At 32.5% G+C, this 144,179-nt stretch overlaps 4 protein-coding genes and 3 long non-coding RNA genes across 13 annotated transcripts; 3 read left to right on the plus strand and 4 right to left on the minus strand.

Annotated features, from left to right (window-relative positions):
* Positions 1-32,515: 32,515 nt before the first annotated feature.
* Positions 32,516-37,007, minus strand: LOC121216390 (uncharacterized). Of its 4 annotated transcripts, XR_005912578.1 has the most exons (5): positions 35,228-37,007; positions 35,083-35,105; positions 33,211-34,984; positions 32,935-33,136; positions 32,516-32,818 (listed from the first exon to the last, which is right to left on the minus strand). It is a non-coding gene; the product is annotated as an uncharacterized lncRNA (long non-coding RNA). The 4 variants fall into 4 exon arrangements; XR_005912576.1 differs by having other exon boundaries at positions 32,935-34,984; XR_005912577.1 differs by lacking the exon at positions 33,211-34,984 and having other exon boundaries at positions 35,025-35,105; positions 35,228-36,200.
* An 11,309-nt stretch (positions 37,008-48,316) lies between these two features.
* Positions 48,317-50,014, minus strand: LOC121216089 (uncharacterized). The gene is made up of 4 exons (XM_041091387.1): positions 49,912-50,014; positions 49,307-49,704; positions 49,099-49,207; positions 48,317-48,711 (listed from the first exon to the last, which is right to left on the minus strand). The coding sequence occupies exons 1-4, from the start codon at positions 50,012-50,014 to the stop codon at positions 48,317-48,319; spliced, it is 1,005 nt and encodes a 334-aa protein (XP_040947321.1).
* An 896-nt stretch (positions 50,015-50,910) lies between these two features.
* Positions 50,911-52,053, minus strand: LOC121216392 (uncharacterized). Its single transcript, XR_005912581.1, has 2 exons — positions 52,012-52,053; positions 50,911-51,046 (listed from the first exon to the last, which is right to left on the minus strand). It is a non-coding gene; the product is annotated as an uncharacterized lncRNA (long non-coding RNA).
* Positions 52,054-53,744: 1,691 nt separating this feature from the next.
* Positions 53,745-61,890, plus strand: LOC121202939 (2-dehydro-3-deoxy-D-gluconate 5-dehydrogenase). 4 transcript variants are annotated; one of them, XM_041092058.1, is made up of 5 exons: positions 53,745-54,003; positions 54,099-54,203; positions 54,395-54,603; positions 58,375-58,604; positions 61,371-61,890. In XM_041092058.1, the coding sequence occupies exons 2-5, from the start codon at positions 54,112-54,114 to the stop codon at positions 61,647-61,649; spliced, it is 810 nt and encodes a 269-aa protein (XP_040947992.1). In that variant the 5' UTR covers positions 53,745-54,003; positions 54,099-54,111; the 3' UTR covers positions 61,650-61,890. The 4 variants fall into 4 exon arrangements, with proteins under 4 accessions (XP_040947992.1, XP_040947993.1, XP_040947994.1 ...); XM_041092059.1 differs by having other exon boundaries at positions 53,757-54,003; positions 54,096-54,203; XM_041092060.1 differs by having other exon boundaries at positions 53,757-53,999; positions 54,097-54,203.
* A 33,307-nt stretch (positions 61,891-95,197) lies between these two features.
* Positions 95,198-97,726, plus strand: LOC107898476 (probable WRKY transcription factor 75). Its single transcript, XM_016823937.2, has 2 exons — positions 95,198-95,718; positions 97,272-97,726. Exons 1-2 carry the CDS (start codon positions 95,321-95,323, stop codon positions 97,465-97,467), a joined length of 594 nt encoding a protein of 197 aa, XP_016679426.1. The 5' UTR covers positions 95,198-95,320; the 3' UTR covers positions 97,468-97,726.
* Positions 97,727-103,437: 5,711 nt separating this feature from the next.
* Positions 103,438-107,935, plus strand: LOC107899734 (uncharacterized). Its single transcript, XR_001684804.2, has 3 exons — positions 103,438-104,264; positions 106,382-106,444; positions 107,235-107,935. It is a non-coding gene; the product is annotated as an uncharacterized lncRNA (long non-coding RNA).
* Positions 107,936-111,120: 3,185 nt separating this feature from the next.
* LOC107957030 (pentatricopeptide repeat-containing protein At1g71210, mitochondrial) lies at positions 111,121-113,733 on the minus strand. Its single transcript, XM_016892460.2, has one exon. It carries the CDS (start codon positions 113,731-113,733, stop codon positions 111,121-111,123), a length of 2,613 nt encoding a protein of 870 aa, XP_016747949.2.
* Positions 113,734-144,179: the final 30,446 nt, after the last annotated feature.

The raw sequence follows: 144,179 nt of genomic DNA on the forward strand, positions 1-144,179 counted from the left end.
ATATGAGTTTTCTTAATTTGATACTTGATTTTTTTTTGTTTCAATTAAGTATCTATGTTCTTTTTACTGGAGCACATGTGCTAAACATTTATTTTGCCACCATGATGTCATTAGGTTTGGGTTACAAATTGAACGTTGAAGCCAAACTTAGGTACCAAATTGAATATTGAAACTAAATTCAGGTACCAAGTAGTATATTAACCCTAATAATAATAGGGAAGAAAATATGAAAGAGAAATAAGAACATTTATATAATTATTAAGTTTTCAACCGAGTTGGTGTCACGATTTAATTGGCACAAGCTCAATTAGGAAGACTTTAAAATTTAAAATCATTCTTTTCAAAAAGTAACATATATAGAGTGTTTTTCTTTACATATAACTAGCTTCTAATATCACATGTGTTGCATATGATTTTACGGGCGTAATATTTAATTAATTTTAAAAATATTGTATTATTAATTGTATTATTAGCGTAAAATAGTATTTCTTATTTAAATTATTAAATATAATTAAAATTTATTAGCTTATCAATTCAAATATTATAATAAAAAATTTTCAAATCATAATTAAATCATTTTAACATTTTCAACATACATTATAGTTTTACTTTATGTAATTAATGAAAAGTAACATTATTCAAAATAATAACTAATTAATCTAATTAACTCTAATACATTAATAAAATGATAATTAAGATGTTTAGAATTATATTCATGTAATAACTCTATTTTACATCAATTAAATTAGAACAATTTTTTTACATAAAAATTTTTTAACTAATAATTTTAATTTAAAATTTAATTATCACAACTTCGATTAAATGTGTAATAATTATTGCAACTTTGATTAAATTATAATTTTTTTATATTCTTAATGTTCATTTTACGGTCCATGTTCGGGATTCGTGACTATCCCTTCCAACAATGTCGTCTCCAAGGTTTGAACCTCGGTTCTCCCATTAGGCACATCGTTGCACCCAATCACTTGTTGGTTAAATTATAATTTTTTTGAAATTTATAAATATAACAACTTCTATTTTAATTCAACTTTTTTTTATTTTAGAATGTGAATTTAGTAATATGATATAAAGTAAAGGATATTCTCGTCTATTCAAACTTGTGCTTTTAAATATATTATAGATATATACTATAGATTATAGATTATAGATGTAAACTCTCCAACCCAGCCTAGACGTTAGGCCCAAATTTGGGAGACTACATCAGCCACAGAGATGGCCTTGCAGGATTATCGAAGTTATTTTTAAAACAATTATTTTTAAACATTTGTTTAATTCAGTAGAAAATTTAGTTGTAAATCGTTTTATTATCCTGAAAATCTTAATTTTTAATTTGACAATGGAAAAACGATATCTATTGGTTTTAAGGAAAACCGGGGGTTCATGCATACTAATTAATAATCATATCATAATATCTTAAAAATTCAAATAAAATGTCATGCAAAATAAAACAAACCTAGATCCTAAGTCCTATGATACGGTTCAAAAATAAAACGTTACAGTCCTCGAATAATAAAATAAATCAAAAGATTAACCCTTAATAAATTGAAAAAAAAATAGATTGTGCCAAGGGCCTCAGGAAGTCGTGCTCCCGTCTTAACCTCGTGGGTTATCTGTAAGGATAAAAATTTAAGGGGGTGAGTTTTGACGCTCAGTGTGAGTCCATTTACAATAAAATCAATGTAATAGTTATTAAGACACATTAATTAATGTTTCATAAAATAATCATAGATAGTAGTTCAGTTTAGAGTATCAGATTTTCAAGTGCAACCATCATTAAATTGTCAGAACTCAAAATAACAGTTTTCTGGATTAACCAAAATTCCCAGATTTGCTCACAATAATCATATTCATGCACATATACACATATATTCACACATATGAATCATAACATAATTTTTAAATTTGTATACACATGATTTGAATGATGTCATAAGGTTTCGGGTTTAAAAAGATTAAATATTACCCCACCGCTGCACACCATAATGGAAGTTCCCCAAAACTCCCTTCTCTAACACACCGGGATGTGGATAAACCACAACTGGTTCGCAAATAATAATTTCCATTTTGGCTGTGGATAGATAGCAAGTCCCCACGGTTGGAATCTACGTTACCAGTAAAATTCTTGCAGATGAAACCTACTTTTTGGCTGTGGACAGATAGCAAGTCCCCACGGTTGGAATCTACGTTACCAGTAAAATTCTTGCAGATGAAACCTACTTTTTGGCTGTAGAATTTTATAGCATAAACCCATCGTTTGAATCAGCCTTTGGCTATGGATACGTAGCAGTACCCTCAGATGGAAATTTCCTTTCGTTGTGGGTACACAACGATTTGCACGTAAGAACTATTGCATGGTTGTGGCTTGCACCGCCATTTTTCTTGCAGATAGACTGCTTGATCTTCTTCTGTACATATTGTCTCAACCCATGTAATGCATTATGACATATTGAATACAGATAAAATATGATAGTATCTAATGTACTAACACATGGCAAATCAATATCGAAGTCATGCTTTTTTCAGATATTCGGGTTAACAGTATCATAGTGCATGCTGTACATACATTCACAAGTATAGATTCAATAGCAACATAACCTATTCATGTCTCATGCAAATATTAATAAGTATAAATAAATACTACAATAAATGGATCAATCTTGAATCCTGGCATGTTTCTTATCATTAAGGACCTAATTGCATAATTTAATTCACTAAAAATAGTTTGGAACCTATTTAGGGACTAACCTAATCAAAACATAAAATTCTAAGTCAAAACTGTAAATTCTGAGTTACAAGGGACACACGACTGTGTGAGAAGCCCTGTATCATGTGGAGGGGTTACACGGCCGTGTAAGAGACTGTGAGAGACTGTGATCGTGTGTCATTAGAAAATTCAACCTATAGGGGAGACATGATTATGTATAGTGGTCATGTGGTCTACATGGGTGGCTCATACGCCCGTGTGGTTGGTCGTGTAGTTTAACCTAGGTTCGATTTTCTTGTAAAAGAGCACACACCTGACTTTCGGGGTTTCGAATGACGATCTTCACTTCCAAGCCTGATTTGGGACACCTACAATGAGTCTTTCAACCGAAAAATACGCAAGGATTAATAATGATCTTCAAGGAAAAATCAAGACTTCGAGAAGAAATCGGCAAGATTTGTAAAAAAACCATTTAATCGATCTTGAGATTGATGAGAATAGAAACCTACGGGTGTTTTGAGATCTAAACGTCTGAATTGAGATATTCTCACCAATTCTTCGCAATGTTTAAGACGGGATTCGACAACGTTATGCTAAATCGATTAGAAGATTGGTTGAATGGAGCTCGATTTCAAACTCAGTTCAAAATAAAATTTCTAACAATGTAAAAAAAATAATTGAAAAGGGAAGATGAAAAAGAATAGGGAAGGAAATAGGGAAAAATAAAGTGAAATCCTTGTTCAATTAGAAAAGGGAAGCTAGAGTTCTATTTTGATTTGGAAAAAGGATTAAATAGTTAGAGTTTTTAAATTTTAAAGGGCTGATTAGGCAAATTGCCCTTCTTGCCATCCAAAAACAAGATGGGAAGGGACAGTGGCATGGCTTGAATGCAAAAGATAAGAAGAATGTTTAACCATTAGGCTACTACCCATACTTAACATATTTTTATCACATTTAATAGCTATACTAGATTGATTTTGTTCATTAGTTGCATTTAATACATTATTTTTGTTTGGTTTAAAAAATTGTCAATAAATTATTTAAATTAACAAAAAAATGTGTTGCATGTAAATTTATGCGTTTAATTTTAGATAACATTTTTTTAATTATTGTTATCTATCATTGATAATGATAATTTCTCTTAGTTTTTAAACAATATACAAATTTAAAACTATATAAGAAAGTAAACTATAAAGTTAATTTGAAAAATAATAAAATAAAAAATAGGTAAAACAACATGTAGCAATTATAATAATAGTTCATGTTAAATAGGAAATTTATTTAAACTAAATTAAAAACATATTTAATAATAGTGATTAAAAAACAAAGGTTGAAATTTCACTTTCTTTTCAAAATAAACCCCAAAACAGTTTTAGCTACACCAAACAAATAACAAATAAAAAAAAACAATTTTAAGAGCACATGCTTCACATGATATAAACTTATAGGAAAAAAATTATAGTATCATATTACCCTATCATCAATCTTCAATCATTCTCTGATGGCATTGTTATTCAATTTTGATTCGATATTGCCTTTTCAAAGAACCATGACTTTAATTCTTCATTCTTTTTTTATAATTCTAGCTTAATAATACTAAAAATCTTCACTTTTTTGCATGTAATTTTTCTTAGATGCTACTTGATAAAATATGCCTAATTACCGAATGTTATTTATAAAGCTAAATTTAAAATTTAATTGGTATATAACTCTAAATTCAAGTAATTTCTATTTTACATCAATAAATAGAATTAAAAAAAATAAAATTAACACAACCTTTTTACATCAGTTTTTTAACTAATAATTATATACTGAATTATGATTATAATTTTTTATGAATATTTTATTATTAAATGGGTGTCCATCAAGATTAAAACAAGTTTGATGCAATTTAGGACTATAATAGTCATTGGAAGAGTTTTATATCATTTATACTCCTTATGTCTATTAATTAAATGATAATTAATATGTTTAGAATACTATTCAAGTAATTTCTATTTATATCAATAAATTCAATTTAAAATGACAAGGGTCTTTCCTACCTTAACCTCGACGGTTTGATCCTCAACTTGAGTATAGAGTAGCTTTAAAACTCGTGGCCAACATTTACCACTTTAATAGGCTTATGGAATGCGGAGGATTAGTTAATGGGTTCGCTCTGGTAGATATCTTGAGAAATAAAAAAAAACACAATTTAAAATAGAATAAAATAAACACAACTTTTTTATGTCAAAATTTTAAATTATAATTATAATTTGTTACAAATATTTTATTGTTAAGTGAATGTCCATCAAGATCAAGATAAGTTTGATGTACTTCAGGATTGTTATAGTCATTAGAACTAGAGTTTTATTTTATTTATACTTCTTATGTCTATAAATATAGATTTTGGGAATTGATGAATAAAATACATTCTCTTTTTGCTTTTCAATCTCTATTGATGAATAAAATACGTCCTCTTTCAACTTCTTTCACCGTAAGCATTTGAGATTTTTTCATCTTGCAAGGAATAAAATAAAATCTATTATTCCTAGAAGGAATTAAACTTGGGTCTTCCAAATCTACAACTCATCTACCCACAAACCATTGTTAGTTTTTGTTAAAAAATTTATATAAATTCTATAGTCTCCAAATATGAAAAGAAAGCAGAACCACCACCAAACAGTTTGAACCTACAACCCTAAACAACTCTTTTTCACTTTTAACCACCGAGGTCTTAATCAACAAGATGAAAAATACACAGGAATTGTTTATTTATTTAGATTAATGTTTATGATTTCATAATTAATTATGATTGTTTTGATTAATTTTATTTCTATCTACCAATGATAAAATTAGGCGGTATTTCATGAGATTTGTAATAACAACGGCAACGGTGACGAATTTTGAAGCAGTTCTCTAGGAGACTCGTATGCTATAGTCAATTTTTTCCTAGTTAGTATTCTTTTGACTTTTACGTAGAAATTATTTTAAAGTTTGAGCTTTGAGCAGTACTAAATTATGCTTAAGGTTTCTAGTTTTGTTAATAATGTTGACTATGGTAAAAATAATCTTTTATTTTATTTTTGAATTTCTTATTTTATGAAAACTTGTTGGAAATTTATCTTTTGATATCATTTGGTTTTCTTTACGATGATCGAAATTAAGGAAATATTATATATGTATTCGTCCAAAACTTGGCTTTTGTTGTTCATTTTTATAGCAGACAACTACTCATAGAAAAGTGAAGGAAACTTGAGAGTCTTCATAAATATAGTTATATTTTCATATAATTGCTTATATATATATATATATATATATATTCCCCTCCATTTGGTCATTTATTTATCTGATTAGTTATGAATGGTCCTTAAAGTTTTTAATTATTCTATATTATTCTAATGTTATTTTTTATATAATTCAAATTTAAGGTTCAACTTTGATATTATGTTAGTTTTTATTATTTTTAATTCAAACACAAGTATTTGTGGTATAGAGTTTCTTTAAAAGAAATTATTTAAATGTATAGATGTCCATCATATTGAATCCCATCCCATTCCATGAAGTGAATCCAAGCATAATAAATTTCAAGGGCATAACTGTGAATATGATAAGTGATTCACAACTAGAAATAGAGGAGAAATAACTTATGTTCTCAATATATGAAATGTACTTCTGAATATTTTATTACCCTATTAACCTCCCTTAAAAGAAAGAAATCATGTCTCACAGGCAAAACGATCTTTAGGATAAAAAGCATTTTATCGTTTGGTAATGAAACAAATTAAGCTTTCGTAGTACAAAATTAATTTAAGACTTCAGAAGAGCTAATATATCATTACCCTATGTTCAATGTGTTAATGAAACACATTAATCTTTTGTATTAAAAAATTAATTCAAGGCTCTAAAAGAGCTACTGCATTGTTATCCAATGAAACAAAGTGATAATTAATGTATTATGTTCTAGTCCGTGCCAAAGAAATTGTTTTTTTAAAATATATTCTTCGTAATGGATATCATATTGAGATTGTGAATGGGGAAAATTATATTTAGTATGAATCACTCTTGCTATAAATATCTACATCTTTTGATAGAGAAAGATTCAGTTATTGAATTATATCATGCATGATACTTGGATACCTATCTTTATTTTGAAAAGGATAAAGAAAGATTGTGTTTTGATTGTGGAAGATCCACTTGAATTGTGGATTAATTTAAGAGAAAAATATGACCATTGTAATATGATAAATTTATCTAAAGCTCGTTATGATTGGATGCACCTGAAGTTGCAATATTTTAAATCTATAAGTGAATATAATTGCGGTACTTAAGATGAGTTCTCAATTATGTGAGAATAATATTATCAATAGAATTTGTTAGAGAACTTTTTCAACTTTTCATGCTTCAAATGTGCTCCCGCAATAATAATTCCGTGAAAAAAAAAGGTTTTAAGAAACATTCTAAGTTAATATCAGGTTTACTTAAAGTTGCATAAAATAACAAGCTATTAAATGAAAAACCATAAAACCCGTCGTATTATATTTGCTTCATTCCACGAAATGAATGTAGCAATATATAAAGACGTAATCTTTAACGTGGAGGTAGTAAGTGACTTTCTAATAATCGTAAAAGGGATGATCAAAATAATTCTTCTCACCACTAGAAGTGGAAAAATAAAAATAATGTTGGGATTGATAATAAGACTGATGTTAAAATTCATATTAGTAGTTTCATCCTATTTTTCAACTTTTGATTGTTGTGCATTTATGGTATGCTTATGTGCTTTGCTTAATTTTGCACATATGTCTATACGAATGAAATATTTGTTTGTGCAAAATTTGAAAATTAATAGATTTTATTTGCAACAAATGCATGTGGTTTAGGCTATGGTTTTATTGTATTGAGTTTAATGTTTTATTTTTGGATGCTTTAAAGATGAAATCTATAACTACCTCTGGACTTATTAATTTGGTGTTTTCTTTGATACAATGCTAATATATATTTCTATGGTTAAATCACATGTGATTATAAACTAGAAGTTTACATTAGTATTGTTGAATCACATGCACAGTAAACTTGAAGTTTAGTAGTCCAAATATATTAATTAGTTGGCATGATCTATTAGACCAACCCAATCAATAATGATGTGGCAAAAAGAGATTTTACATGGAAATTTATTAAAGAACCTAAAGATTCTTCGTGTTTTAACTGTTGCTTATTCTTAGAGAAAATTAATTATTATTACCTCACTAAGAAAAGTTGAGATCTAAATCTCTTGAATTTCTAAAAGAAATATGGGCCCATTTATCCAACAAGTGAGTATTTTGATATAATTTTGGTGAATGCATGTACAAGTTAATCACATGTGAGTTATCAACTTGTAAGCTATAGTTTGCAACATTACTTATTTAATTATTTGTTTAAAAACAAAATTTTCAGATTATGCAATTGAGGCAATTCTTGCTAATGTTTGTGACTTTATTTATTAGGCTTTAAATGATAATTGTATGTTAAATTGTTAGCGTGGTCGCAAAGCTCGTTGCTTATACATATAAAATGACTTAACAAAATTAATAACTAAATGCCTCAAATTAGTACCTAAATCATTACTTTTGAGAACATAAACTTTTTGTATATGTACAAGGATATTACATTTTATATGAATTGACACTTGTACTTAATATGCCAATAAGTTTTAATAAATACTTCCTATTACAATTGACTTTTGGTTAGGAGTCAAATATAACCCATTTTAAAACTTTTTAAAATGTGATATATGTTTAAGTTGCTCCACCACAATGCACAAAATGAGTATTTTAAGAAAGTTGGGAATATAAATTAGTTACCTTGTATTATTAAATGTCTTGAATCGAATTGGAGATTCAATTATGATAGGATTTGGTGATTACAAGTTTGCTTTGATAGTTTTCCCAACATCAGGGGGAGGGAAATAACAGTTGGATGAAATTATTACTTGGATTGAATTATCATTATATAGATCCTCGTGGAAAGTAATTTGAACTAGAAGTTCAAAAGGATAATTAAATTTATTGTAAATTAACTGGTAGATGTATCTATTGAGCTAATGAGAATAATAAACTATAATATATCAATTGATATTTTAAAGTACCATTAGGAAAACCTAATAGAATAAATGAAAGTAATGCATGTCTGAAGCATGGTAGATCGATTGTTTCTAAAGATAAAAATTATCGTAAAAGAAAATACTGAATCAAGATGGACATGTAATGGAGGTGGGTGCTTCGGAAGAGACCCAAGACATAACTAATTATCAAAACTCCAGAAGAGATTCAGGTACCTGAAGATGGAAATAATGAAAATTAAGAGATCTTGATAAGTTATGTCAATATGAGAAAATATGGAATCATGAAAATAGAAAGTTGTCGACAACGATTTTAAATGTAATAGTATTATTGAGATAATGAAATAAAATGAGGATCTTGAATAAATTTGTTGAGAAATATAGTGTAATTCCCAAAGTAATAAATTTTTGTTTTGATGAATTTTGTCATTAGTTGGCATTTGCTTCAGTGGTTAAGTGGTGTCAGTGTGGGGGGAGGTCCTTGGTTTGAGTTGTTGCAGGGGAGTGGGGTGATTTTATTTTGTTTGTTTTAGCGCAGCTGTCAAATGGTGGTGTTGGTATGGGTTTTAAACTCTTAGGAGATTGGTTATCAGGTGGTTAGGTGGGATTTAGAAAGGGGGATCTCACTTTTATCCTATTATTTTTTTATTTTAAAAATAGATAAATATATAGTAAATAAAACCCCCCACGTTTGTTTTGGCTCCCTCAAATCCCCTTTTGATGCCACTTCGTGCTTCTTGTTGTGGCAACCTGATTCATTTTATTTGTTTTTTCTTTTTCTATTCTTTTTCTTTCCTTGTTCTTGGTTTTGTTACCTTGTGTTGGGCTGCCATTTCGTCTTTTTCTATTTTCTTTTGGTTTGGTTGCCATTTTATTGGTTTCCTATCAATGTTGTTGTTAGCATTGTTCGATCTTGTGGCTGCTATCTTTGTGTAGTATTCAAGGGAGCAATTTTGTAAGTATTTTGAGTTGTATTATAATTATTTTCAGTTATTAAGGATTAGTAGTATTTAAGTGTAGTACATGTTTTCAGGTTGTTTTGGGATGATGTTGGTTTTTCTTAGGTGGAGTCTCGGATGCAAGTGCACTTTCATCGAGATAAATTATCGTTGGTTATTGATTTATGGAAGGCAAGTCATTGGTTGGAGGCTTTGAGGTATTATGCTTTGTTAATTAGGATATGGATTATGTTTGTTTTCTGAACCGGGTTTAATAAATCATCTTATCTGATGGTTATTTGATGTGTTTAGGTTCTAGAGTTCTTGCGAGTGATTTTGCATCGAAGTCAGTCAAGGTGTGTAACGAAAAACCTAAAATGCAGCGAACAGCGAAAGCCAAAATTGGGGTCTGTTAACGCTACACAGTCGTGTGCTAGGCCGTGTGGTGGGCCGTGTGCAAGGCTATGTATGACATAGGACCAAGACTATTTTGGCCGTGTGGGTCACACGGGCGTGTGTGGGCGGTGTGGACTACACAGGAAAGGCCAATTTGGGTAATGTGGACCACAGGGGCGTGTGGGCCCAAATTTTAAATTTTTCTCTAAGGTCATACATGCCGTCCCGAATGACTGTGGGCCTTCTGTGGGATCGATATGTGTTCAGATAAGCCTTAAAACATGAAATCCGGTAATCGGTTTGTATGGAGTTTGACGTAAGTAACACCAAAATGTGTGTAATGTAATGTGAAATGTATAATCTGCTCTATATATGCATGTTTAATATTTATTATATAAGCATGTTGATATATATTATATCCGGCATCTATAAATTCTGTTATAGTTGGTATTCTATTTATATCTGACTATGGAGCTAGATATGTATTATGTGGAGGAAGTACTCTGTGTAAGGCAATATCTCGTCGATATACTGGCAGCACAGTTTTGATTATTCTAAAAAGTGTCATAAGGACACTAAGAGGTGTGTAAGGTTGGGTGGGTGTTTTATACCCCACGTGGTGTGTTGGGATGACCTGAGCTGGTGTGTAGAGGATGAGGGTAGGATAAATATCTGTATCTGTAATACTCTGTTATGATTCTGATTCTGCTTATGAAATAAGTTTGTATCTGTTATGCCAAGTAATTGAATCTGAGATTCTATTTCTGCTGAGTTACACACTGAGTTTTAAAAACTCACTTTTCTATTTGTTTGTACTTTCAGGTAACCCTTACACTTAGGCAGGTCGATGTGGCAGGAGCTCGGATTTGCCACAATTCCGTAACGATAATTGCATAAATTTGCTTATTAAGAATTATGTTTTGAAAGTTTTGTAATTTTGGGACTCTCTGGACTTTTGGGGTTTTATTTTGGTTTGGGATTTTAATTTTGGATTTCTACGTATGATGTTTGATAAAACGAATTACGAAAACATTTGTTTTTCTGTAATCAACCGATTTCGAGAAAACAAACCCAGTTTTTCAAAAGTATAACGATTATAGAACTTCCGCTGCAAATTATTTGGTTTATTTTAAAATGAAAACAATTGACGGTTTTTAACTATTAAGTATAGCAACACGTTTTTAAATAAAGCGAACGCTTTAGTAACAAAGATATACGATGCTTTCAAAAAGAAAAAGAAGTCAGATTTATAACTTTTCTTTGTAACATTTCTAGATTCGGTCATAACGTCTAGACTGATTTTGGGGTGTTACATATAGACATGAAGTAGATTGACCAAAAACAGAAAGACTCAATTCAAGTAGAATTAAATTATGAAGTTTGTGAAGTTTCTAGACCAGCAATCCAAATGTTTAAAGGTATAAAGCCAACGAGGTACAAATAAGTAGTGTTTTTTTCGAAAATGAAGTTTTTGGATAAGCCTTGACATTAATTATGAAAAGATATAATTTTTTTTTGTGGTGGATGCAATAACCTTTAGATATTATATTTTTTTGACTGTTCATAGAAGATCTGACATGCATTTCATGATTGTTGTTGCAACCTTCTATATGAATCACTATATAGTGAAGTTTATATTAAAGTCCTTGAATTATTTAGAATGCTAGAAGCATATAGAAATTCCCGAAAACTTGTTCAATATGGTTTCATAAATATTTGTATGAATTAAATTGATTTGAACATATATGGTGAATTTCAACTCACCGGATACTAGTCGAAAAAAGACTATAAAATTATCTAACATGTGTATGTATAGAAAGATCATGATCAAAGTTTGTTATGATTATTATTGGAACTTCTGAAGAGATGGAAATATATTTCCTCAAATGTCTTCCTCACTCATGACTTTCAAAAGAATGAAGATATAAATGTTTAGCAAATACGTTCAATTGATTTTGGAAAACTGGCATTTAAGATTGAATACGTAGAATTTGAGATATCATATGATGTCATCATGAAGGGGAGTAAATACATGTACTCTTTTTCCCTTAACCATGATTTTGTCCCATTAGGTTTTTTTGGTAACAGTTTTAGTGAGGCAGCATGTTAAGTATATTATAGATATTTATACTCTTTTTCTTTCACTAAGATATTTTCCCACAGGGTTTTTATTTTAGTAAAGTTTTAATGAGTCACATTATCTACCAATGGACATCTAAGGGGGAGTGTTATGAATATGTTATTATTAAGTGGATGCTCGTTAAGACAAAGATAAGTTTTATGTAGTTTAGGATAATAATAGTCATTAGAAGAATTTTATTCTATTTATATTTTTTATGTCTACAAATATAGACTATAAATATAGACTTTGGAGAAGCATTGTAAATATTCCCTATTGATGAATAAAATATGTTCTCTTTTGCTTTTCTATTTTTTGACATTTACTCTTTATTATTTATTTCATAACATAATTATAATTATCACAATTTTTTTCTATATTTTATGCTTAGAGTTTTATCCAAGTAATAATTCTATCTTAAATTTAGCACAACTTTTTTAACTAATAATTATAAATTATAATTATAATTATTTTTAAAATTAATTTAGTAATATGATGAAAGATAAAAGGTATTCTCTTCTATCCAAAAATTTTTCCAAACTCATGCTTTTGTATTTTACTTGTTTAATATTTAATTAGTTTTTTAAAAATATTTTACTTTTAATTGCAACAATTAGAATAAAATAATATTTCTTATTTGAATTATTTAATATAATTAATATATATTAAATTATCAATTCAAATATTATAATAAAAAATTTTCAAATAAAATTTAAATCATTTTAAAGTGATAAATAACATAATTAACTCTATTATTAATTAAACGATAATTAATATGCTTTAAATTATATTCAAATGATAACTCTATTTTAAATCAATAAACTTAGAACAACTTTTATTTACATCAAAAAAATTTTAATTAATAATGATAAATTATAATTGTCACAACTTTAAAATTTTATAAATATATTTTTTAAGGGAATAAATTATATTAGAATCATCCTAAAAAGTATAGTTTTTAGGCACCAATAAAACAATGTCACGTTATTAAAATTTAAAAACAACAAAATATTATTATATACTCATCTATATCTAATATCTTCTCCAACTTAATTTAACTAAATTACTTAAAATAATTAATTTTTTAAATTATAAACAAACATCTTTTTTCTTTTACAAATTTTAATCATTTTGATTTTTTTCCCATAAGTTAATTTTTTTTATTTTTGTGCAACCAATTTAAAAAATATATTAATTTTTTTGTAATTTTTTCTATATTATTGACACATAATTTTGTTAATTATTTTACCTAGAACCCTAAACCTTGAACTCAAACTTTGAACCCCGAACCTCGAGATTCAAGGTTTAGGTTTAAGGTTCAAGGGTTCAAGATTACAGGTTACAAGATTGGGGTTCGAGTTTAGGGTTTGTGATTCTATGTTTGGGGTTTTAGGTTTGAGATTCTAGATTTAGGGTTCAAGGTTTAGGGGTTGGGGTTCAAGGTAAAAAAAATTGTTAAAATTATGTGTCAATGACATGGATTTTTTTTTTGAGATGTTAGTAAGTAATTGGGAAAGGACCATGAACCATAAAATAATTTCTCTATGAAAGAGTGTATAATATTAATTTTTATGCATTTTAAATATCATAATATAAAAAATTTTATTGATATCTAAAAACCTTAATTTTTAGAATATCCTAATATAAATTATTCTATTTTTTAATTGATGAATGTACCATAATCTACTAACTAATAAGATATTCGATCCCATCATTTGCGTCTTTGTCCATCAAACAGCAAAGACTTAATCATGCTTTTGTGATAATTGCTCCGGAACTACTAAACCTTTAAAAATCTCGAAGATTAGGCAAAATTATTATAAATAGTAGTGATATAAATATAAATAAATGTAAATCGATCCACCGACTTGATTTAGTGTTGTTTATAAACAAGAAACCAAAAAAAGATTTTGGTGGGTGATGTTTGGATACTCTTTTAAGACATTGATTGCAAATTAAATCTCAATTCCAATTAAAATATATACCCTTATGATTTGAGCAAGTTATGAAACCGTACTCACATTATGTTAAGCTTAGTCATCGTCCTGTTTTCAAGTAAAGCCACAAAAATTAATTAACATAAATTTTCACAGGTCAAAAGCTCTCCTATAATTTATGTGGGGCCAAAATAAATTAAGAGTTGCTAGTGACATTTGGTAATATCAATAGTAGATTGCTATCAAGGTGATTAAAAATTTATCTTATTTGAATTGATAATTTAATAAAAAATCTTTGAACCTAGTTAGTTTTTTATTGAAAATATTTTTGGTCCATTTATGGAAACCAATCATTGACATTTGAAGAGTGGATTAGATTCGTATGAATTAATTAAACAATTGGAATGTGGAGATTTGATCGAGATGGTGTTGCTGATTTTAGAGAGCATATCTTTAATTGATTGCGCTTTGATTGTTATTGATGTAATAACTATTTTCAAGGAGTTACTTTGTATTCACGTAAATTCTTTGTTAGCAAGCCGAAAATTGATATATGCTTTAAGGCTTGTATAGGTTTTGTATAAGAGCTTATTGAGTGATTCTAATTTGTGCAAACTACATTGTAAACAATGTTGAGTGATTATTGCCCAAGTTCTCAGGGAGAGAATTTAAGGTAGGTGTTTTATTCTCTAAATACAAAGGTGAGATCTCTATACTTGAGGAGTGTGATAGAGTGTGAATCACTTGTTATATCCGTGATTAAAAATAGTGGAATTACTCACTGAATTAGACTCCGTAGACATAGGGGAAACGAATTGTGTAAACAAATCTTTGTGTTATTTTTGTTTTGTTTGCACAAATTTCCGCAATGCTAAGCCGTAGTGGCCATTGCAATCTTGTAATTTCATTGAAATTTTTATTTTTTTTAAAAAATAAACAACTTAAGGTAGCAACAATTTATATCTCCAACTTTGTTTTCTTAATCAAATACAATATTAGGGTGAAAGAATAAAAAAATAACAGAATTTGAATTCATATCATTTAAATGCTTGATGGGTATCCATCTGTTAGTTAACTATCTTTATAAAACCCTCCAAAAATGAAGCCCCATGTTACGTTACTTGTGTATAATATTCAGGTGACCATGCATTGGAAAGGCCTATAGACATTGTTTCAGTATCATGGAGATGTTATTGATGCATTCATTCCAGCAAAGAAGAGTAAGAGTGGAAGAAAGCTTGGATTCGTAAGGTTCGACAAAATAATGGATGCATAAAAGGTTATCAACAGGTTAAACGGTTTTGTCATTTTAGGGAATAGGATATCGATATATTTATCAAGATTCAAAGGAAGGAGACAAGTATGGAGAAAAGTACCAGTTAATGGGGATTCAAAACAGAATATGGAAAATCATAAAGAAGGGATAGTAAGTGGGAAGAAGGAGATGGATATAAAATTGATTATAGGAGAAACATATAATAGAAGTAGGGACAATCTGAGTTTAAAAGAAGTTATGGATGGTAAGGGAAAAAATCAAATTAAATTAATCAAGGGACATGTAGACGATGAACAACTATGGAAACTTCAGAAATGTCTGGTGGGAGAAACTGCTACGTTTTGTGAAACAAAGAGTCTTACTGAAAAATTGTTCAAACTGGATTGAGTAAGATCATAATCAAAAGGATTCATGGAAGACATTTCTTGATCGAAATACCAGATGATCAATTACTCGATATTTTAAAACAGAACGATTGGACATATCTGAAAGAATTTTTTATCAAAAAAGAACCATGGTTAGAGAAAACTGTATCGATAGAAAGAGTGACATGGATTAAAGTATCAGGCTTGCCTTTGCATTGCTAGAACTAAACATCTTTCAAAAGAATAGCAGGATTGTCGGGAGAGTTAGTGCATCTTGGCGAGAATATGACGAAGGCGAATAGGTTTGACAAAATGGAAATGCTGGTATCAATCAAACAACCAGAACGGATCGATGAACTAATCTATCTAGAGGTTGCGGAGGTGAGATTTTCGGTTAGAGTTACGAAAGTAGGATTGTCAGAATCATTCGACAATATTAGTGGGAAAAATAAAGTGAAGGAAAGTAAAAGATTGGAATCAATATAGGAGAATGATGATGAGATTGTGTCTGAGTCGGGATTGGCAACAAGAACGGGGCTACAAAAAACATCAGAGGAGAGACAAATAGGGGATGATGAAGCAATTAATGTCATCTTCCTTGAAAAAGAAAATGATAATGATGGTTGTTAGAGAACTTGGGAAAATGAACCAAATTGGGGAGTAGAATAGTTGTGTGGGTTTAGTGTTGGTACCAATTTTGAGGAGGAGAATTATGATACGAGCCAAGGAGGTGACACTCAAGGGGTTGTTTTTCCTAGTGGTCCAATCACTCGAAGCAAGGCACGACAATTAAAATCAAAGATGAATGCTTTTGTCCAAGACTTTGTTGCTACAAATTTAATTCATCATGTTCGTGACGTTGACAAATACGGGAATACAATTCACTAGACCAATCTTGGAATAGTGAAAGCCCATAAATTGGTGGATTAATCTTTTATGTATCTTATTATTATTATTTACTTAATTCTCATTGGTTGGGACACATCACTTATGAGTTTTAAGTAATTAATAATAATAATAATAATATACATAAAAGATTAATCCACCAATTTTTGGGCTTTCACTATTCCAAGATTGGTCTAGTGAATTGCATTCCCGTATTTGTCAACGTCACGAACATGATGAATTAAATTTGTAGCAACAAAGTCTTGGACAAAAGCATTCATCTTTGATTTTAATTGTCGTGCCTTGCTTCGAGTGATTGGACCACTAGGAAAAACAACCCCTTGAGTGTCACCTCCTTGGCTCGTATCAAATTATACTTGTTGTAGTGCACTAGCCAGAGAAGATGTTAACAATATGGGCCTGGTTGCTATTAAATTAAACATGTAGGATAAGGTTGAGGGCTAGGAAAAACAAAAAGGAGATGAGGTGTTTACTGGTCTGAACATACAAAGAGTCAAAACATTGAAACCATAAGGGAGTCTAGAATCAAATATTTTAGATGATCAATTAGAGAGAACAGAGTTGGGAGGAGAGGATAGGGAAGATAGGGAAATAATATATGTAGATTCGATAAATCAAAAAAGGAAGAAGAAAAAAAAGTAGGGTAGAAAAATACGTTCCATGCTTGAAATTCATGATCGTTTCCTTTCGGTAATAGAGAAAAAAAAGAGAGATCTGGCGTTGAGGAGAGAAAAAGGGCAAGGAATATTGGCTAGAGAGGAGACTGTTGTAAATGCTTCTCTTTTTTATTATGATATAAGCAATAGAAGGAAGTTGATCCTCAGGGAAGCAAAGAAAGCTTAAGATGTTGGAAATAGGTTGGGATTTAGCATAAGAGGGGACGAACATGAAGTAATAAATGAAATAATGAGGTTTGAGAGGGACTATAGAATTGTAGAGCAGAAGGAATTCGGGGGTTGGCCAGAACTAAAATAGGTGTGGTTTTTTATTGGTTGGGTTTTCTTTGTCATTTTTCAACTGCATTTTTGTTGTGTGAGTTGGTATGAGGATTGTATAGTGGAATATTAAAGGTACAGGCTCGGAAGCTAAGATATTATCTGTTAAAAGAGTTAGATCAAGGCAAGGGTGATTAGCTATTGTATTCAAAAAACTAAGTTAGAAACAGTCACTATTGACATAACAAGGAAAATATGGTGTGACAATATTTTGGATTATAGATTTTTGGCAATTATTGGGAGTTTCGGAGGTGCGGTTAAGATTTGGGATAGAGGTAGTGTTCAAGTGGATAAAGATCTTTGTGATGAAAGGTTTGTATTAGGAAAAAGGAAATGGTCGGCTAAAGGCATGGAAGCAACCCTAAGTAATGTTTATGTCCATAATGCGAATTTTGTTCAAAACATATTATGGATGAATCTTTTAGCCTTAAAGAACTCATTTTCTTGCCTTCGAAGTATTGGTGGTGATTACAATACAGTGAGATATAGAAGTGAAAGAAGCAATTGTGTGAGTTTAAAGAAAGGTAAAAGGAATTCAATAGCTCCATCGACAGTCGCAAACTGGTAGATTTAACTTTGACGAGGAAAAAGTTTTCTTGGTACGAACCTAATAATAAGAGGAGCAGATTGGATCAATTTTTTATTGGAAGAGCATTGGCTTTTACGTTTCAATGACTTCTGGCAGCAAGGATTAAATATATATATTTCTAACCATATCCTAGTCTTGTTATTGAATAAATTAGTAGATTGGTGACAACGTCTGTTATTAATGTGTGGCTCACAAAAAGGATTGTTCAAGCCTTATCAACAAAGTATGGGGAGAGATGGTAAGATCAGATATGTGGATGTTTGGAAAGTTAAGGAAATTGAGAGTTCCTCTCCAGAAGTGGAATGAAAATTTCAGAAGTAAAGTGGTTTACAGGATCGAAGTAATTGGAAAAGAAGATAATGGAATTGGATGAAATCAATGATTGAGGAGATTTAAATGAATCAGAAACGGATGAGCTTAGACGATTGAATATTGAGCTGTGGGTAGCAGTTAAATGTCGTGAATCGATTTGGTGTAAAAAATAAGAATTATTTGGTTAGGTGAAGGTGATTCCAATTTTGTTTCTTTCATAAAGTAGTAAAGATTAGATCGAATGAGAAGATGGTGCCTGGTTTAAAATTCGAGGATTCATGGTGCAATGACATGAAGTTGTTGAAGGAAAAAATGTTCAATTCATTCAGTAATTAATTTAGCAGCTTATTGAGAAAATGGATAGTGGATATGGGTGAAACTAAAGTTATCTTTCACGTTGAAGGAGATTAAGGAAGCAGTATGGAGTTGTGACACCAATAGGTTAGTGTTAATTTCACATTAGTTTATACGAATGGTCATGGTATGGCTATAGCCTTGGCTATTGCTGAGGTGAGAAGATCAGTGTTAGTTAAAGCTTGGTGGTGATCTATTCTTGATTATTTATTAGTAGTTTAGTCAGATGTTGGATGTTTTGTTTCCTTGTTTAATTGAGTGTTTTGTATTTTTGACAAGGAATGAGGTTGGTGTTTCCCAACGTTTTTCTATTATTAATATATGCATACCGACTGAGCAAAAAAATTTATCTACTACTTTATTACGGTGTCAACTTATATGATCATTCCAAAACTAATAAATAATATTCCAAAATTTTTTACGCACACATTTTAACTTAAATATTAGGGTTAATTGCACTAAACATGAGCAAACTATGATCTTGATTTCAAAACAATCCTTAAACTTTAAAACATTCTAATTGCATTCTCAAACTCTTAGTGTTATATTTATTAGTTCCTTACATCAACGAAACTTTTCACTTAACTGTTAAACACCATGTCATAACTGATGTGGATAAAATTAGAATAAGATGTGAATAAGTTTTTAGGCATATATGCTAATGTGGAAAATTAACAGTTAAAATAAAGTTAAAAGGGGTTCGTATTTACCTAAATTAAACAATAATAAAATTAAAAAAATTATATTAAAACAAAAAATTAGAGAACCCTCAATTAAAAAAAATCTTTATTTATTATTTTAAAAAAATTACTATATAAATCTTTATTTATTATTTCGGTTTTATTTATTATTTTTTCAATTGTTCTTTTTTAGTTGTTTTAGGATGGCTTGCTCGGCTTCTTGAACGAGAAGGCACTTGTAGTGTTATGATAACTCAGGACACGATCAAGTCCTTAGGTAAGCCATGCAGCTTTTGTTGAATTCACAAAATCTTGAGAAAGAAAGTAGAATAGAAGAAGAAGATGATGATGAAAAAGAAGAATATGGAGAGAGGGAGGGAGAAAAGAGAATCTATAATAACTGTCAATTGGAAAAACCAATAATTTTCCCCTCTATTTATAACAAAATTCTAGTAGTTCGGTTGGTACAAAAGACTAACACAAAACAAATCAATTCATTAAAGTCCCATTATTTTTCCCTATATGACATTGTTTTATTTTAATACACAACAATTTCTCCTCTACTAATGAAATCCTAGTCCTCAAGGATCAAAATAAGGGAATTGTTGCTTGAAGTCATCAAGACCTCCCATGTATGCATATTTAAGGAATGAGTTAGTCCATTGCATCAAAATCTCTTTCACAACTCGATTTCCATGATTGGCCGTCCTTTTTTCTCTCATATGGTAGGTAGCTCTTTTACAATTTCTCCATAAGATCCGATGATTAGCAACTCAGCATGACATGCTTCCTTTACCACATGTTTCTTTAACTTTTAAACATAAAAAGTGGAGTGCACCTTACACCCAGGTGGCAGTTGCAACTAATAAGTAACCTTCCCCACTCTAGCCAACATAAGAAATGGACCAAAGAACTTGAGAAAAATTTTTTGGCTACCCCTTCTCTTGATTGAATGTTGTTTATATGGTTGTAAATTTAATTACACCATATCCTCAACTAAAAACTCCCTTTCACTCATTTCTTATCAGCCATATGCTTCATTCTGTCCCTAGACCTGTGCAAGTAGAATTTCAATATTTTTAAGGTCGCATCACAATGTTGCAAACTTATATCCACTGTTGCCACCAAAGAAGAACCTACCAAATAAGGAACATGCAAAACTTCAAATGGAGAGGTGTGAATTGCAATATGATAACATGTATTATACTACCATTTAGCAAGAAGGAGCCAACTGTACTAATCACCTGGCCTCTTTCCCAATCATACACCTAAGTTATCCTTCTAAACATCTATTGAGCACCTTAAGTAGCCCATTTGTTTGAGGATGATTGGTTGTAGGCGACTTCAGCTTAGTTCCTAATCTCTTAAACAACTCTTGTCTAAAAGTAATGATGAAAATCTTGTCCCTATAAAAACAATTGAATCAAGTACCTCATGTAATTGATACACCTGATTCAAATACTCTTGTGCCATAGTCAAGGTGGTGTAGGGATAGACCAACCCCAAAAAATGGTTTTATTTTGTTAATCTGTCTACCACAAGTATGGAACTCTTACCCATTTAAATAAGAAGACCATCAATTAAATCTAAGCTTGCTTCTGCCCATGCTCTATCTAGCACAAGCAAAGGCTGTAGCAAGCCAGGAAAGGCTGCATTATTAGCTTTGCCTATCTGACAGACCACACATTCAACCACCCATCTCTTAATGTGTCCACTAATTCCTTTCCAATATAAAATACTAGACATCCTACTCCTAGTAGCATCCTGAAGCATTCTTGTGGAAGTAGTCAAATAGGTCTTTCTTTAAATCCCCATATTTTCCAACTACCAACTTCCCTTTTTTCTCTTTAAGCATTGCCATCCCATGAATACTTAGGATGAGAAGTATCATTGAATCCTAAATCAACAATTATCTTCTGCAACTTGCTATATTTTTTCCAATACCCTTGAATCCTTGGAACTAAAATAGAAATAATTGAAATTCCAATTAGTTGAGAAAATTAAGCCCTAGCCATAGTTTTCCCATCCACCAGATATGATTCCTAGACAATAAATCAGTAACTATATTAGTGGCACCCTTCCTACAACATATCTCATAGTCATACCTTAACATCTTGGCTACCTTTTTATGTTGAAATGGCATGATAGCCTAATTGTCTAAAAGTAATCTTAAACTCTGATGATTCGTACAAATTGTAAAATGTATGCCAATAAAGTAAAAACTCTGATGATTTGTACAACTACCATCTTCTTGTCATAAATGGATAAAGCTTGGTGCCTTGGCCCCAAAGCTTTACTAAAATAGGCTAAGGGTCGCCCCTTCTATTGTAACACTACTCCTACCTACAAGCTAGAAGCACCAATCTCAATTATGAACTCACAACTGAAGTCTAGAAAGGCTAGTATATGTGTTGAACGCAAAGCCATTTTAAGCTATTGAAAGGTCCCCTCAGCTATCTCACCCTACTACCATTGGTTTTTTTTTCAAAATAAATAAATTAAAGGTTTTGCCAAACTTCTATAGTCCTTCACAAAACTTTTATAATAGCTAGACAACCCCCAAAAATCCTTTCAGATCCTTAATAGATTGAAGAGCTGGCCAATCTAGCACACATTACATCTTGGACCTGTCCATAGCCACTCTTGCTTTAGAAAATAATGTAGCTCAAGTACTTAACTTCCCTAGCTCCAAAGCTATATTTATTCTTCTTAGCATAAAACTTATGCTTCCTCAATAGCTATAAGACTGTCATCAAATGCTCCAAATGACTAAGCCCATCCTTTGAATAGATTAATATATCATCAAAAAAGACACTAGCACAAATTTCTACAATAAAGGCCTAAAAATTGGATTTATCAAGGCTTGAAAATTGGAAGGGGCACTAGTGAGCCCAAAGGGCATCACCAATAACTCATAGTGGCCCTCATGATTTTTCAAAGGAGTCTTGTGGATGCATTCTTCCTTTATTCTGATATGATGACAGCCATATCTCAGGTCCAATTTAGAAAGATAGGCAACCTGTCCAAGCTCATCTAATAGCTCATCTATCATTGAAATGGGAAACTTGACCTTCGCAATGAGTTGATTCAACTATCTTTTTTAACCATCATAGTTAGATATGCAAATGAATTATTATTGGCTCTAATTATGCTCATAGATGATATCTCATTTATCAGTTTTTCAATCTCATCCTTTTGAATTATGGGGTGCCTATATGGTCTCACCTTAACCACTTTTTTCTCATCTTTAAGGGGTATCTTGTGATCTTGTAACCTTAATAGGGGTAACTTAGAAGCCTCTTAAAATGCATAGCTGAATTCCTACAACAACTTTTGTAATTCCTAATCAACTTCATATGTCTTCACCACTAATTTTTCTTGTGCTTGAGCAGCCATAAGATAAGCCCTAAACTTAATTGTCCTTTAACTCCCACCATAGATAAGGATTTAAAACTCAATTTGGCATTCATCAAGTGAACTGCACTTGGCACAATGCCCCTTAGCACACGAGGCTGATGCTCATACATAAATTGCATGGACAAGTCAGGAAAATTCCAAATAATAATGCCAAGTTCCACCAACCATTGTATAACCAATAGTACATCACATCCTTTGAAAGGTAGGATCATGAAATCAGTTGTAAATTTTAGACATTGAGTTTCCCATTATACATTCTTACATTTTCCCTAGGTAAACTCAAAACCTTCATCGACCACTACCACCCTTAAATTGTACTATCTTCACATAGGCACACCTAACATCTTAACAACCTCCACAATCAATAAAATTACGAGTACTACTAAAATAACCAATACTACCACCTTTTGACTTCCAAACTTAGATCTTATCCGTATAGTCACTTCCTCATTAGACCCTTACATTACATGAAGAGATAAAGTGAGAATATTTTGGTCACTATCTTGTGTTCGAACTAGATTCTCACAATCCAAAAATTTATCCTCCCCCTAACCTTCAACCTCATCTAACAAGATTTGGTATAACTGAGATATAGTACATCTATGCCCTAGAAAAGACTTAGCTCCTCACCAATAATAAAGCTTTTTTTTCTTCCTACCTTCTATTTCGATAGGAGAAAGGTGATGGAAAAATCTAGTTTAGAAAAAAGTTTTATATCATAGTGGAAAATTAAAATTTGAAAATTGAGACCTTTTTTATATTTATAGTAATAACCTATTTCTCAAAAAATACATGTGCTTTGTACGAGACAGATTCTCGACCTTCTTAAATTTTAACTAAACGGTCTTCTCCATCATTCTCGCATGATAAATTACTTTGAGTTTGGGCTTGGACAATCACAAACCAAACACATAACCTGAAATGATTTATTACTTTCAATAGAAAAGTAATTTCCTTTCAATAGAAACCAATAGAATTGTAGTTCCTAGAAAATATAACTTATTCTTAAAAAATAAATTCTCACTACTTTCTGGCAGAATAATAATATTTGAAACTTCCTCTTCTATTAATAGCACTACTAGTGTTATCTATTTATAGGGAGAGATGGGAGAATCCTGGTTGGATTAGTAAAACACAAATAATATTTATTTAATAGAAAACAATTTTATACTCTAAGTAAATAGGGTGGGTGACATACCTTGTAAAACTACGAGTTTTTCTGCCCCTCTCATGTATGAGAGGATTGGGACCTCTCCTGTATTGGGTCCAATTATAAGTGATTCCTGGACTTTTAATCCAGCACTTTCTACTTTAACACAACCACAATACATGTTTTCTATTTCCCAAAATAAATATTATTTATTCATTTAATTAGATACATTACTTTTCTGATTAAATAATTTTCTCAATTCGATTCTAATTCTATAAAAGTCATGATAGCTTTAACGTAAAAGAATCTATGAAGAAATATATTAAATTTTCATATTCAACGGAGTCACAATTACTAATTAATTTAATTCCATTTTTGAACTTCAATTAATTAATTAATTAATAATTCTAAAACTTTAACTTAATTCTCATTTCATTTCTATACTCAGTGAGAAAACACAATCACTTGTGAACATGACCCTTTCTCTAACTTCATCATTTCCATCCATTTATGTTCATTTGGTTCTACACGCAATTCATTTCTGGTGTCAACGAGGTAGCAGAGGGACTAGTTGGAAATATGTAATTATGACTAATAATTTATAATTAAGTTTGAGCTTTTCACCTCCTAATTATAAAATTATTTATTAATGAATTCATTCCACTATAGTATCGTGACTGAGCTCTCCCTAGTGTCATGGGTTGCACAAGAGAGTCTGCAACAATGGCACAATTGAATGGTCCATCTTGTTTACGAGGGGTCACATGGCCTAACAAGACTGACCCGTTGCTTGGAGAGATTGAAGACCCATATACATAACATGGAAAATATGGGAAGTAGTCTTAGAAGATTTTCAATCTTAGAAGATTTGATTCCGTAAATCTTAGGAGATTTGATTTGTAGATTGCTTTTAATCTTGGCCATTGATGTACTTTATTTTATACTGTTGGATCTAGGAGAGCTCAACTATAAATAGAGGCCTCTCCCCCTCATTTGTAATCACTTCATTCTTGAGTAATAGATATCTTCGAGAGTATTCACTCAAACTCTTTGTGATTTTACTTATTGTGGCTTTTCTGTTCTTTCGAGCTTTTCTCTCTTTTGAGTTGCTTCCGCTTATTTTAGGTGTCTTAAAAAAGAATTTCTATCAAGAATTTTTATGTTACGAGAGTTAGGCTGACTTAGGCGTATTTGAATCAAAGGAATCACGTAGGACTGCACAGATTGCAAGACTAAAATTCTAGCCTCGTGATAGTTGGTATCCGAGCTATCAAAGGAATCAGTTGAGATTTTGTTAAAGGTAGTTGATCAAGTTAAGCAAATGGAAACCGGTGGGAGAGCTAGGAAAGCAAGCTAATCAAGGGACATGGTGTCGACTTTGGAAGGATGAGTAGTCACTCTTGAGGAGTTCATCTGGGATGTGAGGGAAACATTCAAGCAAATTGAGAGAGAACTCACCGATGGGTTGTTATCAATATAGGAGCAGCTTATGGACTATGTGTTAAAATCTCTTAGTTCCACTAAGAACAAGCTAATGGGAAGGGATGATGCTCTCAAGGCTATAGTGATAGCTTGTAATAGCCTAACTTGTAACCCTTTAAAACTACAGGAGACACACGGCCGTGTCACCTGGCCGTGTGTCACACATAGCTAAGACACACGCTCGTGTGGACGAAAATAGGTCATTTTACAACCCACATTTCTCACCCAATTTGGTAAAAACCTACACCAAAAATGCACACATACACTAGCTTTTCTGTGATATATTCACATACAACCAATATGCCCTTCGGCACCTCAAATGACAAGTATAATTATGTTCAACCATTTTATCCATGTAACCAAGTAATCAACCAACTTTTATACATAATTGCATCAATACACAACATGTAAATTATATACCAAAACTTACCATTTGGTATCAATTGTACCACTTATTCAATAGCAGCAAACACACATATATGCTTACCATAGCATAGCACCAAATCACACCAAGTATTAAAACATACCTTATATACATATTCAACTACTATTTTACCTTTCATCATTCTACCACAAATCAATCCGCACATCAACCTTATGGGCAAATTATGCACATACCAAAATACCAAAACACAAGCCAAATAAGTGGCTCATGTCAACAAAACACATATAGGCCAACATTTAGCCAAAATAACCTATACATGTCATTATAACCAAAATGTAACCAACTAAAAATACCAAAAAAGCTTATGGATAGTGTGGTATAGCTCCGGCAAGCTTCTAACCCGAACAAGCTTCTGAATCACTATAAAACACTGAAAATAACACAGAGTAAGCATTTAAGCTTAGTAAGTTCGTATAACATAGATTTTAACTTTCCATCTAATCACAATTTATGTATGTAACATAGCATATCCCAACTCAATTTGGCGTAATGCCTAAGCACATATTCACCAACATGTTAGTCATGTGAAACACATATAATAGCCAATACACATGGATGAACTCAACAATTATTCAAGTTGCCTAAACATGTATCATCTATTTCATATATCAATGTATCATGTAACATCATTGCCATGTATTTCATGTAAATACTTGTAGTAGTTCGTATTGAACTCATAATCTCGTAATAGAACTATGCCCGTTGTACCTTTTAGAATATCATTGGATACTCGGGTAACACACATAAGGTGTACTGAACTGTAATCCATCAATTCTTGTACATGTATGCTCATACGAGCTCTGAATTGGTATACTCTTTACGAGCTGTAAACAGTAAGCTCATACGAGTTGAATATCGAAAAGATCATGTAAGCCCTCTCGAGCTGAGAATCAGTAACCCTAATGACATGTCATTTGTATCCTGCGAATTTCTAAGGTTCAAATGGGACTCGATAATCATCATACGTCGTCAGATATGCGATCGATATTCATATATGACAATAATGCAAATCACATACGTATAATTAAATTGAAGCCTATAATTACACAATTTAATTACACGAACTTACCTCGACTAGTATACGTAGATATGGAGGTAAGTAATACGAGATTTTTCCTTTACCCCGATCTAACTCTGCATGAGGTCTATCTTGATCTATACAGATAAATTTAACTCAATTTAATATTTTTCACATTCAATTAGTCCAACATGTAATTTTGGCAAAATTACCATTTTTCCCTTATACTCTTAATTTTTTACAATTTAGTCCCTAGGCTCAAAAAATGAAATTAAGCAAATTTTCCCTTACCCAAGCCTAGCCGATTTCTATACATACTAATAACAACCCATATTTTTCACAAATTCACAAATTTACCACATAATATTTTTTATTTTTCAACTTAGTCCCTATTTGATAATTTTACTAAAAATTCCTTTACAAAAGTTGTTTATCTAATAACAACCAATCATTTTATATCATCAAACTTTAAAAATCAAGCATGTACATCAACGATAAAACCCTAAAAATTTATCAATTTTGCAAATTAGCCCCCAGGCTAGCTAGATTAACCTACAACGATCCCGGAAACATAGAAATCATTAAAAATTGGACAAAAATACCTCACCAATTGAGCTTCAAAGTATCCAAACCCTAGATGAGCAAAAATGGCTACTTTCTCTTCAATATTCGATTAAACATTGATGACGAAAGATGATAGCAAATTTGATTTGATTTTAACTTATCATTTATTATTTAATTACTTAATCAACCTTTAAAGTTAACCCAAATTACAAAATTGCCAAGCCATTATCATCCACTAACATACTAATGGTATAATTACCATATAAGGATCTCCACTTTAAAGTTCCATATCTATTTAATACCTTTAGTTCTTAGAACTCAACTTTTACACTTTATGCGATTTAGTCCTTTTTATCAAATTGAGCAAGCAAACGATAAAATTTCTTAACGAAATTTTTATACGGTAACAATATCATGTTGTAGGCCATAAAATAATAATAAAATAAAAGTTTCAACCTTAGATTTGTGTTCCGAAACCACTATTTCGATTTCACAAGAAAGAGGCTATTACAACTCTCTCCCCTAAAGGGATTTTTGTCCCTGAAAACCTTACCAGAAAAGAGGTTCGGATATTGCTTTTTCATTGCTTCCTCGGGTTCCCAGGTGGCTTCTTCTATTCCATGTCATTGCCAGAGAACTTTTAGTAAAGCTGTGTTTTTATTTCTCAATTCTTTCACCTCTCTCGCTAGAATTTTGATAGGTTATTCATTGTATGTTATATCAGGCTGAATCTCGACATCCGTCAGGGAGATATCATGTGAAGGGTCAGATCGATATCGTCGCAACATAGGCACATTAAAAGACATTATGAATTCTTTCAATTTCTAATGGTAAAGTTAATCGGCATGCAACAGGTTCGATTCTTTCAGTAATCTCGTACGGCCCGATAAATCACGGACTCAGCTTCCCTTTCTGACCAAATCGAAGAACTTTCTTCGAAGGCGATACTTTCAAAAATACTCTGTCGCCAACTTGGAACTCTATGTCTTTACATTTAAGATCCGCATATGATTTTTGACGATCTAAAGTTGCTTTCAAACTATCTCAGATTAGTTCCACTTTTTCTTTAGTCTCGGGAATCAAATCAACCCCATGTATCTTTTTCTCACTAAGTTCGGTCTAGTATAACGAATTTCAGCATTTACGACCATACAGAGCCTCACACGATGTCATTTTTATGCTCAACTGAAAATTGTTACTATACGCAAATTCAACTAACGGTAAATATTTCTCCTAATTGCCTTCGAACTCTAGTACACAACATTGAAGCATATCTTCGAGAATTTGAATTACGCGCTCAGACTGACCATTGGTCTGAGGGTGAAATGTAGTGCTAAAATGCAACCACGTACCAAGAGATTCATGTAACTTTCTCCAAAATCACGATATCAACCGCGGATCTCTATCCGAAATAATGGAGACTGGCACTCCGTGTAACCTAATAATCTCAGAAACATATAATTCAGCTAATCTGTCAAGTGAGAAATCTGTACGTACCGGAATAAAATGTGCGGACTTCGTCAAACAATCTACAATAACCCTGATGACATCTTTATTTCTCGATGTCAAGGGTAAACTCGATACAAAATCCATAGTAACTGTATCCCATTTCAACTCCAGTATAATCACTGGCTGTAACAGTCCTGAAGGTACCTGATCTTCAGCTTTAACTTGCTAACATACCAAACATCTCGATACAAAATCAGATATCTCGCGTTTCATTCTTGGCCACCAGTACATATGTCTCAAATCACTGTACATTTTATTGCTTCCTGGATGAATAGAAAAGCTACCACTATGAGCTTCATGTAAGATTCTCTGAATGAGCTCTGGATTCTTCGGTACATAAACTCTACCTCTGAACAATAAAAAATCATCGGGTCCTATCTGAAATTTTGAATTAGTAGTCGACTCACACTATACTCGTTTACCTAACAATTTACTATCACATTTCTGAGCTTCGCAAATCTAGTGTAAAAATTTCGGTTTAGCTTTTAACTTGGCTAAGATTTAGCCACCATCAGATAACGCCAGTCGTGTATTCATCGCTTGCAGAGCAAATAAGGAATTTCTACTTAAAGTGTCAGCAACTACGTTTGCTTTTCCCGGATGATAATCAATGATCAACTCATAATATTTTAACAACTCAAGCCATCTGTGCTATCTCAAATTTAGATTTTTCTGCGACATTAAATACTTTAAACTCTTGTGATCGGTAAATATGTGACATTTTTTGCTGAACAAATGGTGTAGCCAACTTTTCAATGCAAATACAATAGCTGCTAACTTTAAGTCATGTTTCGGATAGTTCTTCTCATTCGGCTTTAACTATCTGGAAGCATAAGCTATCACTTTGCCTTCTTGCATTAAAACATAGCCTAAACCATTCAATGATGCATCGCTGAAAATCACAAATTTTTACCTGATTCAGGCTAAACCAGAACTGGTGCTTCGGTTAACAATGCTCTCAACTGATTGAAACTTTGTTGACATTCATCAGACCATTCAAACTTCACATCTTTCTGTAACAACCATGTCATCGGTGTAGCTATCATAGAGAACCCTTTGACGAATCTTCGGTAATAACCAGCTAATCCCAGAAAACTTCTAACTTTAGGTACATTGATATAATATCTTTTTTACTTAGGTCTTGTTCGATATTGTCAATCTAGTCACTCAAATCTATATTTTTATCTTTTGAGAGTCATTTACTCTGATGCTCAAGACAAAACATTTCCCCAATTGGACTTGAGAAATGACGTATTAGCTTTTCAATCGACTGGCTCATTTTTTATTAAACTAAGGACATGTTTAGGTTCATCTACTAATATAAGTTGTCATTCTGTATTACGATCTAACCACATAATACCGCTTAGTATTGGTTAAACATTAGATAACCAGTAAGTCAATATTTTCTTCCATTTTGCTTTGTGTGCAAAAACATTGAGGACAATATACAAAGTGTATTAATTTAATTAATGAATATTATTAAACCATTTTGTTTAAAAAAAATTCAAGTATATAAAATGAATAAACTAAAATTAGGGCACCAAATCTAAAAAAAAACTTAGATTTTTGGCTTTCTGTCATAACTCTGTAAAGCTAGTGAAACATTGATTTGATGTACCCTGGCTAAGACCTTTTCCCCAAATACATTAAGGAACAAATAATTACCTGTAGAAGGTACACCTAATGTATATTGAAAATGACCCTTCCTCTTTTCTATGCTCTTGGATTGGATTCCAATCTAAAGCAAGCAGTTGTTGCATCTATTCCAGATCCATTACAAGTAGCCATCAACCAGAATCTCTACAGGCAAAACAGAAACATTCTCAGTCTAACCATGGGAGAAATCCAGTAAGAAATGTATATTGCTCTGGAAGACTTATGCAACAGAAGGAAAGTCTTCAAAGACTATCTCCATGGAGATAAAAGATTGGACAAAACCTGTGATGATTCACATCTCGAGATCAAATGAAGAAAGGACAAGTCATGCTATTATCCTACTAAAAAGAAAAACATTTCAAAAAGATGAAGAAATTCTCTCCAAGATCCTTCAAAAAAAGATATAAATGGAAATATCTCAAAAGAAAAAGGTCCTCCAAAGGAGTCAAATCCACCCGATGCTATATTTGTAATCAGAAAGAACATTTTGCAAAATCATGTCCAAATAATAAGAAGGGTGAAAAAATGATCCAACAGAAGCTACAAAAATCAAGAATCCAGATTGGTGAAGAGGATGATATTGAATCAATATTCTCCATTGATGATGAACCCAATGAACAGTCGCTATGTGCAATTCAGAGCATTGAGCTCAGTGACTCTGAGTCATCATCATCAGAAATATTTATGGTTCAACCAAAGTTAATCCATTCTCTGCTATTAAACTCTCAAAGTCTTTCCCAGATTCCTATACCACATGTTCCAGTCTCAATCTACTTAGGGCCAGTTCTTCATTGCTTTTGAGAAGTGCTTTTCAGAAGTGTTTTTCAGAAGTGCTTTTGAGAAGTGCTTTTCAGAAGTGCTTTTGAGAAATTTGAATGTTTGGCATTACTGTCAAAAAGTGCTTTTGAAGAATAAAATGTCCATTTTAGACATGAGATTATAAAGTAACAAATATGTATTTAAATAATGTCCAAATTAGTTAATATTATGATATTTTAGCAAAAATATAAAAAAAATTTATTATAACTTATTGTTAATATTTTAATATATAATATTAATTTTAAATATTTCTAAGTAATTAATATTAATTATTTATAAAATTTAATTAGAATATATAAACTATATTTAAATATTTAAATATAAAATTAAATATTTGTAATTAGATATTGACACGATTGTATTATTATAAAAATTATTTTTTATTTTTAATTAATTAAACACCTATCAATTTCATTCTAACTGTCATTGTATTGTAATGTTATAATGTTTTTGTTCTAATATATGACAATGCACATTGTTTGTCATATTTTTGTTTCGATTTAATGCACACTGCTATTTTAGTGTAATGTTTGCCAATAATTGTTTCAAAATGGTATGAACTTTGGACCAAAAGAAAAAAAGAAGTTATATAAACAACAATTCAATAGAAAGCCGACAAAATTAATTGAAGTTGGTTCGATTCGGTTAATTATTTTAACAGAAAGAAGCTCAATTCAACTAACGGTTTAGTTAATTATAGTTCAATTAACAATGGATCGAACTAACTATTTCATCACCCCTTTGATTAAATGTTTGAGAATATAAAACAAAATATTTAGAATTATAAAAGCAAACATAGTTTCAATTGAACAGTTTAGCGTGTATTGCATTTCATTTAAAGGTTCAGCTAAAATCTTTAAACAAAATCACACCTATAGTAATAAAACTACTACATACCATGATGTAAAAAAGTACAAGAGAAACAAAAGAGCAAATTTCAGTCCACTCAGATGTTGAACATATTTTGAATAGACCAACAAAATCAGCTATCCACTGTAACATACTTGAGAACTCTATAGGGAGTTGATACACATAAAGCATGAAAATGCTGAAGCCTGCATAAAACTGGAGAGCCTTCCACAACCTTAACAAAAAAGAAACAGAACATAAGCTACTAAAAACATTAACCAATGATAAACTCAAATTCATTGACAAAGAAAATGAAATAGAACAATGTACAAAGAGTCAAGAAGCAATCACCTGAATAGTCCTAGAAAATTGCTAGTCAAAGACCAATCCACTAGCATTAATACTAGAAGAGAGATCCTTACAAGAGGATTGCAATCTAGGAGAAATTGAAACCATTAAAGATTTAATCTAATCTTTAGAGTCGAGCAGGAAGCTATCCTGCAGTTATAGCATCAAGTTTTGTTTTCTATTCATTGTTGTCTTGTTTGCAACCCTACACAAATGTTACTCATCATTCTAGCAAATCAATTAAACATAAGCAGGTTATCGGTCTCAACGACAACATACCACAAACATGAGCAATCATGCATGTCAGGAGAGCATAAGATGCAATGTTAAATGGCACACCCAAGCCCATATCGGCAGAACGCTGATACATTTAGTAAGATAACTCCTCATTGGCAACATAGAATTGCAACATTCATATTGAAAAGTATTAATTTTTTTAAGTACAAAAGAAAGAGAGACATAAGTTCACTATTTAATAAATTAAATTCAGTTATCAATAAATTAAACCAAATCAATCATTTATCAATAAATTAAACCAAATCAATCATTTATCAATAAATTCGCAATCTAAAGTTGGGTAATTCAGTTACATCTCTAAGGCCAAAGCTATCATATTGTTAGGTATAATTAGATTTAAACATTAGTTTAACTACTTATTAAAGTTCAAATTTTAAATTTAAAAAATAAACTTAAACAAGAAATAAAATATATTTTGCTAAACAGATCAAACATAAGATTTTTATATTCGAATCCAACCTTTGTTTTATACTATCTAACACTTTTTCAAAAACATCACAACACAGTCCACAAGCAAATAAATCCAAGAAAACATTTCTGCTAAATTAAAAAAACCCAATAAGAATGTAAGATTTTTTTTTTCATTTTTTAAAACATCAAATTGAACTATTATTTAGAATACATACGACAAACAAACAAAAACAAAACAAAACAAAACCATAGCCCAAACATAAGTCTCTGCCCCATTCCACCAACAAACACAAGTAAAATCAGGTTAGACTTTTGAAAACATTAGAGAAAATAGTACAAAAAGCTTAAAAAATTGTTTTGGTTATGCCTTAGCTAGTTAACACATATATGAAAACGTCAGGCAACCTTTTGTTTCTCTTCTCTTTAGCATGAATGAATATTCTTTGATAGAACAATGAATTAATAATAAATATATCAATACAAAGCAGAGTTTTCTGATTATGAATCAACAATGCAGATATGCTCTCTCTGCTTTGTGGACTACTCTCAGTCATTCTGTAACTTTATGAACTTTGAACAATGGATTAGGACCAGCATTTGCAACTCCATGACACCATGATATTTTACCATTAAAATGAGGTTTAAAAATTTTAATCAATATCTTGTGAAGTTTTATTGAGAGAGAAACAACATGAGGCAAGAAAATCTATCACGTTTAGATTAAGGATTTGTTTTACATCAATATGACATTGATCAAGAAAGAGAAAATAAAACAACTAGCAATGGAGAGACGGTGTAAGCAACAATCTCCTTTTAACGCGACATTCATATTAGACATTCATACGAAATGAATTACAACTCTTTTAACTTCTGTTTCCAACAGGAAACAAAACCAGATTCACTCCCACAGTGTACTCCCCTCTTTGTTAAAATTTTTCTAAAAAAATAAAACACCTTTCTAGGCCTTGTATGTAAGTTATAACAGTGACATTCCAAAGGGTGCAGAAGGAATTAAAATAGGCAAGAAAAAGCTGTGAACTTTTAAATATCCTCTCTGTTATATTGTTCCAAGCATCACTAGTAGCATTCAGATAATGACATCCACCTTCACATCAAATCCACCACAAATTTTTATTAAAATATTCAAATTCCAATATTATCTTATTCATAAATATCCCAATCCGTATGGTGACCCATGCCTTTCAACTTTCTTCTTTTGATTTGCCTTTTCTATTTTTGTGTGGACTCAACCATTGGGTAGTGAAATCAGAATCTACATAGAACTTCTTCTTTATGTGAAAAAGGTGAGAAGCACAAGTTGAACCAACAATATTCAGACGGATCTCTACAGTGATGAAAATAAAATGAGAAATAGGAATTCTTACTTAAAAGAGAGTGACTGCTTTGTTTTAAACAAGAGAAAAAGAGATGATCAACTTATACTTTTGCTAGTTGAGGAATATCGGCTGAATGAGGCGACGGTGGGAAGATGAAACAGAAAATATGGAAAGGGGTTAAAAAGAAGAATCAATATAATCAGTTTTTGGGCATCAAAAACAGCTATATGTATTTAAACAAACGAACGTACCTTCTCTTGGGTGCCTTTTAAGCTTTTAAGCACTGGAGTGTTGCCTCAAAGCAGTAGCAGCTATCCTGAATGAGAAATCAAATTTTTGTTCTTTTCAGCCAAAAGCAAGTTTGTGGGAGAAGACAGTTCCAAAGAACCAGCAGAAGAGGGGAAAGAGCGTTTGTGGGAGAAGAGACAGGTTAATTTGGTCAATTTCTAGCCAAAAGCACTTCAAGCTGAAGAAAAGGAGAAATTTTTAGCTTCTCATATGGAGAGAATTGATTTTCTAATGGTGAAATTTTTTGAAGAAAAGGAGTTTGCTCTTTCTTCCTTTTCAGGAAAAAGGACTTTTTCCCTAAAAGTTCTTCTAAAACGAGCAGAAGAACGGGCCCTTAGAAAAATATGGCAAGCCGATCACTGTTATTGCCTTCATTAACACTGGAGCAGTAGAAACAATCATGAATCCTGAAGCTTTACCAGCAGAATGGTAGGAACCTTATACCAGATACTTTCACTCAGCAGCAAACAAAGTTTTATGACACACTTGAGGAGAAAACCTATCAGAATCTAGTTTTTCCCTAGATGTTCAGTCACTACTACAGTCCTTGGATCAAACCTTTCAGGAAAAGATCTCATTGTTGGTTTTGATCTTTACAACAAAGCTAGACAATTGAGGATTCTACCGGAAGGGATAAAGTTTAAACAAATTTTTAAACCTTTTGTCCAAACCCCCAAGCTGTTCTCAATTGATGCAGTGAATCTGAGGCCTCTATCAACCCTTGATCCAGTAACTGTTGACATTCTTCTTCTGCTAGTTTGAGATGTTCTGGATTCATGCCCATATGACTGGCTTTTGTGTGGTTGATATCTTCATTCTTCTTGAATGGCAGTTTAATGAAAAATTCAGATTTTTTCCATAAAGGATTTTTGCATTTTTTCAAAAACTCAGAATGAGATTCAGCACAAGATATTTCTTTTAATTCTTCTACTATCTGTTGGATTTTTACTGCATCAATTGAGAATAGCTTGGGGGTTTGGACAAACGGTTTAAGCATTTGTTTAAACTTTATCCCTTCTGGTAGAATCCTCAATTGTCTAGCTTTGGTGTAAAGATCAAAACCAACAATGAGATCTTTTCCTGAAAGGTTTGATCCAAGGACTGTAGTAGTGACTGACCATCTAGGGAAAAACTAGATTCTGATAGGTTTGCTCCTCAAGTGTGTCACAAAAACTTTGTTTGCTGCTGAGTGAAAGTATCTGGTATAAGGTTCCCACCATTCTGCTCGTAAAGCTTCAGGATTCATGATTGTTTCTACTGCTCCAGTGTTAATGAAGGCAATAACAGTGATCGGCTTGCCATATTTTTCTAAGTAGATTGAGACTGCATGTGGTATGGGAATCTGGGAAAGACTTTGAGAGTTTAATAGCAGAGAATGGATTGACTTAGGTTGAACCACAAAAATTTCTGATGATGATGACTCAGAGTTACTGAGCTCAATGCTCTGAATTGCACATAGCGACTGTTCATTGGGTTCATCATCAATGGAGAATATTGATCAATATCATCCTCTTCACCAATCTGGATTCCCAATTTTTACAGCTTCTGTTGGATCATCTTTGCACCCTTCTTATTATTTGGACATGATTTTGCAAAATGTCCTTTTTGATTACAAATATAGCATCGGATGGATTTGACTCCTTTGGAGGACTTTTTTCTTTTGAGATATTTTCCTTTATATCTTTTTTTTTGAAGGGTCTTGGAGAGAATTTCTTCATCTTTTTGAAATGGTTTTTCTTTTTAGTAGGACAATAGCATGACTTGTCTTTTCCGCATTTGATCTTGAGTTGTGAATCATCACAGGCTTTGTCTAATCTTTTGTCTCCATGGAGATAGTCTTTAATGACTATTGCATAAGTCTTCCATAGCAATATACTGTTCTGGGAGAAGAAGAAGAAAGTCCCCCCTCATCTCTGCCCAAACAAGTGTCAAAATCGTTGATGATCCAGAAAGAAAATCATTATTATAAAAATCCTTTAACAAAATTTTTAAGGGATTATAACCAGAGGTCACTCCCGAAGATAGTTGTTTTAGAAAAAACAAAAGAATCCCCTTTAGAACAGTCAGCCTCCCCAAAATCAACCTCAATCTCAGAAGATCAGAGATATCAACAACATGTTCTGAGAAAGAACCAGAAATAATGGCTACTGTCAAACCAGAGGTCAAGATCGATGAAATGTCAGAAGATGAAGCCACTGAAATAGGAGAACCCTCAATTGCATGGTCCACACCCCATGTCTCAGCAACCAAGATAGTGTACACTTTAGATGATATTCCAACCAACAAATGGCCAGAAAGACTACAGAAATTTCATACCTGGCTTGAAACCAGAAGGTTAATAGAAGAGGGCCATTATAACATCCTACTGGAATTTGTGTCACGATTCACAGGGATGTTAAAAGATTGGTGGAATTCCATCAGTCAAGCTGACCAGATGCAGTTCTTGGTGTTGACAGATTTATCCCAAGCAATTAGGATTATTTATACCCATTTTATTGGAAATCCTGATGATCTGTTAACCCTCAAGAGGAGAGAATTTTTCAAAAGAAGATGTTGTTCCTATAGGAAAAAAGATTTGTCTAAACATTTTCATGCTATGACAAAAATTTTCTGTGCTCTTGGATTGGATTCCAGTCTAAAGCAAGCAGTTGTTGCATCTATTCCAGATCCATTACAAGTAGCCATCAACCAGAATCTCTACAGGTAAAATAGAAACATTCTCAGTCTAACCATGGGAGAAATCCAGCAAGAAACGTATATTGCTCTGGAAGACTTATGCAACAGAAGGAAAGTATAAAGTCCCTTATTTCTACTAGTAGGAAAAATGTTCGTGAGTATGTACAGTCGTCAAAATTTGATAAACATCTCATCTATGGAGGCTAAGAGGAACAGTTTGTTACTCTTGAAATTCCTTCAAATTTCTCACAAGAATGGAGTCGGCATGGATATTCTCATATCCATTTTTGGTGCGGTTAGATTAGCCCTCAACTATCATGGAACTGCTGGGAAACCAGTTGTTTCCAAAATTGCTCTCCTTGATTCTCGATACAAAAAAAAACCAGGATGCTTGCATTGGTACAGTGGAAGCAACACTAAGCTCAGGAATGGCCATGGTGACGTTATTCCTAAATTTCACCATGTCTTTACAAGATCCCAATCTTCTTGATGCTCTAAAAATCCAGATCCAAATCATTGGAGCAGAGATGGTAGAATCAGTAATAATGGCGACCTTGCATTACCAGATTGCATACAGAGTTCAAGATCATGCTTTTAAGTTATCAAATCAAGGATCTGAGGATTCTCTTCTCATTTCAGTCAATACTAGAGAAGAACCTCATTGCGTACATGTGCCAAAACAAATCCCAAAATAGGTGTTGCTCAAGCTCTTGCCAAAAAAATTGGTTACTAATTATGAACAGATCCACCAGCATGACCAACCAATCCACTCCACAAAAAGTCAGATCATCACCAGATCTGATGGGATGAGTGAGATAAAATTTGATCACAGCCATCTGAAGCAGCTTCTTACTCCGCCAGTATTTTCCACACAGATGATGTTACAACCCCTAGAGCCTGACAACATGGTTCCAGGGCCAGAAGCACCTCTTATACAGAGCTTTAAGTCTGATGGAAAGCCTGTATATTTTTTCAAAGATCCCAATACAGGACATTGTCCTTGGGACATTAATTGTTCTTGTGAAGGATGTCAAGATTCTGTTTTTGAAGATCTTGATGAAGAGATCAGACGATCCCGTAGGAACAAAAGCCGCAAGAAATCAAGCTAGTCAGAATTTTACAAAAGATGGATGGATGGATATCCAAATATTGGTCCGTTAGGAGAAGATAATGGCAATTTTGTCTACCTTGTAGACTATTCTTGTAACAGCCCAATTCTGGGTCTAGTCGGAACAGTGGTTTCGGGACCACAAATCCGACAAGGAAAAATAGATTATTATTATATTTTTATGGTCTACAATTTTACGGAAAATTTTCAAAAAAATTTCGTTCAAAAATTTCGACGTTTGGGCACTCAATTTAGTCAAAAGGACTAAATTGTAAAAAGTGCAAAAATTGAGTTCTATATGTTAGAAGTGTCAATTTGTTATGAAATTCTAAATTGGAGGTTCTTATTTTGTAATTAGACCATTAGTTAATTGATGGACAAAAAAGAATGGGCATAGAATTAGTGAAATAGATTTTTTTAAGTAAGGGCATTTTAGTCATTTGTAATAAAAAGAAATAAAATGGGAAAAAGATGGAGAAATGGTGTCATCTTCTCCATAGTTGCTGCCAAATTTTGGAAGACACCATAGCTAGGGTTTCTTTGCTTTCTCAAGCTCATAGTAAGTGCATCCTAGCCCCGTTTTTAATGTTCTTTGCATTTTTGAAATCTTCATAGCTCGGTTCAGCTTATTTTACTGTTAATTCATGTTAGGGTTTATATTTGGAAAAATACCCATAGGTGAAAAGTGTTTATTTTGCTGTTTATGGTGGAATATGAAGCTAGAAATTATGTTAAACCACTTTTGCTAAGCGATTTTAAACGAAAACGAGTAAATTGACATAATCGGTAAAAATAGTTAATGTTCAAAAGTATGTGTTAGAGTGAGAATTTGATGTTGCCATAGAAGGGAAAAATGTTCAGCATGTCATAAAACATAAGAATAAGTGATGAAGTTTAATTTTCGAGCTTGGGGACAAAAGTGTAATTATGCAAAAGTTTGGGGCAATATTGTAATTTTTCAAAAAGTTGGGTGGTGGATTATTTTAATAAATGTGAGCATTAAATGAGTTAAATTTGTTATTATAGATCAAGAAAGACGAGAAGAATACCTCAAACGGGAAAAAGAGAAAGTAGTGGAGTAAATTACAAAATTACGATATTTTGCACCGAGGTAAGTAAACATGTGAAATAGTGTATTATTTTGATATTATTTGATATGTGTTGAGATTTATTTGAACATAGAATAAATATTTGGTAAAGATCCTAAAAATGTGATTAAATTGGGAAAAGTGGTAAAGTGTTGAAAAACACGGTTTCTGGTTGAACACTCGGAATAAGCCAGATTATATTGAATAACAAGGGGGTTGCTAAGTGCTGATTCCCCCAAGGGGTTGGTAAGTGCTGATTCCCCGACTCATTGGTGGTTGCTAAGTGCTGATTCCACCATATCCTTGAATGTGAAAGGGGTTGTTAAGTGTTGATTCCCTGACTCTTTGGTGGTTGCTAAGTGCTGATTCCACCATATCCTTGAATGTGAAAGGGGTTGCTAAGTGTTAATTCCTCGAATCACTGGTGGTTGCTAAGTGCTGATTCCACCATATCCTTGAATGTAAAAAAAGGGGGTTGCTAAGTGCTGATTCCCCGAATCACTAGTGGTTGCTAAGTGCTGAATCCACCGATAACGGTTATCATTCCGAGTGTTAAATGAGTAAATTGAGAAGGTGACTATTTATACATATGGTGGACAAGGTTATGGGAGGAATATTGGGTTTGATACTTAATCAACCCATGTATAATATGGGAGGAAATATCAAAAGTACAAAAGAAACAATTTAAATACAAACCTGTTTCGAACAACAGCAGTTGGGCAACTTTGAAAAATCACCATAAATGGTAGAAAATGAATTGGAGGTTGAATAATATATGAAATTAAAGCTGAGTGAGTATATTTTCATATGAAAGAAACAGAGGAAGCAAAAGAGTTGTATATTTGGGGATATTTGGATTTATTTGAGACAGGGCTGGATTGATTTCGGAATCTCCTGTTCCAACTTTGGAAAATAACCAAAAATTGTATAAAAATAATTATGGCTTGAAATTTATAGTCCTGGATTCCTTAATGAGTCTATTTTTAATATAAATAAACGAGAACATTTTTTGAATTTTTAGTAAAGGGAGGTCAGAGCTGTCAGGCAGTGAAACAGGAGAAAATTTAAAGAATAAAATGTACTAATTGGCTAAACCAAAAATTCTGAAAATTTTATGGTGGAAAGGTATATGAGTCTAGTTTCGGGGAAAATTTACAGAATTCAATTTGGAGTCCTATAGCTCCAGATAAAAATAAATTAGTGACTATGACACAGAAAAACAACTTGCTGGAAATTGAACAAACAATAAAAATTTATTTGTGATTAAAATTATACTATGGTGTAACCTTGTGAGAAATTTATTTATCTGTCATATGTTTACTTACTAAGTTGTATGCTTACTCGTTTTTATTTTCCCCTTGATTATAGTGACATCAATCAACTCGGAACTTGGGCGGAGTCAGATAATCATCTACACTATCATCAACGCTTGGGTATTTTGCAACTCATATTTTGGAAACATGGCATGTATAGACGACTTTATGTATTATGGAGTAAACAAATATATAGTATGTTTGGGTTTAAAATGTTGGTGTTTATTATTAGACAAATTGAGTATGATCATACAACTGTTTTTGGTTGGATTATTGGATTTGTTTGAAAGTGTGATTGAAAACTTGTAGGGGGTTGTATGTAAAAATAAGCAGAAATACTGTCGAAATTTTTAAAAAAAAATTAGTAATACCTCATACTCTATTCCATTAAGGAATACGGGTAAGGGGTGTTACAATTCTACCCAAAGACCAAAGCCACAATCTTCAAAAATCTAGGATCAATCTCCTCCAGACCTACCTCAGCCACCCAAGGAAGATCTAGAAAACCAGCAATGGTTGCTAAAGCGTTTAAAGCAGCCATGTTACAAGAGGATTAACAAATGGGTCAAAAAGCACAATCAACTCAAAAAGTGTGCCCAATAAAAGAAGATTGTTATCCCTCCAGAACTAAAGATTCCAGAGGTACAGATGTATGAAAGAACCTCTTCCTATGAATAGGATTTTCCCCCATTAGAAGAATTCTCAAAAAGGGAGTATCTTCATGCTCCGAAAATTCCTTCTAGGCTACAAGCAGATGCAGAAGGCCGGCAAGTAAAAATAGCAGCAACAAAAACTACACTAAGCTGGCAAACAGAAAATGTCCTGGCCCAAAATACTACATTAAAGAAGATAGACCAGAAGGTAAATAAAATTGACTTAGAAGTCTCAAAAATTGGGGAAAAACTGACAAAAATATAGAGATGATCAAAGACTTAATTAGTCTTTTCAAAAAGAGACTAAAAGAAGTTGTCATTGAAAGAGTAGCACCAGGACAAGACTTTTTCTCTCACATGGCTCAGAGAGAAAAAGATATTTAAAACTTCAAGAATCACATCAAGACTTTAGAAGAGACGGGGAAATTACCAGTACCACAGCCTGCAAAAAATATTGAATTCTTTCCCTCTATTAGACAACTTGATAAACCAAGATCATCCGAAAATGTAAAGATAGAGTTTCCTCTGCCAGAAGAAAACAAAAAGCCAAGTGCTTATGATCTGTTCTTACAAATAAAAAGAGAAAAAGAAGCGGGAAAGAAAAGGGCAGCAAAAGAAACAAGTTCAACAGTTTTTAGGAATTGTTAATTATCTCAGAGCTTTTGTTCCAAAAATCTCAAAATTAAAAAATCCTTTAAAGAAAATGCTGAAAAAGAACCCTCCTCCATGGAAGAAAAAACAGACCCAAGTAGTCAAAGAACTCAAAGAGAAACTTACTCATTTACTACCATTGCAGATCCCTTCAGAAGGAAAAAGGATTTTGCAGACTGATGCTAGTGACAAATATTGAGGTGCAATTCTATTTGAAAAAAATGAAGGAAAAAGACGCCTTTGTGGATACAAGAGTGAAAGATTCACAGATGTCGAAATCCACTATCATTCCACTTTCAAAGAAATCCTTGCTGTCAAAAGAGGCATTGAAAGTTTTCAATTTCACTTGGTGGGATACCATTTCCTTGTTGAAATGAACATGTCTTCTTTTCCAAAATGGTAAAATTCAAACAGAAGCAAGTACCTCATCCCCAACTTCTCCGGTGGGCAAAATGGTTCTTCAGGTATCGTTTTGATGTTAAACACATTCAAGGAAAAACCAATGTCTTAGCTGATATCCTCTCAAGACCAACCATTAAACCAGCTGAAAGTTTCATGTTCCAACCTTCATCCTCATCCAAAACCAAAGGAAAAAAGAAGACCTCTCAAAATCCGCCATCACCCATTTCTATACCCTGTCAACCAAATTCTTATCCTGACCATCCCCCAGAAATGCTAAGTTTGATACTAGAAAAAAGGTTTCATAAGGAAGCCATGAACATGATGCTCTCCTATCAATTAAGTGTTTTCCGTGAATTTGGAGGTCTATTCTTGAAACCTTTAGGACTTTATCCTAAATATCCCTTCATAAATCCAATAAACCTTCAATTTACTAAATTCCCAGAAGAATTAAAATGGATGTTCTGGTACTTAACACATTTGTTCCATATAGGGATAATATTTCCTATCCAAGACCTTCAACATTTCTTGACAGAGGCCATCCATGATGAAATCAGTCCAAAATTAAAAAACCTTGTTACCTTTTTCAAGTGGTTCTATCCTTTAGAACAATGGGCTGACATGATAATGTTTGAATTTCTCAAGAACACCAGAGCCCAATGGATCATGATCATTTTTTACAAGCCATAATACTTCATGCAAAATGTCCCGGCAACCCAACTAGGAGTTTTTCCTAGTGCATGGATCCATAAGGTCTTTTATGAAGAGTTAAATCAATATGATCTTAAGACTTTACAAAAGTATTTGTGTCAGGTTAATAGAACCATCCCTTCTGAAATTTGGCCTTTACAAGACACATCTGCACCATGGGACATTCACAATAATCCACCGACACCTTACCAAGAATAATTGATGAAAGTTTTGGTGGAATACCAGACAAACATCCTAGATCCTAAAGAATGGTCTCAAGAGTATCCAATGTATTATAGCCAAGCGATTTGAGACATGCCAGCATGGATGAATAAGCATGAAGACACGTCTCTTTGGAAAGACATTCATGAAGTGACACCACCAGATGATTTGGAAGAGAGAATTGAACAGCTGGAACTGAAATGCTACAGAGCAAAAGAGGAAAAGAAACAAAGAATTGAAGAGTTAAATCTGACCTCTGATGCCAGTACAGATTATGACACTGATTAAAGAAGCATAAAGTAGTCTGTTTTATATGAATAATTGTCTTTCACTTTGCAAAAGCAGATTCCCTCTTATCTGCTCGTTTAGCTTTTATCCCCTATAATAAGGGACTTAAGTTCTCAGTTGTAAAAACAATTTTGGCAAAAAAAAAATATTAGTGTGTTTTGAAAATCATGTCTTTCTAAACCTCTCTATTCCTCTTCCTCTCTGATAAGGGAATATCAATGAAAGAAAATCTCCTGTGAGTTTAGAAGTATACTCTGTGCTTGCCATTTAATGGATCCTGCACATCAGAAACTAAGCTTAGACAGGGATGCTAAATCCAGGTGAGTTTGGAGAAGTATTCTGGGTTAATAGTATTAACAGCTAAAAGGCAGTGCCTGTTGAACGGCCAAAAGAGGAAAATGGCCTAAGTTTTGGCATAGCATACCTGCTGTTAAGATCCATTAATTTTGGATATTCTGTCCTCAAGCTCCCCTGCATATTTGGTATCAGAGCCATTAACTCATAGATTTTCTTTCATTTGAAAAGCTCAAACTCAGAAGGAAGGGAAATGTGATAAAAAAAATTGTTTCCTAGTAGCGTAGCTTAGCAAAATTTTCTCCAAGATTTGGGCGATTATGCTTCTTGTTTTTGATAGTGTCAGTTTGCCTTTACTCTTTTGGATAATTGGGCAGTAGTGTGTGTTTAGTGTGTCCCTGTTGGTGTGGTTGTTCCTATCGGATAAGGGATGGTCTTTTTGTTGATGTACGGTGCCTGCAGCTTGATGTGAGGGAGGCTTCGTCATAGTCAAGTTATGGGGATTCGGGTTTCAAGAAAGCTGTGACTATTGTGTATTCGGTGATTTCTATATCTACTTAAGTTCTTTTTACATTTTTTATTATTACTTTTGAAGGCTAGTACCTTTTTTTTGTTTCTTTTTCGAACTGTTTGTTTTCTAGTAGCATGCATGGGGTTTCTAATGTGGGCTCTTTGGCGTTACTGGCCAAAAAACTGGATGACTTTTTCATGATCTTCGTTGCATGAAAATAGGTTTTCTTGAGTCTTCTTTACTATTTTCTGCATTTATTACATATTCTATGCATGCATGGTTATTTCTTGGGTCAAAGTACGTTAATCATGTTATTCTGGGTTCTTTATCTTATGCTCATTAGGATCGTTTCTACTCGTTGAGGAAGATTAGTAACCCTATTAGACTGTTTAGGCTGGTTTGTTTTTAATGATTTTACGTGATTTAATATTCTTTTGAGCTATATCCACCTATTTCTGTTAGGTTGGTTTTTCTTTGTTCTTGAACCAGTTTACTGGTTGTATTAGTGCATAGTTTTGCCAGAGCACTTTAACCAGTGGAATCGACTTATTTTTTAGTACCTTAACCTCACGGTCCAAAATCTGTACTGGTTCTTCCTCGAAAGTCAGATCTGGCCTAACTTTGATTTCCTCAACTAGTACTATATATATTGGATCAGAGCGGTAACGCCTCAGCATAGAGACATTGAACACCTCGCGAATCCGATTTAATTCTGAAGGCAACTCAAGTTGATATACGACTGGTCCCATACGCTTCAGTACACGATAAAGCCCAATGAACCTAGGGCTAAGCTTACCCTTTAGTCCAAACCTCAGTATCTTTTTCCATGGTGAAACCTTGAGAAATACATAATCCCCCACATAAAACTCAATCTCTTAGCACTTAAGATCCGCATATGACTTTTGCCTATCAGATGTTCCTTCAACCGGTCTCTAATCAGTTTTACATTCTCTTCGGTATCAAAAACCAACTCTGGCCCCAAAACTCGCCGCTCACCCAACTCAGTCCAACAGGTAGGAGTACGACACCTACGACCATATAATGCTTCGTACGGTGCCATTTGAATACTTGACTGATAGCTATTATTATACGCAAACTCTGCTAGCGGCAAATAATCTTCCTAGTTGCCTCGAAAATCCACTACACAACACCTTAAAATATCCTCCAGTATTTGAATCACCCTTTCAGATTGACCATCTGTTTGGGGATGAAACGCAGTACTAAAGTCCAGTCTCGTGTAACTTCTTCCAAAATCGAAACGTAAATCGAGGATCTCTATCTGATATAATAGAAAATGGTACCCCATGCAGTCTTACAATCTCAGCCACATACAGTTTAGCTAACTTCCGTAAGGAGTAATCAGTACGGACAGGTATAAAATGGGCAGATTTAATAAATCGATACATAATAACCCATACCGAATCCTTCTTAGTAGACGTCAAGGGTAGCCCACCCACAAAATCCATGGTTACTCTCTCTCACTTCCAAAGTGGAATTTTAACTGGCTGGAGTAACCCTGAAGGTAATTAATGTTCAGCCTTCACTTGCTGACAAGTTAAACACTTACCCACAAAATTAGTTACTTCACGTTTCAGTCTAGACCATCAATAAAACTCACGAATATCTCGATACATTTTATTTTCGCCTGGATGCATAGCATACAAACTAATATGTGCCTCTCACAGAATAGACTACCTCAAATCATTATCCCTCGGTATACAGACTCTTCCACAGAAACACAGTACTCCTTCATTATTTAACCCAAAATCTAAAGTTTCCCCATTCTCAACCTGACGGAAACAAGGAACCAATGACTCATCCAACAATTGTTGACCTTTAATTTGTTTAGTCCACATTGGTCTAACTTGTAGCTCAGCTAACAAACTACCATCATCAAGCAAGCTGAGACGAGCAAACATCGCTCTCAATTCAAACACAACCCTACGGCTCAATGCATCAGCTACCACATTAGCTTTACCAGGATGGTATTCAATCGAGCAATCATAGTCTTTAATCAACTCTATCTATCTTCGCTGCCTAAGATTCAACTCCTTCTGAATGAAGAGGTACTTAAGACTCTTGTGACCTGTGTAGATAGTACATTTCTCACCGTAGAGATAGTGCCTCTAAATTTTTAATGTCAATACCACCGCAGCTAACTCCAAGTCATGAGTAAGGTAATTCGCCTCGTGAGGCTTCAGCTGTCGAGATGCATAAGCAACCACCTTACCCTCCTACATCAGCATACAACCCAAACCAACATGTGATGTATCACTGTAAAAAGTGAATTCCTTCCCAGAATCTAGCTGTATTAAGATAGGGGCCTCAGTCAGAACTTTTTTCAATTTCTCAAAACTTTCTTGCTGCTTCTCAGTCCAGTTAAACAGTACCCCTTTACGTAACAACTTAGTCAGAGGTGTAGCAATTAAGGAAAACCCCTCCATAAAATGTTTGTAATAACCTGCCAGACCCAGAAAGTTTCGAATTTCAGATACGATCTTAGGTGGTTTCCAATCCAGTGCAGTTTCAATTTTCGAAGATTAACCCTAATCTCCTTGGTAGACACCATCGTGACGGGAACAGAACAACAGGAAAAACCCGACCGATCTGCCCAAGGCTTTCGGGCTCCTCTCGATCTTATTCGTAGTTGGGAACTCACATTTGCTGAACTTAGCATACAGTTGTTTCTCTCTTAGAATTTGTAGGACAATTCGGAGATATGCATCATGTTCCTCCTCAGTTCTTGAATACACCAAAATATCATCTATGAAGACTACCACGAACCGATTTAAGTAAGGTTGGAATACTCAGTTCATTAGGTCCATGAAGGCAGCTGGTGCATTCGTCAACCCAAACAGCATCACTAGGAACTTGTAATAACCATAACGAGTCCTAAATGCAGTCTTATAAATATTAGCCTCCTTAACTCTTAACAGATGATGACAAAATAAAGATCTATCTTGGAGAAAACCAAAGCTCCTTGTAACTGATCAAATAAATCGTCTATTCTTGGCAAAGGATACTTATTCTTAACAGTCAGTTTATTCAATTACCGATAGCCGATATACATGCGCATGGTCTTATCCTTTTTCTTTACGAACAACACTGGTGCTCCCACAGAGACACACTAGGTCGAATAAATCCTCGATCTAACAGTTCTTATATTTGAGCTTTTAATTCCACCAACTCCTTCAGTGTCATCCTATAAGGGGCAATAGACATTAGAGCTATTCTTGACAAAAGCTCAATTCTAAATTCAACTTCGTGATTCGAAGGCAACACAGGGAGCTCATCAGGAAAAACATCGAAAAACTCCTTAACAGTTCTAACATCTCCAACAGAAGGACCTTCAGCTTCAGATATATTAATATAAGCTAGAAACGCCTCACAACCCTTACGAACCAGTTTTTCGGCCCTTAAAACAGAGATCACATTAGACAGAAAGTCATTTCGCTCCCCAATTACAACCACCTCATCATCCTCAATGGTCTTCAATACCATGCGCTTAGCAACACAGTCCAACCTAGCTTGGTGTTTCACTAGCCAATCCATGCCTAAAATAAGGTAAAATTCACCAAACGGCAGTTCCATCAATTCCGCTAGAAAAATTACTCCTTAAACCTCAAGGGGCACATCTCTGAATAACTTATTTATCCTTATTGACTATCCTAGTGGACTTATCACAATTATCCCACTAACAATATTTTCAAACTGAATACCCAAAGTTCCCGACACAGTGCATGCAACGTACGAATGTGTAGACCTAATATCAATTAACGCAGTGTAGGGTACATTACGAATTAAAAATGTACCGGTTATGACGTCAGGAGCGTCACCATCCTCTCGGCGATGGATAGCATATACCAAAGCTGGTTGTCTCGTTACAGCGTTACCAGTACCTCTGCCTAGGGCTCCACGACCTCGTCCTATACCGTTTCAACCTCTAACCTGCCCACAACCTCTCGGTGGCTGTTGACCACCTCTCACTGGTTGAACAAGATTCGGTCCTGCAGCTTGTATATGAACTTGCCTCTGAGGACAATCTTTAACCTGATGATCCATGGACCCACATCTAAAGCATGCTCTAGTCCTCTTCCAGCACTCACCCTGGTGAGATCTCTCACAATCAGCACAAGGCTAGGGCCTAACAATAGCAACAAGAACTTTAGTCCGAAACGGCCCATCAAACTTGGCCTTCTTAACAGACCTCCCAGAAGAACTTGAGGGCCCAAAATCCCTCTTATTTTTGCCCTTATCTTTCTTACGATTCTGGCGCTCCGAGCACTTCACTTCCTCAACAATCTTTGCCTTTTCTATAAGAGCAGCAAAATATCGCTCCTTCTGCAGAGCTATCAATACCCTTAATTCGTCTCGAAGATCATCCTCAAAATGAACACAACGTTCATACTCAGTTGCTACTATCCCTCGGGCATACCGACTCAATCGCAAGAATTCTACCTTATATTCTGTCACTGTCTTACTTCCTTGGGTCAGGTTCAAAAATTCCTTTTGGCGGGTGTCCACATAACTTACTCCCACGTACTTTCCTTGAAATGCCACATTAAAGAAATCCCATATCACACGATCGGTCTTCCACGTACTTTCCTTGAAATGTCGTTATTGGTAGGCCTCATCTCGCAGTAAGGACACTGCCCCCTTTAATTTTTGCTCCACGGTACAATCAATGTCGTCCATTATTCATTCGGTTGCCTCTAACCAGTAGTCCACCACATTTAGGGCTACTCCAGCAATACCTTTAAAGAGTTCCGTTCCATTAGACTGGAGTCGTTCTAAAATTGACCCTCGGCCCACTATTCCAGTACTAGCTCCAACAACCCTTTCTAGAATGCGGAGCATCACTTAGGATAGAGCATCATCCCCAGCTGCTCGATCAAAAGACCCCATCCCAATTACTGGTGAGGCTGGTGTTTCCTCAGCAACCATATGGCCCGATGCCCATGATCTGGCCTGAGCACTTTCTCGGCCTTTACCACGGCCACGTGTACCCCTTTCGCGAGTACCTATTGTGCTCATTTCGATATGCGCTCTATTTGATTAAAAAGTCTTATGTATCAGCTTATAATTTCAATAATTATTAGCAAATGTATTATGAAAAATAGTTATTAGGGGTTTGTTTCTGCGGATTGAGGTTTCACTACAGTTTACAGTCTCCTATAGTTTCAGTTTCACTCTAACTTAAGAGTTTCAGTACGGTCCTACTATTTATAGTAAACCCTCAATATTTTTCAGTTTAAGCAGTTTACAATACATAGAAACTTACAAATTCGGTGCTGGAGACTCGGTGTGCCATACTTGCAACCTTCATAAATAATTCAAAACTATTTTTCAAAAATTCCACATATTTTCAAACTCATTCCACAGTCGAGTTTTGTAACCTGGTTCTGATACCACTAAATGTAATACCTCAAACCTGGTCAAGACGTTACGATCGAATCTGACATGTCACATAGAAGTGTTTTACGAAACCAAAGTTTGATGGGGAAATTCGTTCAATAAAAATCCATTTATTTCTTACTTCTTAGCACCATTTGGTAAGTTTAAAAAAAACATCACACGGTAAAACAGTTTGTTATTGCAGGTTTAAAATTCGTGGAAGCTATTCCATATACAGATATCTTGTGGTTGAAAAAAAATACGTGTTTGCCTTGAAAAACTATTTTTTGTTGTGAAATCTTATTTGTATCAATTAAACAGTTCAAAATAAGCAATTATAACCCAATTAACCGAAAATTAAAATGCCAAAAGCCTTATTACATAAAAATCACCCAAAGTAAAAATTTAAATAACTGGTCTAGAATAAAATATTAGCGAATGTGTGGCCACCTGCGAGTCCCACGTGTCTCCAAATCATCTAAGGTTGGGGATTACCTGCATGGTCAAAAGAAAAGGATGAGTTACAAGAACTTAGTGTGTAATCCCTTAACACGCAGTAACAGTCTAGGCCTGAGCCCTATTCAGTATTAGTACAGTGTGGGACTTAGCCCAATATAGAAACAGTGTGGGTCTAAGCTTGATACAGTATCAGTATGATGCAAGTATGTGAACCCACCCCAATCCAGCCAGCACACTACCCATACCAACCCAACACACCATGTGGGGACTAAGTCGACCCACCCAGGCCACACACCAATATTGCAGCATAGCTTCCAGTAATAATAATACAGCAGAGCTGCTAGTACAGTATCTGTGGCAAAGCCACCAGTAACAATAATTGTGGCAGAGCCACCAGAAACAGTACTTCCTCCACAATAAAATCCCAACACCATGCAGTATGTCATGTCATAAATTATTCGTGTATGCAGAATTTCTTACTCAGTAACCATCATATCTATATATCATAGAACCCTAGCAGTCATTTTACCCTAACGGAAGTATTATGGTAATTTTACCCATCGAGGGTATTTTGGTAATTTTACCTATTAAGGGTATTTCAGTAATTTTAACGACCTTTTTGAAGGTCTACAGTTGCCTAGAGTAACATAGATGATTCATTTGGTCGAAGCCACGTAATTGGGTTCAAAGCCCACTATTCGATCCAATTGGGCCACACGCTCGTGTGGCCCGTTTGGCCCAAATTCAATCTCGATTATGTGACCTACGTAGCCCAATACATTTTTTGCTACTTTTCATAACTTTTATCTGTGTGGGGCCCACGAGCCCATTAGGCCCACACGGCCTATTTTGGCCCAACAAGGCTCATAACGGCCCAAGTGTACGAGAACACTCGCAGTGGTTTCTCCATACAAGCGATCGCACGCTCGTAAGTCCTCAGATGCCGAAGTTTCGACTTTCAGCTTTTGCCGATTCTTAGCGGAGATAATGTGGTTACGCACCTATTGCGAAAATATGCTAAGATCCACGAGAACTCCAAACCTAAACAACCAAGATACACCATCAGTCATTTAATCAATAGGATTTAGATAACTCCTTTCAATACTACTATCCAAAATGATTTAATACTTGCCTTGATCGACAAATGTGGCTTAGCCCACTTAGATCGCTGGTTAGGATTGATTACCCGTTGCTTGCCGACTATCTGCGTTACAAGTGCAATCTTATTAGACACGATTGTCTAAACCCAAAGGTTGATCATACACACAAAACTCCTAGGTAAAAAAAAGTAGCATTCGGCCACAAAGTATACAACGAACACACTCTAGATTGAGCACAATAATAGCAACAGGGTTACCTTCAGATGAAAAACAATAGAAACGTTTAGAAATGCTTCAGTATTTATTGAGTACTCCTTCACTCCTTACGGAATTCTAGAACCCGAAGAATACAATCGGTAACAAGAGAGTCAAGAGGAGAAATAAGTATTTGGCTTTTAGAAAGGTCTAAAGGAACCAAGTTTGAGTGAAAAGAGTGAACACAACCACTTACCGACTTATTAGAATCTTTGCAAAAGATCGACGCAAAGATGGCTTAACAGTAGTGATATTCGACTAGCCTAGAATAGGAGATGAACAGAAGACAAAAGAGAGAGAAAGGAAAGGTTCAACCTTTAGAGAAAAAGAAAGAAGGGTGGAGGCTTCGGCAGATGTTGGTACAAAAGTGAAATAAGGAAATGGTCAATTGCAAGCAATGAGAAAGAAAATAAAAAATGCACAAGTGGTCAGTTAATATTTCGACACTTAAGAGAAAAGAAGATAGAACACACCACTACTACAGGGCCACAAGCTTTCTTATGTCTTTTTTCCTCTACAATTATTCTTAAGGCCTTCAGGTCAAAATCAAGGTTCACTTAAGAGAAAAACCAAAATTTTGCTAGAGCCTAAATTTAATCCCAAGACTTTTCACACATTCCCAAACACACCCAAATCACTCAACCACAGAAGCAAACACATAATTGTGTCAAACATCAAAAATTTAAAGACCCTATATTTTTAGGGCGTTACAGTGCCCCATTTTAGCCGTTCATCATAAGGTTTTGTCTTTTGTTTTCAAAACAAAATCATTTGAGAAATTAGTTTAAATATTATTATATAATTTATAAAATTATTATTTACTCTCTTTTTTTTTTGCTTTTTATATTTTTATGAACTTTCTAATTTTTTTTTGTTGTAGTGTGAATTGAGAATCAATATCAATAGTCTAATCAGGTGTTCTATTATTTTTATGCTACTATATGCATTGATTTTGTATGAATAATTTTATTTTTCTAGAAAATAGGCTATTGGGAATTTCATGAAATAAAAATAATTATAAAGAAAATTAATGGGATCTAAAATAGCCTAAATTTATTCGTAATAATTGTTAGAGTTTTTACCGAAACTTAAATTATACATATTCAAATTTTGTTATCTCTATTCTCCTTCACATGATTATATTATATTTATAAAATAAATTAATATTTATTAATAATATAAAATATAACAATATAAATTAAAATAAAAATTTATCTTTTGTATTTTATAGTGAGAGAAGGTAAATTAAAAATGTAAAATTTTAAGAAAATTTAAAAATAAGCTGAATTTGGAATAGCTTTAAATTTTAAAATTCTTCATTATTTACTAAAACAAATAAATTTATTTTAAAATGTATAATATATTGACAAAAATAAAAACTCTTTTATCTTTTTCAAAACAAAAGAAAAAAACACTTTTCAGGAAAGTTATCTAAAGCAGATGAAGGCATTCACGGAAGCGCAAAGGAATAGACCTTTTGTTTGTGCCTCGCAGATTTTTGTTTCCATTTTTGCTACCAGTTACCAATAAACACCAATTAAAAACCATAAAAGCACAATCATCTAGGCTACCTTCAAAAATCTCTCCAACCCACTACCTTGATTCATTTCATCAGCAGCGTTATATATATATATATAGGTAACGAACCTTTTTTGTTGTTTTGTAGCTTTGGATTTACTTTCTGGGTTCTGTTTGATTTTGTTGTTTCTTGATGTTTTCTGGGTGATCAGCAGTTGTGTATTGAGAATGGAGAATCTAGCAAAGAACGTGTTGATCACTTCAGATGGAGATGAAATTTCAGTGAACATTGCTTTGCATTTAGCCAAACGTGGTTGCAGGTTATAAGTTTCCTAGTTTAGATGAGTTGATGTTTTGCATATACTTGGGGTTCTTTCATTTATGATCAAAATAGAACATTTTCCAATTCTTGATTTACTGTTGTTTCTTGATTCAATCCAATATCCATGTGATTAGGTATACAGTTGGTTTTGATTGTTCATGAAATGAAGCAAAAGTTGGTTTTGATTAGGTTGGTATTAATGGGGAATGAGTGCTCCTTGAGGAGTGCCAAACAGAAAATAATGGATTCAATTATGAATGTGGTGGTCCCAGAGCCAGTAGCGGTGGTTGGCTTGGACATGGATGATGAAAGAGAAGGAGCTTTTAATGATGCAGTGGATAAAGCATGGAGAGCTTTTGGACACTTGGATGCTCTTGTCAATTGTCATGCTTACGAAGGTGGGTATCTATTTCTATTTGGATTTGCTATCAATATCATCTCTGCTGATATTTTTTGCAATTCATAGTTGACGTGGCATATAAAATGTTCATATTTATATTATCCTGACGCTTTGAGTTTTCAACAGTGAACCACCACGCTAAAATTACTATACCGGTCCCTATATTTTTCTTTAAATTTCATTTTAGCCTCTTTACCAAAAATTATGCAAAATGATCATTATACCTTAAATGAAGCAGCGAAATAGTTCATCTGTTAAACTGTCTACTAATTTTTATTTATGTTTAACTTTTTAAATGTGTTTGATTTTTTTAAAAGAATTTTTTTTTTGCATTTCTAATTTTTCTAAAAGTAGAATATTTTATAAAAATTGAAAATAAAAACATGTACTCTTTTAAAATTTTAGAATTTTTTATTTTTTATTTTTTAAAATTTTAAAATTTAGAATTTTTTTTATAATTTTGGAATTATGCTTTTTATTTGTGGTTTTTAAATTTTTTTTTATGATTTTTTAGAATTTTTGGTCGTGTAAGTAAAAAATAAAAGGTAGATGGTTAAAATAGAAGAGTAGTGCTAAAATGAATAAATGTGTAAAGCTGACAATTAAATTTGTTATTATGTCTTATATATAAAGTGCCAACATAAGTATTTAACAACGCAATTTTAATGGAGAGGCTATTTTGTTCATTTATGATCAATTTGTTCTTTTTTAGTAGAGGGGTCAAAATGCAAACCAAAGTATAGTATAGGATTCGCTATGATACTTTTACAAAAAAAAAATGGTATAAAAATTGGGTAAATGACACTAGTAGTCACCCAATTATTAATAAATTTCTTTTTTGGTCACCCAACTATGAAACATTTAGTAAATTTCTTTTTTAGTCACCAACTATGAAAAGTTACAAAATGGTCACCCAACTATTCAATTTTATCTTTTTTGGTCACTAGCTGGCTAACAATGACAGCTTTTAAAATTGACATGTAGAAGATTTAACCCTCGACATTTATACATTATGTCAATTTAGTCTTGATTCTAAAAAATCTAACCCTCAACATTAACACATTGTCTAATTTGGTCCCTTTTTTTTATAGTTTGGCTTTTCTTTGTGATCCTTCACCTAAAAAGTTAAAAAAATTATCAACTAAATTTGATTGAAAATATACAATAAAATAAAAACACTAAAAAATCCGAGATAATAATTTTCATCTTTTCTTATTCTTTTAAAATTGACCCTTAATGTTCTAAAGAAAAACAAAATTGGAAAAAAAAAGGCTAAATTACACAATGTATAAATATTGAGGGTTAAATTTTTTTAGAATCAAGACTATATTGACATAATTTATAAATGTTGAGGGTTAAAGTTGTTATTATGCCACTTCTAAAAGTTGTTATAGTTAGCCAGCTGGTGACTAAAAAAATAAAATCGAAGAGCTGAGTGATTATTTTGTAAATTTTCATAATTGAATTACAAAAAAAAAATACTAATAGTTTGGTGGCTACTAGTGTAGTAGTCTACCCTTAAAATTTTTGGGTAATATGAGATTCTTGGGATATAAGGATTTTGTACATAAATGGGTTAGAACTTCAAGGGTCATCGGTAATATTATTTAGGTAAACTATGTAAATAGTCATTCAAGTATTAGTATATTTTTGTTTTGGTCATCCAAGTTTAAAAATTTGTATTTTACTCAATAATGTTATCGAAATTTAATATTTTTGCAACTTCTCTATTAAATCACTAATGAAATGTTGGTGCAACCTTTTTTATTGACACAATAACAAATTTAGACCTCCAATGTTTGTAGATTTTATCAATTTTTTACTAATTCTAAAAAAAATTCAACAAATTTAATCTTCAACTTTTTACATTATGTCAATTTAGTCTTGATTCTTAAAATTCAAAAGAAATTTTAAATAACTTTAAAAATAAAAAAAATCATTTAAAATTTCATTTTTCCGATAAAAATACATAAGATTTTATAAAAATAATAAAAAATATTTATAGATAAATAAATATCTATTTTTCTCATTTTCTAACATGAATTTATTTATTAAAATGATAATTTTATATATAAAACAATTTAAGAGAAAAAAACTCATGAAGAAGAATTAAGCAGATTCAACTTTTCCCTTCTTTCAATATTAATGACCACTATGTTCATGTTGGGTTAAAACTTACTACCTAAGGTCGAAAAGGATAAGAATTAGTGTTTTTAGGTTGTTACCTAGAATGAGTTTATTGCGTTTGAGGTTGTACTGAAGGGCATGCATGATTGGATATATAGGTGAGAATGAGGTCCTAGAGACCTAGTAGGTGGGAAGGCTATGCTGGTAGCTCCACAATTGGTTCCTAGTTCAATGGCATGACGATAGAGGATGTGGAAATTGAGGAGTTTGGAGTAATGATTATTGGTGTAGATGGTTGTGGTTGTGGATGAAGGCGATACCCAATGCTCGACAAATTTGGCAAAATCTAAGGAACAAGGCTAGATGTATAATAAATAGATTATTACTTTTAAAATAAAACTAAGAAAGGGGAAAGTTTGAATCTAATTTAAGTCTTGTTTATGGGTTTTTTAAGAAAATAATTTATTTATAAAACTAGTATTTTAATGTATTAATTTATTTATAATTTGTATGTAATTTTATAGAAAATAAAATTTTAATATATATTTTTTTACTTTTAAAGTTTTTTTAATTTTGATTTTTAATAATCAAGGCTAAATTGATAGAATGTATAAAGCCGGGGTTGATTTTATTAAATTTTTTAGAATTATGATCAAATTGATAAAAAAAATATAAACATTGTAGAATTAAATTTATTATTATGCTAATAAAACGTCACGGCAATATTCTGTTAGTAATTTAACGGATAAATAAATAAAATATTTAATTTTAATAACATTAATAATTAAAATAGATTTTTTTAAAAATTTAGGTGAGTACGACAATAACTGAATTACTATTTATAGTTTACATTCTATTCAGCTATTGACTGAAGTCCAAAGATTATTTAGACGATAAGTTTATAAATAGCATAGGTCAATTTTGGGGGAAGAAATATAAAAACAACCTTCACCAAAACATGGGTGTTTTTCTTTCTTGTTTCTCTTTTTAAATTATCAGTAAAAAAACTAGGTTTGTTATTTGAAAATTTTGGTTGATTTGGATGGAAATATTGATCCTTATATGATTAAAAATAGCGATAATAGTGAAATTAATTATTATAGTAGTTGTATCGATGAAATTAAAAACTGTGGATAAGACACGTTTTTGAATTCAATCGCAATGATGGAGAATTATATTAAACTAAAATTTATATTTATTATATAGTTGTTTACGTATTGAATATCATTTGAAATAAATGAGTTAATAATAAATATTATAAGTAAAAAAATATTTTGTATCATGGATAAGTAGCTGAAATAGAAGGCTGAACTGCTAAATAAAACAAAATAAAGGATAGACGCGAGGTTAGGAATAGAAGGAAAATGTGCACTTATGTTGGGGAGCAAAATCACGTTGAACTCAGGCCTCACTAGAAGTAAAAGGGATCCAAATTGTTGCCTTAATTTACTCAAGTTTTCTGTTCAAGTGGTTACACTATCAGCTCCATAACGTGAAGAACAAGTAGAAACATGTAAAGATTGAGAAATTTTGATGGTGATTCACAAGGAAAGTAAAGCAATTAATCCTTGATGTTTTGCATCAAATAGCTAATTATATCTTTCACTGCCACTCCTTCCATTGCTGTGTTCATATATTCCAGGGAAGATGCAAGACCATCTGCAATTAGCTGAAGGAGAGTTCAGAAAAATCGTAAAAGTAAATTTTATGGCTCCATGGTATCTGTTAAAAGCTGTTGGGAGGCGAATGCGGGATCGTAAATCGGGTGGTTCCGTCGTATTCATGACCACCATACTTGGTGCTGAAAGAGGACTTTATCAAGGAGCTGCAGCATATGGTTCATGTTTGGCAGGAGTGCAGCAGTTAGTTAGAGTAAGTAAATAAACTCCTGAGCTTTCCTTTTAGTCTTCAGGCTCTTAACTCATCTGCCACAATCTGCTATAATAGTTAGCTACATTCAAGATTCAGCCTAGTTTCTTTTTGTAGTTTGCTTATGTTAAAGATTTTGGGTTAAAGCATTTTTGTTAGAGAAAATAAATAAGAAATTGAAACCAGGGTTAGTAAAATATGATGGTTTTGAGCCGTGGTGGATTTTAAGATTAAGTTTTTGAGGATCCAGTAAAATTTTTAAAAATTTTAAGAGTTTAATGATAATTTTCAGCTCTAATTTCTTGACTTTTCAGTTTTATTAACATTATAAATTACTAACAATCCCTTGTTATTTTAAAATGTTGGTAACTTATATCTCAGTCTTTCATACAAACAAATATGCATAGAAGATAATATCTCTCGATTTGAACTATCAATTAGGAGATGTGTTTCAGAATTCTAATGAAGTTGTTAGCATATGAAGATTGAATTGCAACTCCTAGTATTAGAAGTGAAAAAATACCAACACATAATATTTATTTATATGCTTGTTAGAGGTTGTTCACTTTTACCACTATCATGTCCATGTGCTTATCTTGTTCATAGTAAATATTTACACAATAGAGAATAAACTTAATTAAGAGTATTCGATCCAATCCTTTATACATAATGGACTGCACTAATTTTCATTGAACTTGTTTTAAATGAATTTTACTAGTGCACAAAGAGACATAGCAATAATTTCTTTATTCATTAAACTTTAAAATTAGAGGTTGCTAATTTAAAGATGGGTTTCCATTATCAGTATCTAATAATAGGGTTGAAACTCATCTTAATTGTAGTACTGCTTAAAAAAAATTATTGTTATCTTAGATTAGAGTTCGAATCACTAATATAATCAATTCATAGGCTAACATATACAAATTTCTATTTTACAACATATTGTTGAATATCATTTTTTCTCTAGGAAATAGTTGGCGTCGATTATGACCACAAACTCTAATTCTCATCAAAATAAATTGTAACCATTCTATTTTCATAACTTTAATTCAATTTGAAGTTAGATAAAAAAAGGAAGTAAATCATTTTATTCTTTTATAAGTAGAGTTAAAACTTATCAAGCTATATGGTAGTATTTAATAAGTTAACAAAGAAAAACTTATTGCACTATGGTGATGTCTTCAATTCCTTCTTAAGAAACCAACACCCCACCATATGCCAAAATTTACTTTCTTTAATTAAAAAAGGTTTGATTCAATCCTCAAACTATTATATATATATACACATCAATTTTCTCTTCCATTCATTTTCTCCATAACCTCCATCTATTCACCCTTAATGAAATATTACTAACATAATTAGTAATATCTTGAATTCTTTTTAATAACAAAATGTCTACTCCATTACAAAATATAATACAAAACAATGCCTTTAAACTTATTTTAGACACATTTATGCAACCTACCATATAAATATCATTATCCAAGATCAACTTATCAAATATGATATAATTACTTACGAACTTTAAAAATTCATTCAAGAACTTAATAATCCATAATTTGTCTTAGAATAATCTTTTAGGTTATTCCATACAAACAACTAAGTCATCTCACATTCATCGTTTTTAACATATTTTGTCTTACTAATAAAATTGCAACAACTAACTTATTCACTATACCTTATAATTTATTTGATAGCTTTTGCAATAAGTTTGTATTTATTGTTATATGTACATCTTCCTTCTTTAAATGAAGCATTAGTCATTCTATAATGACTTATTTTTCACAATGACAACATGCACCATTATATTTTTAAATCAACATAAAGTTCTTTCTTCGAAGATCCATCCAGGACTATATTTTTACTATATCATGCATATTTGACATAAAAGTTTTATATTTTTTTTTATTATGTTTCTTGTGATACTCATTCTTCTCATTTGAAAATTAGGCCCAAGCTTTCAAAAGATAATTATAATAAAGTTTGTGTCTTGAAACTTTTCATAATAATAGAATCTTAGAGTGATGATATTAAAGGGATTTAGAAAAAAATCATTTATCAACAACATTAGTTGTTACCATATAATATACATGTAAAAATTATAAAGTACTAATAAAAACATATACATAAGAAGTTAAAAAACTTATTCGACTTCCTTAATAAAAAATCATGAACTTGTTCATCAATGGTAAGCATTTATTTAACCTTTTTAGTCATTAATTTTTTATAGTTTCAAATGCAATCTTTGAAAATCGTTTAATGTGTGATTTTAATACATTGCACTTTGTAACCATAAAATAATTCTTGCTTCATATGAAATAGGTATTAGAGCCTTAAGATTCTTAAAATAACAAATAAGAAATTGCAACAAGAAAAATAATAATAATGTTAGTAAAATAAAATAGCTTCGGAAAATGTAACACTTTTCTTAAAGTTTTAATATGCCTCCAAGATACAATACAACAAAGCCCTCAATATTCCAATCACAATAATCGAAATAACTAATAGAGAACTCTTTTATATAGATATCCAATAGGTGTATCTTTTAATGATATGTCTTTTAAAAGAGTTGTGTTATTTCAAAAGATAAATTTACTTAAAAGTTATCTTTTTGTAAAATAACTTTACAAGAAAAAAAATGTCTTAACAACACAGCTAATTACAAATAATTATAATTTTTAACTCCAATTTCTTGACTTTTCTAGATAATATAATATTGTTACCTACCAACATTATAGACTATTAACATTTTTTTATTGCTATTATTAGGTATCTGCTTTGGAGATTGGAAAACACAATATTAGGGTTAATGCAATTGCTCGTGGTTTACACTTAGAAGATGAATTTCCTAAGTCAGTTGGAAAGGACAGAGCAGAGAAGTTGGTGAAAGAAGCAGCTCCATTGCAAAGATGGTTGGATGTTAAAAAAGATTTGGCTTCAACTGTCATCTATCTAATCAGTGATGGTTCACGCTATATGACAGGAACAACCATATTCGTTGATGGGGCACAGTCAATAGTTAGGCCTCGTATGCGATCATATATATAGTTCCTTTTACTATTACATTGACACTAAAAGCATGCATTTAGTCTGTTAGGTGTGAGAACCATATGTTTTTTTTTTTACATATGATCTATTGAAGATGTCATAAACTTAGCTAAATCAGCGAGTACCAAGTGACATGTTCAATTCATTTACTTTTAGGTGTGGAGGTTTTGTAAGATTAAAATGTTTGTGAACTGGAAGTGATGATTGAAAATGATTTAACATGTACACTTCAATTTAGATAGTTTGAAATAGGTCTAAAATAAATATTGTTTCAAATACCCATCTAATCATTTGTATTTGATATGTTGAATTTATAAATGTATGGATAAGAAATAAAATGTTGATGATCTTTATTCATTCACCAATATGTTTTGAAACATAAATCAATGATAACAAACTAATTAATATTATACTCTTGTATAATGGAGGAAAATAATTCAAATAAAAACAAATCAACACCAAAAATAACAAACAACCAATAGAAGTTAAATAACAGGTCAAGCAAACAAATACTCGTTATACGACAATTTGTCTCCTAATGTCGGTAATATAACAATGTTAACTTGATTAAATGGAGGTCAAATGTTGTTTTTCCTAGTAGTTTGGTAAATGTATATGCTAGCTAATCCACAACATAAACGTGAATAACATCAAGTTACTTGCGTAAGACTAGATTGCAAACGAAGTGAGTCCACAAGAATATGTTCCATTCTGTTGTGAATGGTGGGATTCTCACATAAGTGATACCAACATTATCATAATAGATTGTGAGAGATTTTTGCATTGGTATGCGAAGTTTTAGTCGTAAGTTTTTTTACTTAAGTACCTTAAACTTACTTAAGTACTTTAAGTGATAACATTTAGAACATAATAATATTTTGCTTCAATGGAATATCAACTGACAATATTATGCTTCTTAGAGGATTGAGCAACTGAGTTAAATCCAAAGAATAGAATATAGCCTGGGGTTGAGCTATGACCATCGTTGTCTCTAGCCTAATCAACATTGAAATATACATACAGACTAAATCATTTCTCTTGATGAGCTGAAGGATAGTGATAGGTACCTTAAAGGTACCTAAGTACCCGTTTTGTTGCTTTCCAATGCAATCCAAAGGGTGTACACATGTATTGAGAAAGTTTGTTCATAGAGAAATTGATGTTAGGTCGTGCAAAAGATACATATTGTAGTTTAGTAATTGGAGGACGATAATGAGTTGCATTAGTTGGGGTTGCGTCATCATTAGTTTGAAAAGTATTTATATTGCTCATTAACATAGTTTGTTTTGGAAAAAAAGAAAGAAAGAAAGGTTCCACTAGTCTATTGTAGAACCTCAATGCCAAAAACATGTTCAAAGAACCAAGTTCAATTGGTAGAGACAACAATGGCAACTGCGGATGCTATGTTAGGTCATTGGATGCCATAAGGCATTTTGGATAAGTTTGTCCTTACAGAACCAAATTTTATAATTAGGATTTATTTATTGGTAATCGCCAATTATGTGTGAAGGGGTTGGTTTAGAATAGTTGAAATCGCTAAAGAGATCATGGTCATTTCCAAGAGTATTGAAAAATATGTTTTTCATGTTGAGAATTTAGAATTGCCAATTAATTTTGTTGTGAACTGAGAGGCAAGGCTGAATTGTATCGTTATAGTGTGACCACCAATGTCATTGGCATTGACAAAAAAGTATTGGAGGAAATCATTTAGTATAACAATTATTGTAGAGGTTTGTTAGTGCATGAGGTGATGAAAAAAGAATTAGATCAGGCTTGTATGATCTTTGATAACTCTAATACTGTATAAACATAAAGATGAAGAATAAAATGTTAGATGATCTTATTCATTCATCAACAATAGAATTTTCTTACAATGATTCTTCAAATTTAGATAATGGCATTGTTCTGCGTCCTTGGGTCATCTTCTATTTTCTTTTAGCCTTTTTCCCCACTTACCAATCCCTACTAGTTCTTATATCTCCAAGCAGTTGCTCAAGTGGTTCACCTAATTTTGGTCAATGCTTTTTATTAGTTTTACATACCACTAGACCTGTTCATGGGTCGGGCCACTCGGCCTGGCCCGAAGGCCCGCCCAAAATGTGGGAGCGTTTGGACAAAAATATACGTCCAAAAAATGGGGTTGGACAAAAAAATAATGCCCATTTAAAAAAATGGGCCAGGCCTTGGGTTAGGCATTTTTGGCCTAGGCCCGGCCCGAATTCACTAAAGGACAATTTTTTTTAATATTATTTTCTTATTATTTTCTCCTTATTTTGCTACCATTTTACTATTATGTTGCTACTATTTTGTAGGTATTGTTTGGATATTGTATAAAACTTATTTTATTGTTAATTTTGTTATTATTTTAAAGACATTTGTTAATTTTGTTATTATTTTAGAAGCATTTACTTGTTAAGTTGCATCTATCTTAGTGTTATTTAAGTATACATATTTTTTAAAATTTATTTTCAATTTGTTGGAAAATATTTATTTTGATGTTTTTAGTATTTTTGATGTATTATATATATATTTTAAAATTATATAAAAATTAATATGGACGGGCCGGGTCGGGCCCGAGTTTTAACATTTTTATTTCAATGAATTTATCAAAAATTGAAGATGTTTATAATGAATAAATCCTTTCATAATTGAAGAATATATAGATTCATATATTAGAAAAATAAAAAAAATATTTTAATTCTCATTGTGATAAAATTCTAGTCTTCTATGAAACAATTTTGGATATTTGAATTGATATATTTATATTTGAATATTTATTTCTATGTTTAGATTAAATTAATTTATAAATTAATAAGTTGGAATTTCTTTATTTTGGTTATTGATTTTATATTTGAGTAATTTAATTGGGTTACTTCATATAAGGGTATTGAGTATTTAAATATTTGGTAACGGATATTGGGTTGGGTTGGATTAAGTTTATATCATGTTTAATTAATTTATTATGTTTGGATATCCAAAACCGAAAGTCAATTGAATAAACCGCCTTAATTGAATAAACTAACAAAATAAATCAAAAATTGAATGAATCAAGCTATTTCATTTTATTCAATTCAATTAACTTTATTTATTCAGATTAATCAAAATCATGTTCACCTCTATTTTCATTACTTTTCTTATAGCACTCCAACAATTGCTTTAAACAAACTCTTATAGTAATACCTATGTTGCAATCTAAGTAGTTGTACCCATACCACAAAATGCGATGAATGAAGCTCTTTTGTGGGAAATGTCCTACTCCACGGTTGCACAACCAAATAGCTTCCAAGGAGCTATCATAATCATTATTAAAAGATAATTTTACTAGACAATAATCATTATCGAGTTCAACAATTTGAAAGTTTCTTTCTGATTTCCAGAGAGCCTGTATTCTTTCCATATACGACCTAAAATTAATAAATCGCTCAAGATAACAACAACTGATTGCTCCATACTTTATCAATCAAGTCGTGAATGCGCTGCGAAAATTGAGAGAGAGAAAGAGAGGTTGAACCTTCGTCACAATGATCTTGATTTAGTGATTGATTTAATATAACTAGTTTTAAAAATCGAGATAAGAGGTTGTTATAGAGGAACAACTTAGTAATTAATGTATTTCATACTTTAAGAGTATAGCTGCTATAGATGAAAAGTTGTTATAAAGGAAAAATCTAAGCATAAAAAACTTGTTCTATAATAAACTTACCTATTATAATAAAATGTCCTTATGAAGCGTGGTTGTTATAGAGAAGGTTGACTGTATATACTTGAATTATCTGATGGCTGTTATAGAGAGGGTTGACGTTTAAATTATCTAATGGCTACATTTTTTCTATACTTAAAATTTATCATGTAACTATTCTTTTAAAAATGTTATTGGGTTGTGCTTTTGATATATATTATTCAATTATGTTTTGAGAAAGAATGCTATTGAATTATATTTTTGTCAATGGAACATATTTTACATAAATTGAAGACATTATGGGTAATAAAAAATTCATGATTTTGAATTTGCTCATGATATGTTACAACCCTGCAAATGGGGTTGTAACATGTATTTTGTACTTAGTAATTGCTTTTAATTGTACGACTTATGTAGAAAGTGGTGTTTGACTCATTGTTGATGGGGATAATTGTGATTTTTGTTTTGACTCATGGTCATTAGGATTAGGGGTGACTTGTTTTGACTCATGGTCATTAGGATTAGGGGTGGAGTCAAGAAAGTTGGACAGTGGGCTCATTTTTAAAAAAATAATAAATTTATATAAATCAATGCATAACAATTTTTTTTATTCTTCCTCGTAGACTTTCTTTTAAAATAGGTTTTCATTCATGTTAAACATTTAGAACAAATAAATCTAAACCTTAAACACGTAAAAGTGTTTCCGAAACTAACATACAACTAGTAATTGTCTTTCACAAAAATAAAAATCACTATTTTTTTGATGTAATGAGAATATAATATATATATTTTTTCAAACATAAGATTGAAGAGTGGTTAGGAAAAGGAGCTAGTGCTCCATTTAACCATGTCAATATCACCCATCTACTCAACCTCTATAGTGAAAACCAGTATGATTAATTATTGTAAAGTTATGATTTTTATAAAGCATTTCCTAACTATCCTCCAAGCTAAGGTCCACCAAGATAAATTATCCAAAAGTTTGGCTCCAAGTATTGAAAAAGTACCACGAGAGATTTAAAAGTTTAAAAGAAATGGTTATAGATGCAACCATTCGAATATCATATTAGTTATTTCTTGTGTTTTTAAGATGACTGCGACAACTTGGTGAACTAAATCATGAATTTTGTTTACTTTTAATTTAATGGTACAATATTTTTAAAATATTTATAATATGTTAATAGTTATAATTGAAAAACTATAAGTGATACAAAAGTTATGTGACTCGGTTCATTAGTTATGAGTAGTCACTATTTAAAAGTGATGAGTTATGTTTTTTGTTATTGAAGTTATGTTGCAAATTTATAATTATTCAAGTAATATGCAATGAATAATTGAGTTCATTATTAATAGACGAGAGACATGAAAACTCCTATAAATAGAAGAAGAATTTTATTGGCACGATATACTAAAAAAATATTATAACGCACCAAAATATTTAGAAACATAAATTTCTTTATTCCCCTCCATCTTCTAGTATTCAAATATTGTTTAATAAAGAATTGCTACATAAACTATTTATAGAAAAAGTGATATTGTTATTATGTTCCGCTCAATGCTTAGTTGACTATTTTCGTCAATGTAAAACATAGACAATCATTGAACTTCATTGTAAACTCAAGGTTCATTTGCATGTAACTCTTTTGCACATCAAAATATAGACAGTGATGAATAAGACTTTAAAGGCAGAGATATAATTACGTGCGTTAAAATATTCGTTAATTTTCTATAAATTTATTTTATTCCACGTATTAACACTTAAAGAATAAATATATCACTTAATCAATCATGATTTGATCCAATTTTCTGCGAACTTTTTTAGTCATAATATATTTAAATTTGGTATCTAAATTGTTGAAAATTGATGAGAATGGAAGATTAAAAAATCTGAGCTTAGCCATTGTCTTTTTGACCATTCCTGTTGATGGGAATTAAGATAATCATTTAACCAGAGAAGATATTATGGCAGTGATTCCGTCATTCACTTTTGATTATTTTCACATAATTTGGCACATAGGGTTCGCCATCAATAATGATTACTTGTGCCATTCAACAATATGGAAGCTGCTCTTCTGAATTCAAGCAACCTGCAACAATTCTACAAGACAAATATCTACTTTGAAATTTGTATCAAAATTAACAAATGAGGAGAGCAGCCATCCATAAATGAGATATTACTATTAAAAGTCACTTGAGTTTAATTTTAAAAAAAAATTCGAACTCGATTCAGTAATTATCGAGTTGAGCTTAAGCTTGAGCTTGAGTAGTTCAAGTTATCAGCCGAGTTGAATTCGAGCTTAGTATTACTTGATTTGAACAACTCGCGAGTTTTATTAAGCTTTTCATGTATTTTATATTATTAAATTATGTTATTAACATTAATATATATTGTTAACCTTAAGTTTAACTAATTAGTTGAGCTTGAGTACAAAAATTGGTAAACGAGTTTTATTGAGTTTGAGCTCAAGTAATTCAATTGTATCTCGAACTTAAAAATAAATATTGGATTGAACTTGAACCAAATATTAGGGTCCAAATTTTGTGTTGAGCTCAAACTAATCAGTATTTAGACTCGGATCGAGTGGGTGACGCACCTTAAATATAATAATAATAATAAAATCAAACATGTATACGTATCGGAAGCTATTTTGTTTAGACTGATTATTACTTATTACCAGTATTGTTTCAAAATCAAGAACATGGGTTAGCAAATATAAATTTTAAATTGCAATTAACTTTTTTTAATATGAGAAATTCTGGTTTATTATAAAATGAGATATGGTTTTATTTAAAAATAATGGGTTAGCAAAAATTCTTATATTCCATTAAAATAAGAAATCAATGATAAACATATATTGACATTCTAAAAATCAATTTTAGACCGTACATTAATATTAATTGGAGGTCATACTTATATAATTTAGATTTTTATGAAGTTGTGCTAAGCGTGATTTAAATTTTCAAATTTTTACTTATTTTGAAACAAAATTTTTTAACATAAAATCTTCATATTTAACTTTCCTCTAGCAATGTTCCAAATGAGTACATTAAAAACTTATTTTAACTATTGACATTGTAATATAACATTTGGAAATGATTGAGTCTGCTATTAATATAGAGTCAAACATTTTAATTTTAAATGTATTTTTTAAAACTATTTAAAGATATGGAGAATTTGTTAAATGTATATATAAAATAACATTTTTAGTATTTAAAACTACATATTATTAAAGTTAAAATTAAAATTGAAACTAAAAAAGTTGGAATAGGAAAGAGAGAATCCTTTCCATAGAGGTGTCATTCAATCAAATCATTATACTTAACTCTTATCTAAGTTGTTTCATAACAAAATTATCTAAATTATGTGCTTATGTATAAATTAATTATAAATATGCTTGAATAATTATAAACTAATCACATCTACATCAAGTTCTAATTTTTCCTAACTGCAGATATTTGTATTTATATACACTTCACTCTTTTTAAAAATATATTGGTCGTTTCATAAATCAAGTATTGGGTCTTTTTTTAGCTGATTTGGGTACAAATGGACATAAATAAAGTATTTGATCTATTTATTGAATATTTAAGTACTCTTAATTTATTTTTAATTTACTCATGTAAAATGATTTTTCTATGTAATTTTATATTAATTTAAATATGCTACTTGATAAATTTATTAATAGTGTGACATAATTATTACTAATTTACATACTAAGAACATGGCATAATTATCACTAAGAATATAGCTTACAATTATATTGATTCATTATTTATATTTATCAATTTCCTCAAGGTTAATACTTGCAAATACGAAAATTAAGATATTTGTTTATTTAAATTTTCAAAAATATTTACTAATTAATTTTCATAATAGATGTTTTAATTCCTTGGTAATAGTGTTTTATTTCAATAATTTCATCAAATAAAAACTAAAATATTATAAATAAATAAATACTTAATAATCGGATGTATTATGCCATTATTTTCCGTTTTACACATATCAGCTTTCAGTTATTAGCTAAATTTTACCAAACACTTTTAAATGAACAGTTGCTCAAACCAATCACCAGCGAATTGGTGGATGGTTTACATAGCTATTTCCATCCTAACAAAATCCGTTTTTCATTTTCTGTTTAACCAATTGTGCTCAATCTTATCTAAAGTTTCTAAAACACACACTCACTTTCTCCCTCTACATTTTAAACATATATGTTCCTCACTTTACCAGAAGCTACTCTGACAACAAATTTGCATGAACAAGTGAATATTTTCCTGAAGTAACTTAGGGTATAACTTACAAAAATCGAACGCTCTTATTTTGAAGTTAACCACGACACAATCTAGATCCTTTTTTTTTCTTATCAGGCGTCGACTCTCCACCGGCAAAACAAATCGGCTACAAGAAAGGTTTTTTGTGTAAGGGGCTCAAGAAATGGGAAAAAAAAATCATAACTATTGGTTTATTTGCAGATTTAGTCCCTTCACCCTAAGAAAATTATGTGATACAGTCCTCTGCCTTTCAAATTATGATGCTTAGTCCTCTAATTTACACATACCTCACAATTTAATCCTTTTAATAATTAAAATATTAAAAGAAATCATTTTCATATCTATCATATAATAATATTAAAAAAATTAATCTTAAATGCATTTTAATATTATTAAATAAAAATTTCTCAAACATGTTTGCAGGTTGGGTGGTTGATGATTTCTATAGTGCTAAGGAAATGTATTGTGAGATGGGGAAAATTTCTCAACGCCGCTCCATGTTGATAGACAGAAGTTAGAAGGTGAATTTGGATGTCGTGGAGGAATGAGAATTTTAGTAAGAGATGTGAACATGGAAGTTCTAGCAAATATATATCACATCTTCTTATAAGTAAATTTATAATCATGGCATTATTTAGATTTGAATTAGTAGGAAATTAAAAATATATATTCAACACGAGTTCTCCTCCATTTATTGAACTTTCCTATGTTGAAAATAAATATTGTACATCATGTTTACGACTTATGACCTTCTAGAGCTAGCTAGCTGATCCAAGATTTTGTCTAATGTAAAGAAATCAAGAGCTGTTTGATTAATTAATTCAATATTAATTTTCTTAATAATTTATTTTTTAAAATATGTTTGATACTCTAAGATAAAAATTTCTTTTATAAAAATAATTTGTAAAAATATCTGATATAAAATACGTTCAATTTATTTTATTTTTATATTATTCTTTAAATATTTTATATTTGCTCATCATTCTCTTCCTTGTTCACTAATTTTTTTAAACATCCACTATCCATATTCAAATTCAAATCCAACTTCACATGCTTCTCAATACCATTTCTTTTTTACTTTTATGATATTTATATTTAACAATAAAATTTATTCCAAATTTTTCATATATATACTAAATCATTTAGAAATAAAAATAAAAATAAAATGATAAAAAGTAAGGATAAATTTTTTTTTAAAATTCGTAATTTAAATTTTACATTTATCACATGGTCTAGTTATATTTGATACATAGTTTTAAGTAGTTTACTCGACATATTTTATAATTCAAATTCAACATTAACTTTTTTTTCAGTCTAGAAGACAACACCTTGTTGGAAAATATGAACATCATATATATAATAAGGATAATTAAATATTATTTACTATTATAATAGGTTAGCCCAAATTAAAAGTGATCTAATTTGGTTAAGGTTTATTAGGCTTTAATTATTAAATAAAGTATGGGTCGAATATATGTAGATACTCTAGTAACTAATTTCTAATTGATGATGGGTTGATTAGAAATTAGGGCTAATGTGTCAAAGTTATATATATTAGGTTATGGTTCCCAAATTACACAACAAGAAAACTTTTCTAATATCTCATCTTTAGAAAAGAGAGAGCCAACTTCTCTAGATTAGTTGTATGCTAATTTGGAAGATCAAAACCCCAAGATCCGTAGAGTTCAAGAAATCGATGAATTTATGTACGCTTCCACATCTAGTTTTGTTCTTGATTTATTCTTGATGATTTAAGTTTATATCAAATTTTATTTTACGGTTTCAACAAGTGGCATCCGAGCATTGTCATGTTGAATCACTGGGAATTGATTAAATTTTTATTGTTTTTTGAATGACTAGTTCATGAAATTTCATGGGTTTGATATTTTGATTATATATATGTTGATATTTGAGATTCATGTTAATATGTTTGAGTATTGATTATTTATAAATTGAAGTTTAATGATTAAGGTAAATAATTAACTTCTTAATAAGGATTTTGGTATTGTTCTTTCTAATTTTTATGATCGAAATATCAGAATTAATGTGTTAAAAGAATTGCTTTTGGTTGTCATCATTGATTATATGGTAATCTCAAATTTTTGCGTTGATGATGCATAAAAGAGTTATATTTTTAACGGAAAAATAAATTCAAGGCAAGGTTTTGGTTAAGATTTTATTATGAAAACCACGACTAAAGATTAAAATTAGAAGATTTGGATTAATGAATAATTTTTTTAATATTTAAAATTAAGTATAGGTTACAGAGAAAACACAATTGAAATTCAAGTCAAATATTTTTTTTATTTGGTTTAGTCTCTCGTTCAATGGTGAAATCAAAGGATTGTGCTTTGAATTTTCTTTTTCGATCTCCTATTTTTTCGTTTGTGTTATTGTAAAAAATAGAATGCCGGTAATGACAATATATCACAAAGAAAAGAGAAATATAAAAATAAAGAACACACCGATTTTTACGTGAAAACCCTTTTGGGAAAAAACCATGGGCAGAGGAGAAGAAAATTCACTATGTCGAATTCGAATAATTACAAGAGGAGTAGACTATGTCTATTTATAGGCTTGTAAAACCATATTCTAATAGAAGTGTAGTAAGATTAAAACACCTTATTCTAATCAATATCAAATAGATGGAGTTTAATAAGGTTTAAAAAACCTTATTCTAAAATAAAATAAAAGAAGTGTAGTTTTATAGGGATTTTACTTATATTTTATTTTACCACTGTATTTTATTTAAATAAGGATTCGAGTCACTTAATTCTAACAATCTCCACCTTGACACGAATTCTCAATGAACAAGTTCTTTATCGCGAACTCTTAACGAATAAGTTCTTCACCTCTTCCATAAAACCCCTTAAGGGCTTAACTTCAACAATGAACACCGATCAAGTCTAAGCAATGCTTAAACTTGGTCATAGGAAGTGACTTAGTCATCATATCTGCAAGATTTTCATGAGTACTAATTTTGCTCACAACAATATCACCATGAGCAATAATATCACGAACAAAACACATTGATGTTCAGTATCATTTTGTTCTCTCATGAAACATTTGATCTTTTGTAAGGAAGATGGCACTCTGACTGTCAAAAAATACTGTATTGATTTGAAGGTCTTCATTGAGTTCACTAAAGAGTCCCTTCAACCAAATAGCTTCTTTACAAGCCTCAGTAATCGCCATGTACTCAGCTTCAGTGGTAGACAAAGCAATTGTAGTTTGCAAAGTGGCTTTCTAATTGATTGCACAACCTCCGATTGTAAAGACATAACCTGTAAGAGATCTTCTTCCATCAATGTCTCCAGCAAAATTAGCATCAACATACCCAATGACTCCATCTCTAGTTCTTCCAAACTGTAAGCAAACATTAGTAGTACCTCGTAAGTATCTTAAAATTCACTGAACTGCTTTCCAATATTCTTTATCTGGATTCGTTATGTATCTGCTAACTGCACTAACTGTATATGATAAATTTGGACGTGAACAAACCATAGCATACATGAGAGATCCCACTGCACTAAAGTATGGAACATGTGACATGTACTCAATCTCATCATCTGATTGTAGAGACAAAGCCGATGAACATCTGAAATGAGCTACTAAATGAGTACTAACAGGTTTAGCATTCTGCATACTAAATCAGTAGAGAACTTTCTCAATATACCCCTTCTGACTTACGTACAATTTACTCACTTTTCTATCTGAGAATCTCCATACCAAGTATCTTCTTTGTTGGTCCCAAATCTTTCATCTCAAATTCTTTACTTAGTTGGGCTTTGACCTTTCTTATCTCTCCTTTATCTTTCGTTGCTATCAACATGTCATCAACATAATGAAGTAGATACACAAAAAAACCATCACTAGTTTTCTTAAAGTAAACACAACTGTCAAAGCTATTTCTTTTAAAATCATAAGAAGTCATAAAGGAATCAAACCTCTTGTACCACTGTCTTGGTGATTGTTTCAAACCGTAAAGGGACTTTTTTAGCAAACAAACATAGTCCTCTTTTTCTAAGACTGTAAAACCCTCTGGTTGTTGCATATAAATATCTTTCTCAAGTTCTCTATGCAAAAATGTAGCTTTACATCTAACTGCTCAAGCTCCAAATCATGCATGGCCACAATACCAAGCAAAGCTCGAATCAAACTATGCTTCACAACTAGGGAGAACACATCTGTGAAGTCCACTTTTGGATTTTGACTGTACCCCTTTGCAACAAGCCTTACTTTATATTTGGGTTCTTCAACTCATAGAGTGCCCTCTTTCTTTTTAAACGCCCATTTACAATGAACAACATTTTTCCTTTTAGGAAGTTTCACAAGATTCCATGTTTTGTTTTTGTGGAGTGATTCTATCTCCTCTTTTATAGCAAACATCCACTTTTTTGAGTCTTCACAACTAACTGCCTCAGAATAACAAGATGGCTATTGGTTTGCATCTATATCTTCAATCACATTTAAAGCATAAGCAATTAGATCAGCCTCGGCGTACTTCTTTGGAGGTTTAATTTCTCTTCTAGTTTTATTTTTGGCGATAGAGTATTGTGGTAAAGAAGTAACTCTATTCTGAATTTTTGTATTGGTTTGAGGAGTTGATTCTGTTGTAGATAATGGATTAGTCTGATGCTCCACTTGCTTTTGATTTTCTTTATTGGAAGAGTTCTTAAGAGAAAAGTTAGGTAGCATAGCAGTTTCATCAAAAACAACATATCTGTTAATCACAACTTTTCTATATTCAGGACACCATAACTTATACCCTTTTACACGAGCTTTATAACCAAGAAAAATACATTTAATGGATCTTGGTTCCAATTTTCCATTATCAACATGAGCATACGAAGGACACCCAAAGATCTTTAAATCAGAATAGCCAGCAGGATTACCAGACCATACCTCTTGTGAAGTCTTTTTCTCAATGACAATAGATAGAGATCGATTGATCAAAAAACATGCAGTAGAGGCTGCTTCGGCCCAAAATGACTTTGGTAAGTTGGCATTTGACAACATACCTCGAACCTTCTCCATGATCGTTCTGTTCATTCATTCTGCAATGCCGTTTTGCTGTGGAGTATGACGAAGTGTCGAGTGTCTTACGATCCCTTCTAACTTGCATAGTTTATTAAATTCATAGGAACAGAACTCTAAGCCATTGTCTGTGCCGAGATATTTTATTTGTGTTCCCGTCTACTTTTCAATTGTAGTTTTCTAAGACTTAAATGCGGAAAACACATCAATTTTCTGCTTCAAGAAGAACACCTACACTTTTCTGGAAAAATCATCAATCAAAGTTAGCATATAATTAGCTCTACCTCTCGAAGGCACTCTAGATAACCCCCACAGATCAGAATGAATATACTCCAATATTTCCTTCGTGTTATGGGTTCCTCTGGTAAATCAAACTCTCTTTTGCTTCCTAAAAACGCAGTGCTCACAGAACTTCAGTTCACAAATTCCTTGCCCATCAAGAAGTCCTCTTTTGGTCAATTTTTCCATGTCATTCTCACTCATATGCCCTAGGCGTATATGCTAAGGTTTAATAATATCATCATCTGACAAGGAAGAGGATGCGACAACTGCATCACTAGTAACAGTAGAACCCTGCAAAACATATAACTTGGCAGTCTTTTTTTCCCTTTCATCACAACGATGGAACCTTTGGAAATCTTCAAAACCCCACTTTTAGCTGTGTATTTGTACCTTTTGAATCAAGAGTACATAACAAAATTAAATTTCTCTTCAATTCTGGAACATGTCGTACGTCACTAAGTGTTCTGACAACTCCATCAAACATTTTAACTTTAATTGTTCCCACACCTGCAATTCTACATGAAACATTATTTCCCATCAAAACAACACCTTCAGACACTGTTTCGTAAGTTGTAAACCTATCCCGATTAGGACTCATGTAGAAGGTGCAGCCCAAATCAAGGATCTACTCATCGCTCACTTTAGAATTGTTGACAGAAGTGACTAGAAGTTCACCATCACTGTAGTCTTCTACAACATCAACATTACTAGAATTTTCTGGTTGTTTTCCATTTTGATTCGTAGCCTCCCTTTTGATCTCGTTCTATAGCTTATAACACTCAAGTTTAATGTGCTTTTTTTTCTTACAGAAGTTATAAGTTTTACCTTTATTTGAAGACTTCGATCTACCTTTAGATTTACCGCGAGGATTTCATTTCTGTGTCCTTCTACGATCATCATCAGCATTCCAATCTTGTCTTCCACGAACAATGAGACCCTCTCCCTGAGAGTCAGTTTTAACCACAAGATGCTTCATCTTATCAAACAAGGTTAAAAAATCATAAACCTCATCAACTGTGAGAGACTCGCAGCTATATAAAATCGTATCTCTAAATGTTGAATAAGACGGGGGCAACGAACAAAGTAGAATCAACCATAGATCTTCCTTATCATATTGAACCTCCATGGCCTCTAAGTTTGAGAGAATTTCTTTAAACACTATTAAGTGTTCGCCTATAGATGTACCTTCCTTCAAACGATGAGCATAAAGACGCTGCTTCATATGCAGCTTGCTAGTTAGAGTTTTCGACATGCATATTTGTTCCAACCTCTTCCATAATCCAGCGACAGTCTTCTCCTTCATCACATCCTGTAAAATTTCATTAGACAAATACAGATGTAACTGTGTTAACACCTTTCGATCCTTACGCTTCTTCTCTTCCCCCGTCAATGTTGAAGGCATTTTATATACCCCTAACAGGGCTTTCTCTAAATCCTTCTGTGCAAGAATTGCATGCATCTTTATCTGCCACAACGTGAATCTGGTGTTGCGATCCAACAGAGGAATTTCATACTTTAAAGGCACTATTACCGTGATTAGGATGAACAACCCGAAAGCTCTGATACCAACTTGTAAAAAATAAAATGTCGGTAATGACAATATATCACAAAAAAAGAGAAATAAAAATAAAGAGCACATAGATTTTTACGTGAAAACCCTTTTGGGAAAAAAATCATGGGCAGAGGAGAAGAAACTTCACTATGTCGAATTCGAATAATTACAAAAGGAGTAGACTATATCTATTTTTAGGCTTGTAAAACCATATTCTAATAGGAGTCTAGTAAGATTGAAACACATTATTCTAATCAATATCAAATAGATGGAGTTTAATAAGGTTTAAAGAACCTTATTCTAAAATAAAATAAAAGAAGTATAGTTCTATAGGAATTTTACTTTTATTTTATTTTACCACTGTATTTTATTTAAATAAGGATTCGGGTCACTTAATTCTAACAGTTATATATTCTTTGTAATAGAAGAAAGGAGAATCAAATTTGGTTTTGAAGTGCATTGAATGCAGGCTGTTTTTTTCTTTAGTTGATTATAATATATTGTAAAGAAATCACATGTATGTATATTTTGAATATTTATACAACTTCAGTTATTATTTGTTAACTCTCTAGATTCAATTATGCTTCCGTCTTCATTTATTGTTAATCGATAATGAGGAATTATGTGAGTTAATTATTTTTAAATTTTGTAACTTACAAATCTGTGCAGTCTTAATTTCATGAAAGTTTGTAATTTTGGTTCAACTATTATCTTTCAATTTCACTAGGAGAGGAATTGTTAATTTTCCTTAAGCCACTTTTTATTAGAAATTTAATGAATATATATATCTATATATATGGGGAGGAATCCACGACCAATGTAAATTTTTGTAAGATTACTATTTTAGCAATTCAACTGTTGAATTTATCAATCTAATTGTACTTATTGTTCACGTAAATTTTTTAATCGATCCATTATCTCTATCATTTTTATCTAAAATACTATATTAATATGTATTGAAAATTTATTGTTTTACATAAAATAAATACTTAAAAAATTTTAATTTACACCAAACTTGATGTGCATAATCTACATGAATGCAACATAAAATAAGATAGTTTGAGCATTTAAGAATTAATCATACAACAACTTATGAAAGTGTGTAAGACTACATTAATTTTATAGCGTAACCCCCCAAATCCGCCTAGAAGTTATGACCAAATTTGGAAAATTACATTGGTCACCGAAATGGTCTAGTAGAACTATCGAAGTTTTTATAAAACAGTTGTTTAAAACATTTGCTTATTTTTGAAGAAAAAATTAGCGTATTATCGTCTTTTCACTAAAAGATAAAATTTTCCAAAAATGATGGATTTTAAAGTTTACTTAGCAAAAGTTGATTTCCAATTTATTTATTTTTCAAAATCTCATTTACATGATATCTTGGCGGAAAAGTGATATTCAAAGTAGTTTTAATGAAGAAAACTAGAATTTTATGCATAATTAATTCAAAATCCATGTTTCAAAATCCTAAAATCAAATTAAATGGCATGCATGCCAAATAAACCCAAAACTTAAGTCTCATGCTACAATTCAAACAATACAGTTTCCAAATAATAGGATTAATAAATAATATGTCTAAAACACTTTTATAAAAGTAAACTATTCGAGTCTAACCCTCTGAATGTCGTGTCTATGTCCTAACTTATGGGTTATTTGTAAATAAGGGCGAATCTAGGGGGCTGGCAAGGGCCCTGACTCCCCTAAAATGGAAAATTTTTCCATTTTAGCCGTTTAAAAATTTTAAAATTTTAAATTAGTAAATGTAAAATTGCAATTCCCCCTAAAAATGATAAAGTTTTGATTTAATCCTTCAAAATTTGCATTTTTACTATTGTAAAAATTACAATTTAATTTTGACCCCCCTAAAAAAATTTTCTGGCTTCCGCCCTGTCTGTAAAGATGGAAATTAAGGGGGATGAAATTTAAGAAGCTCAATGTGAGTCCAATCACAAGAAAAATCCATGTAAAATAGTATACAAAATATACGAAATAACAATTCTTAGAATAATTGCAATCGTATAGCAAATCACTGTATTGATTTTCCAGATTAACATTTCACCATAAAATTTTAAAATTCACAAATTTGTATGTACATGCTTATGAATGACAATGCAAATTCAGTTTATCAGAAAAAGTCCTACCCAACTCCGTTACACAACACACTATGAGTTCCCAAGAACTCATCCATCCATACACATCGGGTTGTGGATAAGTCATCACTGATTTGCAAATAAACTGTCACTTTGTTGTAAAAATTATGGGTAAACCACCAATATTTTTAGATAAAAACATTTGCAAATAAACTGCCACTTGGTTTGTAGACGAGCCACCACTTTTTTGCAGATTATTAAACTACCACTCTTCCTCCGTACATATCGTCCCACCCCATGTAGTGCAATATAACATGCTTGTAACAGAATAGTGCAAAATCAGTAGACATGTTTAACATATACTCAGTAAGGAAATAACAATATTAACATTCACAGTTTATTGGTATCACAATGATAGTAGGCATGTAACATTCACATATCATACAATATAACAATAGCAATTTCGTCATTAAATCATAGATTCCAGAATAAACACAATATCAGATACTTAATTAAGCGAATAAAAACTCTAAAAATAAGTCAGGGGATATACAAGGGCTAAACTGAACATATTATAATTTTTTGGGCAAAACTGTAATTTAGGAGTCACATGATCGTGTGGTCAGACCGTGTGACAGCCTGTTGCCATGTGTAAAATGATAAATTACCCTACAGGAGAGACAAGACCGTATGGCAGGCCGTGTGGTTCACGAAGTCCCTAAAATCTACAGGTACACAAGACCATATGATAGTCGTGTGGGAGACTGTGTGGCCCTAATCCTACACACGATCACCTGATTCACTTGGAAAGATACATCTTTCACCACGGGTCTAATTTTCATCCCTCAAGATCGATTTTGATCCAATTCATGTAGTTTGGGTCCTTCAAACGGCAACCATATATGTATTCATATGTTAAATTCAACGGTAGTGATTTTGACGAAATCTGAAAGAAATCGATTAAATGAATAGAAAAGATCAATATCAGAGATTGACATAGTGGACATACGGGATCTAATCATTGACACGAAGCGTACTTATCGATTTTTGACCATCGGTTTCCATAATTTGATCCCTGAGTAATCCTTTTTTTATGAGCCTCATGTAAAAAGCCTTGAGCCTAAACGAGTTGAAAACTTAAAATTTCTCTATCCCTAACACTAAAAAAAGGCACTATGTAATGAACGTCGAGCCATGGACATTGAGGGTTAGGTAGAGACATTATGGTGGCTTCATGTGTGCTTGAGAGAAAAAAGAAGAGATTATATGATATGGTACATACAAATCCCTGCTAAGTACAAGTGGTACAAAAAAGAAAAATATATATGAGTGAAATAAAAGCAAGGTAAGGGTTAAAAGCATTATGATTGAAAGGGCACAAAAATCAGAAAAAAAAGAGCTCAAATGAAAAATTAAATTCAAGTTTGAACAAAAATCTTTCAGTTCATAATGTGTAATACTTGCTCGCTTACTGTACGTACCAATATCATTTAGTATCTTTTAAAATTTTAGAGAGATGAGAAATGCAAGAGAAGGAGAAATAAATAGGTAACTTTATGATTAATTAGGGACAAATGAGGAACAATGTCGTGTGTTTTACTGTTTCTGCTACTTGAAACCATTTTGAGCTACCTTTTTTTGGAAATCCAAACCATCCTAAGCCTTAGAACATTACAAGCCTAGATGACCTTTGTGACCCAAATATTTCATTCACACAATCCTTTTCCTTGTTTGCATTGATTCGAATGAGCACCTTTTATTCACTTTGAGTGTCTATAATGTATCTACATAGTCTATTGTGATGGATAACACAATTGTACATACATTCATTTGGATTGCCTATAGATTTGTTAGCTTTTTAATTTGTTGAATTAATTTTGTTTGCTTTAAGAATAAACAAGTTAGCTAAATATCAGTCTTAGGTTGGATGTGACATAGTCCTTACACTAGTTCAATATTTCGCCGCCATGTTGCCTTTTTGTTAGATTTAGTCCAAGGTTTGTGTTTTACATGTGTTGTATGTTTTCTTGAGGACAAGCAAAGACTTAAGTGTGGAGGAGTTTGATTTGTCATAATTTGATATGTCAAATTAGGCTCCCTAGTACGCTTAAAGAGCTTGTTTCCGAGCAATTTATATGTTTTGTCATGCTTTTACTTAGTTTCAGTTCTTTGCACAAATAAGTGAATCGTGTATATTTTATGCTATTTTGAGACTCGAGATGACCAATTGACATCCAAGACATCTAATGAGGTTGGTAGATGATACAGAGAGCCCAAAGTGGCCTAAATGGAACGAGAACATTACCGATAAGGGGGTATCGAGATATTGAAGCATGAAAGTTGTGATACCCCTAACAATGTTGAAAAAGGAAGCTCTAGCCACCAACAATGGTATCACGATATCGACCATAAAGTAGTGATACCCAAGACTCCCAAGGACCCCCATTTTAAGAATGAGATATCACGAAACCAGGCTCTGGGTATCGCGATATCACTATTGATGGAGACAAAAAATTACCATAGGGGCAATCCTTGTCTAACATGTCCCCCAAACAAAATTAGACGATTAGGGGCAATTTGGTTAATAATTTTGTACATGAACTATGTTAAAATAAGGCTAAATTGGTTGAAACAAAAGACACACTTCACATTGTTAGGTTTTTAGGATTGTTCTCTTCATATTTTAAGGTTTAGTTTTTTCCTCTATAGTTTAGGGTTTAATTTCTTGCTCATTTTTTAGTATTTCTTAGTTTCTTGTAGTTAGTTACTATTGTAGCTAGGACCTATTAGCGTATTTATTCCTTCAAACTCTCTTGTAGTTACAATTTAATCCATTAATTGAATTCCATTTAGCTTTGTTACATTTCCTCTATTAAAAATTGCAACAACTACTTTTCAGTGAAATCAAAATAGTGGTTTTGAGACCACAAATCTGATGAGTAAATTATTATTTTATTTTTATTTTAATGTATATGGAATGTTAGTAGGGTTGTATAATTTTTTTTTAAGAAATTTTGACGTTTGCATGCTTAATTTCATAAAAAGGACTAAATCGTAAAAGGGGCAAAAGTAGGATTCTTTGAGTTAAAGGTATCAATTAGCTATGAAACTCATATATGAGTGGACTTAGATGGTAATTAGACCATTTATTCTGTTAGTGGACAAATATGGACATATAATTAAGTGATTTTCAAGTTAATTAACAAGGTTAATTTGGTAATTTAATAAATAAGTTAAAGTAAAATAAAGAAACAAAATATATCATCTTTTTAGTCCATCTCTCCATCAAAAATAGGCTAAGAAAACACCATTGAAGAATGCTTGAAGGTTCAGCTATGTCTAATAGTTGCATCTAAGTTATTTTTTACCCCGTTTGTAATAATTTCTATGTTTTTGAAGTCGTTGTAACTTAGTCTAGCTAGCCCGAGGGTCAATTTGTAAAAAAATTAAATATTTAGGGTTTTTCCATGAATTTTATTGCATGACTCTTGATTTTTATGAAAGATTATGAGTCCTTGTTGATAAATAAACAAGTTTTGTAAAGGGATTTTTGATAAAATTGTCATTTAGGGACTTATTTGTAAAAGTAGTAAAATTTCATGGTAAATTTGAGAAATTATGATTTGTATGAGTTGATATAGGTCCCTAGTGAATTCGGCTAGCATGGAATGAGGATGAAAATGTTTAGATTTCAATTTATGAGCTTAAGGATTAAATTGTGAAAATTTAAAATGTTAGGGATAAAATGATAATTTTGCAAAAATATGAAATGTGGAATGAACTGAATAATAGAAGTATTAAATGGATTGAATTTATTTATTTAGGTCAAGATAGACCTCGTACAGATTTAGATCGGGAAAAAACGAAAGCTTCAGATTGATCGACTACGTTTTTACGCTTTGTTTATCGAGTTAAGTTCATATGATTAAATATCGTTTTAATACTATAATGAACTATATGTTAATGTATTATTTTCCATGTAACCATATGATGTATATCCAACGATGTCACGATGATTATCGAGCCCTTTTTTAACCTTAAAAATTCGTATGATACAAATGACATGTTATTAGGGTTTTCATATTTTGGGTGTTGATCTTGAATGTCTTACCAATGGCTGAGGTCATGCATTTGTTACAGATACTCCACAGCTCATGTGAGTAGCATCATGTAGCTTACATTCCGACCCATAGCTCATGTGAACAGACCCACTTCACAGCCCATGTGAGCAATGATGTAAAGGAAAAGGAAAGGTTACGATTATATGTTTAGCACAATTCGTGTGAGCTTCCCCGCATATTCGATGTTATTCTAAATGGTTCAACGAGCATGAAAAGGAAAGGAACGGTAAGTGTTCAAATAAACTATGTTATGAATCTATGAAAAGGTTTGAAATGAAAATGTTCAATGAAAGTATATATGTTCATGAAAATGATGAATTCAAAAGTAGTATGTACATGTACACCTAGCTTACTTTATGATTATTCAAGTGAATTATGTGCTAATGCATTAACATGTGTTGTTGATGGTGCTTAGGCTTGTGCCAAGCTTATCGTTGAAGATCTATCACACTATCGAACAATTATATTAATACTTTTTTGATATTAATGGAATGTATAGGTGGTTTTGTGTTTGATGTTAGTTGAATGTTTAAATGTTGAATTTGGTATGTATATGTTGCTTTGGCATCATGTGTTGTTAATTGGTTTATGACATATTGGTATTTATGATGCCTATTTAATATGTGTTAATGTAGCAATGGTTTGATGCATGTTTCAGTTACCAATATGGTATGTGTTGGATTAGTTTAATGTGGTCAAGATAGGGTATATTTTGAAATGGTATTGGACATTATGTGTATGGTCGAAATGTGGTAATGTTTACATGTTTAGGAAAGATTTGAATGAATGCATTTGAGGTGCCTTGTTTGGCATATTGGTTGGATGGATTTTGGTCTATTGAATTGGTCATTTCATGCATGTTTTGGTAAGGTTTTGAAGCTTTGAGGTTGTACACAAAATGCTTTTAGGTACATGTTTGAGTTTCTAATGCAAATGGCTTGATTTTGGCCAATTTCATGTCCACATGGCCTGAGACACGGGCGTGTGGCTCAGCCGTGTAAGACACATGACCATGCGGCACAGTCATGTGTCCCCTGTAGGTTTTAAGGCATGCAAGTCAAGTTGTTACACGGCCTGGAACACAAGCATGTGTGCCCATTTCGAGGGTTACACGGCCTGGCACACGGGTGTGTGGCTTGGCTGTATAACCCAACTCAGAGAGTTATACAGGCACGGACACGGGCTAGGACATGGTCTTGTGTCCCTATTTCGATTGTTACATGGCCTGAGACACTGGCGTGTGTCTCAGCCGTGTGACCCTTGCAGTTCAATTTTTCCAATTATTTTCAAAATGTTTCAAATGTTTCCAATTCAGTCCTGAATTATTTCTAAAGTGTTTTTAAGGCCTCGAAGGCTCGATTAAGGGATGATATGCATGAAAATGAATGATCTATGCTATGTTTATGTTAATGTTTGAGATGTATGTTTTAAAGTTATATTTTTACGATATGTTGCGTAACCCTATTTTAGTGACGGATACAGGTTAGGGTGTTACATTTAGTGGTATCAAAGCTACGGTTTAGTCAATTCCCAGACTGAATGCAGCATGTACGAGTCTAGAAATACATGACATTATATACCATATAATAGTGTGATAACTCCTGACACAACTTGAACTATGTTTTCATATAGATGAAATGTCATCTAACCGAGCCGATTTCGACGAAGAAGAAAGTAATGTGCAAGCCTCCATTCACAGAGCATCGTCTAGTAGAAGTAGGTCTGTATCTGAAGGCTAGGGAGGAGAGGCTAAAGAAGCCTTCCTCTAGATGATGAATGAATGGTTCACCAAGTTCGTACGAACGAACCCAATGGCTCAATGACCTCCAGCCTCACCTGTACCCCAACCAGTTTCGGTAATTCCTTAGGGTTTGGAACCAGTATGAGTGAGCAAGCCTTTAGTTGATAAAATCAGTAAATACAGGGCTGGAGAGTTTAGAGGTACATCTGAAGATAATCTGGAGAGAGCCGAGTTCTGGTCGGAAAATACGATCGGATTTTTCGATGAATTATCATGTACTTCGGTAGAATGTTTGAAATGTGTTATATCATTGTTAAAAGACTGGGCTTATCAGTGGTGAACTCCTTAATTGCGGTTACGCCGAGAGATCTAATAGATTGGGATTCCAGACTTAATTTTAAAAGAAATATGTGAGCTAGAGATTGCTTCATAAGAAACGTAAAGAGTTTCTTGAGTTGAAACAAGGTCAGATGACAATATCTAAATACGAGAGAGAATTTGTTCGACTGAGTAAATATGCCCGAGAATTTATACCAATAGATGTTGCTATGTGCACACGGTATGAAGACGGGTTAAACGAAGACATAAGTTGTGTAACAACCCGGTTTTGACTCTAATCGGACATAGTGGTTTCGGGACCACAAGTCCGAGTCAAAAAAATATTTTAATATTATTTTGTGTGTTTATTTTGTGTGCATTTGATTGTGTGAAATTTTCGTGTTTTAATTTCGTCGTTTAAGTGTCCGATTTAATAAAAGGGCTTAATCGCGTAAAATGAAAATTTAGGGGTTAATTATAAAAGCACCTAATTGTTGTTGTCTTTATAACTTAGAGGTTTTATTATGCAAATAGTCCACTATGTAAGTTAGTGGGTGGCAAATGACTAATGTAACCTTATTATATATGTCAAATATATATAAAGGTTAATATAGTAAATTAAAAATAAGGCTAATATATGCTTAATATAACAAATTAAAAGGGCCATGCATGTTCATCTTTTGGCCGAATATTGAAGAGAAAAAGAACCATTTGAAAGCTTTAAAGATTCGGCACTTTGAAGGTCAAATTGAGGTGTGGATTTTGTTTGGTTTTCAATAATTTTTACGTTTTTGAGATCGTTGCTTTGTATATTACCTAGCCCATGCTTTAATTTTCGGATTTGATGATGAATTTGAGATTTGCCATTGTTGATAATGTGAGGAATTTATTGTTTGATGATGAAAAATAAATCTTTGATGTTTGATTATCATGTTTAATTAAGTGATTTTTTTATAAAAAATCCAAATTAGGGATTTAATTGTGGAATTTGAAAATTTAGGGGCTTAAATGTGAAATAAATGAAATAACGGGCTACTAGGGACCATTGGAAGATCCGGCTAAGGCATGATTTTGATGAATTTTGTGTATTTGGTGTATTTTTGTATTAGGACTAAATTGCAAAAAGTGCAAAATGTTAGGGGCAAAATGGTAATTTTTCCATTTATGTATTTTTGGACTTAATTGAATTTTTTGATGAATAAAAAGGTTAAATTTGATTATGTTTAGATCAAGAAACGAAGAAAATGAATTTGGATCGGGGAAAAACGAAAGTAATCGAATAGTCGATCGTGTCTGCTGATATCCGAGGTAAGTCTATCAGCTATTTAATGTTATCAAATCAATATATATGTATGTATATCTATTATGTTTGTTGTTGAGCTATAATTAAAAGTAATTTAATTGAATAAATTCAAATTATAAATGGTATAAATATGTATATACAATGTTCGAATATATAGGTATATGCTTATATAAATATTTGAATTAAGTTAAAGTATGAATGGTATAAAGGTATATATATATTCAAATAATTATATATGTATCTATATGTATATATACTTGAATTTGGTTGATTGTATGAGAGTTATATATATATGTGCACATAAGTTTCGAACATATATATATATATAGGTAAAAACATTTGGGTTTGATTAAAGGTATGTATGTTGTAATTGTACAGATAAGTTCGAATAAGTAGGTATATGGGAGTTGGAACATCTATATATATATGAATAGGTCTTGATTATATTTTAAGGTATAAATGTTAAATATGTACTTGGGAGTTCGAATATATCTAAATGTATATTCGTGTGCAGATTTTTGAATTGAATTGAATGTATGATTTGCAAACTCTTTTGTGATTGAATATGGACTACAATGAATGTGTGTTTGCTATTAATAAGTATTTGAGGAAATTATTATGTATATGGGAAAATTGAGATTTTCAGGCTTAGCGCTTAGCAGGCTTATTGCCGGTGAAATACTTCAGACTAAATGTCTAGCAGGCTTAATGCCGGTGAAATATTTCAGACTATATGTCTAGCAGGCTAAGTGCCGGTGTACTGAATCAGGCTTTAAGCCTAGCAGGCTAAATGCCGGTGAATCTGTTTTTAAGCATGTGATTAAGTGTACAATTATATGATTTTGGATATATTTAATTGATAAGTATATTTATATATACATTCGGCTAAGTGCGTTTGATGATTATATATATTCGGTTTATGCAATTGTAAAATATATATATATGCTTTGGGATTTTGCATTTGATAAATATATACTTATAAATATTTGGTACGCATACTTGATTAGTAACTACATATGCATTCGAGATATATATATATCTTTGTTTATAAGTATTTGATGAAAATGAATGCATTCGTTCATATGTATTAGATTTGTATTGGTTTAAAGTTTATCATGAGTATACATACACATTCGGTTATGATATGTGTATAATATATATGATCGGTTGTATACATTCGGTTGTAATGTTGTTTGGTATAAATAAATATTCAATTGATCACATTCGACAGGCATACATATTTGAATATAAATAAAATGGTCTGAGTACAATAATGTATAAAAAAATTAGTTATTCGTGTTAATTGAAATCTCAGTGAAATAGATTAAAAGGTTATATTATATATATATTTATATACATTTAGTTATGCTGTAAACTTACTAAGCTATAAAAGCTTACTTTGTTTGTTTTCGTCCATTTGATTTTATAGATTTTGGAGACGCGTTACGAGCTCGGGGATCATCAACATAGTCCATCACACTATCGACTTCTTTTGGTATTTTGTTAAATATTTGAACTTAATCTTATGGTATGTATAGGTTTGAGTACGATGTTAATTACATTTTGATTGTAAATTATAATAGCTATGCGAAAGTAATTAAATTTTCATGTTGTGATCATTTGGTTTTAGAAATAGTTGTGTTTGTTCGGTAATGCCTCGTAACCCTAATTCGGCGACGGAGATGGGTTAGGGGTGTTACAAGTTGTTAGTCAGGATCTTTGAATTAAAAGAATTTTTAGTTCTGGTTGACAGAGCTCACAAAGTCGAAGAATTGAGTAAAGCAAAGAGAAAAGTCAATTATGAGGATCATGATTCAGGAAAGAGATCAGCGAAAAAGTCATACCAATTGTCGTCAAAGAAGGCGAAAGAATATCATGGTCGTTCATCAGCTTCAATGGGTTATTCAGGTAAAGATAGAGGAAAACAACATGCAAGCTCGAAACCTTAGGCTACGTCTATAGCAAGTATAGGCAATGTTAGAAATAACAAGCCTGAATGTCAGCAATGTAATCGACGACACTTCAGTGAATGTAGATTAAAAGACGGGTCATGTTTTAAATGTGGTTCATATGAACATTATCTTAGAGATTGCCTGGAAAGGCCAAACAAAGAGAAGGTTCAGACTACTCGACTGAGCAATACATCTGCGGGAGGGAGACTACCTCAAAACACTAGAAATGCAGGTAATAGCCGTAGTGGGACAAAGGACTTTGCTGTAAGATTTGAGACACAAGCGTCGGCTAGAGCTTATGCGATCCGTGCTCGAGAGAAAGCTTCAGTGCCAGATGTTATTACTGGTACATTTTTTATCTTTGATACTGTTGTTACTACTTTGATTGACCTGGGGTCAACACATTTATATGTATGCACGAATTTAGTGTCAGATAAGAAGTTGTCTTTCGAGCCTACTGAGTTTGTGGTTAAAGTAACGAATCTTCTAGGTTAGTATATATTAGTTGATAAAGTTTGTTAAAAACTGTCCTTTGATGATTCAGGGTTGTAACTTTCCAACTGATTTGATGTTACTACCCTTTGATGAGTTTGATGTGATTTTGGGTATGGACTGGTTAACTCTGCATAATGCTGTTGTGAATTGTAGATGAAAGCATATTGTGTTGAAATGTCAGAATGGTGAAAAGCTTCGAATTGAGTCAGGTAGACTAGATAGTATATCTAATGTTATATCGACTATGTTGGCACAAAAATATGTTAGGAAAGGCTGTGAAGCCGAATTGAAGCTAGAATCAGTTCCATTGCTATGTGAGTACCCAAATGTGTTTTCAGAGGAATTACCAGGGTTACCACCAATCAGAGAAGTTGAATTTGTTATTGAGTTAATGTTGGGAACATCTCTGATATCAATAGCTTCTTACAGAATGGCACATACTAAATTGAAAGAGTTGAAAGCATAGGTGCAAGAATTGATCGATAGGGGTTTTGCTTGACCCAGCTGTTCTCCTTGGGGTGCTCCTCTGTTATTTGTTAAGAAAAAGGACAGATACATGCAACTATGTATAGGTTATAAACATCTCAACAAAGTCACAATCAAGAACAAGTATCCATTGCCACGTATAGATGATCTGTTTGATCAATTGAAAGGTGCGATGGTATTCTCAAAGATTGATTTTCGTTCTGGTTATTATCAGTTACGAGTTAAAGACTCAGATGTGCTAAAGATTGAGTTCATAACCAAGTACGGACATTATGAGTTTCTTGTGATGCCATTTGGTTTGACTAATGCACCTGTTGTATTTATGGACTTGATGAGCATAATATTCAGACTGTATTCAGACAGATTTGTTGTTGTGTTTATTGATGATATTCTAATCTATTCACGAGATGAGACAGAGCATGCCATTTGAGAATTATTTTGCAAACTTTAAGCGAACAAAAATTGTTCGCTAAGTTTAAGAAGTGTGAGTTCTAGCTTCGAGAAGTCAAATTTTTGGGACATGTATCCACCGATGGCATTAGAGTTTATTCGAGCAAAATTTCAGCTGTGGTAGATTAGAAACCTCCGAGAAATGTATCTGAGGTCAGAAATTTTTTGGGTTTAGCCAGTTATCATAGAAGATTTGTCAAGGGATTTTCGATGATTGCTACACCGTTGACGAGATTGTTGCAAAAATATGTTAAATTCGAATGGTCCGAGAAATGTCAACTAAGCTTTAATCAATTGAAACCATTGTTAACCGAGGCACCGATGTTAGTTCAGCCAGAGCCCAGTAAAGAATTTGTAATTTTTAGTGATGCTTCGTTGAATAGTTTGGGCTGTGTTTGATGCAAGAGGGCAAAGTGATAGCGTATGCTTTTAGACAGTTGAAACCACGCAAAAAGAATTATTCGACATTATTTAGAGCTTGCAGTGATTGTATTTTCCTTAAAGATTTGGTGACACCATTTATATGGAGAAAATGTCATATCTTCACGGATCATAAAATCCTGAAGTATTTGATGTCGCAAAAATATTTGAATTTGAGACAGCGCAGATAGCTCAAGTTATTGAAAGACTATGACTTGATCATTGGTTACCATTCGGGAAAGGCTAATGTCGTTGCTAATGCATTGAGTTGAAAATCTCCATTTCCTTTGCAATCTTTGAACACACAATTAACATTGATTGATGATGGTTTGATTTTAGCTGAATTAAAAGCTAGACTGACCTTTTTGCAATAAATTTGTGAAACTCCAAAATGTGATGATGTTTTGATTTCTAAACGGAAACAGATCGAGACGACACCTGATTCAGATTTTCATGTTGGTTTTGATGATAGTTTGTATTTCAAAGACAGAATTTGTGTTCCGAGAAATTCTATCTTGTTCAGAAGATTTTATAGGAAGCACAGTAGTAACTTGTCTATTCATCTTGGTAGCAATAAAATGTATGGCGATTTGTAATAGATGTAAAATTAATTAACTAATCCTCAACACCCTCAACCAAATTTAGCTCCCAATTGAGCCCTTAAAGATGAAAAATTAATTAACTAATCCTCTCCGTTAATGTTGACCAATTTTGACCGTTAAATTTTGCTTAAATGGTTGACATGCCACTTATACGAAGACACATGGCTGCCATGTGTACATCATGATACAACATGAACAAATATTTTTAAAATAAAAAAATCCTAAAAATTAAATAATTTTTAAAATTAATTATTTAAACATTTTTAATATATTTTTAAAAAAATTAATAATTTTTATAAATTCTTATAATTATCAATAATTTTTCATAATTTTAAAAAAAATTAGTAATTAACTAAAAAACACATTTATGATGACTTAGATAAGAAGTTGCCCAAATTCAGATGAACTTGGAGAACCATTTGTCTAGGCTCATCTAGATGTGAATTTTAAATAATTATATTTAAAAATTATTTATTTTTTATAATTTTTAAATAATTATTTTTAGGAATTTTTTAATAATTATTTTTAAAAAATGTCAATAGAGATGTTTTGAGTGTTACTCATTTCCCTTGGCTTATCACCTCTTACATTATCGATAAGTAATTTCTCTTTTGGAAAAAATATACCTCATTGATTTTGTCATTTTTAATGTGATATTTATGTTTTTTTTCCTCTATATTTTTAGTTGAAAAAGTTATACATTTTGTTACTTGAAATAATGATGGTGTTTAAATTGAGTTTCAAGATTAGTTGATTTGATAAAAAAATATAATTAACCAACAATATTAGTAATTAACTTTCATCCAATTCTTATAAAAAATTATAATCAATACAACCTGAAAAAAGACACCGTCATCAAATTGTATTTAACAAATTAAACATAAAATTAAACAAACTTTCAATTAAAATTATTTTATTAACAAAATCATAAAAATTCAGATCTAATGATATTAGCAATTAAATTTCATCAAATAAATCCTAAAACTTGAATTAATTTAACATTATTTTAAGTAACAAAACATGTAAGTTTTTTCAAATACAAATACTACATTGAACCAAAAAAACTATAAGTATTACATCAAAAAATATCAAACTCAAGCATCAAATAATGTATTAAGCCAAAAAAAAATGCCAAAGATGCTTCTTCTTTTTTCTACTTGCGTGCATGGTTTTTTTTCTGAAACTATCTAAATAAATTTAGGTAAACTACGTCATTAGAAATTAAATTATGGGTAAATTTTTATTTTGGTCAATTAAGTAAAAAACCTACAATTTGATCACTAAAGTTTTCGAAATTGGTTTTCTGGTCACTCGATTGTTAAGTGACACTTTTCTAGTAGGTATAATAACAATTTTAGTCCTTAAATTTTATATTTTCTTTGAAATTGATCTCGATTCTATATAAAAATTATAAAAAAACTCAAAAATATTTAAAAATACAAATTTTTATAGAAAAATTATAGAAAAATAAAATCTCAAAAATATTGTCATTGAAAAACAAATATGCATGAGAAATAAAAAAAATCATTCAATAGAATCTAATAACAATTTAAAACAAAGCAAAACTAGAAAAAAGAAAAGCTAGATCATTGCATGCTTCCTTAGTATTGCTTGAAATCAAATTGTAATATCTTTAAGTCAAGTTCCACGCCCATGAAGAACATCTAGAACTAATGTTACAGAGGTTTGTGAAATTGACTTTAATGTCATTTTTTTTAGCCAAAAAAAATTTCGACTCAATTCAAATTTTCAATTAATTTAAAATATTTTCCAAAACTCATACTATAAAAACAAATTATATTCTAAATTTTTCTTTTCTTATAACAAAAAATCTATGTCAAGAAACAAAAGAGGTAAAAAAGAAAGAAAGCAAAACTAATCATTTTGCTTAGTATTTTTATTCTTTTTCTATATTTTAGAGAATAGGCATTGGATATTTCTATATAGATAATACAGAGAGAAAATTAGGAGAGTTAAAAACTAATTTTCTCTATTTCTGAAAATTGTTACCTACTTTTATTTTAATTTTTAGAATTTTCTAAATTTAAAAAAAATATTTTTTTTATCATTTTATATATAATCAAAGTCAATTTGATAGAAAGTATAAAGATTGAGGATTAAAATTGTGATTATATCAACTAAAAAAGTGTCATTTAATAGTTGCGTGACCAAAAAAAACAATTTCAAAAAATTCAATGATCAAATTGTAAATTTTTTTTAGTTAAATTATTAAAATAAAAATTTACCTATAATTTAATAGCTAATAATGTAGTTTACCCATAAACTTATAATCTTCTATTATCTAACCTCAATTAGAAAAAAGAGAGAGTATATATATACATCTTCACTCAAAAGACTCATAGAGTTTTAAAAATTTAGTAATTATTTGATAAAGCATTGAAATTTTTAAGGCTAATATATATTTTCTCTGGCTACTTGTATTTATTAGTTGATATCTTAATGTTTTTGGATTTAATTAGTACTTAAATATGGATTTCGTCACATATTTTGATGTCTCTATAATAATGCGATTACAATTTGATAATGTAGCATTGGCAACAAATTAAATGATGACACATGACAACCTCATATCATGACATGTGGGAAGCTCTAATTAAAAATATTCTTAATACATATGTATAAATTTAAAAGCTATTTTACATTGAGAATAGATTTGGACAACTATTATATTTTAAAAAATATATAAAATATTAACTTTTTATATTATCATTTTGAAATTTAAAAAATATATGTTTATAAAAATATAAAATTTATTTCTTAATCTACAATGAATAATTGTTTAGATTTAAATGAAGTAGAACAACTATTTACTAACAAGCTTTAGTTATACACTAACACAAAGACATGGGATTGGCGTCTATGGCAAATTTGATATGGCCTAAATGGAGTAAAATTAGAATTAAGGAGGTTTGGTAATGCAGGATACCTTTCTGATCATTCTTAAACCAACTACATTTTCGCATGTTGTGATGGTAAACTAATCATTGCTACCTCATCAAATCGTGCAAAAGTATTGGCTTTTAATGGAACAAGTTGTGAATGTGTGGGGTCAAGGACCATGATTCAACATATTAGAAAAGCATGTGGATTGCTTTTCAGAAATGACAAACCAATCATATTGCATGAGGATAATGCAGCGCACATTTCACAAATCAAAGGTGGCTACATAGATAATAAGATTAAATATATTAATCTAAACTGTTTCTACACACATGAGCTTTTGAATAAAAGTGAATTCAATTTTTAAGATGTTCGTGTGTGAAATGCATTAAATACTTGGAAATTTTTTTCTTGAATCCTTTTAACGAGACATATTTATAAGGAATACTTAATCAAAAAGGAGAGTTATAATACATGCACTTAACATATTATGGATGACTAAATGCATAAAACCCAATAGCATGCATGGTATTATGATCCCTATTTATGCAATTTATGTATGTATTATGGTAGAATGAATGATAGATAGAATGCACGAGACTAAAAGTACATATTTTAAGATGTATAATCAATAACATCTTTTTTTTTAAATCATTCATTTACAACAATATAGATATATTTAGGATCTATCTATATTGATTTGGCGGGAATCATATCTAGCCACTTCAATCGAGATCCTAATCAGAACTATTGAATGGCCATATTCATCCAATTTATCATTCTTTCAAATTAATTGAAAATTTGTACATTCACCCATCTTAGTTAATACATTATATATAAACAATAAAGGTGTCGTATAGAAGGAAGCGTTTTTACGGTCAATCACACATGAATTAAAAATGCATATATTTTAAAGACATTCTCAATTTTATTAAAAAAATTAATTATCATGTATATAATATATATATATATATATATAACTGAATGAAGAAAACAGTCCAACTTTTATTGATTTTTTAATACAACTTTTACTAAGCCGAAAACATTAAACAATGAAATCCATTGGTACTAAATAACAGATCACTGACGACGATCATTCATAAAAAATGAGGCACACACATATATAAATAAAATCAAAATATAATTACTCCATGCATGATTGAACTATGTAACATAATAAAAAGTAAATTAAATAATCTACATAACTAGACTTTCATCCCTTTAAAATTATTAACTAACAACGGGAAGAAGAAAATTGACACGTTACTTTGAATTTTTTCCTAAAATAACAATTAAAACATTGATTAATCAGCTCCACCTTATAAAAACAAAGTAGTAATCACGTGTTATTTGTTTAAACTTTTTTACATTTGTGAAAGAATAAAGCAAATTTTGAGTAAATTACAAATTTAGTTTTTATACTTTAAATTTTGAAATTTTAGTCTTGATTCATGTAGGAGCAGTTAAATCTGTTAGTTCAAATTATATTATTAGTCCTACATAATGCATAAGTATAAATTTAGCCCATATTTTTCATTTTTATCATTTTTAGTCTTTATATTTTTTCAATTTTGAATCAAACAATAGCCATTAATTCCATAAACTAAAATAAGGTTGTTTTTTTGTACTTAATAAGTTTAAATTGAAGTCATAACTAAAATTACAAAATTTAATATATAAATGATCACTAAAAGTTAGTGGTTATTGAGGTTAATGATGAGGCCGCCCAAATTTTCCTAGTCAAATCCGCTAATGGAGCTCACTAATTTTCTTTACCTTGGAAAAAGAATTCCCGTGCCGTCTACGACACCTTTTAACTCCTATTAAATCCGTTGAACGAATTTGGAAAGCCTTTTCAACCTATGCTAAGCTAAGCCGCCTCTTCTTTTGCTGTAGACTTTGTTTGATCTTCTCATTCTTTTTGTGTTTTTGTCTGTTAATATAGGCAGAGGGTTTAATTCCATTAAATGGAGAATAAATATCAGATGTTCTTTCCTATCTCTTCCCCGGCATCATCAGCAGCTTATGATCCCTTGACAACAAACATTATGGCACCTACTAGTCCTCATGTTTTCAACAATTTTCATGGGAATAGTTCAAATGGGTTGATGGATTTGAAGACAGATCAGAAGTTCGTCAAGAAAGCTGCAGAAGTGAAGGAACCTGTTGATCAGAATGGGAGCTTTGTTGGGTCTGAAGCTGATTATCACTTAAAATCATCAGCTGCTACTGATAAAAAGAAGGAAAAGATGATTAGGAAGCCTAGATATGCCTTTCAAACAAGGAGTGAAGTTGATATACTTGAAGATGGATATCGCTGGAGGAAATATGGGCAAAAAGCTGTTAAGAACAGCAAATTCCCAAGGTTTGTTTTACTAATATTATCTCCCTTATTATTTTTTCCCATTCTATGATGCATTTCCCCATTATTCAAAGGGTGATTATGATCTTTATGCATATAGTATAAAGTTTGTATAGAGTATATTTTGGAGAAAAAATGTTTTCAAACATATTATAGACCCACCATTATTATCCACATATCAAATCTTTTCACACTGAAGTAATTAAAAGTTATATAATATGTATGGGTTAGATGAGATAGTAAGGGTCTCTCTTATCTTAATTAGTGGTCAAGAGTTCAATCATCGTCTTAAGTATAAAGCAACTTTAAAACTCGTAACCAGTGTTATCCTTTAATGTACCTACAAAAGATGAAAATGCATACGCTTTTAGAGTATTTGCCTAGGGTTAATAGTTATGTTGAATCATATACATATATACGCATACATAATAAGTTTAGTAAAATATGAAAAAATATTTTAATAAAGTAGACACATGAACATTTGTAAATTAACTTGTGAAATTAAAAAGAAAATACATTATAAGTATACCAAATACTATCCACATATATTGTAGAGCTAAATTTGACAAGATTTTTAGAGAATAAAATAACTATGAATTCATATTTAGTTAGTGAGGATGAATGTAAAAACAGTTATTAGGTATTTATAACTTAGAATAAGAAATTAAAACAAGGCTTTTTACTGCATTTAAGAAAATTAAACTTGACATTTTATATTATGTTTATTTATTAAAATTTTATCTAACAACATGAACATGTTTTGATTTGTTCAATTGAGCCTTAGATGCAGTGATGGTTTGACGCAATTTGGTCATTTTATTAAATTAAATTGTTTTTTTATTTTATATTTCATACTGTGTTCTTCATTTATTTATGCTCTTGAATTTGAATAATTTAATTTTGATATATAATTGATTGAATTAGTTTAATGTATTTTTGCATAATTTACTTAAATCAAATGTACATTGTTAGACATTTTATGTGTTAGTTAATATGGATGCCCTTTTTATTCAGATATGTATTATTACTATAATATTTTTTAAAGAAATTTTAACTTGATCATTTTTTTTTTTACTTTTCCATAATTTTTCCAATCATTTACAGCCAATTCAATGTATGAAATATTCAATAAAAGCTTTGGTTTCATTTTAGAAAAATCATAATAAACGTAAAGTATGTTTTATATATTAATTCCATATTATAAATATTGTTGGTGTAATTTAAAATTTTATTTTGTTATTTTTATATTTTAAAGAAAATATGATATTCAAATTTGAAAGAGTTTATCTTAGAAAAAACAAAATCCCTGCAATTTTATTTTTTTTATATTTTTGGAACAACACAACTATTTTACATTTTATTAGTTATTTTTATTTAATTAAGTGGTCTTCAAAATATTCCATGCAACCTAGGAAACCAATGGTGTTCCTTCTCCAATTGATCACCAAGCCATTCCTCTTAATCCCAAAAGATGACAAACTACAATTTGATGTAATATATGAACTGGTGTTCAAAATAATTATGAATTATTAATGCATGATTTTTGTTATGTACAGAAGCTACTATCGGTGCACACATCAAGGATGCAATGTAAAAAAGCAAGTCCAACGTCTAAGCAAGGATCAAAGTATCGTAGTGACGACTTACGAAGGAATACACACTCATCCTATACATAACCCTACCGACAATTTTGAACATATCTTAAGTCAGATGCATGTTTATACACCTCTTTTCAAACCCATCCATCTTTAGCTAATGTATCTCTATGCCCTTTCTTTTTTACATATCCAAATAAACACATGCTCATATATCTTGATTTACTCCTTCCCTATGGAATAGTTAATAATACTGTATTGTTATTCCTTACCTTTTTTCTTTTCTACTAGTGCTTAATTACTTATAACTATAGCAAGGAAATTCAAACTTTAAACCCCATAGATGCACATTTGGTTTCGTTTAAGGAAGGTAAGATTACGTTTCATGATAGGATTACAAGAATGTAAAATTAAAAGCTGTGTTACATTACTCTCTTTGGTTGACGAAATGTATGATTACTTAAAACCCATGTTACTAAATTGTCCTTGTTATAGGATTTGTTTTATTTTAACAAGTTTAATTCCTTTAACATTTTTTAGTCTCAATTTTTCATAAATCATTATACAATTCTTACTTTTTATCATAATTTATATATTAATAAGTAAATATATAATGATAAATAAAATTATAATCATAATTATAATAATTTATGAAAAGTGATTGCATAACCAACCATAATTGTAATTATAACTATAACTATAATTAAAGTAATAATAAATAAATTATTAGAGTAAATATAATAATTTTAGATTTTAAAGTAATAATAAAGGAATTCGTCATATGCTATAAAGGCTATTTTTGCCTATCATTTTGACTCTTTTTTTTTTCATTTTTTAGTTAGTATTGTTCCGTAGCTCACTTTAGGTAAGTTTTAGTAAAAGAAAAAAACACTTTAGGTACGAAGTTAGGGAATAATTAATGACTATTATACGTTAAGCTGATTTTAAAAGAAGTTATAATATATAATTAAGGTATTGTTTTTCTCTTAAATTTAGTTAAAACAATTAAATATAAAATTTCATACAAGGTATATATTGGGGTTAATTTATATAAATATGCTGAAAAAGCATTATTTTAAAAATTAGACTGAATTTCTTAAAATTATTGATCTACGCTGTTTTTGGAGAAAGAAAGCAAAATATGCCCTATAGGATGCATTTTCAAGAGAGAGAATAAAAACGCGTCCTACAGAGCGCATTTTCACTGCCACATCAGTGAAAATGCGCCCTATAAGACACATTTTCCTTTCAACGATAACTTTTCTAATGGCTAGTAAGGCTCCAATAGCCATAAAAATTCCTATATAAACCCCTCCAATCTTCATTCTTTTCAACCAAATACTCCATACTCATTCTTCCTTCTTATATTCTCAATCTTCAATCTTTAACCCCCAATTTCCAATTTTATATTTTTAATCTTCAAGTTTTAATTTTCAATCCTCAATTATTTTTTAAAATTTTATTATTTTCGATTTTATTTTTTTCTTATAAATTCTAAATGGCAAATCAACTTATTCATTTGGATGAGAAGCATATCTCCGACGTTCAATTACAAATGGTAAGAAAATTTATTAAATTATTTAAATTCAAATATTTAATTATTATGTTGCTTAGATTATTATTATTTTTATATTTATATACTCAGCTCGAAGATCGGATTTTGGAGACGTACATAAACAACTTAAGTAAAGGTGAACCGGAGGTCATTCATAGACACTTATGAGATGCGGGCTTTTTATACGTGGCTCGTATGCTCGAGGGAACTAAATTGGATCCCCTACTCATTAGTGCTTTGGTCAATAGACGGAGACCGGAGACGCACACGTTCCATCTTCCCTGCGACGAGTGTACAATTACACTCGAGGACGTCAGTTTAAAACTTGGTCTACTGATTAATGGGGATGTCATTAGTGCCGATTGGAGTGTAACATGCAAGCAACTACTAGGGAAGCTGTCGAACAAGTTTAGGGGTAGCCGGATCGAGATGAGACGGTTAGAGGACAACTTCCAAACTATCAAGGCTTCAATGAGCGATGTTGAAAAGGAACAATTCGCGCGTGCATTCATCTAGAGGTTGATTGGGGGTCTGCTAATGCCAGATAAATCTCGCAATCTGGTACATTTAAGGTGGCTACTACTACTAACCGACTTGAAGGAATCGAGATGACTTAGTTAAGGGTCAGCAGTGCTAGTGATAATGTACCGAGAAATGTGTCGAGTGATGATATCAGATAAATCTAAAACCGATAAATGTATGATCTTTCTCCGATCGTAGGCATGGTATCGACTACCATTTTTACACCCCCGAATGGTACTCCCTTATGAATTCCCACTCATCATATGGTAAAATTCATTCCACAATATCATTACCGTTTTTAATTTTCATTGTTGTAATTTTGAAATAACATATTATTTGAAAATGTGGAACAACGTCGCGAGACACAACGGTATACCGATCAAGCCCGAGGATATCCAACTGGCTCTAGATTAAGAAACCGAAGAGGAGGTTAGTTTATGAATTTCAAAGTTATATAATATGTATTCTAGCACTTGAAATTAGATATTGCGCATGTTCTAAAAATTATAAATTCATAATGTAGTTTGTATGGATGTTATATGCGGATTCAAGGATTCAAGAATACATCCCAGCCGAATTTTTGGCCAATCGCAACATCTAGCACGTCAAAGTTTCATTGGTCATTTTGTAATGGTCAAAATGCACAAATCCGACCAAGTCATGCGACAGTTTGGGTGTACACAACATATTCCGCTGCAGCCCTAGGAACTCAATGACCTGCACAAGATAGACTTGCGAGGGAGACTCGATAAAGATTGGCCAACATTCCATAAGAAGTATATCGAGATATGGGAGCGTAGGTGCGATTTCTTGCTAACGTGTGAACTATTTCTCACACCGGAGTTGACGATATCTTTGGGTTACATGGGTTGGTTCAGGCATAACTGCAAGTCGCATCTATTATCGGCTTTAAAGAGAAGTAGGCAACATCATCGTAAGAGGCCAACACAAGGGCCCATCAATCCTAGGTTAGAAGACAGAAATGCGGCAGGATTAATATCTGCTCCATCTGCATCAGAGGACTCGATTTTCATGCAACCTTCTAGTCAGTTTGGTTCAATTATTTTTGCTTCTAACCCAGTTTTTTTGTCACAATCATCACAGCACACACACTCATTCCCCACATTATCACCTTTAGTACTAGTTTATTTTATACAACTACCACAACACGCACAATCATTCCTTGCATCAACACATTTAGCACCAGTTTATTTTACACAAGCACCACAACATGCCCCATCATTCCCTGTATCAACACCTCTCCAATGATATATTATACACGACTGTTACCCACCTTTCCATATTACATGTCGATCTTACCAACAACATCGACGCATCCAATATTGCCTTAAATTTCCATATTTTATCTGCAATCGGGTTATGCGACACCATATAGTGGCCCACCAATAATGTCGCAAAACCCCAGCATCGTTGTTCTACCGAGGTGGGTAATCTTTGTAACCGCCAACTTAACTCGGGGGGATCCCCGATGGGTGACTAGGACACGATCACAATCAAACATGGAGGAAGGAGACGAAGTTAGCGATCAACCTCGAGTGCACGTCAAGGTGAAGTCGAAGTTGACGAGCAGCTACCGAACCAAATAGTGCGACTCTAGTGGCTTGACCACATATATCCGATTTGGAAATTTTAATTGCAACTCTAGTGGCATTAACCACAACTATTTGTTGGTGTGATTGGATGGACGAGTTCTGGGGAACTTTATTTGGTGTGTAGCGGAATTGGGTAGGAAGTTTTTTGAAAAATCTACATTATGTTTTCTGAAAAGTACTGCATTGGCATAATCATGCATTCTCAGTTTTGTTCAAATGATCGAGATAAAATTCTCTGCAATCCCGTGTTTTGATTGTTTTGTTATTTGAGTTCTCTGTTTGAGTTTAGTTGCACATTGAGCTTTATATCTCACCCTTCTGTTTTTGACCTTACAGGTAATTCTACAAATTTAGGATTGAACGGCGTGTGGAAGCTCGGATTGTTTTCTTGGTTAATTTAATATGATGGTTTAACTTATTGACTTTTCTAGACTTTTGGACTCTAAATCAATTTTAGACTTTGTTTTTGGTTTTTGTTTTATTTGTCGGTTTTTTGTATTATTAACGTAAAACTGCAAAATCATACGAATTAACAAACTAAAAATTCGATTTTCAATTTAAACTTTGAAAATTTTTCCTCTGTTAAACTAATAAAATGATTAAGTGTTTTTATTATAAAATAAGTATTTTCGAACTTGAGATTTTTCTAAAACTCGTATGAGATCAGCTAAAATTAAGATTTCAGGTCATACGATTTCTAAGGTAGATTTTAAATTGGTTTTTCAAAGGAGTTGATGTAACTTCTCCAGATTCAGCCATAACATTTAGGCCGGGTTTGGAGTGTTACAGCGCCACACTCACCATTACCAATATTTACTTGGAAAACTAATGAAGTATCCAAGTCTTCGAAAAGATCATAATCAAAAGTCATATGGTTGGTACAACCACTGTCAATGAGTCACTTCTCACTCGAATGACAGGTTGCAAAGTAAGTGGCCACAAAGAGTTGCTCCTCCTCTTCTTCATCAGCAACTTGAGCAATATTGTTCTGTTGCAAATACACTTGTGCTTTAGTCTTTTTCTAAGTATTACTTCTGCAAATTCTTTGATGATGCCTCATCTTCTGACATTTTTCACATTGATGGTCTAGCTTTCTCCAACATTTAAAAGGTGGATAACCCTTTCTTCCATAATGTTTATAATGAGGAAAAAATCATATTTTGTTCTTGTATTTTTATTGAAAGAATCAGAACCTGAATTTCCTTTTTTGTTACTTTCATGTTTCTTTCCCTTTCCTCCTCTACTATACTAAGCTCGTACAACTAATGCACCTTCAACAATTTTTTTAGTTCTCATGAGCCTTCTTTGCTCTTGTGCTTGCAAAGCATTCATCAATTCTACCAAACTAATCTTTGACAGATTTTTAGTGTTTTCCAGAAAGAAAATGGTAGCTTCAAATCTTTCAGGAACAGTTACAAGATTTTTTTTGAACTAATCTGGAATCAGAAAATTCAGAACCAAGCAATTTGTCAAAATACTCATTCACCGTCTCAAAGTCTTTCATCTTTTGGAGTTCAAACTCTCTAATCATGTTTAGCATTTTCATGCCTTTAATCCTTTCATCCCCTTCATACTCCTTCAATAAATTCCAAACTTCAAAGGCTGACTTCATTGTCATAATTCTGAGAAAGAGGTCAAATGAGACTACAGCAAATAACGTAGCTCTTTTCTTTGATTTTCTTGATTTCTTCTCCTTGTGATTCTTCATTTGCGTCACCGTTGGATTGGCCGATAATGAAGGAACTTCACAGTCCTCTCTATAGCTTCCCAGATATCATTTGCCTCTAGATGAGCCTCCATCTTTGCTGCCCAAACATGGTAACTGTCACCATTGAAAAAGAAAGAAAACAAAATATTTTCCATACAGGTCCCTTAAGAAGAAAGCTCTTGATATTAATTTGTTGGAGTTTTTGAGAAAAACTTATTGAAAAGAGATTGGAATGGAAAGAGTATATTTTATTAAACCAAAACTAGTGTTTATTTAGTGAACAAGATAACAACTATTGACTAAAAATAGGCTACTAACAAAATTATAATCTCTAAAAAAATCTAAAACAAATCAAATAATTATGATTATATCTAAAATTAGCTAGATTATGGTAACTGAAGCAAATCTTCAATAGAGTGCAACTTATTAATGCTATAAGAACTTCTGGGTTAGACATTTTATCCTTCCCATAGTAATAATTAAGAAGATCAATAGTTGTTTTTGATATTCTTATGGAAGGGGAATGGGGAATCAACTATTGGAGCTAGAGTGAGTTGGGATATGTTTTGTAAACCAAAAATCAAAGGGAGGCCTTGGACTGAAGGATCTCCTAAGTTCGAATCAAGCCTGCATTATTCAACACATTTGGGCTATTCTAATGCAAGCATGGTCCTTTTGGATTTATTGGACAAGGGCATATGTTTTGGAATGGAAGAGTTTGATGCAAATAGCTTGCACGTAGAATAGTAGTTGGAGCTGGAAGAAATTACTGAAACTAAGGCACTTGTCTGCTTAGGGAATGGAAACATTCCAAGGCATTACTTAGTTGGTAAGGCCTGGAATAAATTTAGGCCGAAAACTGGGAAAGTTTTCTGGAGGTTAATTTAGTTTCCACTTTACATCTCTAAACATTCAATGGTTGCTTGAATGGAAATTCTAAATAGGTTGCCAACAAAGGATCGGTTGCTAGCATGGGGCTTGAATGTTGATGATAGGTGTCAACTATATCTCGTGAAAAGGGAGACAATGAACCATATTTTCTTTGAGTGTGCTTATTCAAGAACAATATGACAGATGATTTTACAGATGTGTTCACTACATAAATAGGTTATGAACTGGGCTCAAGAGCTGTAATGGGCTAAAGGGAAAGCATTCTTCGCCATTTTATTAAAATAGGAATTATTCAGTGTTGAGAGAAACAGACCAACGACAGTTTGGAAGTAGAAATCTGAGCATGCTCTATTTGATGAAGTAAGATTGAGGCCCCGTTCTCCTTTGCGTTTTAGAAGGACTTTTGCAACAATAAAAGGAATGAAGAACGACCTCCATTTCAGAAAAAATTTCACTATCTAAAAAGTCCTTCTCTGCAGATGAAGAAGTTAAAAAATTTAACTTTTCTTCAGCCAAAAGTGCTTTTGGCTGATAATTGACCTTTTTATCCTGTCTTCTCCCCCAAAAAATGTTCTTTCCTCTGCTGGTTCTTTGGAGCTCTATACCTATTTTTTTCACATTTTCGCTTTCAAAGCTCTTTCCTGTTCTTTGTTCCTCTTCCGCAGGTGAGTTTGTTTTCTTCTTCTTCTCTTTAATTATTCACTATGATTTGTTTTTAATTGCTTTTTAGTTCCTCTTCCGCAGGTAAGTAACTCTTCCAACAAAAAAAAAGAGGGAAAGTTCTGGCTTTTGTGCCTCTTTTGCTTTACTGCTTTGCTTTGCTTTGTGCCTCTACAGCTTTGCTCTGCTTTGCTTTAGTGATTGCTAGATCCCCAGGAGTGTTTAGAGTTAAACCTGCAGGACCAAACTATTTTAGTTGATGAAAATAGAAGAAATATAGACTAAATATTTGAATATTATGGGTACCCAGTTCCTCCTACATTCTTCAAAGTGAGTGCCATTTGATATTTTAGATACTTTGCATGATTTTTCCAGCACTGTTAGACAAGACCCCTTTTTTTGGTTTTTAATGTTGTTGTAATACGTTTCCATGGAATAATATGTTGAAAATCCATCATCACCAATAATAAAGAAAAAAATGATTAGGATTCTTCCATGGAAGCTTATCTTTCAAAATCAAATGGTCTAACCCCACCAACCAAATTACAATAGAAGTTTATTGCCAACTACAATAGAAGTTTGTTCCAATTCTTGTAGCCTACTTTTTGGTAACTTATTATTGAGGCAAACAACTTCAAGCTTGCAATAGTAATAATAAAAATAATAAAAGTAACATCAAACCGCTATTTTTCTTTTACAGGAAGTACGTTTTTGGCTGCTAATTGGCATTGAAATACCAATATGTTCACATAAAATCCTCTTCAAGTTTCTGCAAAGATTTGCTTGTTGTAGCAATTTGTTTGTTTGATTTCATCTTTTCAGAGACCATAAGACTCTTGTAGCTTCTTATCTCTGCTTGTCTTTCCTTTTCAAGCCTTTGTAGTTCCTCATGTGGTTTCTGCCAGAGAAATCAAATGGATTTTCATTTTAGTTATCCAAATAACAATGTTCATATAAGGTCAAAGGATGAGATTATAATCCCAGCATTTAGCACCTACTGTATAAGTATTTAGTAAGCAACATCAACAAAACTACTAGAACTTCTTTAATCTCATCGTAAATATCTGAATAATTAGCAACAAAGTGAAGCTGAATATAAGTCCATTGAAACATTGTGCCATTCTGATCATAGTTTACAGTCATTTATTATTTTTATTAGAATACATATGTATTTGGTTTAAGAAACTAGACAAGAAACATAATCCAAATATATCATTATGTATATAGAACAACAACATCATACGTATATGTTTATTGAGATTAAAATTTATATGTGCAATAATTGCTCATGCAGTTCTACCCTTCTTGAATCCAATACGGTATAACAACTTATATCCTAAACAAAATCCAGTAGGGTAACTTTCATTTTTCATGCTACAATCATTTAGAATATTTATTACATATAGCATACTCGAACAAAACCATCAGCTGATTTCGCCAATAGCCAGTATCAAACCTAAAAAATAAGTTAAAAACAAATAAAGAAAAAGTGGCTCACTTTTTCCCTTAGCTGTTGTTTTCTCTCTGCCCTTTTTACGGCATTAACAGCTTCTCTCTTAGCTGCAATAACATATTATATTATGCTGCATTAGTTACATCAAGAACAAACAAAACAATTTGAATTAAAAAAAACAATACAGTTAATGCAGCAAAGCCAAGAAAATGCAAATGGAAAAAACGACATTACTGCATACCACCATATATCTTCTTCTCTTTGTCTTTTTGTCTTAAAACTAAAATCATAATGAACGCAAAATGACTGAATGAAAATACTGTAAATCACAGTATGCTTTTATTTTATGCTTTATCCTTAAGTTGTTTCCATGCACTGCCCTGCTTTGTTTCCTTTCTACGAATTGATTTCATGACATAAATGTACTATATAAATTAGTATATATGAGTGAACTCATTTGATTTATTTATTTGACGTTTTCAATTTTCCATAAATATCAATAGTTGCATTTGTCTCCAAGTACACTTTAGGTTTTTTCAATTATAAATTCTTTGTTCTATGGATGAGAATGGATTTTTGAGTGAATTTATTGATAAAATCAGTAGTTAGTAAAATATCTTTTGTAAATGATTGATTTGGTTTAATTTATTTCCCCTTGACTATTTTCAGCTTATTCTCAATCAACCTATTCTGGAATTCTTTGGTTCTTGGACTTGACAAAGTAAATCCCAGGTTTGTAAGCTTATTACATTTCTTTCATTGCTTCTGCCTTGGATTCTGAATAGTTAGATGTAGTTAACATTGATGTATCAATTTGCAAAATTCTATTGATCTTTTTTCCTAAAGAAATGAACTTTACCTCTATAGACAATGGGAGCTAGCCATGTTATTGTTGTTAGGCTAATTTTTGAAGTTTCATTGGACATTGGGAATATAATAAAGACATATAACATTTATAGTCGGGTCCATTTTTTAGTAAAATTAATATTAGAGGAAAATATTTTGATACACATGTAAACAAATATACTTATGTGACATTTGATTTTTTTGATTGCTTTACTGGCTGAAACGAATCTGCTCGTTTACACAATAGATGAGTACTTCGGCGATTGAAGTTAGTGGTGGAAAAGTGAAAGCAAAGTGGGATAAGAGATTGACAAAAATATTTTGTGATATTTGTATTAAAGAGATATTGAAAGGTAATAGGCCTGGTACTCGTTTCACAAAAGATGGATGGTTGAAAATAATGACCAAATTTGAGAAAGAAACAGGCAAGGGTTTTTCACAAAGACAACTTAAAAATAGGTGGGATGCCCTAAAAAAAGAATGGAAAGCTTGGAAAAAAACTTAAAGGCGAAGATACTGGTCTAGGGTGGAATCTTATAAAAAGAACCATTTATGCATCTGATGATTGGTGGGAGAGTAGGCTACAAGTACATTAATAATTCTGAATATTTTTGTTTTTTTCTTATTTATGAGGTTATTGATAATTACTGTTATTAAACTATTATTTTATATGTAGGTTGTGCCTGAAGCTCAAAAATTTAGAACATCGGACATTGATCTCGAATTCGAAGGGAAGTTGGACCAAATGTTCATGGGGATAGTTGCAACAGGTGATAAAGCATGGGCACCTTCTTCTGGTACACTCTGGAGTGATTTTTTTGAGAATTTTAACAATGAAATACCTGAAAAGAATGAAGAAGAAAATATGAGAAATGATGTTCACATTTCAAATGATGTTCAAATTGATGGAAACGGTCAAAAAAGAAAAAAAAACTCTGAGATATCAAGTTCACGTTTTAAAACTGGAAGAAAGAAAAATTATGCAATGCAGCTGACAGTATGAGTCAAGCCACATCTATTTTGACTCCTGTTATGGATCCATATGGTATTCCACAAGCAGTCAAAGTGCTTGACAGCATGTCGGAAGAAGTTTCAGAAGCTAGTTCGCTATACTTTTTCGCACTTAAATTATTGCTCAATAAGGACAAGCGAATTATGTTTTTATCAATTAATCCCAAGATTAGAGCTTTGTGGCTTAAGTCGGAAATGGAGGATAGTTGAAAATTTTCTAATCTTCTTGGGTTTAGAGATATCTATTATGTGACTAAACAACAATGCTAAACTAGTTTTATCAATAGTTATTTATGTTTGGTTTTTGGATATTGAATTTATGTTCTTCTTATTTATGTATAATCTAGTTTTATTAATAGTTGTTTATGTTTGGTCTTTGGATATTGAATTTATGTTCTACTTATTTATACTAAATTAGTTTTATCAATAGTTGTTTATATATGATTTTGGATATAAAATTTATTCACAAGTGATGAGTATAGTTGAGAATTACAACGGTGATGAAAGTGATGATAAAAGGGAAAAGAAAGAGATTTTACAACGCATGGAATGTTTTAACCGATTATTTGTTGTTGCATTTTCTTCCGTGCAATTATATTACGAGAAGTATATATTGAGGCAACCATGCATGGATTCAAAACAGTCAGGTGAGACATGGATCCGAGAGATCCTTGACGGTCACGAGTCACATTGTATGATTAATTTTAGGATGTCTAAAATGGTATTCACAAATTTGTTGAGAGTTTTGGAGACAAGATACAACTTGAAAACTTCAAGAAACATATCTTCTAGTGAAATGTTGGGAATTTTTTTATACATCTTGGGCACTGGCGCAAAAGTTTCCCAATGTCGAGAAAGATTCCAAAGATCTGGATCAACAATAAGTCGAAAGATTGCAATTGTGCTTGAGAAAGTTTCAAGGATGGCCACTGATCTAATTGCACCTGAAGATCCTTTTTTTAGCTCAATACCCGAACAAATACGTAATGATTCTAGATATATGCTGCATTTTAAGGTTAAAATTTAATTTTATATTATTATATTTTAATATATTTGGTTGACTAAAAATATGCACTAGAATAATATGATTATTTGTTCAGGATTGCATAAGTGCAATTGATGGTACTCACATTGCCGCTATTCTTCCACCAAATGAACAAATTCCCTATATTGGAAGAAAATGTATCATGACTCAAAATGTTATGGCAGTATGTGATTTTAATATGTGTTTCACCTTTGTCATAGCTGGATGGGAAGGATCGGCACATGATACTAGAATATTTCTTGATGCAATTTGAGATCCGAAATACAAATTTCCGCACCCACCAAATGGTTAGATATTTTTTATATGTGATTTTTTAAATAATAAAGTATAAGTTCTTTAATTGATAATTTTTATAAAAAAATTCTTGAATTAATTGTTTGTTATATTATGACTTATAGGAAAATATTATCTTGTTGATTCTAGATATCCTCAAATGAAAGGTTATCTTGGACCATATAGAGGTCAGCGATATCATTTACCTGACTTTCGTAGAGGTAGACCGGTATCTAGTAAAGAAGAGATATTCAATCATTCACATTCATCATTACGTAGTGTGATTAAACGAACTTTTGGTGTTTTGAAAAAAAAAATTGGCCATTTTAAGGGATATGTCAAGTTATAGTTTTGAAAAGCAAACGATGATCGTTGTTGCTACAATGACGATACACAATTTTATCCGAAAACATGTTGGTCGAAATGATGCAGATTTTATGGAATACGGAGATATTAACTGGGCATATGAGAATATTATTGATTCAGAAAATACGCATGGTCGAGAAAGTGATGATGATGACAACGACGATGATGATGGTGATGACGACGGTGAATTAAACAATTCAAGTGGTTTTGAAATGGAATTAACAAGAGATGATATAGCTTCTAGTTTAATAAATTTACTTTAAACTGTAAATGCTATTGTAAAATTTTTAGTATTTATATTTGGTATATAAATATTATCCATTTTTAAAACTTTAATCCAAATATATGTAATATTTTAATTTGTTAGGTTTATGTTTTCTATGTTATGTTAATATCTAATATGAGTTATATATTCAAATACATTTTAAAATAAAATAATACAAATGTGTTAAAAGCATTAATTAAAAGTAAAAAATAAAAAATAATTTTTATAATAATACAATTGTGTCAATATCTAATTACAAATATTTAATTATTATATTTAAATATTTAAATATAGTTTATATATTCTAATTAAATTTAATAAATAATTAATATTAATTACTTAGAAATATTTAAAATTAATATTATATATTAAAATATTAACAATAAGTTATAATAAATTATTTTTATATTTTTGCTAAAATATCATAATATTAACTAATTTGAACATTATTTAAATACATATTTGTTCCTTTATAATATCATGTCTAAAATGAATATTTTATTCTTCAAAAATACTTTTTGACAGCAATATCAAACTCTTAAATATTTTAAAAACACTTCTCAAAAGCACTTTTCAAAAGCAATGAAGAACTGACTCTGAGACTAATTGGGGTGAGAATTAACACGAATGACCCGCTGTGTATAACATGGGGATTTAGAGACATTGTATAGGTTTATTGTACATGGTGGTAGGAGTATAATATTGAAAACAGGACACTATTTTTGGTGGGGACGGAATGCACAAATTTATCCCAAAAAAATACTTTTAAACTAAATTAATTCATAAAACATATATTATAATTATTTTTGTAACTTATGACATAATATTAAAACAAAATAATTTTTGTTATAACCTGTTAATTGATTGAATATTCACTTTCCTCAAGAATAAAAGTAAAATAATTTTTAAGTTAATTGTAATAATTTTACATTGTTGTCAATTAAATTACTTATGTAAATATATAATTTTCACATTTTTGTAACATGACACATTATTACATTATATGATAACAGACTTTAATAAAGTTATAACAATATTTTAAAATAAAATTTCAAAGTTAGATACCAAAGATGAAGGAAAATAATATCTCTAAACTTTGATTGGTTATACAAAGTAAATCATTTCAGCTTCAATATACATTAAATTTTAACGTCATTAATGCAATATTGCATTCAATGTTTAAAATCTATTATCTTGTAAATGTCTAAATATTAGGTTAATTAACAACATTTTTAATGTAGGTATAAAATTATGAATATAGTTTTCTCTCTTTCTGAATAAGAAATACTACTTTTTTATATAAGTTAACAATAAATTAATTCAATTGATAATATATATATCCACTTTCAGAATTTATTTTTAACAAAAAAAATTTACTTGATTTGAAAAAGTTCTTATTTTACTTATTAATCGTAATTATTCTTTGTTTTATGCTTAACTATTACGCTAAAAACCAAACCAAACCAGGCATAAGGGTAAGATACGTTGAAAAACTTTATTACTTGATGCATTGGATCAACCCAAATTCGTCAATCAAATAACTTTGGATATATTCATTTCTCTACAAAGTTGAAAAAAGAAAAAGAAGAAGACTGTTAACGGTTAGAGTAACATTTTGGTTCGGTCTGTTAAATCAAAACCTTTCTCAGACATTTCTTTCAACCATCTTTGAGCTTCAACTCTCATACCTTTCTTGAGAAGACCATGTATTATGATGTCATAAGTCCATCTATTTGGCTCATAACCCTTTTCGCATATCCAATCATACACCTCAAAAGCTTCCTCCACTTTGCTTTTACTTACTTTCTTCAACAATGTATTGTATGTGTAGACATCAAGTGGGAAGCATTTTGCAATAATTTCCTCCGCCCTCTCAATATCTATGCTTGCTTTGATACAACCAGAAAATATTCCAATTACTCGCCCAAGCATCGAAACATCTGATGTTTCATCTTCCCCTTCCTTGAATTGAACCCAAGCCTCGTACAACTGATTTGTCTTTAAAGAATGTAACAAAAGTACATTACCGATAAAAGGTGTAATATAGCCCCTTGAATTCTCCAACTCATTAACCAATTTTACAGCCAACCAGTAGCTTTTCTTCGAACACAGCAGCTTTATAAGAAGCTCATAGCATTCCATGCTTGGATATACATTATTACCCTTCATTTCCTTCATGAAACTCAGTGCATAGTCTGCCTGATCAGCTTTACAAAGACCAACTATCATGGAACTATATAGTTTTCTCCCTATCTTTCTTCTCTGACGTATGTCATTAAAGAAGTTTAGAGCATCAGAAATTCTGTTATTCTGTAGGTAACTAACCAATATACTGATGTCGGACCTCAGACCAGGCTTAATCCCACTTCTTTGCATCATCTCAAAGACTTCTCTAGCTAGTTCAGGCTTTTTGGCATAACCAGCTCCGGAGATGAAAAAGTTAAAAATACGAGCTTCTGGCTCAAAATGAGATAACTGCATCTCCAACATTTTAAAGAACTGGTTTTCCGGACTTTCCATATCACACAAGGAACAGATAACAGATCTGAACAATGTTCTAGTTGGTTTATGACCCTTCTCCTGCATTTCAAATAAAAGTGTTGCAGCAATATCTCCTCTATTCGACCGGCAAAAACTATGAATCAAGTGAAAGTAAGTTTCACGTGCAATATCTTTATTTATTCTACAAACTTCACCATGTAATAAATACGCATCTTCAATCCTATTTGCTTTACACAAAGCCACAATAAATGGGTCACATATGGCATAGCGGGGCTTAACTTTTCGCTCAAGAGAGAAAATTACCAGTTCCTTTATCATGTCAAATTTTGCCTCTCTGCACAAGGCAACCGCAACATGCGTGAAGGTATTTTTACTGGGGAAGTAACCTTCACGAATTGAATTTCTTAACACACGATAAGCGTCATCAATAACTCCATTCCAACATAAATCATTGATCAAAGAACTATAGGTTGTGCTATTAAGAGATAGTCTGAGCTCTGACCTGGAGTTATACAACTCAATGGCAACATCCACTATCCCAACCTTGCAAAAGAAACACAAAATGGCATTCATGGTGACCTTATCAGGCGAAATCCCATCTTTCTCCATTTCAATTAACAATTCATAAACATCATTCAGTCGGTACTCGCTTAATAGTTTCAACACCAAAACATTGTACTGAAACAGGCGGGGAACATTCCTGTATAATAGCTTCCTACTATTGATAAAGTCCAAGGACCAGTTTAACCTCCCACTTTGAACAACGTTTTGAAGCCAGATTCCATAAGCATGTTCCATTGGCACATTAAGCTCCGTAAACTCCTCCAACAAGGTAGCCGCATGCTTGAATCTGTTGCCCTTGCAAAGCGCATTCACCATAATACTCACGGAATGCCCATCAACAGGCTTCCTGCTCTCCGCCAAACGACGCAAATAGGCCTCCGCCTCCTTGAACTTGTTCTGCTTGCACCAGCACTTGACCAGGATGGAGTGGGTGATGTCATTCTCAAGACCCCTCATTGAGATCTGCTTAGCAATCATGTCAGCGGCGTCAAAGCAACTCTCCTCTACAAGAGCATTCAAAAGCACATGGTAGGTGAAGGTATCCAAGTCAAGACCCTGAAATCGCATTCTGCCGAACAGCTGGAGTGCCATCTCAGGTTTCCCAGCAAGGGCGTAACCCCAAACCAAAGTGTCGTGAAATCTGACATTGTGAATGCGCCTATGCTCCATAAAATCCTGCAAGATGTCAAGCATCAAGGGCATGAACTTGGCCGTCGAGAGAATCTTGAAGAGTGTAAAGAAGGTGGCTCGGGTGTGGTTGAATCCCGGCTGGCGGCCCGCCCAGTCGAAGAACTTGAGGCAGGAGAGAACATCTTGGGAGGAGGAGCGGCCGTAAGAGAGGACCTGGAGGACAAAGGTCTCGGAGAGATGGAGGTTGAGGTGGGAGAGAGCAAGGTCAGTGGCATGCCTGGAAGAAGCATCGTCCTGGGAGCTGAGGATGGTGAAGATGCGGTCGAGTAGAGGTGTGTCTGGGCACTTGAACCAGTCTTTTAAGGATGCCACAACATCCTTGGCGCTGAGATGCACCGCTGAAGAGTTGGTGGGAGATGGTGGGAGAAACAAACAAGAGTAGGAAGATGAATTACCATTACGATTTTTCAACTGAGCGGATTTAGCTACATGCTTAATTGAACCTAAAAGCTTTATCATTATCTTTTCTTTCTTCACTCACAGGGAATGGATTCGTCTCTTTTAATCTCTGAATCCAATCCCCCACCCCCAACTCCCATAAGCTGAAAGGAGACAACTATTGAGTTGTAGATTTGTATGATAATATTACAAGGGATAAATCTTAAATATCCTAATCCTTGTGTTGGATAGAATTGACTGGAGTCTCACTCTCAATCAAATTGTTTTATTTTAGTATAATTAATTGAAATTATATATATTTCAAAAATAATATTATATTTTAATATACTAAATTTGAATTATTAATAATTTATTAAAATAGGGATTAATTGGAACGGAGTTGACTAGGTGGTAGAGTTGTGGAAACACTTATCTCTTCCATATTTTAGACCTTAGCTCCATGAAGCAATATACTACTGCTAAATCATGGAAGAATTGAAATCTTAGAACAAAACACTATGTATGGATGGTATGAACTGCCTAAACAAGAATTCTTGAACAGCGAACAACCAGAGCTATTTCTCGCTACATCAAAAAATTTCCATTAATGAAAGATGTAAATCCACTGGAAAATCAAAAATACGCATGTTGGATGAAATGGTTGTTGCTATCTGCTCCAATAACGAATCATTGGTTTAATTGAATAGCTAAATAAAATTGATCTTAGGTCGATGGATCTTTTCAATTGGAGGATCCCCTATATGGATAATATATGGATAATACACATTCCAGTTGACCGAGCCTAATTCTGTTCTAATTCTTTTGTTCTGAAGCAAAGATATCCATGGGACGGTTCACCCTATTCAGATATTCAAGACCAAGAAGTACATGACTCTCTTTCGGATAGGTCTTAAAAGGAGAACAAAAGTTGGAATGCCACCTGGCGTCTATTATTGAATTCACCCGACCCGATAATACCCATTTTTGGAACGCCCAGTGCCAAAGTCACGGAATGGGTAAGTCGCCAATCCCTAAAATGAACTATGTAATGTACTTTATCCGCTGGGTTACTCGGGGGCATTTTACCAAAAGTTTATATTGTATCAATCTACCCTTGTGTGTGTGATTCCTATTGAAGCATATACTCGGGGGTGGGTGCAGGGCGAATGATTTCAAAGCGGACTCCCCATTCATTAGATAGAGAAGATCACCAAGATCTCGTGACCCGCTGCCGAACTTATTCCAATTCAACGAGCATTCTCAATATTATGCCTTGAAGAGGACTCGAACCTCCACGCTCTTTAGCAAGAGATTTTGAGTCTCGCGTGTCTACCATTTCACCACCAAGGCATCATGAAAGTGAATCGTATTCCATGAATATGATATCTATCTAGTGTGATGTATGAAATATATGACAAATGTGGAGTGTTGGAATATTCCTATTGATTGGTCATGTCATATAGGCCTGAGTCAAACATCCAATTACTTCAGTTTGAAGTATCCGGAGGATGTCTATATTAAGATTATATTAAATATATATAGATTATATTAAAAGATGGACAATCAAACCTATTTATTTCTCGATTCAATAGAAGAAGAAAAAAGAAAAGAGGTGAATAGGGTCTCAAATAACGAGAGATATGTAAAAAGAAGACTCGGTTATGCCCATTCCTAATCCTAAATGGAATATAATGATGTAGGGATCCATATGTAAACATAGTATCTATTTAGATACGCTCGAATGACCCCTTCTCATAATGAGAATGTATATAGCCCTAGAAAATTGTTAAATTTTTAGCTTTTTTCATATATTCTTTAGATTTTTTTAAAATTTTTATAATTTTTTTAAAAAAAATATAAACTTTGGGTTTTTTATAAATATTTTGAATTTTAAAATTTATTTTAAAACTATTTTGAATCTTTTTTTGTAATTTTTGTCGAGAGTGAGATTAGTTTGTTATTTAAATTATTCGAGTTATTCAGATTGTAAAATTCAACTCAACTCGAACTCGAAACCCGAAATACTTATTCCAGTTGACTCGAAAAAATCGAATAACTTAAATAACTCGATTCGATTAACTCGAAATTCGAATTTATTTCGATCTTTTCGAATCGAATATAGTATTACTCACCCCTAGCCCTCAGCAACATAAGCCACTAGACAAAGAAGTTGTTGGCATCTATATATCAACAATGGTACAATATTTAAAGTTATTTGATTTTGTATAATTTTATATATTTGATTTTGATTTGATTTAATTTTTGTAAAGAATTAATACTATACACCATTTTATATTTATATATTAGTTTTCTTATTTGACGATGCACGGATTTAATTGTATGTATCAATTTAGATATGTTACAATTATTTTATATTTTATTATTGATATTATAAATAAATTTAAACCGTTTTATATATGAATGTATTGATAAAATTTTAATATATTTAAAATAGGTAATAATATATATGAACGTATTGATAATAATATTTGAATTTTGGACTACCATTTAAAGGCTGTCATCAAACTTCAAAACCAATCCTTCGTATGTCTTGAGTATATATATAATTACACTAATCTTTCTTGCAATCATATTATGACTACACTTTTTAATTTGCCTCGATAATTATCTAATTTACTATATTTTTATAATAAAACCTATAGTAATAGGTTTTTTTTCCTTCTTTTATGGGATGATTTGTATTTTGCAGATAAACATAATATTAAATAAATAAATATTGAAAAAAAAATTTTAGTACATTCTACACAATCTAACTGTTTTAAAATTTTATTATTAGTTCGAATATATAAAAATAATTTATCGAGTTAACTTTTAGAGATTTGAATGTTTAAAAAAAACAGAAAAACATAAATATGCCACTTGTTGCATATATAACCTATCTACCCTCTTATATTAAATATATATATATATACATATATAATATTACATACAAAATAATTAGATTTATCATATATATATATAATATATTGATTTATGTTATTCTTTAAATATGTAGAATTCATTAAAAAATTAAAGTTCAACATAAGAATTTTTTTGTATATAAAAAATCACATTAATATTTTTAAAGAAAATTGAATTCGCTTTTATTATTTTAATCAAATTTAAATTGCTTCAAATAATATTGTAAAAATCGAGTTTATTAAAGAATATTATAACATTTTGTGGTAGAATACATATGTTTAATTCAAAGTTAACTAATATTAGATCACAAAATAAAAAAAAATTAAAGTAATATTAACTAAATCAAAAGATCAAGTAAATAAAATAATATTAAATAAAAATCACTAATATTAGATAAAATGATTTTTTTAAAATTACAAATATAGCAACTAGAATGATTATCATAATCATAATCAAACAAATTGAAAATCAAATCTAGGTGCTCAAAGACACAAGAACTCCCACTTTAATCATCAATACTAATATCTCATTAACTTGCATGGATGGTATGTTGATTATATTTGACAATTTTATGTAATGACATTAATGGTATAAATATGATATAGAAATTAAAATATATAAAAATAATATAAATAGAGAAATAAACATACTAAAAATCTATTTAACATGGAATTTATTAACATATTAAACTTGATATAAATATGACATCTTAAAATATAAAGAAAAACATCATCACTAATATATTAAACTAAAAAGAAATTATATTGCATGCGTATGTGCCAGGGGCCTAGAATTTTAGTCTAGCAAATCGTACGGTCTTAGACGATTTCTTGGATTCAAATTCGCCTAAGTAAGCCTTACTCTAAAAAACTGAGAACTCTCGCAGAAATTCTTTAAGGTATAGAAAAATAGAATAGAAGAGCCACATAATAGAAATTTTCTAAGGCACAGTAAAATGACAACGCGAAGGGGCTTGAATTGAATAGAATTTGAGTAAATGCTCTCAAAAGTATTCTATTGCTTTGAAGGTTTACAATTGAGTGATTTCAAATGAGAAGGAAGGCTTCTATTTGTGGTTGAGCTCCCACATCCAATGGTACAGATTAAGTTATATAGGCAGTTAAGATTTGGGTATATCTACAAAATGAGAGTCCTAAGGGATTTAAACTTTATACATATTTATCCCTTAGGATTTACAATAATTACCCTAGTAACTTCAGTTTTACTGGAATGCTTCACTAGGCCACCAAGGCTTCAAGTAGATGGACTTCTCTATATAATCCACGAGTCAGGCCAGTTCAAGCAGGTTAAATGAGCCTCATTTGATTAGTTGACCTTCGTGGGATATTTTGTGTGATGGTCACGGGCTTTGATCCACGGCCCGTGACATTCTCCTCCACCCATTCTCACGACGCCTTCATCGGGTCTTCGGAATGAAACTAGATTAACTTGTCTCGGAACGATCTCGATCTATTGGCTAATTCCCAACTAATCTCTCTATCAGGTAGTTCCTCTCCTAGAAACATTTGCCTTGGCTTATGTGATAAGGCGTTGCTTATCAAAACAACGAACCTTGAAGGATTGCGGATCTAGGATTATAGCAACATCCTTTCTGCAGCATAAACACCACACAAACAAAACAAAAAAGGGAAGAAAATTCAACATATAAAAAAAATAAAATTGGAGACGAAAAACTCGAAAGACCCTGCACAATAGACTATGCAAACCCGAATCGAATATGTTTCACGTCGAAGGACTTGGACCCTCTAGATAGCAATCTAGGAACCCTAAGTATCAAGGAAGTTTTGACACGACAAACTAAGTCTAAAATGTCAAAAGAAAGTTTAATGAAGAACCGAAATTGAGAGAAAATTCTCACAAGTATTTGTTTAATAAAAATCATCTAACCAGATTACATTGTTTGAACATCTATTTATAAGTACAAGGAAGGGGTTGTCAAATTTGAATTAGTGGCTGTAAATAAAGAATTCAAATTTGAATATGAAGGAGTTATATCCACTCTTGGCGCCATCAAATACCAGCCACACATTGAATATGTGTGAAACGTTTGAAATTAAAAAATTTGAACTCTTGTTCTTATCCAAAACGTTTGAAATTCAAACATTTGAACTCTTGTTCTTATCCCTTTGAATTTGGCGTCATATGTAGAGAAGAGGGCTGATTTCAGCCACACATGCACACACATGTGTTAAGGCTGTTACGTGTGTGCTATACATACTGGGATGCCACCTAGGCTGCCACATGTGTATGGGAAACTCCCCGACACGTAGGACACCTTCCAGCTACATCTGGACTTGTTAGCTAGAGTTGAGCTGGTGGAGCTTAAATTGAGCTAACTGGAAATGTACTGAGCTGAAATGAGCTGGAAACGAACTTTCAGAACTATTTCGAGCTGAGAGGAGCTGAACGCACATATTTGAGCTTCAACCGAGCTAGAAATGAGGCCTTAAGCTGCTGTCCATTATTGTACCTATATCAAAACATATCAAACTTCCATCAAAGTCTTGTAAATTTAATGGAAATCACAATTACAAGCTGGAACACTTGCAATTCTTATTCTTTAACACACTTACAATTTAGAAACAACTTAGAAACAATACAAATACTATCAACCCAATTGCAGAAACGTACTTAGCATAACATATACATACTTAAACGCATGAACTAGTAATATAACAGAGATATGTCACATATCAGCATGCAACATGTTATAAAGCCTATGTTCAAAGGCATGAACATGATCGAATGAATCTGGAATCGTTGCACAAGTAAGGAACAAGACTTCCCTGAATTTATTTGCCTTAGAACGGGTAATAGGTCATAATGGTAAGACCTCCGGATCGGTTTGTTTTGTTGGCGTAAATGTGCTCACATCATTCCCCCCTTCTTGAAAAGGATTTGTCCTCAAATCTGTAGAATCATCATAAGGGGTTAAATCAGAAACATTAAATGTGGCACTCACATTGTATTCTCCCGGCAAGTCTAACTTGTAGGCATTGTCATTCACTTTCTCCAACACCTGAAAAGGACCATTTCTGCGCGATAATAGCTTGGACCGCCTTTGGGCTGGAAAACGTTCCTTTCGGAAATGAACCCATACCCAATCACCAACATCAAAGGTGGCTCGCTTTCTACCCTTATTTGCATGCTTTTCGTACTGCTGAGTCCTTCGTTCGAGGTTCTCATTAACCTGTTGATGCAATTTCTTCACGTATTCCGTTTTTGCTTTACCGTCCTTGTTCATCACCTGTTCTTATGGCAAAGGCAACATATCTAGAGGCGTAATAGGATTAAAGCCATAAACAACCTCAAAAGGTGACATCTTAGTAGCAGAATGTACAACATGGTTATAAGCGAATTCAACATGTAGCAAACAATCTTCCCAAGTTTTGACTTCTTTTTAATGATGGAACGAAGTAAAGTAGATAAAACTCTATTAACAACCTCAGTTTGTCCATCAGTCTGGGGATGACGAGTAGTAGAAAACATAAGTTTCGTACCTAATTTGCTCCAAAGAGTCCTCCAGAAATGACTCAAAAACTTCACATCCCTATCAGAAACAATCGACCTAGGGATACCATGTAATCGTACAACATCTCTAAAGAACAAGTTAGCCACATTAACAGCATCATCAGTCTTATAGCATGAAATGAAATGTGCCATCTTCGAGAACCTATCAACCACAACAAATATGTTATCCCTACCTGTTCTAGTTCGAGGAAATCCTAAAACAAAGTCCATTGAAATATCCGTCCAAGGGGATTCAGGAATAGGAAAAGGTAAGTACATACCATGTGGTGAAACCTTCGATTTTGCTTTCCGACAAGTCACACAACGTTCACAATACCTTTCAACGTCCCTGCGCATCTTAGGCCAAAAAAGATGCTCTTTTAAGGTGTGTAACGTTTTAGTGACCCCAAAATGACCCATCAATCCACCTTCATGTGCTTCACGGATCAGTATATCACGCATTGAACCCTGTGGAATGCATATCCTATTTTCTTTGAAAAGATATCCATCATGCCTGTAGAATTTTCCATCTGCTCCTTTCTCACAAGCATTATACTTATCTCTAAAATCAGGATCTTCAGAATATAATTCTCTAATATATGCAAATCTAATCAACTGTGAATCAAGGTAACTCAAAAGGGTATATCTACGTGATAATGCATCAGCAACGACAATGTTTTTTCCCTTTTTGTAACGAATGACATAAGGAAAAGATTCCAAAAATTCAACCCATTTAGCATGCCGTTTATTCAATTTATGCTGACCTGTAATATACCGCAAAGCCTCATGGTCAGTGTGGATGACAAACTCTTTAGGCAACAAATAATGTTGCCACGTCTCCAAAGCCCGGATCAGTGCGTACATTTCCTTGTCATAAATAGGATAATTCAACGTTGCTCCGCTAAGTTTCTCACTGAAATATGCAACTGGCCTCTTTTCCTATGACAAAACAACACCTATACCAACTCCAGAAGCATCACATCCAATTTCAAACATTTTATCAAAATCAGGTAATGCTAAAACAGGGGCTTTTGTCAAATAATCTTTTATTTTTAAAAAGGCATCTTCTTGTTCTTTACCCCAAGAGAAGACAGAATTCTTCTTTATAATCCTGGTTAAGGGAGCGGTAATAGAACTGAATTGTGGAACAAACCGACAGTAAAAACTGGCTAAACCATGAAACGATCTAACCTGACTAATGGATGTCGGTCGTGGCCAATTTTGAATCACCTTTATCTTCTCAGGATCAACCTCAACTCCCTGAGAACTAACAATATAACCAAGAAATGTAAGTTTGTTAGTAGAAAACACATATTTCTCCATGTTACCGAACAATTTCTCTTCTCGCAAAGTCTGCAAAATAGCTCGTAAATGTTCTATATGATCCTGCAAAGTCTTGCTATAAATTAGTATGTCATCAAAGTATACAACACAAAATTTGCCTATAAAAGATCGCAGAACATGATTTATCAGTATCATAAAAGTACTAGGTGCATTCGTTAATCCAAATGGCATCACTAACCATTCGTACAAACCTAGCTTTGTTTTGAAAGCTGTCTTCCACTCGTCGCCTTCTTTCATGCGAATCTGGTGATATCCACTCTTCAAATCAATTTTGGAGAAGATAGTCGCTCCGCATAATTCATCCAGCATGTCATCGAGTCAAAGAATTGGGTGTCGATACTTGATTGTGATTTGATTTACTGCTCGACAATCAACACACATCCTCCAAGTCCCATCTTTCTTAGGTACCAATAGCACTGGTACGGTGCACGGGCTTAAACTCTCTCGAATGTAACCTTTATCCAACAACTCTAAAATCTGTCTTTGAAGTTCTTTTGTCTCTTCGGGGTTACTTCGATAGGCTGGTCTATTTGGAATTGTGGCTCCAGGAATGAAATCAATCTGGTGCTCAATGCCACGAAGAGGGGGTAAACCCTTGGGTGTTTCATCCGGAAACACATCTTGAAATTCCTGCAAAAGAGATGAAATGGAAGTAGGCAAAACATTAGAAGTTTCAGACAATAAACAATAATCTTTAAACAACAAAATGAGCAAAGATTGTTGAGAGGAAAGACATTTCCTGATTTCTTTGCTACTTGCATACACATTCATCTTGTTTTTCCCACGAACTTCTTCAATATTCTTTCGCAATCTTTCCTGATCTTCTTGCACTTGACTCGGTGTCAAAGGTGCTAAGATGAACTTCTTTCCTTTGTGTATAAAAGAATATCTGTTTGTAAAACCATCATGTGTTGTCCTCTTATCAAACTGCCACGGACAACCTAATAGCAAATGGCTCGCATCCATTGAAACGACATCGCAAAGTACTTCATCCTTGTACTTTCCAATGGCAAACGGAACTAACACCTGCTTGTTTACTTTAATCTCTCCTCCATTATTCAGCCACTGCAATTTATAGGGATTGGGATGCTTTGTCGTCTTCAGTCCTAACTTTTCAACCATCACGGAACTAGCAACATTAGTGCAACTACCACCATCGATAATTACAACACATACCTTGTCATTGACGAGACATCTTGTATGAAAGATGTTCTCTCGCTGCTATTCTTCTTGAGTTGGTTGAGTGTTCAAACTTCTCTTGATAACAAGTGCTTCACCGGTTGCAAATGTCTGCACATTGTCATCATCTTCATCAACATCTACTGTATGGAGTTCTGGCTCTTCTTCTTCTATCTCGGACTCAATCTCGCCACTCTCTAATAGTATCATGGTCCTCCGATTTAGACATTGACTGGCAATATGTCCTCTACCAAGGCACTTAAAGCACAAAATGTCTCTTGAACGTTCTGGTTGCATTTGTTGTTTCCCACGCCCAACATCAACAACTGGAGCCTTAGCTTTGCTCGTTTCACCCTTTTCTTTGATTTGGAATGGTGTTTGCTTCCTGAAATTGTTAGGAGTACCCAAAGGATTGGAAAATGATTTAAATGGAGTATTACCTCTATTAGAAGACTTTCTACGTTGCTGTCTTTCAACTTTAATCGCCATATGCACCATGTCCTCCAACTCAACATAATGCTGCAACTCAACAACATTAGAAATTTCAGAGTTTAATCCTGCAAGGAATCATGCCATAGTAGCCTCTCGATCTTCAACAATGTTGGCTCGCATCATGGACACATCTATTTCCTTGTAGTAGGTCCTAATGGTAAGACCTCCGGATCGGCTTGCTTTGTTGGCGTAAATGTGCTCACATCATTATGTCTCTATTGTCACCTAACTCTAACTGTATTCCTCTATTGTACATCTCAATTATAAGAGATCGCACTCTTACTTGCCCCCATTGTGACTTGCCTCACTCGGGATCCTCTTAATTCACACAAAAAGACTTTGGCACACTCACATTGAACATCAGGTTAACCTTGAGTATTGTTGCTAACTCTGGTTTGTAAGCCCCTCTACTTACTCACTTCAGAACTCTAAAAAAGCCCCTATGTCTTTCCCAAGCCAACAGTAAGTCAAAACGTAAAACACTAGGAAAGTGTTTGAGAAGTACCTTGCTCATAACATTTACTTGATTTAGTTGTCCAGTTTGTATCACTACTTTTCCCTAAAATTCTGATACACAACCTATCTCTCTCATAGGTGGTTGCCCTACTGATAACTCAAAAGGCTTCATATCTGTATTTTGCCTCTTTAGCATTTTCAAGAGGGCCTTTGTATCACTCTAATCTACCAAGTCAATATTCTTGTAACACCTTATACCCAACCCAATTATGGGTCCGAGCTACAATGTTTCACATTCATTGCAAAGCAACTACGATCAAAATAAACACAATTCAAGTTATTTAGCACTCAAATACAAGCATTATAAACAAACAATGTGATAAATAAACACTATCTAGTTTTTTATAAGCTTATAAAGGCTTTAATGTTATCTCATAATTGAATTAGGACTAAATTGTCAAAATTTCAAATTACATGGTCGACGTCGTGACGTAGAGAGTTCCAGGTCGCGAAGTGACATACTGACTTGGCCTCGTCATAATGACGGGATTTCTCGTCACACTGTGACCTAAAGTCAAACCATTGATACGACGACATACATTTGACGTCGCGATATTACATACTGTTTCTGCAATTTCTATGTGCACAAACCTGCAATTTTAAACACACCAATGCATAATCAAACTTTTGCCTTATTTTGACAAAATATACAAAACCTATAGGTTCAATTTAAAGCTCTGTCATTTATTCAGTAAAGCAAACACAATAGCAACTAACTATAAATCATGCGTAGGGTAATTGCGTTTATACGGTTTTAACTATCGAGATGCATACACAATCACATTACCATTCTGTATCAGCACACAACCCAAACCATTCAACGAGACATCATTGTACACCACGAATTCTTTCCCTGACCCAAGCAAGGTTAAGATCAGTGCTTCCGTCAACATAACTTTTAACTTTTCAAAGCTTTCTTGACATTGCTTAGTCCATACAAATGACACATTCTTTTGCAAAAGCTTCGACATCAGTAGGGCAATTTTGGAAAACCTGTTCAGAAATCTCTTATAATAGTCAACTAAACAAAGAAATCTTTGAATCTCTGATACATTTTTTGGTGCTTTCCACTGAAGGAAAAATTTGATCTCTTTCGGTTCAACGCAAATTCCCTCGGCTGAAAAAACGTGTCCCAAAAATACCACTTTAGATAACCAAAACTCGCACTTACTGAGCTTCCCAAAGAATTAGTTTATCATAACATTTGTAATACGATTTTCAAATGTTTATCATGCTCAACTTTTGACTAAGTAAACCAAGATATCATCAATGAATACCACTATGAATTAATTCATATAAGGATGGAATATTCGGTTCATGAGATCTATGAATGTCGTAGGAGCATTTGTTAGTCTGAGTACATTACTAAAAAATCATAATGATCGTACCACTTTCGAAACACAATTTTTTGTATGTCAAGATTGTAATACCCAAATTTGCCCGGCCTGCTATTAAAATAAATAATAAAAAAACCAAATAAAATAAAAGTCCAAATTACAAACAATTTCACCAAACCCAATTTGCCTAGACCCTAGCCCAAACCTAAACCCGATTCTAAGCCCAGAACATAAGCAGAAACCCTAGCAATTTCTGAAACAGCCCTAGCCGCCGCAACAGAGCCAGGCCTCCTCCTCGCGCGTGTTGCGCCCGCGCGCGTGTAGCACCTCCGCGCCAAATCCACGTGAGCCTCCACATCCATTGCCCCGTACGCCCGTAACTGCACACAAACAAACAAACAAAAATGAGCAGAAATCGACAGCAAAAAGAGAAAAAAAAAGAAAAAGAGCGAAAATCTATTTTTCTTTTGTAATTTTTATTTTATTTTGGGCTGTATAAAAGCCATTTTTTGAGCGTTTGTAAGGACACAGGAAGAATATCAATAGAAACGAAAAAATTGAAAAAAAAGGTGATTTGTTCTATGATTTCGTTTTTTTCATTTTTCTTTTTTGCCTCTGTTCTCATTTCGTTTAAGTAAAAAAGGGAGAGTAAATAAGAAAGGAAGGGGAGGGAGTTTACCTTGGCGGATGCGCCGATGATGCCTTCTTCTCCTCTGCGCGAATCAGAGTTGAATGGGCAGAGGCCTGGGATTTGAAATGGCAGAGAAGAGGGGAAAACGAAGACGGCGCTCTCCGTTTCCTCTGCAATCTTAGATTTAGGTTTTTAGCTTTTAAATGCTTTAAAAAAAACGGCACCGTTTGGTGCCTTGACCCGATGACCCGGTCCAACTGCGGCTAGATCTGCGTGTTTGGTAGGGGAGGGGTAATTGCGCGCCGAGTCCTTCTTGTTTTGCGCTGTATTTCAATTCGACACTTTTTTATTTTATTTTCTTTTTATATTTAATCTTTTATTTCATTTTTGTTTCGATTTGATCCGTTACTGCGCAGCGTTTTGTGGAAGCGGGATATTTCCCAATCATCTCCCCATGTAATCCGTGCATTGCAGTATAGCCCTCCACTTTAGTTTAATCTCATTTATTTCCTGTTAATTTGATTTTGATTGCGATTTAACCCATTTCACTATTCAGTTTTTTATTATTAATAAATTTATTGTTACTATTATTATTTATTATTGGTATTATTATTACACTTATTTATATTTATTTACTCTCTTATTATTATGTATTTTTATTTTTATTTTTTTATATTGATATATCAATCCAATGGGATTTATTTCTTTAAAATTGTTTTGTTTTTTTATATATAGTTCTTATCAAATCACATGTTAATTTTCATCCATTTCTTTACTATATTATATTCACCCATACGTACTATTTTAATATATGTATATATTAATATTTTAAACATTTATTCTAAAAATTTACTTCGCATGATATTTATTTTATTTTAAACCCCATTTTAATTTATTTCAATTTTTTATATATTACGTATGTTAAAATTTCTATGTATATGCTTATTTGATTCACAATTTCCATTCCTTTCATACCATTTATTTTTCTAATCATTTCAAAACTTATATACTTGGCTTGTGTTTATATTCATTAGTTCGTTTTTATTTCAAATTTCGATATCGATATTCAACATATATGGTTGAGATAATTATTGCTATGCTTGTTTAGATTTATTTATTGATTATTGATTACTCATTAGATTACATTTGAATCTCGGATAAACAATTCGCATTGTACATTATCATTCTATCGCATTTTATTTGCCTAAAGGGTTACGTTTCATATCATTTAAATATCAAAAGCATTTTTATTCAAAAACTTTCAAAATAATGAGACACCCGAAATTTGGAATCCTCGAGAATTGAGCCCTAACGTATGGGGTTCCAATTTTCCTCGTTGAATCTAAATAATCGGAAATTCCCTTTTAATTAAAACATAATTAAAAATCTCATTCTCGGAGATTCGATACGTTGTGCCCTAACGCATTGGGTATGACATGTTGTTTTCCCGAGACGAGGATTCTTCTAAAAAAAATAAATGCAGTATTCGATATTTAGGAATTTTGTGAATTCAAACCCTGACTTACTGGGTGTTGATTTTCTCGTTTAACCTAAATAATTAGATATCCTTCTCAAAATGCATAGGTTTTAAAAGTCAAATGATAAACTTAATTTTGAGGATTTGAAATATTGCACTCTAACTTACTGAGTGTGACAATTTATTTCTTTGAAATAAGTGAGCCTTATCATCCAATTCATTTTATTCAAGATAAAAGGATCGTAGTTAAAATATTTTCAAAATTTCGACATTAAGACATTAAACAATTAATTTGGCACCAATTTCAGGTGTCACGAGGGTGCTAACCCTTCCTTGTGCGTAACCGACTCCCGAACCTGTTTTCTCAAAATCCGCAGACCTAAAATTATTTTCAAGGTGATCCGATCGCACCTCAATAAAAGATAGGTGGCGACTCCCATTTTATTTTCAAAGTCGATCGCCATTGTTTTTTTCAAATTTAAAAATGGTTTTGACAGCTTGGGGACTCCGCTGGGGACCTTTAGAGAGTCAAGCCGTAAAATTGATTGTTTTCTGTCTCATTGTCAAAATTGATTTGAAAAATCGCGATCTTTTCTTTACACTTGTTTGCATGATTATTGTAAATTAAGTTGTATATTTTGGCATCATATTGCATAAGACTGTTTAGTCTTGTCCTTTTAAGTGGGAGTGAGAAACTACTCCTTCGTGAGGTTTTCACCTCCGTGCAGGATAGTGAATCACTTTCGGGATACATTCGTACTTATGTCTTCGTGAGATTTTCATCTCCGTGCAGCCATAGGGAAATGTATTCCCCTGAACCGAACTCGGCCTGTATGAGCCTATAATGGGTGAAGATCGAGGAATCTGCTGGTTCGGGTACCTTGACTTTAGAACCAAACCTCATATAGTGGACTTAGGAACTTAACCTAGGTAGAGCCACTCCAAATCCCTAGTGGTTACTTGATTAGGTACTTTATGTTTTCCTTGTTTGCTTCTATTTTGTACTAACCCCTCTTGTTGTGTTTTGATTATGATTACATTGCATTTGCATCTTAGGAAAGAGATATTGATTCAAGTCTGATTACTAATCTGATTACTAAATTAGAAAGCTTGTCATGGAATACGGATTCCTTGATAAAGTGGAAAATAGTATGACTTCCTGAATATATTCCAAGAAACACAAGATTGGTGATAAAAGAGTTCGTGACTTTGCTTCGTGGCCCGAGAATTCAAGATGATTGTCCAATAGCCTTCGACGTTTCAACTCCTTTAAAGAAGCTGACGAGCCTTATGAAGATGGGTAGATGGTGGATCACAACCAAGATCAAGAAAAAGAGCTAGCAATGGCATCTATTGGCGAGATTACCTCAAACGTGCGGATGAAGAAAAAGATTGATATTGTCTCTTGGAATATAAGGGCGAAGCCGTACATGCCTCTTCTTTATTTAAAGGAATTTGCTTTCTAGAAAAGTTTTCTAAATGTAATTGAATCAGATTCAACGTCTCTTTAGGCATCCATTTCATGCATTTGCATTACATGCATTAAAATCCTTTGAAAAGGTCTAATTGAAAATTTATTTCAGCTAATATGGAAAACCAACCAACCAAACATCCTTACAGTACTCATCGCAAAACTAAGGAAATGGATCAAAGATTAGAGAAATTGGAGCAAATGGAAAAGGATATGCAAGAACGATTACAAGTACAAATGTAAGAGCGGCTAGATAAAATCCAAGAAGACATGATGGAAAAATTGATCAAGGCTTAAAAAGATGCGATGGCTGAATTGACCCATTTACTGACTAAATGTGTAAATAAGGGGAAAGTCCCTATGGTAAATGATGAAGAAGAATACAAGGATAGACCTATCTATCCTCTAGGCTTTACGCCTCTGCATGCGCAGATTCAGACCGAGGTACCTCCATGCAGATCCTCTGTTTCAATTGGGCCTTAGCGGTTTTAAACCGATGTTTCATTACCGATGAAATTTCTGGCCGAATCAGGTCCTAAACTTGGTGATAATACGGTTAATCTTACCGTCCTGGATTTCGATGAAGCAACTAAGGAAGGAAAGGCGAATGCAGAATTGCCAAAACAGTGGGAAGATAGGTGTAAATGGTTGGAGGAAAAATTCAAAGCCTTGGAAAGCGCCGATAGTCACCATAGAATCGATGCAAAAGATCTGAGCTTGCTTTCAGACTTAGTACTCCCTCACAAGTTCAAGATGCCTGAATTTGAAAAATACTATGGAACTAGTTTCCCAGAAGCCCATATCACCATGTTCTGTAGGAGAATGACGGGGTATATTAACAACGATCAGCTATTAATACATTGTTTTCAGGACAGCCTCATTGGAGTGGCATCTAGGTGGTATAATCATTTGAGCCGTAGCCATATTAGTTCTTGGAGGGATTTGGCGCAGGCTTTTATGAAGCAATACGGTCATGTATCAGAGATAATACCTGACAGAATCACCTTGCAAAATTTGGAAAATAAATCAAATAAAAGTTTTAGACAGTATGCGAAGAGGTGGAGAGAGATCGTGGTTCAGGTTCAGCTCCCACTCCTAGAGAAAGAAATGACGATGCTCTTTATCAACACACTTAAAGCCCCTTTCATCACACACATGTTAGGAAGTGCTACAAAAAGCTTTTCTGACATAGTCATGAGCGGTGAAATGATTTAAAGTGCCGTGAGAAGCGGAAAGATTGATACTGGGGAGAATAATAGAAGGTCAGACTTAAAGAAGAAGGAAAACGAGGTGAGCAACTTGAACACTTACAACAAATCGATTACACAACCAAGAAAGGTGATTGCTAGTCAGCAATGTTCATCTAGACAAGAACTTGGTGTGAAAGAAGGTACTGAGAACCTCCAGTTCACGCCAATCTCAGTGTCGTATAAGGAGTTGTATCAAAGGTTATTCGATGCACATATTGTTTCCCCTTTCTACTCAAAACCCCCACAGCCTCCGTAGCCCAAATGGCATGATGCGAATGCACAATGTGAATATCATGCGGGAAATACGGGGCATTCCATAGAAAATTGCATTGCCTTTAAAAAAAGTGATTGAAAGGCTTATCAGTAGGGGCGTCGTCAAATTTGATGATTCCTCCAATGCAGAAAATCCGTTACCCAATTATAATTGATAATGGAGTGAATACAGTGCATGAAGAAGAGTGGGAAATGTTCACATCAACGAAAAACAACTGAAGAAGGGACCTTGTTAGATATCCACCCTTATAAATTTGAGAGTGTTTTAAGCAATTAGACTGCGGAAGAAATCCCTATAGTTTTTAGAGCTTATTTAGAGTGATGTTCAGAACATTTTGTTGTTTTTAGCCTAAAAATGATAGAAACTCTTTTGTGAAATAGGCTCATGTCTGAACGTTATTATTTTAATGAAATACATCTTTGCGATTATTTTTGAGCCAATATTTTCATTCATTACGAGTAATTCTATACTCTTTCATTCTTTTGGATTTTCTTCCAAACCATCATTCATTCATTCATAATCATATTGTACAAATAATTATTCATGAATTTATACATTCTTTTATATATTCTTTGGTACTTATTATGAGTCCCCAGATATCAATTTCATGAATGACCCTGCTACAGACCCAGATTTTCCTTTTGAGCGATATATGTTTTTAAAGGGATAACATGACTTTGAAAATGACATGGATTGTAGCTTATCTCCGGACTTGTTGGGGATGGTAACACGAGAGGATAGACAGATCCTACCTCATAAGGAATCATTAGGAATTGTGGGCTTGGTGAATATTAGAATTGACCTGACCGCAAAGACGAAACAACACCTTGTTGAGTGACCTCTAAAGTTCAAAGATGTCTTTGTATGATCATACTAGGATATGTCGGGTTAACCGCTGATAATGAAATCTGCACAACAGCGTGATGTCAGAAATTTGCAGTATGAACGATGCAATTCTTTGCTAGGGCAATGCCTTTCTCGTTGACTCAACATAGCTTTGCCCATTTGAAGTCGAGTTTTCTTCTCTTCAAAGTTGTGGGATTTTATCCTAATTAAAGAGGAAGATCCAAAGTTCTCTGACGTAGTTGAGCCCTAAAAGGCTCTCTGAAGGAAATAAGATTCTTCGAAAGGGATGACAAAGACTTGCTTAATCTTATGAGTTGAGATCAAAATCAAAAGAAAAAATAAAAAAAGAAGAAAAAAAATCAAAATCAAAAATAAAAAAGAAGAAAAAAATCAAAATCAAAATCGAAAACAAAGAAGAAAAAGAAAAATCAATCAAAATGAAAATTAAAATATGAAAAGGAGAAAAAGAAAAGAAAAGGAGAGGCCAAGGCGAAAACCCGCAAAGGGCGTTTTATGACCAAATGTGGTTTTGAGTTGAAAACCCAAAAAAGGGCAACTCAAAATTTTAAGCAAAATGGGGCCTGAACTTCATCATTGTCGAAGGCTTCTAAGGGGCATTGATTCATTGTTAAGATCATTATTAATTCGTCAAACGGGTAGAGGTTGTTTCATACGCCAATGTCATCATATGCCGATTATATTGGATAATGCGTTGAGCTTGAACAATAGCACGATAGCTGAGGTCTGGAATCAATTCAGAAGCAGACACCACTATTCGCCACTGAATTGCCTAGAGATGAACATTGAAGGAGAATGACGAGATTTGCAAAGACTGGCATGGGAAATTACCATTTGCCCTCATTGCTTGTCGAACATCTGTATTGGGGCAACACCTCTCTCTTTGGTTTACAGGATTGAGGTAGTTTTACCTATTGAAATCCTCTCTCTCCGGGTATTGGTTGGAGGGATCCAATCGTGATGTGATCAGTTAGACCTAAAAAAAGGGTTAAAAGCTATTTATCAGGGTCGGATGTACCAGAAAAAAATGATACGAGCCCATAATAAACAGGCTCATCTCAGAGAATTCCATGAGAGGGCTGGATGTTAGAAAAGATCATTCCTCAACAAAGGATTCTAGAGGGAAATGAATGCCAAACCAGGATGTCCCTATATTGTAAAGAAGACCTTTTTCAGATGAGCACTGATCCTGAGTAAGATTGCTAATCCTGTAAACTCGGGTCCAATCAAGAAATATTTCGTTTAAAGAAGAAGAAAGGACCAAGGTGAAAACCCGCAAAGGGCACTTTAAGTCAAAAAAAATGAAAATGAAAAATGGAGAGGCTAAGGGGAAAACCCGCAAAGGGCGCCTTAGGCCAAAGGGGATTTGAGTTGAAAACCCGAAAAGGGCGGCTTAAGTGTTGATCAGAATGGGACATGAAGCAATCAGAGCAACTCGAATCTTCGGGTATGTGGTAATCTTGTTATACCTGAATCAACAGGAAAGGGTAAGCGACATCTTGGGGCATCGACAAAGCACTGTAGATCTTCTAAACACATGTCAAACTCAAAATGGTCTTCAGAAAGTTTGTACAGAGAAGTTCAAGCTGCGATATCTGGGGCACTCAATTCTCATATTATTTATATTGAATTTGTTGTTCTTGGAATACTTTTTTTTCTTTTCCAAGATATACATTCCCAATCAATTTCTTTATTATCTTTCTTTACTATTTGTGATACTTTATTCATTTTGAGCTATGTCCAGAACCAACTTTATTCTTATCTATTGTTATGACCTTTTTTGCAAGCATGTTGCATTGGAATAATGATTACTGGACTAATAAAACTTTCACAAAAGAAGTTTTGCATATTACTCTAAAAAGTTTCTAAATAATATAGGAACCTAAAATAGGACTATTGTTTAGAACACACCAAATTTAAAGGTTGGAAATTTGAGAAGGAAGAGTCTAAATTTGGACTTTCTCTTTGGATTTTGTTGTCAAATGTATTGATTGAACAAAATGATAGGATGTCGGGTTAATGACAAAGCTTAAATAAACAAGCAAACAATAATCATCAGGCAAGAGAAAGAGGCTACCTCGGAGAAGAGAGCCTTCATTTGTGCATGGGCCTTTGGTACGACATCCTGAGAATGGTGTAAGGAACCAAAACGATTTAGATCATGTAGCCTTGAATGGTGATAGAAGGATTGAGGAAAAGCCACATATTTCTACCCTTGGATTACAGTAGGAGAATAGTGGTACAGATTTTGCGTCCCAGTGGATTAAACTTTGAAGTTCACAGTGTGGGCAATCTGACTAAGTATTTCCTCAGAAAAGCTAGCCAAGCAGGAATGTGTTATAGCACTTTAGTGACAAAGCCTTAATAAACTTCGAGTAATGATAACCTAAGCGGGGTCATTTTCGAAAAAATAAAATTCTGCATTCATGCAAACACTATTCACACATGTCTAGTTAGGAGCATTTGATTCATTTTGATCATGCCATCCTAATCATTAGGCATAATTAGGTTCATTATGCATGTCATGTTCCCTAGAGAATAGATCAGTGAATACAGCAGATCTTGCCTTCCTGCATCGACAATGAAGCAGATCGAAGACACAAATCTTGCCTCCCTCGGTTGTAGTGGAGCTGGTTGAAGATAGCAAATCTTGCCTTCCTACATCGACAGCGAAGCAGATCGAAGACACAAACCTTGCCTCCCTCGGTTGTGGTGGAGCTGGTTGAAGATAGCAAATCTTGCCTTCCTACATCGACAGTGAAGCAGATCGAAGACACAAACCTTGCCTTCCTCGGTTGTAGTGGAGCTAGTTGAAGATAGCAGATCTTGCCTTCCTGCATCGACAGTGAAGCAGATCGAAGACACAAACCTTTCCTCCCTCGGTTGTGGTGGAGCTAGTTGAAGACAACAGATCTTGCCTTCCTACATCGACAGCGAAGCAGATCGAAGACACAAACCTTTCCTCCTTCGATTGTAGTGGAGCTGGTTGAAGATAGCAGATCTTGCCTTCCTGCATCGACAGCGAAGCAGATCGAAGACACAAGCCTTGCCTCCCTTGATTGTAGTGGAGTAGGTTGAAGACAGCAAATCTTGCCTTCCTGCATCGACAGTGAAGCAGATCAAAGACGGCGAATCATATCTTCAAGTGTAAAGAAGCAGATTTAAGCCACAAGTCCTATGTCCCTGGTCAGCAGTGGAATAGGTTGGAAATTACAGATCTTGTCTCCCTAAGCTGTAGCAGAGCAGATCGAAGATGACAAATCTTATCTCCCTGAAGTTGTAGTGGAGCAGACTGAGAAAACAAATCTTATCTCCTCGATGTTGCACTGGAGAGGATCGAAGCAATTCCTATAGTTTTGAAGATGCAGTAAGATGGAGTGGAGCCACTTGAAGAAGAAGAGCACTAAAGTCCAAGCTCGACCGGACAAAATTAGCCATTTTTAGTCTTTGCTCTGTTCCCGTTACACAACAACGAGCAAAGAGGGGCAGCTGTAATACCCAAATTTTCCCGGCCCGCTATTAAAATAAATAATAAAATAACAAATAAAATAACAATCCAAATTACAAACAATTTCACCAAACCCAATTTTCCTAGACCTTAGCCTAAACCTAAACCCGATTCTAAGCCCAGAACATAAGCAGAAACCCTAGCAGTTTCTGAAACAGCCCCAGCTGCCGCAACAGAGCCAGGCCTCCTCCTCGCGCGTGTAGCGCCTCTGTGCCAAATCCAAGTGAGCCTCCACGTCCACTGCCCCGTACGCCCGTAACTGCACACAAACAAACAAGCAAAAACGAGCAGAAATCGACAGCAAAAAGAGAAAAAAGAAAGAGCAAAAATCTATTTTTTCTTTTGTAATTTTTATTTTATTTTGGGCAGTATAAAAGCCATTTTTTGAGCTTTTGTAAGGACACAAGGAGAATATCAATAGAAACGAAAAAATTGAAAAAAAAAGGTGATTTGTTCTCTGATTTCGTTTTTTTCATTTTTCTTTTTTGCCTCTGTTCTCATTTCGTTTAAGTAAAAAAAGGAGAGTAAATAAGAAAGGAAGGGGAGGGAGTTTACCTTGGCGGATGCGCCGATGATGCCTTCTTCTCCTCTGCGCGAATCAGAGTTGAATGGGCAAAGGCCTGGGATTTGAAATGGCAGAGAAGAGGGGAAAACGAAGACGGCGCTCTCCGTTTCCTCTGCAATCTTAGATTTAGGTTTTTAGCTTTTAAATGCTTTAAAAAAAACGGCACCGTTTGGTGCCTTGACCCGATGACCCGGTCCAACTGCGGCTAGATCTGCGTGTTTGGTAGGGGAGGGGTAATTGCGCGCCGAGTCCTTCTTGTTTTGCGCTGTATTTCAATTCGACACTTTTTTATTTTATTTTCTTTTTATATTTAATCTTTTATTTCATTTTTGTTTCGATTTGATCCGTTACTGCGCAGCGTTTTGTGGAAGCGGGATATTTCCCAATCATCTCCCCATGTAATCCGTGCATTGCAGTATAGCCCTCTACTTTAGTTTAATCTCATTTATTTCCTGTTAATTTGATTTTGATTGTGATTTAACCCATTTCACTATTCAGTTTTTTATTATTAATAAATTTATTGTTACTATTATTATTTATTATTGGTATTATTATTACACTTATTTATATTTATTTACTCTCTTATTATTATGTATTTTTATTTTTATTTTTTTATATTGATATATCAATCCAATGGGATTTATTTCTTTAAAATTGTTTTGTTTTTTTATATATAGTTCTTATCAAATCACATGTTAATTTTCATCCATTTCTTTACTATATTATATTCACCCATACGTACTATTTTAATATATGTATATATTAATATTTTAAACATTTATTCTAAAAATTTACTTCGCATGATATTTATTTTATTTTAAACCCCATTTTAATTTATTTCAATTTTTTATATATTACGTATGTTAAAATTTCTATGTATATGCTTATTTGATTCACAATTTCCATTCCTTTCATACCATTTATTTTTCTAATCATTTCAAAACTTATATACTTGGCTTGTGTTTATATTCATTAGTTCGTTTTTATTTCAAATTTCGATATCGATAATCAACATATATGGTTGAGATAATTATTGCTATGCTTGTTTAGATTTATTTATTGATTATTGATTATTCATTAGATTACATTTTAATCTCGGATAAACAATTCGCATTGTACATTATCATTCTATCGCATTTTATTTGCCTAAAGGGTTACGTTTCATATCATTTAAATATCAAAAGCATTTTTATTCAAAAACTTTCAAAATAATGAGACACCCGAAATTTGGAATCCTCGAGAATTGAGCCCTAACGTATTGGGTTCCAATTTTCCTCGTTGAATCTAAATAATCGGAAATTCCCTTTTAATTAAAACATAATTAAAAATCTCATTCTCGGAGATTCGATACGTTGTGCCCTAACGCATTGGGTATGACATGTTGTTTTCCCGCGACGAGGATTCTTCTAAAAAAAATAAATGCAGTATTCGATATTTAGGAATTTTGTGAATTCGAACCCTGACTTACTGGTTGTTGATTTTCTCGTTTAACCCAAATAATTAGATATCCTTCTCAAAATGCATAGGTTTTAAAAGTCATACTGAGTGTGACAATTTATTTCTTTGAAATAAGTGAGCCTTATCATCCAATTCATTTTATTCAAGATAAAAGGATCGTATTTAAAATCTTTCCAAAATTTCGACATTAAGATATTAAACAATTAATTTGGTACCAATTTCGGGCGTCACGAGGGTGCTAACCCTTCCTCGTGCGTAACCGACTCCCGAACCTGTTTTCTCAAAATTCACAGACCTAAAATTATTTTCAAGGTGATCCGATCACACCTCAATAAAAGATCGGTGGCGACTCCCATTTTATTTTCAAAGTCGATCGCCATTTTTTTTTCAAATTTAAAAATGGTTTCGACAAATATCCTTTACCTTTAATTGGTAATATCCCAATCTCAAGTCAATTTTATAAAGACTGAGGCGCCCTTCAATTGATCAAATAAATCATGATACACGGTAAAAGATATTAATTTTCTATTGTCAGCTTATTCAGCTGTCTGTAATTAATGCACAGCCCCATCGACTTGTCTTTCTTCTTGATAAATAGTACCGGGCTCCCCAGGACGTTATACTAAGGCATATAAAGCTGCAGTCTAGTAAATCTTGCAATTAAACTTTCAACTCTTTCAAATCTGTTGGAGTCATTCTTGTATGGAGCAATTGGTACAAGAGCTGAACCAGGAAAAACTTCGATTGCGAATTCAACTTCTCAATCAAGAGGCAATCCCCGACAGTTTCTCAAGAAACAGATCTGAAAACTTGCATGTCGTTCGAAAATTGCTTATTTGACTTTCATTCGAGCCCGAGTTAATAATGTAGGCTAGGAATATTTCATAGCCTCTGTTTAGGAGTTTATTAGCTTGAAGTAATGAAATGATTGGAGTTAAACTTGTAACACCCTAAACCCGGCCTAGACATTATGGCTGAATCTGGTGGCGATATCACATTGAAGTGTTTTTTGAAAACATAGTTTCAATGATAAACCCAATCTATATTAAATCTCATTTATTGAAACTCAAGTTGTCTTTAGCAGTTTGTTGATCATATTAGTTTCTTACTGTATTTAAAGCATTGTTTGATGTGGAAGCTTTTATTTTATGGTACGAAAACGTGGTGTTTTGAAAAAACATACATCTTTTGAAAATTCGCGTCCTACTTCTATCAGATATGAATTAAAATAAGTAAAATCCCCAAATTAAAAAGTTTTAAAGAAAAAATTTAAAGAGGCCTTATTACAGAACAAATACCCAAAATAAATTTCTTATAAATAAAACGTTAAATATAAAAGCAGGTGCGGCTGTGTGGCCACCTCCGAGTCCCTCGCAACACTGGTCCCTAAGATTGGGGATTACCTATAAGATAAACAAAGGGGTGAGTTTACGAAAACTCAGTCTGTAACCCTATAAGCAAATAGCCAATGCATTTACAGTCTGGGCTTAAGCCCAATTGAATAACAGTTCAGTTCAGTTGGGCCTTTTCCCATTACAGTATCAGTATCAGTGTGGGCCTTATCTCATTACAGTGATAGTAACAATTCAGACATGCAATTAGAAATCCTACCCAACCAGACTCTACACTCCACTCCGTTCAGCCCAACACTCTATGTGGGGATAATATCACCCACCCATCCCTACACTCCAAAATTAGCACCGGTTGTGGCACTAAACAGTATTTGCAGCAGAGCTACCAGTATAGTACACTTCCTCCAATCATAATAATCCCATTCCCATGCAACATATCATACATGTATGCAGCATATATATATCGTGGCATGCTTATATACAGTCATACATAACATAAAGCATACATTCATTTTATAACATAGGGGCACAACAGTCATTTTACCTCGTAGGGCATAACAGTTATTTTATATCAGTTTGAGAGTCTAGGTCTACTTAGTGACCCATCAGTAGGTCCATAGTCATCTCAGGTGACCTGTGGAACCATAACAGTCAAACAATGAAATCGAGCCCAAGGCCCACAATGCGAGCCCATGTGGGCCCACACATTCGTGTGGCCCACATAGCCCAAGATTTGGTCTCGGTCATGAATTTACACAGTTTGCCCCAATTTCCTCCAGACGCTCGTGTGGTTTACCCGTGTGGGGTCCACAAGCCCGTTGGGCCCACACAGCCCATTTCGGCCGATCGTGGCCCAAAACGGCCTAATACCACGAAATTGTTCATGGTGACCGTAGCATTCTAATGCCCACATTTTATGTATTTGGTTTACCACACGAGCGAGCGCACGCTCGTGTAGCGTCAATTGCCATAATTTCTAACTTTTATCGGTTTACATTTTGGCAGGGTTTACACACCTTATTTCTATTCGCTGAGAAGGAAAATCCTGAGCCTTTTCATCCTGTAATTGACCATACAACCATCCATTAATCATTTGTACTCTTACTCAATCAAAAACATACGGGTTAACCGCACGTTAAAAAGAATTCACCTTACCTTCAAAAGAGTAAAGATGGAGGTTTTGCCCACTTCTCACCAACTAAGGACCTTCATGCCTCAAATCAGTTCCTAAGCACCAACCATAAATAGGTAAGCATTGAACCAGTAAGCATAGAAAAACTAACTCTACAATGTTTACTCTTACCAACAACGACTTTGTTAACTCTCCAACCTCAGTACCAACACAAACCAATCACTACCCTTCTCCTACATAAGTAACAACAATCTCCTTAGTCACCAACCAAGAATTATTTAACAAGAGGTGAAAACACTACTTACCAGTGCACAAAAGTACAACGGACAAGACAAGTTGCGGTACGTAAGAGAGTTTAGAGAAAAATTAGATTAATGGAGAGGCCAAAGCAGTACAAGAAAGAAGTTTCAGCATGCAATCGGCAGCAAATAAAAGAAGAATAAGAGAAAAGCCAGAAAAGCAAGTCAGCGGTAATGAAGTAGGAAAGAACAACAGAGAAAATGGATTAAAAAAATGTCAAAAAGGGTAGAAAGGTCGAAATTTAGGAATATAAAATCAAAATTTTGAGAAGAAGAGATCATGTTTGGCATAACTCTGATCACTTCCCTTAATCCTCTCCTCAAAATCGTCACTACCATCCCACCTCCAACCGACCACTTTCCCACTACACCTTAAATACCATATTTTTCTCCCTAAATAAAGATAACTTCTTACATTCCATAATTTCCTCCTAAAATCACTCTAACCTTCCACTACTCAGAATTTTAACCGAACTCAAACTCTCACACAGCGCAAGTAGCAAAATAAACCCCTTGTTTCCGTAAGGATTCTAACTCAGGACCTCAAACATAACCAACACTCCATTTAACCACTAGACCAGCAGGCCCATTCTGACATATTTCACCAACATTAATTTATAAATCTACAGGTTAGAGATAGAGGTGTAACAACCCGGTTTTGACTCTAATCAGACATAGTGGTTTCGGGACCACAAGTCCGAGTCAAAAAATATTTTAATATTATTTTGTGTGTTTATTATGTGTGAATTTAATTGTGTGAAATTTTCGTGTTTTAATTTTGTCGTTTGAGTGTCCGATTAAATAAAAGGATTAAATCGCTTAAAATAAAAATTTAGGGGTTAAATCTAAAAGTACCTAATTGTTGTTGTCTTTTTAAAATAGGGGATTTATGATGCAATTAGACTAAAACATAAATAGTGGGTGGCAAAGTACTAATATAACCTTATTATATATGTTTTGTTTATTAATTATTAAAGGTTATTTTAGTAACTAAAATAAATGATAGTATATGCTAAAAAAATAATAATAAAGCCATTTTATCATCTTTTCTAGCCGAATTTGAACAAAAGAAAAAAAAAGGAAGAAAGCTAGTTAGGTTCGGCCATTGTTGTGTTTAAATTTAAGGTTAGTTCTCTGTTCGGTTTTTGATAATTTTTACGTTTTTGAGATCGTTGCTTCGAATACTTCAAAACCCATGTATTAATTTTGTGAATTGTTGATGATTTTGAAATGTGCCATTGATGAATGTTTGAGTTTTGTGATGTTAGTTGATGAAATATGAAATATATGTGTTAGATTAACATGTTTTGTCTTTGAATTTTTAGTGAATTTGAGTAATTAGAGTTAAATTGTGAAAATAAATTTTTGAGGGACTAAAATATGAAATAAATGCAATGTGTGGACTTGTATGAGAACCATGAATATTCGGCTCTTGTGTGGTATGGGCAAATTTTGTGTATTTTGTGTTTTGTGCAAAAATGACTAAATTGCAAAAAGTGCAAAATGTTAGGGGCAAAATGGTGATTTTCTCATTTATGTATTTTTGAACTTGATTGAATGTTTTGATGAACAAAAAGGTTAAATGTGATTATGTTTAGATCAAGAAATGAAGAAAACGAATTTGGATCGGGGAAAAACGAAAGTAATCGAATAGTCGATCGTGTCCGCTGATATCCGAGGTAAGTCTGTTAGCAAAAATTCATGTTATCAAATCAATATATATAAGTATATTTATTTTATAATTAATGAGTTATAATTACAAGTATACAATTTATGTTAGTTGATGTGTTAATTTCATACATATACATGTGATGTTCGAATGGGTATGTAAATAAAAGTAAAAATTTTTGGATCCAATTAAAAGTTCAAATGTTATGGTTGTGTTTATATAATGTGCGAATATATATATGTGTGTAATATATATATGTGGATCGAACAAGTTTGCATATACATGTATGATACTTTATATGGATTTGGGAATGAAATTATGGATGTATATATATTAGATTCGAATATGTATGAGTATACAAATATAAATTCATGCTTTGATTATGAGTACGTAATTATACATGTATATGATAGACTCAAAAATATATTTATAAATGTATTCGGTTGAATCATTGAATTTTTAAGTTTGGAATTGGTGAATTGAATCAGGTTATAAACCTAGCAGGCTAAGTGCCGGTGATTTGAATCAGGCTATAAGCCTAGCAGGCTAAGTGCCGGTGATATGAATCAGGTTATAAACCTAGCAGGCTAAGTGCCGGTGATCTGAATCAGGCTATAAGCCTAGCAGGCTAAGTGCCGGTGATCCGAATATGATGAATTAAGTGATTCTAAGCATTTGGTATAAATATAGATATGATTTTATATGAAATGGATGAATGTATGAACATTGTTTCAAGATGTTGATGAGTATATAATTGTTACATTGTTTCAAGATGTTGATGAGTATATAATTGTTCGAATTTTTGTGATTAGTGAGTATATATATATCTCGGATGTCATGAAAATTGTTGGATATTTATGTGTGCATATTTATGCATTCGGCATAGGTGGATATATATTTGTATGCATTCGGCATAGATAGATATAAGTGTATATATGTATGCATTCGGCATAGGTGGGTATAAGTGAATATGTGCATTCGGCCTTTATAGTTTATAAGTATAAAAATTATGCTTTTAGTGTATGTAATTGAACAATTATATATATATAAATGGATCCGATGAAGTACGAACAACAAGTACTCTTGTAATCTGTATATGCAGATAATGATTATGTTAGTAATTTGATTTTATGCATATAATGTATATACCTTTGTCCGTTTATGTATATTAGTTAAATATACATTCTTTTAGATTTAAACGAAATGACTTAATATAGAAATGTTTGGTTAGTAATTATATTTGATATTTGTGATTTCGATAAATTTACTTAAATAATTATGTGATTCTTTTATATGTATTTTTAAATACGCTATAGACTTACTAAGCTATAAAAGCTTACTTTGGTTATCTTTGTCTATCTATTCTTATAGATTTTGGAGACGCGTTACGAGCTTGGGGATCATCAGCATAGTCTATCACACTATCGATCGTCTTTGGTATTTTATATATTTTGAACTCGAACCTATGGCATGTATAGTCTAGTTAATATGTTTAAATTTTTTTGATATGTGAATATGAGCCATGCGAAAATGGCTTGTCTCTTTTCGTTTTGAATTTGGTATTAACGAATATGTTTTAATGGTCTATTTCCTATGCTTAAATTCGGTTTAGTTAAAAATGGCTTGATCATTATGTTTAAACTTAGTTTTATATATTCTAGGTTGAATGTTCAATGTGATTGATTTAAATGATTCAACCATGGTATAAGTCTATTTGTATAAATGATAATTAGTATGATTGATAATTTGATTATATTTCTTGATTGGTTACATCATGAATAAATTATGAATTAGTTTGTATTAGTAAGTTTGAAACATAGTAAAAATGCTTGTAAGTTTTTATTAAACAATTCGGCTAAAGAGTATGAAAGAACATAATGTATATTTGATCATGATCTGACCTTAATTTGAAGTGGTGTTTATGCTGTAAATTAGTTAAGGGATGAGTTTCGGTTGTGCTATGATATTGAATCGACGGATATGTATGTTTTGTATTAATAATTGGTGTGGATAAAAAAAATGGTTGTGTTGTTCGGTAATGCCTTGTAATCCTAATACGACGACGTATACGGGTTAGGGGTGTTACATTTTATTGGTATCAGAGCTACGGTTTAGTCGATTCTTGGACTAACGTAGCATGTATGAGTCTAGCTATACATGCCATATTTTTATATCGAGATAGTATGATGACTGCTGATGTCTAAAAATGTGTTTTCGTATAGTATTGGATCCCGATCGAGCCGTAGCCGATGATGTTGAGAGTATAGCGCCTGCTCCCGCACAAGGGACAGAGCCGGTAGATTCTCGACCGACCTTGAGTAACCAGGAGGGAGAGGCTAAACAAGCCTTCTACCATATGATGAATAACTGGTTTACTCAATATGTCCGAACTAATCCGGTTGCACAACAACCTCCACCCCCGACTAATCCACATTCGATTCCTGTTATACCTCAAGTAAGTGATCTGATGAGATTACTTAAACCTCCTGTTGACAAAATTCGAAAACACGGGGCCGAAGAGTTCAGAGCTACTAATGATGATGATGCTGAGTGAGCTGAATTCTGGCTTGATAATACTATTCGAGTGTTTGATGAGTTATCTTGCACCTCTGATGAGTGCTTGAAATGTGCCATATCTTTGCTACGGGACACTGCATATCACTGGTGGAATACACTAGTATCGGTGGTTCCGAAAGAGCGAGTGACCTGGGAATTCTTTCAGATTGAGTTCCGTAAGAAATACATATGCCAGAGATTCATTGATCAGAAACGTAAGGAATTTCTTGAATTGAAACAGGGTCGTAAGACAGTGACAGAATATGAGCGGAAATTTGTGAGACTCAGTAGATATGCTCGAGAATGTATTTCGACTGAAGCTATCATGTGTAAAAGATTTGAAGATGGGTTGAATGAAGATATTAAACTGTTAGTTGGTATACTTGAGATAAAAGAGTTCGTAGTACTTGTTGAACGATCTTGTAAAGCAGAGGAGCTCGGGAAAGAGAAGAGGAAAGCTGACTATGAAGCTCGAGATTCTCGTAAAAGATCATTCAGTAAATCATTCCAGTCGACCTCAAGGAAATCCAGAGAGGATCATAGCCGATCTAAAGCTACTGCAGGGTTTCCTAAGTATGATCGAGATCGACCCCCTGTGAGTTCACGAGCTACTTCAGTTGCTAGCGTTGGTAGTGTTCGACAAAATAGATCAGAGTGCAAGCATTGTGGGAAATGGCATCCTGGAGATTGCAGATTTCAT

The sequence above is a fragment of the Gossypium hirsutum genome, chromosome D04, assembly GCF_007990345.1.
Source record: "Gossypium hirsutum isolate 1008001.06 chromosome D04, Gossypium_hirsutum_v2.1, whole genome shotgun sequence".
NCBI lineage: Eukaryota > Viridiplantae > Streptophyta > Magnoliopsida > Malvales > Malvaceae > Gossypium > Gossypium hirsutum.

Coding starts and splice junctions, on each gene's coding strand:
- LOC121216089 (XM_041091387.1), bottom strand. CDS start 50,014: ATGCTCCGCATTCTAGAAAGGGTTGTTGGAGCTAGTACTGGAATAGTG. Junction 49,705..49,911: donor TGGAACGGAACTCTTTAAAG/GTATTGCTGGAG, acceptor TGGCATTTCAAG/GAAAGTACGTGGGAGTAAGT. Junction 49,208..49,306: donor CTAAAGTTCTTGTTGCTATT/GTTAGGCCCTAG, acceptor ATGGATCATCAG/GTTAAAGATTGTCCTCAGAG.
- LOC121202939 (XM_041092058.1), top strand. CDS start 54,112: ATGGAGAATCTAGCAAAGAACGTGTTGATCACTTCAGATGGAGATGAA. Junction 54,604..58,374: donor CAATTGTCATGCTTACGAAG/GTGGGTATCTAT, acceptor CATATATTCCAG/GGAAGATGCAAGACCATCTG. Junction 58,605..61,370: donor GAGTGCAGCAGTTAGTTAGA/GTAAGTAAATAA, acceptor TGCTATTATTAG/GTATCTGCTTTGGAGATTGG.
- LOC107898476 (XM_016823937.2), top strand. CDS start 95,321: ATGGAGAATAAATATCAGATGTTCTTTCCTATCTCTTCCCCGGCATCA. Junction 95,719..97,271: donor AAGAACAGCAAATTCCCAAG/GTTTGTTTTACT, acceptor TGTTATGTACAG/AAGCTACTATCGGTGCACAC.
- LOC107957030 (XM_016892460.2), bottom strand. CDS start 113,733: ATGATAAAGCTTTTAGGTTCAATTAAGCATGTAGCTAAATCCGCTCAG.